This window comes from Catharus ustulatus, chromosome 7 (assembly GCF_009819885.2).
Source record: "Catharus ustulatus isolate bCatUst1 chromosome 7, bCatUst1.pri.v2, whole genome shotgun sequence".
Lineage (NCBI taxonomy): Eukaryota > Metazoa > Chordata > Aves > Passeriformes > Turdidae > Catharus > Catharus ustulatus.
Window position 1 is genome coordinate 23,457,178 of NC_046227.1, and position 140,841 is coordinate 23,598,018.

The 140,841-nt window shown below is 52.4% G+C and overlaps 2 protein-coding genes across 13 annotated transcripts; one reads left to right on the forward strand and one right to left on the reverse strand.

Moving 5' to 3' along the window:
• Positions 1–222: 222 nt before the first annotated feature.
• RUFY4 (RUN and FYVE domain containing 4) lies at positions 223–7,190 on the reverse strand. The gene is given in 11 exon segments (XM_042779452.1): positions 223–546; positions 578–716; positions 826–972; positions 1,589–1,695; positions 1,772–2,780; positions 3,386–3,529; positions 3,684–3,885; positions 4,050–4,189; positions 4,531–4,583; positions 6,365–6,519; positions 7,139–7,190. Coding segments are annotated over 11 exon segments (2,292 nt in total). The 3' UTR covers positions 223–402.
• Positions 7,191–9,068: 1,878 nt separating this feature from the next.
• On the forward strand, positions 9,069–77,700 carry TNS1 (tensin 1). 12 transcript variants are annotated; one of them, XM_033064320.2, is made up of 33 exons: positions 9,069–9,362; positions 15,642–15,756; positions 16,930–16,967; positions 31,747–31,785; positions 33,937–33,978; positions 36,718–36,767; positions 37,068–37,239; positions 37,595–37,645; positions 38,160–38,282; positions 38,582–38,646; positions 38,766–38,849; positions 38,968–39,080; positions 39,676–39,736; positions 41,111–41,186; positions 41,324–41,453; positions 41,826–41,891; positions 42,425–42,586; positions 51,048–52,748; positions 58,919–59,097; positions 59,341–59,479; positions 61,805–61,897; positions 62,785–62,820; positions 66,099–66,297; positions 67,085–67,953; positions 69,303–69,389; positions 69,730–69,861; positions 70,275–70,367; positions 71,046–71,123; positions 71,226–71,297; positions 71,377–71,545; positions 71,814–71,882; positions 72,199–72,231; positions 73,243–77,700. In XM_033064320.2, the coding sequence occupies exons 1-33, from the start codon at positions 9,267–9,269 to the stop codon at positions 73,385–73,387; spliced, it is 5,577 nt and encodes a 1,858-aa protein (XP_032920211.1). In that variant the 5' UTR covers positions 9,069–9,266; the 3' UTR covers positions 73,388–77,700. The 12 variants fall into 12 exon arrangements, with proteins under 12 accessions (XP_032920211.1, XP_032920217.1, XP_032920210.1 ...); XM_033064326.1 differs by lacking the exon at positions 9,069–9,362 and adding an exon at positions 10,370–10,384; XM_033064319.1 differs by lacking the exon at positions 9,069–9,362 and adding an exon at positions 12,060–12,074.
• The last annotated feature ends 63,141 nt before the right edge of the window (positions 77,701–140,841 follow it).

Consider the following 140,841-nt stretch of genomic DNA (forward strand, 5'->3'; position numbering starts at 1 on the left):
CCTCTTGCCTAAGTGGTTCCTCGCAGTGTGGTAGGAAGCCAGAGCTATTGACCAAGAGCTGTCTGTTCTCCCCACTGGGATGGTGCAGGCAGTGGCTCACCCTGGCTGCTGCTGGGACACCCTTTTTGGGGATGGTTTTCCTCCAGGAGGACTTGAACACCCTGCACCCAACCCGAGTGTCAATCTGGCAGTGACTGATAGATGACACGGGAGCCACAGGGGTAGCAGAAATTAGTATTTTTCCTCTTTGTGGACCAGCCGCAAGAAAGACACATCAAACCCAAAATGTTGGGCAGCAGGACCTGCATGCAGGGCCCAGACACCTGGGTACATGGTTAAGTCCAAGAGGAGGCAACCAGAGCAGGAGGTGTGCCAGACACTGTGCCAGGGCTGTGTCCCCTCTCATGTAGCCTGCAGTTGCCTTTGCTGGTAGCAAATCCGGCAGCAGCGGCCGTGCTTGCCCACGTCCACGGAGCACGCGTGGCACACCTTGCCCTGGCACAAGCTGCTGAGAGAGCAGGAGGTGAGAGCTGAGCCATCCCTGCACTGTGCCAGTGCCACCCCGCATTCCCCCTACAGCCCACCTGCAGTTGTACCGTCGGGAGAGCAGGCGGAAATCCTTGTGGCAGCGGGCACACAATCCTGGGTCGCGGGGCACGGGACTGGGCATCGGGGTGTTAATGCCCTCTGTCTTCTGCCACAGGGCATCCTTCTCCCTGCGGGAGGGGAGAGGTCAGCCCTGCGTTTGCCGGGGCTCTGGTGCCCTCCTCTGGGCAAAGGGGTTTGGGTCCCCTTGCCCTTGGGCGGAGTCGCCGTGGCTCTCACCGCAGCAGCTCCAGCAGCCGCTCCTTCATGTCGCGGATGAGCTCCTGCTGCCGTGCCTGCTCGGCGCCGCGCGTGGCCTCCCGCTCCAGGGCTTCCCGCTGCGCCCGCTGCAGCGCCCACGCCCAGCGCTCACCGTCCTGACGGGCCCTGGCGCGGGGCAGCGGCCACATGGTCCCCCTGTCTCTCAGTTGGTGTCTCTCCATCCCTCCATGCATGCGGATAAACCTCCCGCCGCTGGTTCTTCCCTCCCTCTCTTCCTCCCTCCCTCCTTTCCTCCCTCTTTTCCTCCCTCCCTTTTTTCTCTGCTGATGCTCATCCGTCCTGAAGCTCTCTCCCCATCCCCACAACCGCTTTGCTATCTGCCACCCATCCATCTCCTCACTGTTCATCCACCCTTCTCCACATCCGTACCCCTGGCCTTCTGCCCACCCACCCATCTACTCACCCCAAATTCAGCCCTGTGTCTCTCCATCCACTATCCCATCTCCATCTGTTCATCCTAAATTGATCCCTTCTTCCCTCCCTCTCTCTACTAACTCCAAACCACTCCAACTCTCTGCCCACCTGCTTCTCCACCTACCTATCAGTCCCAAATGGACCCCTCCCTCCGGTCCTCTCCCCACAAATCCTTTCCTCCCCACCCCTGCCAATCCCCGGCTGCTGTTCGGTTGTGTCCAAGAAGGACATTCTTGGGGGCCCCAGGGGAAACCTCGTGGTGGAGATAGGAGATGTTGGGTGGTGGGAGTAGGGGTCCCTGCCCAACCTGCTGAGCTCCTCCTGCAGCTGTGCCATCTCCTGTCGCTGGGCCTGGAGCTGCTGCCGGCTCTGCCAGGTCTCCTCCTGTGCTGTGGCGGCCAGGCTGGCCAAGCGCTGGGGGAGAGTGTGGGCTCAATCCTAGACCCCAAAACCTCACCCCACCACGGGATCCCCTTGGACTTCCCCATACCATGGCCATGCTGGTGATCGTGCTGGGTTCCCCTTCTGCCTGGGGGGATGGTGGGGGCTCCTGGGGACCACGGGCCAGCTCCAGTGCCTGCTGCAGCACCTTCTCCACGGCAGCCAGCTCGTCTGAGGCACCAGCATCCTTCAGCATGTCCGTCTGTCCCGCCGCCACCAGCGCTTCCTGGCATTCCTGCAGGCGCGAGGTCAGCGCCGCCGCCTCTGCCTGCACCCTGGCCAGCTGGGTACCCCGCTCCTCTGCCACCTCTTGCCAGCGCCGTGCCTCCTCCTGTGCCCGTGCCAGTGCCCCCGGGTCCCCCGCTGCCTCCAGTGCCTGCTCCAGGAAGGTGTTGGTTTCCCGCAGTGCCTCAGCCTCGCGTGCCCACAGCTGGGCACTGTCCTCCTCCTGCCGCTGGTGCCGCAGCTCCGCCTGTGCCAGCCGCACTGCCAGGGCCTGTGCTGCCACCTCACGCTGAGCCAGCTCAGCCCTCAGCTGCGACACCAGTGCCTGCAGGGATTCCTCTGTCCCAGCCGGCTGCCTGGGCACCAGTGACAGGGACCCCAGCATGCACCTTGTACCTGGCTCTCCAGCACCATCAGGCTGGGATGCCTTGTCCTCCAGTTCCTGTACATCCACATCTTTCATCTCCTTCTCATCCTCCTCCAACTCTTCATCCTTCTCTTCCAAATCCTCCTCCATGTCCTTCTCCACGTCCACCTTCACCTCCTTTGTATCCTCACTGTCATCCTTCTCCACCCCCTCTTCATCCTCCTCTTCCATGTCCTTCTTCACCTCCCCATCCTCTACATCTCTCTTTATATCTTCAATTTCCACATTCCCTGCCTGCAGGGCAGCCAAAGTGGGTGGGCACAGACGGGCTGGTGTCCCACGGAGTGCCACAGTGGGATGGCAGATGCCGTCGGACCATCCATGCGCTGCAGTGCCGATACTGACTGTCTGCAGGGCTGTCTTTGCTGGGCTGCTCCTGATCACCGGGCTGGGCCGTACCAGTGGCCTAGAGAGGACAAAGGGCTCAGGACTACAAGGTCACCCCTAAGGTGAACAGCACAGCCAGCCTTTAGGAATCTAGGGGGCAGCAGGGAAGAGGATCAGGAATGTTGGTGCCACCAGCCTGAGGACCCACAGAATGTGTGGCACCAATCAACCCAAACACGTGTGCTTGTGGCAGTCTGTGCACATGAGCGTGTGAGCAGCAGAGGAGATGTGAGTGTGCTGGAATAGCTGCATCCATGAGTGCCCCCCACAAATCTGCCCAGGGTGAGGGTGTGCGAGCACATACATGTGTCCCTGTGTGTCAGATGTCACAGTGTCACAGTGTTGCAGCAGGGATATACTTGGCAGAAGATGGGTCTGTGTGTGTGTACACATGCATGTGGCATGTTTGCAGGCACAGGCAGGGTGTGCATGCTGGTGCCGGTGACTGTGCCCTCCTGGGGCCACATATGGAGAGCTGGCACATCTGGAGTGCTATGTGGGGTCTAGGGCAGTGGGGCAATGCACACATGCTTCTCTGCGATGCTAAGCCCCAGGTGACTCTGATGCTCTTGACACCCCCAGTGCTGCCAATGCCCCTGGTGCCCCCAGTGTCCCCAAGCTCACTCAGAGAACATGGGCCAGGCAGTGTCCAGGTCATCCCTGTGCAGGGTCAGGTGGAAGGTGACACAGTCCAGCTCATAGAGGCTACCCAGGATCTCTGCTCGCTGTTTGGGGCTCAGGAAGGGGCTACGGGCGTAGTACCACTCGCTGCAAACACATAACAGGCTCATGGATCCCTCTATACCCTTAACAGGTACACATGCCTGCAACACCTCTGCTGACTGGGTGCTGCAGGGCACTGCCCACCCCAGCCATGTCCCCCACCACCATGAGCATCCCCTCACTGTGCCCCTGCTCTCACCAGAGGCTCTCAGGGTCGAGGAGGCAGAGCTGCAGGGATTCTGCCAGCTGCTGGTGCACCAGGCAGTACCGCAGAAAGGCTCGGCCCCTGCCCACAGGGGTCTTCAGCTGCGGGGGAGAGGGGGTATTCCATCCCTGTCATTCCAGTCTGCCCCCCCCCACCTCCCTCCCCACCCATGCAGGAGGGAAAGAGGATCCCCAGGGTTAGGGCTGGGGTGCAGTGGGGATCCCAGAGGGGACAAAACTGTTTGTAGCACCACTGGGTGAACGCTTGGTGCCCAAGCAAGTGTGTGCCTGTGCACAGGTGCGTGTGGACCCACAAGCAAGCAAAAGCCCATGTGTGTGCACAAGTCCCTGGGTATCCCATCGGTCCATGCCCACCTTGTCCAGGGAGGTGACGAAGTGAATGCCTTCATGCTCCTGCCGGCACCGTGCTAAGCCCTGGCACAAGAAGTCCCAATAGTCCTTGCGCTGCCCAAAGAAGCTCCTCTTCTCCTTGAGGTCAAACTGGCAGAGGTACAAGCTTGGACTTTCTTTTTTGGGGGTGTCCCCTGTTCCCCCCAACCTGTCCCCTAGGGGGCTGGAATCCAGCCAGCTCCCCCAGCAGGGTTGGTCTGGGTGTTCCTCTCTTCACTGGCTCCATACCTCAATTTCCCTTTTGCAGCACATGTAATTACACATGTGGACAAGGGAGAGCCTGGTCCAGGTGGCTGGGGATGCCCAGGGCCAGACAATGCTGGGTGGGGTTATTCCATCCCCTGAATGGTTAACATAGGGTCCCTTCTGCTCTCAGCTGTGCCTAAGGGGAAGCGAGGCAGGGAGGAGCAGAGATGGAGGAGCAGCAGTACCTGGAGGAGGAACTCTAGCTGGGCACAGAGGCTGTGCAGCTCCCGGCTCCCGTCTGTCACAGGCAGGTTCTTCTCCTGGTAGTTGCATTTCAGCTTGGCAATGGTCTCTGCAGGATGGCAGGGCTGGGCTGGCATGGCACCCTCTCTCATCCTACCCCTTTCCCCACTGCCTCACAACTCCTGGCCTCAGGGATTTCTGATGGTGGATAAAATCATAGAATCATAGAATCTAAGTTGGAAAAGACCTCCAAGATTGAGTTGAGTCATTAACCCAGCACTTCCAAATCCACCATTAAACCATGTACCCAAACGCCACATCTACATGTGTTTTAAATACCTCCATGGGTGGTGACTCCACTACTTCCCTGGGTAGTCTGTTCCAATGCTTGGTAAACATTTCCATGAAAAAATTTTTCCCATTATCCAATCTAAACCTCTCCTGGCACAACTTGAGGCCATTTCCTCTTGTTCTAACCCTTGTTACTGGGGAGAAGACACTGACTCCCTCCTGGCTGCAATCTCATTTCAGATAGTTGTAGAGAGTGATAAGATCCCCCAGCGAGCCTCCTTTTCTTCAGAGAGAAAGAGGAACTTGCCCTGGGATGAAGGAAGGGAGCAGGGGGAGCAAGGAGCAAAGCCACCTCCTGGGCATTGCCCGTTTCCAGGGGCTGGCAGTGAGGATGGGAGCAGGCAGCAGTGGCAGGGTTGGCACAGGGATTCTCTGGAGCACCCCTGGCAGTGGCACCCCCCACTGCCCATGGCTTGGGTGCAAGAACAGATCTGGCATGATCTGTCATGGCCAGGGTGAGATGTGCCAAGCAGGGAACATGCTGGCACGGGACTGGTTGGCACACTTACTCTGCAGGTCCTTGATGACACGGTTGAGCTCCCCTTCCCCTGCCATGGCTATTCACAGGGATCTGCAGAGGCAGAGGCAGTGATGAGAGGTTCTAGGCTGGCACTCCCCTGGCACCCCCAAACTCTCTGTCCCAGAGAGAGGGTCTGTCCCCTGAGCTCTACCCCAGAGCTGCCTGCTGTTAAGGTGAGAGGGGGTAGGTTAAGGCACCCCTTACCCTGCCCATGTTCCCCCACTACAGAGGCCAGAGCAGATGGGGTGGACAAAGGTGTCCTGTCTTGTACCCTTAGTCTTCCATGTGCCCTGCCCCTGTATGTCCTCAGCCTCTGCTCCCATTCCCTGGGGAGTTCGTGGGGCTGAGCCCACCATGTCCATGGTGACTCCTTGTCCTTATCCCTGTCCCTGTTAGCTGGGATTCAGGATGTGGGTTTGGCACAGGGGAAGTGCTGCTTTTGCTTCTGCTCTCGCTTCCCTCACTCACATCACGAACAATGCGGGGGCTCCTGGGTGGTTGAACAAGGGGACACATCACCACTGACATGCAGCCCCCTAAGCTCAGCTCCCTAGGCAGAGCCCTCTGGCACAGCATGTTGCCTGCACATCTGGCATGGGGTTTGGGCATGAGGTGCAGGACCACAGGGCACAGTGCAACAGAGTGATTTTGGGGTGGGCGGCAGCTTGGGGACAGGGTGAGGGAAATAGCCCATGGAGGCGGCAGATCTGTGACTTGTCCTGTGGCTGGTGTGGGGCAACACACGTGTGTGTGTGGGAGGGGTGTGCATGTGTGCTCACAGGAGTGGGTGCACTGGTGTGCCCAAACGTGCCCAAGCGTGTGAGTGCCCTGTGTCCTCTACCATGGCAGGTCTTGGACTGCCTGTGTTCCCATTCCAGTGCCCTTGAGAGACCTGGAATGAGCTATCTTCACATCTGCCCACCCTACTTGTACCTCAGTTTCCCCTGGGAAGAGAAGCCCCTTACCTGTGTCCAGGAGCTGCGGAGTGCCCCGAGGTGGCTGCTGAGTGCTGCGGGTGCGCTGGCCTGTCCTTGTGCCCACACTGTGCCTGCCTGCTTCTCCTTTTGTACCTTGGGCAGGAGGAAGTGTGGGAGGTCGGTGGGGCTGCAGAAGCCACAGCCTGCCCAGCCCACATCACATCAGGCACTGCAGCTTAGCCCCTAGCACCCAGCTCCCTGTTTTGAGGGATGCCAATTCTAGGGAAGGGTCAGCAAGGCTGGTCCCCCTATGCAGCTTTTGCAGGGGCAGAGGAAGGAGAGTGTCAGGCATGGGGGGACCCTGATGCACTCCAATATGAATGGAAATTTGCAATGTTTTGAAGAACCTGCCTGCAGTTTTTGTGGAGGGGGTCCAGGAGCCATACTCTACTAGAAGCAGGCAGCAGCAGACCCTGGAAAAGAGGCCACCCCCATGCACAACAGCCCCTGGGCACAGAGACCCCCGCAGGAGCTGCAGCCCCCTCTAGCAAGGACCACAACCCTCCCCTATCATCTGGGCTTCCCCATGGGGGCTGTACCCGAAGTCAGTATGTAAGCTCTTTGTAGAGCATTCTGGAAAAGGCTCCTGCTTGTTAGGGAGCCCCCAACCCAGCAGTGAGCCTCATTCACTGTGCCTGGACCCCTGTGCTGTGTGAGCCCTGTCCTGTGGGCTCCTTCTGGACTGGGGACTGAAAAATCCCTGTGGGGGAGATGCCAGAGGAGATGCCAGCCCATCCCACCAGTCCAGGCAGGGGGACCCACCACCATCCTGCTCCCCACCACCCTCTTTGTGGATGATCACAGTGATGCCCATGTCCTATCCTCTGCCATGCCCTTCCCTGTAGCACACGCTGCCCTTACCTGTACCACCTGCAAGTCTTGGGGGGCAGCCGTGACCCCCCGGCCAGGCCTCGCTCGGCGCCAAAGTGAAAGTAGGAAGTGATGCTGAGTGGGAGCCTGGGCCTCCCAGCACCCTCCTGGCTCCCGGGTGGGTGTTGGCCTGTAGGTGCAGCTGGGGAGCATAGGGGAGCTAGTGGCAGTGCTCGGGGTGACCCCAGCCTCCTCAGCACCCCACTGCCCCCTGCCACGCAGCAGTGAGTGGGTATAGGGCACAGCACGCCATATGGGATAGGGCTGTGGGCAGGGTGTTGGGAGGCGGTGCAGCATCAGCCCACTGTGCTGGGGTCGTGTGTGTGTGTGTGTGTGTGTGACTGCACATGTGTGCAGGCTGTGTGAGCACAGCTACGCGGCTGCACCTGTGGGTGCAAGCTGTTCACATGTGGCTGGTGTGGGTGCAAGGCTGAGAGGGCACCGTGTGTGCCCTTTGCTGCACCCAGCCATGTGCCCCGTGCCAGGCACTGCGAGGGCAAGGCCCCAACACCTGCAGGGGGGACGTGCCACTGCGGCAGCCTGGCAGCAGGGTCCCCTCTCCCTGCCCCTGCCAAGGGCCAGGGCGGGGGTGCTGGAGGCTGGGGGGGCAGAGAAGACTCTCACCCATCCTTGGCGTGGGTGCAATTCAATTAACGAGACCTGGCCCTGGTTCAGCACAGCCAATAAAGCTAATGGCCCCGCACAGGCCTGGCGCTGCCCGCCGGGCTGGGGGGGGAGCCGGGGGCCATCTGCTAATTAAATGGGGGTGGGAGACCACGGAGCCAGCAGTGATGTCACCTCCCTGAGGCTCGCTGGCCCCCTCTGCCCGCCAGCCCTCTGCCACCCCCGGGGTGCCAGGCACAGCTGTGGGGGACAGCTGTGAAGTGTGGGGGACCACCCAAACTTCCTGCACCCCACCCTGATGCTGCTGCTTGTTAGGAAGCTTCCTAAGGCAAATGCAATTAGTGCCCATGCCTGGCATGGCTGCTGCCCACGCCTGGCACCAGCAGCTGCCCCGTGGGGATGGGTCCTTGCCCGGCATCAGCACAGCATCATGGCACATCCAGAAGTGCTGAGGCCTGCTTCTCTTGGCACTACCTCCATGGGAGATGTGTGGTGCCCAGGGGGCTGCACCCTGTTACTCTGTGCAAGCCCCATGGCAAGGTGGAGGTGCCTGGGGACCGTTTTGAGCTGTCCTGCAGTGAGAGGTTCCTCATGGCAATTCTGTGCCCACAGCACGGTGCATCAGTCAGGCAGGCTTTGGGGAAGGGACCCTGCTGCAAAGGGGCTGTGTGGGGAGTCCCTGACTGTGTTCTCAGGCTCCTGAGGAGAGGCTTGGTGGGATACAAGGAGGAGTGGCAGAGGTGGAGGGAAGCCCCCCCCGCCCATGTGTTGGCATTGCCATTTAGGACTAGGGGTGGGGAGGAGGTACTGTAAGGAAACTGAGGCAGGGTTGGGGCAAGGGTGGCAGATTGAGCTGCTATCGAACCCAGGGTGTGCGACCTCCTGCACCCCCAAAACTAACGGCGCTGGAGCGGGGGACCCTGTTAAATTCTGGCACCCACCCCAGGGGATGCCGTGCCCGGCGGGCAAGAGGGTGAGCGCCGGAGGGGCCAAACCCCGAGCCCCGTGTGCGGGAGGAGGAGAAGAAGGAGGAGGAGGAGGAGGAGAAGGAGAAGGAGGAGGGGGAGGAGGGGGAGCGTGTCGGAGCTGGCTCCCACCCAAGCACTGCAGGACAGGGGCGGGCACGGTGCTCCCTGCCTGGCTGCCAGCGCGCAGGCGACGCTGGGGGACCGGCGGGGGGGACAGGGCCCGGTGGGACCGCAGCCCCCCAGCACATCATTGTCGCACGGCCCCGTGCCCAGGACCGGGCACTTCGGGGGCACTGCCCGGGCACCGGAGCTTGTTGCGGCCGGCGCCGGGGGACACGGCTGGGTTCGGCCGCTCGTCCGAGCGTGCCCTGGGCAGGGTTCGGCCCCTGCACCCTCCCCCCGCCCGGTGAGCCCCGGGCAGGGGCACCATGACCCGGCTGAGCTGGTGCTTTGCCACCTTGGTTGGCTGGGGGAAGTCCTTGGTGTCCTGCCTCCTGCCCCTCCGCGCCCGCCGCCGCCGGGAGGTAAGCGGGCATCGCCAGACACGGCGTTAGGGTTAGGGGCTGCGGGGGACACGGAGCTGGGGGGGCTCCGGAGTGCGGGCAGTGGGGGTCTGGGCTGCCGCTGGCCCTGCCTGCTCCGGGCAGCTGGGGGTTAAACCCTGCATATGCATGCCAAGGTGCAGGGCATGTCCTTTGTCCCTCCTTTTGCGCCCCCCACAGCGTCTCACTGTGACCCTCTCTCCCCACACCCGGCGAGCCCTGCAGTGCCTGACTGGAGAGGATCTGCTGTACAGCCTTTCATTTTAAGGGATTCATTCTGGGATCCCTGTGTCCTTATAGAGAGACCGTAGAGGCAGGGGTGTCCCTGTGTCCTTATCGAACCCACAATGGGAACACTGTGCCCTGCATGAGAGGACTCCAGTGCCCATAAAACACCCCCCACGGCAAGTCCCTGTGCCCATAAAGCGGTCAGTGTGGAGGATCCCTGTACCTGTAAACACCTGGCACTGGGAAGCACCATGCCCGTAAAGTACTCAGTCAAAGTGGGCTCCCTGTGCCCAACATGAGAGACCCCTGTGGGGTCACTCTGTGTAGGGCACCTCTATGCCCATCAGCACCTGGCATGCGTGGGATCCGTGTGCCAAAGGATTACCCCACAGGGGATCCCCGTACCCATGCAGCGCCTGGTGTGGGGACTTAGTCTGCTCTGCCACCCAGGCTGTGGAAACTGAGGCAGGGATGGGGAAAGCTCTTGGAGGGTGCTGGACTTCCACTGCGCCACCCTTACTTCGTTCCTCAGTCTTTGGGAAGCTGCGCCATGTCTGGCAGGATGGCATGGGACACTTCAGCTGCACCATGCCAGAAAAGCAGGTGCCAAAGCCACTGCCAGGCAGCACCTGAGGGAGTCACTGCAGACTGGTGACACTCCAGTGTATGCCAGGACAGGGACACAGCCTGGAGGAAGGAAAGGCCTCTAACTGCTTGGGGACTCCAGACTGCGCCAGGGACACAGGATCGTGAACTGATGGGAGTACTTGGGGGTGGTAAGGGCTGTGGGTGCGTGGGTAGGAGGCACTGGTAAGATGTGGGTTGGTGGTTGTGCAGTCGCATGTCCGCCACTTTGTCTGTGTGTTTGTGATGTGGGTGTGAGAACATGGACTCATGGGGGGCTGTAACACATGTGTACTTGTGCCATGTGTATTCATGGGCATGCAGATGGGGCTGAGGTGAAAGTGAACTGCAGCTCACATGGGTGTGGATGCACAGGAGGTCTCTAAGGAGACCTCTGCCATTGGGTGTGTGTCCCCTAACACATGTGTGTGTGCTGGGGGCAGTAGCAGCAGGGCTTTATGTTGGTGTGAGCTGTTACAGAGGGGTGTTTCACACGTGGGACCCACCCACTATGTGTGACACTGGCTGTGTGTGTGGTGTACATGAGTGTGTCCTGGCATGTACACAGGGGGACATGTGTGATGTGTGCATGTGCCCTGTGCACCCAATAGCAGTGTGGGGGCAGCTCTGCTGGAAGTAGGTGTAGGGGCCTTGGGGATGTGGTGACCCCAGGATACAAAGGAGTCCTCCCGCCAAGGCTGCCCCTGCACTGGGAGTACATGCCTATACCAGTAGAACCCGTGTGGGGGGGTGTCCGGGTGCTAAGTGACCCCGTATGGGTCCACCTGCTGAGAAAACGAGCCTTAAATGATGGTGATGGGCTGTGTCCCTACGGCCACCCTGTCTCTGTCGCATGACCCTTGTCCCTGCCCTTCTGAGGAGCCTGGGATTGTCACGACAGTGAATGCGAGGAGGTGATTTATGCGGGGGGTGTGGACACTTCTCTCCACTGAGGCTTTCATTTGTGGGCAGAAACGAGGTTGATTAATGAGGGCTGTAATGATGGGGAGGGGTGGCTCTTTGCTTGTTTGGTACTGTGAGCAGGATCAGTCTCCCCGGCCTCCCTCTGCCACTGGATGTGGTTGGCATGGAGAGGTGGGAAGTGTTGTCCCCTTGTTCCCCGTCCCAGCTGGCACATCCCCACAGCGGTACCACTGGGGATGGCACAGCACAGTGGTGGGCTGGAAGGCAGTGGGACAGGGATATTTTGCGGATGGGAGGCTGCACTTTGGGAGGAGTCAGATGCAACCCCAGTCTCTGGGAAGGGCAGTCCACCCCCGCCTTCCTTTCTGGGCTGGCGGTTTTATGCAGAGTATAGATGGGAAACTGAGGCATGGAGAAGGGAGCATTACAGTGCCCACGTCCTCTCCATGCCCAGGTTTCCATGCCAGCCACGGCTCGTCCTGTCGGTGTGTCCTTCCCCCTGGCACGTCCCGCACCCTGACTCACACCCTCATGGTCACGGCCAGCTGAGCACAAGTTTCCAGGCTAGAGCCGGAGTCAGCACTGGCGGAAGAGGGGGAACCGTGTGCCGCACGGCCAAGCCCCCCAGGAGGGGCTGGAGCACCCCCCTGCCAAATCCATCCCCGTCAGGGCCGCAGGCTGCCAAGCGTCTCTCCGTCCCGCCTGGAGGTTGTCTCCCCTCGCTGAGGCCCCCCAGCTCCGCGCATGGATGTCCGCTGATCCCTCCCCGTCTCCCATCCCGGGACCACCCAGGGGACTCGGCTGGGGATGGGGGGGGTGCATCCCGCCGCAGGACCCGCTGGAGGCCGGAGGAGGGATGAGGGTGACGTGGGTGGCGGGTGTCCCCCGGTCAGCGGAGGAAATGGATCCCAAATGTGTGTGAGTGGGGAAGAGGGGGCCTGGGACACGCACAGCCCCACTCCGGGCCCCCACAGTCCCGCAGCCCCTCTGCTGGCGTTGGGGGGGTGTCCCAGACGCCTCCGGACCAACTCGATTGGGGCGCTGCGGGATCGGGGGGGGTTTGCCGCTCCCCTTCTTCCCCCGGCCGGAGGGGCGGCGAGGGGCCGGGGTGGGGCGGGCGGGCGGAGCGAGGGGCCGGGGGCTCGGCCGGCCGGGGCCGCGCCGCGAGCAGCATGACCGGGCTGTGCCTCTCCTGCCTGCTCTGGGTACGGCTCGCACAGGGGGGAGCAGGACGGCAGCGCCGCGGGGTCCCGGCGCCGGGGGCGCGGAGCGGGGCCGGTCCGGGAGCGGGCGGTGGATGGGACTGGGTGCGAGGGGAGCGGACGGAGCGGGGGCGTTTGCGCCGGGACGGGCTGACTGGGAGCAGGGGGAACTGGCGGGGCTGGACCGGTACCAGGAGCGGCTGTGGGGGAGCTGGGACAGAGCGGAGACCGCCAGGGACGGCCGGACATCGGGGTGGGGCTCGGGGGACCGGACTGGGAGCGGGGCCGGGAGGCGCCCGGGGACTGTGGGGAGCGGCGCGGGACCCAGCCCGAGAGAGAAGCGGCGGTGGGCAGCAGGCTGGGGGTTACACGAAGAGGGGACCGGGCTGGGATGCGGGACAGGGACGCTGGGCTGTAGGAGGATCTGTGGAAGGATTGTGGGGTTGGGGAGGGTAGGAGGCTGATCCCCCTCGACGCCCAGCCTGCTTTACCATTTCCTGGGGAACAGGCTCTGCTACTCCACTGAAGGGAAACTCGGAGTCTGGGGGGATTCAGTTAGTTGTGGGGGTTTGGGACTCTGCATCCTCCCCAGTCACCAAGCTGGGTCCCGGGGCCCAGCGGGTTGTAAAACTCTGGGTGGACCTGAGCCTACAAGACTGCACCCAGGTGTCCTAGTGCCCTCCGTGCACCCTGGTTTTGCAGCCTCAGGGTAACTGGGTGTCAGAGGTTCCCCCCACCCCTCCTCCCACCACAGCACTCTCTGCAGTGCTGGGCAATGAACCCAGGTCTCCCAGCTCTTGATTAATTTGGCATCTCTGTCTGTTGCCTCTTCCAGCCCAGGACACCTGGGTCCCCTTCCAACCTCCTTTGGTCTGCATGTTGGGGGGCCCATGGCTAGGGATGCCCTTGCATCCCTGCTCCTGCACCGTGTGGGTGCTGGTCCCTGGAGGTGGGTACCCATGTGTGGGTATCCAGGTGACATGCCCACGAAGCCCTCCAGCCCATGCCCCTGCATCCCCCCAACAGTTTGCAGCCTTGGGGGTAGGGAGGCTAACTGGGATGCTGCCAGTATGGAGCTGGGACTGGATTGTTTTGTGGGATGGGCTAGTTCCTCGTCTGGCAGAGTAGCAGTGGGTGGGTAGAGTGCCCCTCCAGCAGCAGGGGGGTGGGGGAGCATAAAGCTGGGTGCTGGGTTGGTCCCCCTCTGGCACAGTGATGATGTTGGCAATAGACGAGCAGAAGGGACTCTGGGGGGGTGGGAATCAAAGACCCGGCTCTTTCACTAGTGAGGATAATTGCTGTTAATGAAGCCATGGAGGCCAGGGCAGAGTGGGGGGTACATGCATGGGAGATGTGTCGGCATCCCAGTGAGTCCCTGGGAGCGGGGGGCAAGGTCTCTTCCCGGGGCACCCTGCAGCAATGATGCTGCTTTGCATATGCAAAGGAGCTCATGGCATCATTAGGTCTCGCTGTCACCCAGCAACTGCGGCGTGGGAGCCCCTGTCCTGGGGGAGCTTTTCCCACGGCAGCTGGGTGGGTGACGCCACGCCTGAGCGCACACGTGTGTGAACACACACCCACTCGGTAGGGTGGCACCAGCTCTGGGGGCTGCCGAGGGACCACCTGTGAGTGACCCTGTGGGAGCAGGTGCCCAGGGAAGGGGGGCTTGCACACGCATGAACAAACCTGTGTGAGTGTGTGCATGGTCGCACATGGATCTGCATATGGGAACAATGTGCCCGTGCTGCTGCTGTGGCTGGTGGGGACATGCACGCCTGCAGGTGTGCATGCACAGGCAGTGCCATGGCACATGCACTGCATGTTGCACGCGCAGCACCCTCACAGCCCCGGGGGTGTTCGCAAACACATGGGTGTGGAGTGCACGTCCATTGCCCATCTCCCGTCTGTGTCTGCACTGGGGAAACTGAGGCAGAGAATTTTGTGGGGAGGTACCCGGCCCCCTGACACTTTGGCGCCATCCTTTTTGGCTCTGGTGCAGTGGGCTGGAGGAGAGTGGGGCGCCAAGGCAGGGGGGGCCGCCGGGCCTCTGCTTAATCTCATTAGTCTTGGCATGAAAAGGCGGATTTACAGGGGCTCACGTCTTCATCTGGCAGCGGGTGGGTGGGCAGGGCTGGTGTGCTGCCAAGGGTTGCCCCCACCAAAAAACAGTCGACTGGGGGTTTGGGAGGAGCACTTGCTGCCTGCAGCTGTGCCAAGACCCCTCCCTGTCCTCAACCCCCACGTGTGAACACACGCGTGCTTGCCCAGGTTGGATCCATCCTGCACTCAGTCGCACTCGTGGCATCAGCTTCCCCTTGCTGGGGGTTGTGCCAGACAGTGTGGACACAGCTACTCATGCTCAGGGAGGCTCTGTGCCCCCTTTACACCACTCCAAGAGGCACCTCAGCACACACTGCCTGGCACGTACCCCAAAACACAGCATGGCAGTGAGACACCCCCAGCACGGGCACCCTTCTGGCAGCACTCACATGTACCCAGGTGTGCACATAGGTTTTTGTGCACATATCTGTGTACTCACACACACACATGCAAGTACACGCGTGTATTATCTACACGTATCTATGCACATTCACGTGTGCTCACATGCACATGAGTTTGCACACACAAATGTGCATTCAAGCATCTTCACTCCCTGTTTATGCCACACACACATGCTCAGAGACGCTTGTACACGGGCACATATTCACAGGCACACATGGAGACGTGCCGACATGCAGGGAGACATGAACATGCATCCATCTGTGCATGCACACACATATCTTCACACACATGTATGTGCTCACTGTGCACACCTGTGCACGTGTACACACACACACTGCAGACAAACAGCACGGACACACACATGTGTGCACATACACATCTGTGCACACAGTCTGTGCGTGCACACACACGGTATGTGCATACACACTTCTGCGTGCACACACACAAATGTTTGTGAGCACACACGTATGTGCATGCATGTGCACACACATTACATACAGGGATGCACCGCCAGGGGGCAGCAGAGACTATTTAAAGGGGTGGAGGCAGTACCCCCTCCCGCCCCCGTACCCCCAATCCCAAATCCCATGCCCCCCCATTCCCTGGCCCGTATCCACTAGCCCTGTACCACAGCTGCAGAGCACACAGCCACAGGTGAAGGGGTGTGGGGGGCATGGGTGGAGGATGAACCGCTGCCCAGGGGAAACAGGCAGGTCAGAGTTGAGTGTCTGGGTCTTGGTGCCACCTTGTTCCTGCTGATGAAATCCCATGTTTCCCCCAGCCCCAGGACCTGGAGGCCCCTCCAGCACACACTTTCAAGATGACGAGCTTCAAGAAGGTGAAGGCATGTGGGATCTGCCGGCAGGCCATCACGCGCCAGGGCAGCACCTGCAGAGGTGAGCTGGGGCCGTGGGCACGCGTGTGCATGGGGACAGGGAGGTGCCAGGGAGGTCAGGACATCGGGGGTGTGTGTGTATGTATGCCTGCATGCACGAGGATCTGAATGTGGGAACCTGTGCCAATCTGTGCACACCCAGGTGTGCCTGTGTGTTAGAGGGAGAGCCTGAACTGTGAGAGAGTATGTGTGGTGCTTTTGTGTGTGGGAAGGTGGCTGGGAGGTAAGGGTGGCCCATGGAGACACTGAGGTGTTACACATGTACGTGGCTCTGTGTCAGCTTCATGCATGTGCAGTGAGCGTGCAGCAGCCATCATGTATGTGCACATGGGTGTGGGTCAGTGCACACGTGGGTGTCACCCCCTGAGCCGTGCTCGCTGCCTGTGGCACCCAACGGGTCACAGGCGGGGCTGCGAGCCCTCGCACGTGTGTGGTGTCGCTGAGCCCCGTGCGAGGGGCGGACAGAGGAAACTGGAACAATGAGGCTTCCTGTGCTGCAGGAAACAGGCCCAAGGGGAACAGGGACTGGGGTGCGGCTGTGGCCTGGGCCATGCTGCATGGGGACCCTTGTGTCCCCTGGGGACGGGACATGTGTCTTTGCAGGGCTGCCCAGGCAGGGTAGTGGTACCCTGTATAAATGTGTGCCCCCAGCAGTGTCAAACACGTTTGCACTGCCCATGAGTGTGTGCCCTCCATGACAGCGTGGGTGAAAGTGTGCAACAGCAGTGCACGGGAATGAGGGAGGGAGCACAGGCAATGGGGGAGAACAGGCAATGGCAGCACCCTGTGATGCTCTCAGCTATGCTGGTGTCCATGAGAGGCCCCATGAGACCTGTTTGTGCATGGTCTACCCTCATGCTCTTCACCCTGGGCGCTGGGGCTTGCACACTCAGTGGCACCTTGGCACTGTGTGTGCCCCAGAGCCACATTTTGTGTGCCTGCTGCTGTGCTGTGCTGGTGCCACCCGGAATGTGTGTGCACCGGTGTGAGGTGTGGGCAGCCCTGCACGCATGTGCACGTCCTGGCAGCCAGTGCCCAGGGCCAAGGTGCTCTGTGTCCTGCAGTTTTGGGTGCCCTCCCTTCCTGCCCTGCATGTGGGGTGCCTTCAGACTGCCCCCTGGCACTGCTCCCTCACCTGCCTCCAATAACCCTCTCTCCCCTCTCTCTCCCACAGGATGCAAGCTCTCCTGCCACACTAAGTGCCAAGCCAAGGTAAGGCCAGTGCCCTGAGGTGTCCCCAACCCTGCCTGGGGGTGCTGGGGACTCAGAGGGAGGATGCCATGGTCCATGCCAGCTGACCCCACTGGATGGGCACCCAAATGGGCTGGTGGCTCTGGGCTGGGGATGGTGGCACTGGTATTACCTCTGGGTGAGGCTGACAGTGCCATCCATCCTGCTGCCTGGTCACTGACAGCATGTGCCTGTCTGTGTAAGAGGCTGGGTTTTGGGGTGCAGCCCTTCTCAGAGCAGACCAACAGGTATCTGTGCCCCAGTGCCTGGAGCGGGGTGCCCTTTGCCAGGGTGAGTGCTGCTGCATGTGGGTGCCGTGCACCACAGCCAGACGCTGCCAGCTGCATGCACACAGGCTGAGCACCTCTGCCGATGCCCATCCGGGGGCGGATCTTGCTGGCAGGAGACAGTGGAACTGAGAATGCCCAGTGGTGTCTGTCTGTCCAGCTCCTGCGCCGGCAGAGGGGGACCCTACAGCAACCCAGGTTCTCCGAGGAGCTGGAGGTGGGCATGGTGCCCATCACTGTGCTGCCGGGGCAGGGGAGGCTTCATGTTCTCAATCCCTGGGGAGGCGTGTATGCCAGCTATCTCTGGGGCTGGCATCCTGGGCAGGAAGAGGCTGGCATGCCCCAGGCAGGCAGCGTAGGCTGGGACATGCCTATTCCCGTGCCCATTGCCTGTGCCCAGCTGGGCAGGGAGGGAGAGAGGGGTGCTGTGCCAGGTGCTGGGCACACGTTTGGCTTTGCAGGGTGCCATGGTAGGGGTGGCAGTACAGGGCAGACGCTGGCAGCAGCCCTGGCATCGAGCCCTGGCTGGGCTCTTGGGGGAAGGGGGGCCGTGGGGTACCCTGGGGCTCGAGCAGGCTGAGTGAGGGTGGCTGGGAGGCTTCGTGGAGCTGTGCCAGCCCCACGACCCTGTGTCAACTCTGGCCATGCCAGGGCCCTGTGTCACCCAGGGCAGCCTGTGCCAAAGATGCCAGGCTGAGGCCAGAGAGGGTGGCCTTGCCGAGTACTGTGGGGAGAGCTGGAAGGGGCGTGAGGGGATGCCTGTAGTACGGCAGGCGGTGGCAGGGAGCATCTGCCAGTGGTTTCCAGGCAGGAGGGAGTGTCAGGAAATGTGTGTGTCTGGGTGTGAGCCCGGTGGGGATTCTCTGATGTCTGATAGGGGGTTGTACACCAGGAGCGGGTTCATACCAGGCTCCCAGCATCTGGACAGACTGTGCGCAGGGGCAGCCCATGGCTCGCTCTCGCGGCCGGCTGCATTTCATTAGCCTCCATCACCCTTCCCACGCTCGCTGGAAGCTGGAGCCCCCTCGGTGAGGCCAGCTAGCCGAGGGGTTTGCTGCTGGGGGAGCATGCATGGGGCCAGGGCCAGGGGCCTTCCGCAGAGCTCCTTTGGGCCAGCGCCCAGGGAGGGGCTCCTCCGGTCGGGCAAATGGCCAGCTGACTCACACGCCGGCTTGTTGCTGTAGGGTCTCTGGGGAGGGTGCATGTGGGGAGGGGGCTTGGCATGGAGCAAAAATGGCCTCTTGTATACCTGAAGTCCCTCATGTTTAACCCCTGCACCTCCAGGATACTTTGGAGAGGGAAGATGGACTCACACCCAAAGTGCACCCTGCAGTGCTTCCTCTTCCTGCCCTGGATATACTGCCAGGGTCCTGGTGTCCCCTGTCTCCGGTGTCTCCTGGCCCTGCAGTCTGCCCCACCATGCTATTGGCAGTGTCTGCTCTTTGGTCCCCATATTTACCTCCCTGGATTTGCTCCACCTCTTTGTTCTGCTCCTTAGCATGGCCAGCTCCCAGCCAGCTGCATTGTGGCCCAGCTGGGGGAAAACCCCCACTTAAAATCTCAAATGGACCGGGTATAGGGGAGGGGGAGCAGATGGGGGTGTGGGTGGGATGTAAAGAGTTGTACTGCTGGTACTCAGTGTGGGGTGCCAGAGGGTACTATAGGTGTGATGGGGATAAGGGGAGCGGGGCATTGGAGTGCATGTGGGGACACCCGGGAGCTTTTGGGTTGCTAGTGAGTGCTCCCTCTATGAGAAGGCACTGAGCAGGCAGAGCTGTAGCAGGGAGGGCAGGACCTGTGCCCTGGCAGTGACCTGCATACCTCAAGTTTCCATCCTCCCTGAAAGGCAGTGGGGGAACAGTGGTGAAACCCTCTGCCCTGTGCTGGTGATGATGCTGGTGGGATGCCCAGTGCCCGTGGGTGGCTGTGGAGGGGCCAGGGCAGCTGCACACTCATCAGCTGGGAAGCAGAACACTGTTCCCATGCCCATGTAAGGCCCTTCTTGCTCCCTGTGCCTCTGCTCAGGGATTTTTCCTTGCTTAGCAAACCTCCCTCCCTCTTTCCGAGAAGGACGGTTGGATGGATGGACACTGGTATGTATGTGACACACACAGCCTGCCCCCTCCCTCCTTCCCTGCACCAAAACCGCCTGCCCAGGGCTGCGGGGGTGTATCCTCCCTTGAAAATTAGGGAAACTGAGTCACTGAGCCCTGCCTGGGGACAGCAGGAGGCAGGGAACACAGTGTGGGGTGCAACACTTCTGTGTCTGTGTTCAGGCGTGGGTGAGCCTGTGTCATGGGTGGCATGTGCTGGTATTGGCACAGCCAGGATCTCGTGGTGATGACCGAGGATGCTCCGAGCAGTGCCGCCACGCAGGCGTGTCCCAAATCAAGGGATATCCTAGGAGTGTCCCCGTCCTCCGGGATGCCTTCACCCTGACTGTGGCTGGATTTTGCCATGATGCTGGTTGCAGAAGCTGAGAAAAGATGGGAGACTATGCTGCTTCCCATAGTGGGAGCTGGCCCCATGATGGATGGTTTGGCTGGGGGACAGGGAACGCTGTGGTGTTTGGCTGCCGAATCAGCTGGCGATTGCTGGTGCTTGGTTCTGGGAAATGGCGCTTGTGCCAGCCCCTGGGCCTGGCAAGGCTCCAGCCTGCCCTGCTCGCCCCTGCCACACAGGGGCCCACCAGTGCTGGGGGAGTGGGGGTGCTGGGCTGTGCCAAGAGGGGAAACTGAGGCACATCACATAGCATGGGGCCAAGGGGTCTAGGGGTTGTCTCCCCAGTGTCTCTTTCTGGGGAGCTGAAATTGTCCACTGGAGCCATGCCAGGCTGCTGGGCCACGTGCATGTGTGCCTGTGTATGTGAGCATGTGTGTGTGTGTGTGACCGTGTGTGGTCACAGAGTGCATGTGTGTGTGTGTGTGACCGTGTGTGGTCACAGAGTGCATGAGCTGCAGGGAAGTGCATGTGTGTGCAGGAGCGTCCATCTGTGTGCGCGAGCACGCTCTCACACAGGCGGGTGGTCACATGCATGCGCTCCCAGTTCACTGCCATCCATCCCACTGGCCTCATGCCAGGCCTGGGTTGTTTTTCAAGTGCCCCCTGCGATGGGACTCCGGGGGCAGGTTTGTCCATCATTAAACCAGGCTGGAGCAGGGCCAGGGCTGGGCAGCGAGGCATGTCCCGGCCAGAGCAATCGCTCCCAGTGCCTGTGGCATTGATGGGCCCTTGGAAAGCTGTAGGACCCGTGGCACGGTGTGGTGGTGGTGCTGGTGGTGAGGGGATGTGCCAGCCCTCAGCTGGTGTGGGGATACCCCCTGCTTGTAAAGCAGGTCAGAACTAAGAAGGGAAACTGAGGCAAGGAGTGGTTCAACACTTCCGGGAAGGTTTGACTCCGGGTGATCAGCACCCTCCAGTTGTGCCATGGCCAGGGGCCCAGGCAGAGCTGGGGGGTATGGCCAGGCTGTGGATTGCAGGTTCCTGGTGGCTGTGCCAGGAACAGGGGCTGCAGGGAGGGGACATCCATGTCCCAGCTGCGTTTGGCCCTTGCTGTGGAACTTGTGGCTGTCTGGTCCTTGCTCCCTGCCCCAGCCACTCTGCTTCCTCCCCATGCTGTCAGGGGATGACGTACGGGTCACACGGGAGCTGCCCGTCAGGTCCTTGTCCCCAGTGCCCCCGTTCAAAGCCACCGCCCCGTGCTTTGGCACAGGTAATTAGCAACACCCCATGTCTTCCACAACAGAGTGGGCGGGGCGGGGGTGGGAAATAGTGCGGGAGTATGTCCTTGACCCTGGCATGGTCCCAGCTGGGGTGGAAGATGGGGCCCCGGTGCTGTGCCAGGTCGTATTTGTGCAGCAGGTCCTAGAGGGGGTTTTGGTTTTTTTTCCTTGCCTCTTTCCTTTTTCCCCTTCTTTACGTCACTGCCCAAATATTCGGCCTCTCAGCTCCAGTGGGGGGCCGGCTCGGCTGCTTGGAGGACTTGGGGCCCTTCTCTGCACCCTCGGGGTGCTGCACAGAGAGGATGGGCAGGAAGGAGGGGATGCTGAGACTGCCCATGCTCATTGCACTGGTGACCACTGGCCAGGACTGGCCTGGGAGGTGTCAGATGAGGCAGCAGGGACCACCAGCCCCCCTCCTTAGTAGCTCACAGGGCTGCATCCCTCTTCCCAGAGCCCTGTCATGGTGGGAAGCAGGGTCCAGACTTCCTCATTTCCCACTGATTTTCTCCCTTCCCAGACCACTTTGCATCTCTCACAGCCACTCCTCCTGAGACCTGCCCTGGGAAGGGTGCTGGGTTCCTGGGGACTCCCAGGACCCTCCGAGAGATGGCAGTGATCCCAAAACAGCTGAAAGTTCTGGCTCAAGAGGGCTTTACAGACGCTGCACTGGGACTTGTCTCCCGTGTGCTTTAGTCTCTGGAGATAAATCACACCTGAATGCCTGGTCCCCAGGTCTCCTTTCTTCCACTGACATCTGGGGTAATGATGCTCAAGGGTGTTTGTTTTGGGTCACAGAGGAGCTGTTTCATGGCAGGGGGGGTTTGTGTGGTGGGCTGGGAGTCACTGGAGCCACTTTGCAGACTGCTGGACTTGCTCCACTGGCACTTTGACCCTATGGCTCTGAGAGATACTTTGGCAGCTGTAGTTCAAGGATGTTGTCAGGGCTTCTCGGGCTGTGTCCTGTGAAAGGGACACGTCATGTCCCCAGGGGATGGTTCCTGTCACTGCCCCTGGGACCAGGACAGGGACATGCTATCAGTGCTCTTCGTTCACCCACTCATTTCCATCCCTTTCAGTTGCTGATACTTTCCCATCTGGCCCCCGCTCTTCCTCTGCTGATATTTCCCAGAGCCTGGGAGCCATCCTGTGGCCTCCTTCTGAAGGGTTTGGGCTCTGGGGCCTGTGCAGGGGTCTGTGCTGGAGCTGGGCTGGGGTCCATGCTGTGCTCTGCTGGTGCAGGATGTTCATTTCCCGTCCATCCTTGTTGCAGCACTCTCATCTTTCTGGGATGCCTGGTTTTTGTGGGCTGTGGTGATGGTGGGACTTGTTTAGGGGTGTCAATGGATCCTGGCCATGGGGTTTTGTCCCTAGAGTGGTGGATGTTGGGATCTGACCCTGTGCTGTTGGGTGCTGGCGAGGGCAGAAGGGCTGGCTGGTTCTTGCTTGGGAGTAGTGTGAGGAGATGCCCTCCAGAGGTGTTTGGATCTGGCGCTTTGTCCTTGGCAACAGGAAGGGTCCACAGTGCCTTTTGGTGCTCCCATCATATGGCACTGTTGGGTTGCTGTGGAAACTGAGGCAGGGAGGGACTGGAAAAGACCTCCTTGAACTGGAGTGTACTCACAGGGGTGGTGTCCCTTAGGGGGACCTGGAGGTGGACAGTGGGAGAACCCCTTCCCACAGATCCCTCCCTGGTGACTTTTGAAGGGGTGGTGAGGTAGGAGGGGTGTCGGGGTCCTGCACCGCTCCAGCAGAGCCAGTTCCAGCCTTTTGGCTGAGCCCACGGCTTCAGGACGGAAATGCAAACAGGAACGGGGAGGCGTTGGGTGAGAAAATGTCAACAGCACTGGGCCGGGTGCCTGGCTCACTGCCTCCCTGGCCAGCTTGCCACTCTCTGGGCTGCTGCTGGTGGGCTTCCCCTCTTGTCTGGGGTCTCCTGCCACTGAGTGCTTGCTTGTACAGCAGGGCTGGGGCTGGGTTGCCCCAGGGGCAGCAAGTGAGACCAGGGCTCCATCCATGGACATGCAGTCCCCTGAGGAGGAGGAGAAGGAAGGAGGAGGAAGGGAGACAGGAGGAAGGCCAGGGGGATGCTGGGCACACTCCAAGTTTGGGACAGGCAAGCTGGGACTGGCATGACTTTATGTGCTATGGGACAGACGGGGCTTTTCCAGCATTTTGGCTTTGATTTTTAGTTGAGAGACGGGCTGATAAATCTTCACATCCTCCCCAGCGCTGGGGGTGTGGGATCCCCAAGGACCATCAGTTGGGCACTTGGTCCCGCGCATGGCAGGGGGGCACCAGGCTGTGCCAGGGGGTGCCAGGCAGGCCCCAAGCAGGGCCCCACACTCCGGTCCCTGCCACCCCCCCGCCAAGGGCACAGGGACGCCGGTGGCGTCACGCGGGGCGATAAGGCCCCGACCCCGCTGCACCCCGCCGCCCGCCGCGGCCCCTCGCTCCGGGGCCAGGAGCTTTGAAGGGGGACGTGGCGGAGGTGTGCAGGGGGTAATTTTTTTTTTTTTTGGGGGGGGGGGTCTGCCCACCTGCCGGCACCCCTACCGCAGGGCCAGCTGCTCGAGTCAGGCTCCCGGTTGCCTTTAAGGGCGTTTTTGGGGGAGGCGAGGGGAGCGGAGCGGGGCCGGACTTGGAGCGCGCCGTGCAGCTGGGGAGAGGGAAGAGGAGAAGAAAGAGGGAGAAGAAGCGAGAGAAGGGAGGGGAGCGGTGGAAAAAGTCGACCGGGACCCCATTCCTCCCCAGGGCCGGGGCCGGCGCCCCCGGGGTCCCCAGCCCCCGGCCGCCCCGGGGGTGCGGAGGGGAGCGGGGAGCCGGCGGGACCTCCCTGCGCCCCTCCATCGCCGGGGTCCCGCTTCTGGGGAGCGAAACCCTTCGGCTCTCCCCCTCCTTCCCTCCCCTCCCTCCTCCCTCCCTCCTTCCTTCCTTCCTTCTCCAGGCTTGGCCCGGGGAGGGAGGGGGGCTCTGCCTGCAGTCTGCCTTCACGCCTGCCCGCCCGGGCGACGCCGGGCTCCCGCCTGCCCCCCGCGGCCCCTCCGGCCGCCCCCCGCGCCCCCCGGGCCAGGTGAGGCTGCGCTGCCGTCCCTCTCGGATGTAGGCAGGCGAGACCCCGGATGGATTTCGGGAGCGTCATGAACCAGGTACGGGCGGGCGGTGAGGGCGCAGGGGTCCCCAGCCCCCGGGACGGGGGGGTGCTGGAGGGGGTGTCACCTCTCCAGGGGGCGGGGGCCACGCGTGGTACCCGAGCGGTGATGGGGTGGTGCGTGGAGGGGGGCTGCTGCCCCCCGTGTTGGGGGGTCCGCAGCTGTCTGTCACCAGAGGGGGTCTCGGGGTGCGGGGGGGCTTGAAGAGGGCGATGCGGTGCTCGCAGGGAGGAGGACATGGGCAGGGGGTGAGGGCCGGTTTGCTGCCGTCAGGGACCTCTGAGCGGCTCCGGGGGCCGTGCCCCCTGTGCCCCTCCCCGTGCCAGGACCGGCGACTCTCAGGGTGTCCCGGAGGGGGACACACAGGCGCTGGGGTTTGCGTGTTCCCCCCCGCTGCCGAAGTGCGTAGGGACACGTCCCCGTGGAGCGAGCACTGCGCGGGAAAGCGGGGTCCGCCCCCGGCACCCCGCTCCCGCCCCGCAGCCGGGAGGGCGATGCCGAGCGCCTGTCACCCCCGCGGGGAGGACACACTGGGGGGCTGCCCCTCGGCCGGGACACCCCGGCAGCCCACGGGTTAACCCCGCTGCTCGGCGGGACCGTCAATGGTTAAACTGCGGGTTAATGAGTGGCGAGGCAGCCCCGGCGGGTGCCAGCCCCCCCCGCCGCCCCCCGGGCAGGGATCCCCGGCCCCTCGGCGCCGCCGGGCCCGCAGAGGGTTAACTCCGTCAGGGCAGGTCCCGGCGCAGATGTTTTTGGGCTGTGCTTCTGCGAGAGGAAACGACCGAGCGAGGGAGGCATCAGCCCGCTTGAGTTTAAGGGGAAAACAAGGAAAAAAAGAGAAGTGCTCCGTTCCCGGGCGCCTGAGCCCGCTCGGCGCTGGCGTCAGCCTTGGTGCGGGAGCGGTGACCCCAATGCGTGGTGCTGGGGGACAGCTGGCAGGGACAGTGGGGTGACAGTGGCTGCGCCCCCTGGGTGCTCATGGCACTTGAGTCTGGGGGGCAGCCAGGCAGGCACGTCTTGTCCCTATGGCGTGATGGCATTGGGAAAACAATGTGTGACCTGTCCGGAGTCTGAAGCCACCCCCAGGGGAAGTGTATCAGTAGAAAACGAGCCTCCAGCCCTCACCCGCTCTAACGAAGCCTCTTCTTAATGATCCAGGTGGCCCCGGGCAAGGTCCTGGGCCTTGGAGCTGTGCTCCCCCACATGCCCTTTTGGGGTCCAAAGCTGGGAAGCCCATTTGCTCCTGGCCTTGGCCACCCTTCTTCTTGCTTTGCCACTATCTGGTCCCTGGCCTTGTGCAGCCCCTCCCGGGTATCTGGTCACAGTGCCAGCAGACCCTGATCAGCGTTGGAACTTCCTGATGGGTTTTGGGACACAAGACAGAAGAGCAGTCCCTCAGCACAGCTGCTGGGAAGGGGAGAGCACCTTTGTCTCCACTTCTCCCTCCTATTCCCTCACCTCCTCAGAACTACAGATGGGGGAGGGACACCAGTTTTGGAGGTGCTGCTCAGCATTTCAGTTTCACTGTAGTTTTCAGCTCTGTCCTGCAAGGTGAGGACAAAGCACTGACTCCATCTGCCTTGGGCCTTTCCCTCACAAGTAGAACCCCTGGGCTCAGTACTGGGGGGTTAGGACCCCTCGGGGCAGCCAGGGCTTATTTTGGCACCGAGCACCCCTCGAGGTGGATCCCAGACCCATGGGCACTGGCAGATGCTGCTGATGCTGGGAAGCGTCCCAAAGTGTGCAGCGGGGTCTGGGTGCACAGAAAGGGGTTTGCCTGATGCTCTGCCAGAATGGATCTGTGGGAAGGATCCTGCACTGGGCTCAGGGTGGGGCACAGGCTGCTGACAGGCTGGTGTGCTGACCAGTGCCACGGGAGTGCCCGTGCTCCAGGCAGTCCCATGCCAGAATCCCTTTGTTGATCAATCCCATGTGAGAATCCGTGTGCTGGCCAATCCTGTGTGGGAATCGCTGCTCTGACCAATCCTGCAGGAGAGTCAGTGCTCTGACCAATCGCCTGTCAGAATCCCTGGATTGACCAGTCCTATGGGACAATCTGGGGAGTGATTAATCCCATCTAAGAATCCATGTGCTGGCCAATCCTGTGTGAAAATCCATGCATTTACTAATCTCAGATTAGGATCCATGCACAGACCCAGATGAGAATCCAGCTGCTGCACAGTTTCATGTGAGAATCTGTGCACTGACCAATCCAATGTCAGAACTGGTTCATGGACCACTCCTGAAATCCCCTGCAGCAGAAATCTGTCCCAGCCAGTCCTGATGTGACTCTGTTCTCCGCCTATCCCTGGTGCAGAAGCTGCTCCCTGGCCAATCCTGGAGTCTGGTTTGGCTCTGGGGAGTTGGTGAGGGGATCCTGGTATTTTTCCTTGGGGAAGGCTGGTTCAGCAGGAGGCAGTGGCCCCATACTGCCCCTTAGGCTGGCTGTGGGGTCCCTATGGAGCTGGGTTGGGGGGTGTCCCCTCTCTGGGGTGGCAGCACATGTGTGTGGTGCTGGTGGCAGAGCAGAGCAGGGCAAAGCAGGGCAGGGCTGGGGCTGTGGGGCCAGAGCCAAGCAGGCGCGTGCTGGCCCGTGGGGCTGGATCCAGACCTGCTGCCTCCAGATGTTGCCTTTTTAGGCACTGGAGCACAGCATATCCCTGCCTGTGGCCGGCCCCGTGCCGAGCCAGCGCCTGCAAGCAAAGTAGGGACAGTCCCTGTCCTGGTCATGTGGAGGCAGCTCTGTCCCCCTCCTGACCCCCAAAAACACTCTTCTCCCCCCAAACCGGGTCGGGGATGCTACCTCCTCTCCCTTCCCCTCATCTGCACTTGGCAGCACTGAGGCTAATTGCTGAAACTGCCCCGGAGCCGGGACCTGCCCTTATTTGGGTTGAAACCAGGGCTATTTTGGTGCAACTGCCTCCATTGCAACCCCTTAAAGGTTGTCTGTACATTGTTTTTCCTGTCCTGTCCCATATCCCTGTGCCAGGGCTGCTGGCCAGACCAGCCATGAGCTGCTGGGGATCATCATCCTCGCAGTGCACTGTGTGTCCCAGGACGTCCCAGGTGCAGTGGTGGCCCCAATGGGCACTGTGGGGTGGAATGGCTGGTGTCCCCTGTGGCATTTCATCCCTGATTTACAGGGCTGTGTGTACTGGGTAACCTCTGTCCTGGTCCTGCTGCCGCCTTCCTGGCGGGGATGGGCCACAGGGCGGCTCCTCCTCAACATACCAAGGGAGAGACAGAGGAGATAGCGTTTGTCCCAGCTTGGGACATCCCTGAGTGGCTCTTTGCCCTGTGGTACTCTCCCTGCTGCCCCCAGCATCTCCTGGGCAATGCAGGGGCCGGGTGGACTTGATGGCCTCTGCCCTGGCATGGATGCTGTCCAGGCATCCAGGCACGGAGGAGATGGCACAGGGACAGTCCCTGATCCAGCTGCAGGGCGGGCTAGGGATGCTTGGAGGGAAGCCTGGGAGCAGTGAGACCTCCGTGCCCCAGCATCAGCCCAGTCTGACTCACCCTGAGCCGCTGGCCAAGCCGCTCCCCTGCCCTTCGGCGCATCTGCCAGTTACCCCCACCCGATGGAAGAAGTCCCAAAAGCAGCACTCCTGGACACTGGTGGGGGCAGAGAGGGGCTGTGTGGTGCACAGGGTGCTGTCCCCTCCCTGGGGTCCCCATGCCAGAGGTCTGGGGTTCTGTTTGGCTGCCCTGTGCCTCACACACCGGGGCTGTGCAGGGCAGGGTGGAGCTGGAGTCGGGCGGGGGGAGCGGGTGTGCATGGAAACATGCCGTCCTCCCGCCGGGGACATGTTGCATAAACAGGAGTTTTGCCAGAGCTGCAAAAAATGTGAGGGCAGGAGCAGCCAGCACGTGGTATGGGCAGAGGGTACCTGACCCTGTGCAGGACAGGGGGATGCTCAGAGGAAAGACACCATAGTCCCTTATGCCTGGCAGGGGAGAAGGATGCTGCAGCTGGAATGGGAAGCAGGGGTGCTGGAGGGGGAAAAACCTTCTCCAACACCCCCAGTTTAGTGATCCTAACCTGTCCCCTAAAAGTGTCTTCTGCTGTGGGATGCCCAATGGCAACTCACACTTGGTCTCACAGTGTGGCTAAGAGAGGACTTGGCAGGGCTTGGGGCTGTGGCTAGGCTGGAGGGACTGGCCAGTAGGGGAAGGGCTCTGGGAATGTCTGGGGAAGTTTCTGTGGCTATTCCTGGGATCCCCTTTGCTTAAGGCAGGGTCTCGTGGGGTGTGTGGGGAAGTGATTCGCAGCTTGAGATGAACTTGCTTGGGAGGAAGTGGTCCCTTATGGGATGATGTGAGACCCCATGGGGTGGGGTCACACGGGCTGAGCTGGTGTTTATGCTGCCTAAGCATTGTCCTGTGGGACACCAATGTGGCCACTGAGTCACATTCTTCTTTGACAACTGCATTTCCAGACCACAGGATGGCTTGGGCAGGGGAACCACTTCCAGGACTGGAGTGAGTAGGGTGCCTTGATTCCCTTTCTTGGGGTCCACATTCCTTCTGAATAGTGGTGGCATGAAGCTGGTTTGTTTTGGGAGGGTCCAGGATGTCAGTGTTCCTTTTGACAGCATGTCTCCAGCTCCAACCACACCAGCATCTCAGTGCCTGGCCATGGGAAGCATCTCTGCTGTGTGGGGGTCTGTGTGAGGGCTAGGGTGGCTGGTGCTGCATCTGCTCCTGGCATAGCAAGGGTCAGCACCAGCCCGGATATCGTCCAGCTCCGGAATGTTTATCGGAGCTCCTGGGGAAGGGAAAAACAAAAACCGCCACCCAAAGGAAGGGATATGCGTCAGAGATGGGCCTGGATCACCCACCGGCAGCTGGACGGGCCATGCTGTGGGCTGTGGGCCAGTGCTTGCCCGGCTCCAGCAGCCCAGCTGGGGAGACCCCAGCGTGCCCAGTACTGCACTGATCCAGCCTGTTCCTGAACCGCAGGGCCCCTCCATGGAGGTTTGTTTTCCCCCAGCCCTGCTGGCATCTTGCAAGTTGGGGCTACAATCCACGGGGATGCTCCGCTGGAGCAGGACCTGGCAGTGGTCCTGGGCACTTCATGGGTGCAAGGGTTGTTTTACTGAGGGAGGAGGAGGGAGAGGAAGGAAGTGCTGAATGAGGGAGGTGTGAGCAGTGGTTGCAGCGTGGAGAAGGCTCTGAGGTGTCTCATCCCTGGATAGGACGTGGATGTCTGCATTCCTCCAGCCTCGCTCAGTTCTTGTGAAATGGTGCTGAAGTCCTGTCGGGATCTGTGGTGCAGAGGTCAGTCCCTGAGCTGCAGTGGAGGGGTTAGGTGGAAGATGGATCTCATGAGCTACTCTGCGTTATGGCAGAGTGGCCAGGGACTGTCGGGGGTTTGCCAGCCAGGTGTTTATTTCTGGGCTTGGACATGTCAAGGGTGTCGAGTTTCTCTAGGTATAGTGACAGCTGGTGATGAGCGAGGGAGCCCATCATCGCTTTCCAGCGGAAGGCTGCAGGGTGTGCCCAACCCTTTATGAGACATCAGAGACTCCTATCTCTCGTGGCCAGGGGGCCTCGTGTGCTGGGAAACTGATTTTTCTGCTTGGCAAAACTCGGGTCTCAAGGCAGCAGCTCGTGGGATGTGGCTGCTGGGAAGGATGGGGCTGCGACCTGGGGGGCCGAGTGGGCGGGTGGGGGACCATGGGGGGCTGGTGGGGTGGGCGGCAGCCCTGCTGCGCCTCGTTCCTCGCATTCCTGGGCAGGGCTGCCGGGCGGCGGGGTCGGCGGCGGGGGCCAGCCGGCAGGAATGCAAACACCGGTGAGGGGGAGAAGAAAGGCCGCTGTGTCTGCCACGGCACAGCCGAGCCTGGACCAGGGGTGTGCGGGTCCCCCTGCCTTTCCCACCCCTCCCTGCACGGAGGGATGCAGGAATCCCTGAGGACAGAGATGGTGGCTGTTCTGGGGATCGCCGGAGTCCTGTGTGGAGTGATATTCCCTCCGTTCCCCTGGGGCAGGAGGGGTGCTTGCACCTCTAGGTCACGAACTGGACTTCCCTAGGGAGGGGTCCATTGTCTGCGGTGGGGTCTTCCTTCTTCTTCTTGAACTGGGGGCATGTTTGAGCCAAACTTGAGAGAGGGAAACAGCTTTACATTCCTGCAGTCCCTGTAAAACTGCCTTTCTGGGATGCAACAGTTCCATACAGCCTGAGTTGCTGTCTCGTGTGGATGGGAAGAGCGATGTCGGGCGAGCACAAACCCATAGTAGACATCAGAGAATCCTTAAGGACAGGGAAATACGACCACAGGCACCCCAGTTTTTTTTCCCTTTTCCAGCCAGAGGTGAATTTGTAGCCTGCAAACTTCCTCATGCCGACAGCACAGGCATGGACCCTACCTGGCTGTGGGACCAGTGTGTCCCGGAGCTGTGCAATTCCCCCATCTCTGGCCCTGTAGCTGGGGCTGGAGGGGTCAGGGGCGCTTGTTGAGCATCCCCAGGGGCAGAGCCCGGCAGTGTGCGGGGCACGGTGCAGGGTACGGCACAGCCCTCGTCGGCTCCGTCCGCAGCAGCGGCTCGCTGCAGAACATTCCAGGGAGGCTGGCGCGGGGCCAGCGCCGCGGGGCAGGGAAAAGGGCCTTTTATGGAAGCGTTTCTGCATTAGAATAAAATCATAATAATAATGCACAGGGGAAGGGAGCGGGAGGAGGAGGAACCCCTGAAGAAAACAGTGAGACAGGATGAGAACAGGCTGGCCTCTGGGAGGGGAGCAGGCGCTGGGCATCGTGCTCTGGGGACCAGGATGGGATGGGATATGGGTGCTCCAAAGTGGGGTGCTTTGGGCAAATCCTTCTTTTTGTGGCCCGGGACAGGAGAGGCAGAGTGGGGTGCAGTGGGTCCCCATGCTGCTGTGGTAGGGGACCAGCCCCTGAGTGGTGTTTGCATCTTGGCTCCATCCTGGGATGCAGCAGGGGATGGCTTACTGGGGATCACTGCTCCTGGTGGAATTTATAGAGGATAAAGTGCCCCAAATCACACTCTCCCACTACTGTTAGTATCTCTGGGCCAACACAGAGCTGGAGTGCCTGTGCCCACTGCACCAACACTGACTGCCTCTCCCACCCTGGCATGCTGCTGCTTCCCGACAGACTGGGGTGCACGCAAAACCCAAGGTTAATTGTCAGTAATTGCCGCTGGTAATTAAGGTAACAATAGCTGGGCTGTTCAGCTGGCGGCTGCAGGAGCTCATGAGGCTGGGCTGGGGTTGGTTCCAGGAGCTGTCTTGGCATCAGGCGCCCGCCCTGTGCTGCGCTGTGCTGAGCTCGCCATGCCCACCCGGACTGGGGCTGAGCCTGGGGCTGTCCTGGCTCCCTGGCCAAGGACGAATGGCACAGCTGCCATGGCCCTGAGCCCGCTCCCACTCCCAGGAAGCCAGCCTTGACTTTGGGGTGCTGCATATGCTCCTGCCTGGGGTGCCAAGGCCATGGATGCCCCTGTCACCACCCTGGGTGGGTGCTATATTCGCTGTGGGGTGGGTGGGGGGCGAATGCTGCATTCCAGCCTCTTCCCATGCTCTGTGTTGGACAGGGTGTTCAGGGACTAATCCTGGCTCTCTTCTGCTTCCTTGCAGGCTGTGACCCCCTGCTCCCCCACTGTCAACTATGAGCTGGTAAGTGACACCTCCACTGTGAGCCATGGGTGACAGCCAGGGCTCTGGGGATGCTAGAGCTTCCGGCTCTAGGTATGGGGCTTTCTCTGTCCTGGGGCTTCAGAATATGAATCTCCCACCCTCAAAACCACAGGGGTCCTGGGCTGGGGGTAAGGGCACCCCCATTTTTGTGCTGTGCCCCCCACCATTGCTGGCTAAAGGGCATCCCAAAGCTGAGCAGCAAAAGCTGGAGCAGCCCAGCCATCATGGGACTCCTGGAGCTGGAGCTTTCAGGGAAGAGGGCCTTGCAGGGTTACTGAGAGGGTCAGGCAGATAGGACGTGACCATCCAGGGCTCTGGGGTCCCCTGGCGCAGAGGGCCTTCCCTCCCTGGCCAGAGCTGGGGCGGTTTCTTGCACACCCGGAGATGGCTGTACCAGATGTGCCTTTGGCTCGGGGCGCCCAAGGCCATGCATTTGCAGCTCTCGTTATTGTCCCCCTCTACTATTGTCTGTCCTGGGGGCCTTTATAATCTGCTGGAGCCAAGGCGACGCAGGCCGTTCCCACCCTGTCCTCTCTGGACACCAGGAGAACAGCTGGATGCATCATCTCCGTTCACCCTGTCCTGGGGAGGGCGGGTGTGGGGGTACTGGGCAGACAGCCACAGTCCTTTGCCACACTGCTCCAGGCCATGACTGGGCTCTGGGGGTACCAGAACGCTGGGATGTCACCTGGAGCAGTGCCCAGCCAGAGGTTTGGGAAGCAGGACATGATGGTGCCTACTAGGCAGCATCTTGCCAGCAGAGCAGTTCTCCTGCCCCATCCCCAGCCTGGTGATGCCCGTGGCAGCAGGCAGAGTAGGCACGTGGCAGCAGGGAGACTGGCATAACCTGGGGCTAGTGCAGCAGCCCTTCCTTTTTGCTGCAGACGTGTGCCAAGGCTTGCTGGGGCAGGCACCGGGAGAGGAGGCCCTGGCAGGGTTTCAGCTCAGGCTTGGCAACCTGGCAGTGCCGCAATATCTGTGCCTCACATGGGGCCCTGGGCTGGACAGCCCATAGCTGGGCAGGGGTCTCACCTGAAAATGAGTGTAGGACATGACCACCTGCAAGCTGTTGAGGGCGGTGCAAGAGCCCAAGCGAGGGAGGGCAGGAGTGGAGCATGCTGCCTGCCCTGGGGCCCCGTGGTGGTTATCTGCCCTGGCTTTAATCTCTGCCTGCATCCCCCGCCCCTGCCAACCTCCTTGGGCACTTATCGACAGCAAAAATATGTTGGCTTCGAGCTGGGACCGTTAATGTGGCTTTGGGAGGAAATTGAAAGGGGTTTGCCCTGTTTCATGGATGGAAATGTCTGCTCTGGCCCTGCTGACAAGAGTAGAGCAGCCTGCTTTTGGCAGTGACCTCCATCCTCCTGGTCCCAAGATTCTGCTCTGGGACCCACCCAGCTGGGTCCTTTTGCTGTGCCACCCCCAGGCACCACAACCACCATTCCCAGACAGAGGTATCTGTCTCTTTCTTCCTATATTTGGGGTCCAGACACTTTCCCCACCCCAGGAAGTTAATTCCTGTCTCCAGCCTCCTTTCAGAGCTCTCTCTGGTGGCATGTCAGCAAATTTTCCCCTGTTTTGAGCATCTCAGGCCCTGGCTCTACTCCCACTGGGGTCCTTCACTGACCCTGTGGGATCAAGCTTATCTTGGGGAGCTAGTCCTGCTGGTGGCCAGTTGCCAGGCTGGGTGTGGGACTTCTCTGAGCTTGCTCTGTTGTTTACTTCTCAGCTCTAGGTCCTGACCATGGAGGATCCATCTGGAATCCCAGAGATGTGGGGGGCACCAGGTGCCCATCATGGAACAGGCTCAGGGTTCAGCCAAATGCTTCCCATTGGCAACAGTGGTGCAGTGCCAGTGGTAGTGGCTGAGAGGTAGGATGGCAGCATTCTTGATACCTGAGTATCCCAGCTTTGCACTTGGGTTTTGGGGGATTCCCCCAAATTCAGGAAGAGCGGACATGTTGGCAGGCAGGGAAGGGAATGGAAACGTGCTGCATTTCCTAGGAAGTACCAGAAATAGCCAAGGGGGATTTTTGACCCTGGACCTACTCTCTGTGTGTGTGTGTCCCTCTCTCAATCTCTCCTCTCTTGCTTGCCTTTTTCTCACTCTCTCCTTGCTCCTGTCTGCAGCCATCCCTGGGGGAGAGCATCACCAAGCAGGTAGAAGTCCTGGTAAGTGCAACCAGTCACGGAGGCTGATCATTGCCTCAAGACCTCCTGGGGGGTCACTCGTACTGTCCCATTACTGCAAGCACTCCCTGCAGCCAAAATCCCTCAACCTGGAGTGCTCCTGTAGTTTCCCAACATACCTGGTGCCCTGAAGTCCTCTCCCCCTGTCAGCCAAGGAGATGTTGGCCATGCCAAAGGCCAGGTGAGATGCCCAGGGTTGGTGCCAGAGGTGGTGGTGGAGCCCAGCATACTGGGGGCTGAGGCTTTTGCTGCAAAGCTGGCTTTCCTGTCTTGGGGCTGGGGATCTGTTATTTAATCTGTGGACATGAAATTGCTAAGACAGTGTAGACAGATGCACTGCCAAAGTCAACGCGGACAGCTTCCCCCCCGCCTGCAGCCAGCTTGCTGGCCTCCCTGTGTGTTGGGGCTGGGACCCAAGGGATGGAGGCATGATGGTTCCCATGAGGAAGAGGATGAAAACCTTCCTCACCTGAGATCTGGCTTTGCCTAATCCCTCTGGTTGTCCAGGACATGTTTCCAATCCTGAGAAATAGCATCCTCAGAAAAATCCAGTCAGAAGCTTTCCTTTGATGGCTTTGCTGTCTTTCAGGGAAATTTCTTGGTGTTTCTGAAGCCTTTCTTGTGCCTTTCTTCACCCTTTCCAAGCAGAAGGGGCCTTCAGGTTTTGGGTGCTGTCAGGAGCTTAGGGACGTGCCAAGCTAACTTGGGACTGGAAGGCATATTCTTGATGGGGTTGGCAGAGGGATCTTCAACCCAACACGACTGAGACCAGCCTGTCCTGAGCTGGCTGGACTGGGTTATACTGGCTTGGCTGTGTCTCCACAGGGGACGTTTGCAAGGTCTCCCAGCCCAGCGGCAGGCAGGAGTGTTTAATAACAGGAGTGCTTGCTCCTATCAGCTGATTGCAGGCTGACTCTTCCTCGTGCAGGGACTGGCGGCAGAGGCGCAGCGCGGCTGCGGTTGGGAAGGGGGGAGCAGGGCAGAGCCCGGGGAGCAGGGCAGAGCTCAAGGGCTCTCGCCAGGGCAGGGGACACTGGAGGGCCCTGGCTGCAGGCACCTGCTCCCCTGGGGCTGGAGGGTGCCAGGAGTGGACCCGCCATGCCGTGGAAATGGATTAGCAAGGGGCTCACTGCTATCCAGGTATGGGGATGGAGAGGGGCTCTGGTGTCCCCACCTTACTTGTCCTCTTGTGCCTCAGTTTACCCATGTGGGAGCTGGGGGTGATTCCTGGTTTCCTTGTGTAAGCTCTCTGTTGGGAAAGGCTGTGGTTTTGGGAAGCTGCTGCAGCTGGATGGGGTGACATGGATTGATAGGGCTCCCCTGGCCGGTGAGTGTGGGTGTGGGACCCCAGAGATCTCCATTATGAATGTCTGGGGCACTGCACAAGCTGTGGTGGGGATCCCATCCTAATCGCTGTTGGGTGATGCAGGGACAAGCCCATGTTCAGGTTCAGGCTTGTTCCATGCAGCTTGGCTCTCCCAGGAAAGGTCTTACCTTCTTTTTGTTGCATTTTAACTCCTTATTTGCCCTCAGCAATGCTGGAGGGTTTCTGGGGTGAGCAGGCATTTTGGGACACCCTGAGGAAAAACTGGAGGTCATTGTCACTACTGTTCAAGCACCTCTGGGAACTGAGGCAAAGCTGCTGCCTTCTGGACCAGCTTTGGCTGGGAGGGGCGAAATTTTCCCCAGGCCCCAGGGCTGCTGAACCTGGCTCTGCTGTGCAGGGCAGCCTGACCTTGAGAGGGGCATGCAGGGCTGTGGAGGGTGATGCTGGCTGTCCATGGGAGCAGCTCTGGGACTGTGCTGGGTGGCAGGTGAAGGATGTCAGGGAAACCTCTCTCCTACCTCCTCCCGTTCCCTTTGGTGTGCTAGCTGTGGGATGCTGCAGCCCTGAGGAGAGTAGCAGCAGTCTTGCAGCTCTGGGGACCAATGGGGCATCCCGGGAATCAGCTGCAGGATGCATCTCTCATTTCTGATCCTTCCAGGCGTGTTGCCTGCGTGAGATGAGTCTTTAAATGACTTCTGCTTATTAGCTGGAGATACTAAAACTAATGAGGTGCGAGTGTGTTTTTCCTCAGCGGTTTTTTTTGGAAACCCTGCTTTGTTTTTCGGCTGAGGTCACAAAGTCACAGAGCAAGCCGGCTGCAGATGAAATTTTCGAGGCCGGAGAACATGCATAAATAGAAGTTTCCTGCTCCAAGAGCTCAAACATTTCCTCCAGGCGTTTGGCTCGGTGGAGCTGGGGCCAAAGCAAACTGTCGTGCCTGGCTGGCTCCTCGATCCTGCTTGGGCAGCGAACCTGCCCCTACTGTGGGCAGGGCCAAAGCAACTCTGTCCCAACAGGTGTGCCTGCAGCCTGGTGGGGACAAGAGGGACTTGTACATGCTTGAGAGTCTGTCTACCTGCTCAGCATCCTCCCAAAACGTCCTCTGGGACACTTTGGCAAGGCACCAGCTCCACAGTGCCCATGGCAGCTGGTCCCAGCAGCACTGGGATTGTGAGGGTTGGGTGTTGCTTGTGGGATGTGTCAACTTGCTTGTGCCACTGGGATGCTTGGTGGGATTTGAAGACAGTGATATTTTGGGGGTGTTAGGATGCTCATTGCAGTGTGGTGGAGGTGGGATGCTTTGGCAGGACCATCACACCCAGGTCTAGCAAGACCCATGTGCTGGCTGTGGCTGGGTCATGGCAGTAACTTGCTTTTCCTCTCTGGTTCTTTAGGATGCCACAAAATCCCCCAGGAGTGGGCAGTCACGCTGCAAAACATCCAGGTACTTGCCTCAGTTTCCCTTTCTGATGACCATCTCTGCTCTGCCTGAAGCTCCCTCCCACCAACACCTGCTTCTCCAGAGGTGCTGTACCTGGGAGATGCTCCCAGTGGAGAAGACACAGGAGTTACAACTCACTATCCCCAACCTGGGTCCCCAAGATACCTCAAGAGGACTGGGAGCAGGGGAAATGCCGCAGGCAGCTGTGTCCCCATGTGTGCCAGCCTGTCTTGCAGGGTGGAGAAGGGCCCCCGTGTCCCTTCCCCATGCCATGTATTGACAGTGGTCCTCTCCCTTGCCCAGGAGCATGAGCCTGACTGCAGCCATGGAGAGCAGCTGTGAGCTGGACCTGGTGTACATCACAGAGCGGATCATTGCTGTCTCCTACCCCAGCGCAGCTGAGGAGCAGAGTTACTCCAGCAACCTCCGTGAAGTGGCCCACATGCTCAAGTCCAAGCATGGCAACAACTATGTGGTAAGGGGCACAGCCAGGTCCCTGCCAGGCTGGTGGAGGGGCTGGGGTGCTCAGCTAATGGGGATGGGTGCTTGCAGGGCATGGATACTGCATCCTTGTCTTTGTCTGGGCTCTGCTGAGTGGGGGTCTTTGCACTATGCTGGATAGATATTTTCTTCATTGAAGATTATCAGTCCCTTTCAGACCCCCTGGCGTTTTTGGTTTTGTATTGCCTTGTGGCAAGGTGTTAATTAGGGTAATGTGTCTGGGGAAGCCTCTCATAGCAGGATTTGGGAAGGCTTTGGGGTGAGGAAGAGGTGAGGTGGCAGCAAGGGAGGAAGATGTCCTCTCACTCTGTTTTTCATCTTCCCTAAAGCTTTTCAACCTCTCTGAGCGGAGACGTGACATCAGCAAACTTCACCCCAAGGTGGGTCACAGCTGTGAGAAGCAGTGGGGGTGTCAGGGGCCTCAGGGCAGGCCTGTCTGCAGAACCAGCTCCCCTGTCTCTGGGGGAGAAACAACCACCTTTCCTATTCTATCCAGCCGGGAAAAACCCTAGAAAAGCACTGAGACTTCACACTGTGTGGTATTTCAGCTTGTTTCCCATTGCTCTCCCAGCCCCCCATTCTCAGCCCAAAGCTGGCTGTTTGGAGTCTCTTGGAGACCTCTCAAAGGCATTGTCCTCATCTCTCTGATAATGGGGGAGCCCTCAGAAGCTGAGCCAAGTAACCTGGGGTGAGGGGCCTGAGATCTGGGATCATGGTGGCCTCCCAGAGCCAGGGATCTCGGCACTGGGGTGCAGGGCTGGGGTTGGGAGGTTGCATGTCAGAGCAACACAGCAATGCGTGCCCTTTGTATGTTCCCTGGGCTTTGCCCACTGGCAGGCTGGGAACTCTGCATGGGAGTGCCTGTGACCCCAGGCTGTTTGTTCCTCTGTTTAGGTGCTGGATTTTGGGTGGCCTGACATGCACACCCCTGCGCTCGAGAAGATCTGCAGCATTTGCAAAGCCATGGACACGTGGCTCAACACAGCAGCACACAACGTGGTGGTGCTGCACAACAAGGTGGGCAGGACCCATCACCAGGGCATAGCAGTGGGGGCACTGGAGGGTCTGTGGGGCTGCAGGGAGCGAGCTGAGCCTCCTCAGAGGCTGAGAGATGTAGAGAATGCGGTGGTTTGTGGTTTGGGGTGTGGGTAGATGTCAGCACATACGTGTACATTAGTGTGTGTCTAATAAGGGTTGGGGCGTCTCTGGGGTGGCGTATGCTTATAGGGATCAGTGTGTGCCTCTGTGGGGTATCTGTGCCTGGGTGCTCACAGGCCCCGATGCCCCCTGACACCCCTTCTGCTGTGTGCCTGCAGGGGAACCGTGGCCGGCTGGGGGTGGTGGTGGCTGCCTACATGCACTACAGCAACATCTCAGCCAGGTGAGAGAGACACGAGGTCCTGAGGGGGCCCTGGGGCCCACTGGTGACCTCCATCCCAGGGTGCTGGCATGCTGGTGCCAGTACTTTCCTTCAGCCTCATCTGTCCTTCATGCCCACAGTGCTGACCAGGCTCTGGACAGGTTTGCCATGAAGCGCTTCTATGAGGACAAGGTGGTGCCGGTGGGACAGCCGTCCCAGAAGAGGTGGGTCCTGGCATGCCTTTGCGGGCTGGGTTTTAACCCATAGGGTGGTTGGATGCAGGGGTCCGAGGTGGATGTTCCTCAGTGGCTTCTGCCCCTGAGCTGCCTGTCTGTCTTCCAGGTACATCCATTACTTCAGTGGGCTCCTCTCTGGCAGCATCAAGATGAACAACAAGCCCCTCTTCCTCCACCACGTCATCATGCACGGCATCCCTAACTTTGAGTCAAAAGGCGGTAGGTGCCCCCAGCTGTTTCCCCAGCCTGCTTCTTCCCACACTACCACCTCACATTGCCTGGTCGGGCTTGTCCTCCTTGGAGGATTTTTTACACCATCTCCTTGGCAATTTGAATTTCCCTCTCAGTGACTGTTCACTCATATCAACAGGCAGCTACCCTTCTCTGGCAGAGATGCCCACAGAGGATGCCCTTGTGATGCTGGGCACTAACCTGAGCTGTGGGGTGACAGTGTGTTCTTGTCAGCTTTTCCAAGGACAGCACCACTCTGGGGTTTGGGATGCAGTACCGTGTCTGGTGCTGGTACCTCACCCAGATCATCATCCCACCCCTATCCCCAGCCCAGCACTTGCCCTAGGTCCTACAGGACCCAAACTGTGAGGGCTTTGCCCTTTCTCAGCTCATCCACAGCATCCTTTCTGCCCAGTGCAGATGTTGCCCTTGGTCGGTGCGGGCTGACTGGGGCAGGGAGCGGCTGTTTGCTTTGGCTACCTCCCTGTTTGGATTTCTCCCCCGTGACTAATCCCTCCCCTGGCCCCTCCGCCCAGCCGGCTAACAGCAGTGTGCCTTTTCTCCCCGCCTTGATGTCTTCCAGGTTGTCGGCCCTTCCTGAAAATCTACCAGGCCATGCAACCCGTCTACACCTCGGGAATCTAGTAACTATCTCCTTGCCATGGGGCTTCCCTACTGCCCAGCACTGGGGGCATGGCAAGCGGGGGGGATGGAGAGGGTCAAGGACAAGTCCCTTGTGGTCTTGTGCTCTGTGCTTTGTCCGTTTGGAGTCCCGGGGGAAAAAAAAGGGGCTTCCTTCTCTTTTGGAGGTGGTAACTGGCTATACTGGGCCGTACTGGACCCTTCTGTGGGAGGGCTGTAGTGACTCTGCGTATCAGCAGAGGGAGCCTGGGGCTGTGCAGAGCCTGGGGCTGGGTGTCCCTGGAGGGAGTGGGGAAAGGGATGGGGACATCTGGGATATGAAGGCACCCTGGGAGAGGAAGGCATTTCTTCTCTCCCTGCTTAAAGAACTGCTCTTCTTGCCTGGATTAGTCGTCACAGATCACAGAGTATTCTTAGTTGGAAGGGACCCACAAGGATCATTGAGTCCAGCTCTTAAGTAAATGGCCTATACAGGGATTGAACCCACAACCTTGGTGTAATTAGCACCATGCCCTGACCAGCTGAGCTAATATCCTTTCTTTTTCCAAGAAAGATCTTCCCCCTGTTTTAATCTCCCCAGTGTTTTTTTTTTTTTTCTGATGCTGATTCAGGGAGTAGGCACTGGTAAAAGGAGAGGAGGAGCTGATTCCCAGCCTCCCAGACATTCTGCCAGCGCCACATCCCAGTCTGTGTGGTACCTCTGACTCCTGGTCTCCCTGGAGGGACCAGAGCACCTCACCTCTGGGATATTCCCATCTCAACCTCCAGGACCAGGATCTCACTTCCATACAGCCATGGGTCCCTGTTAGCTGAGATTTACTGCCATCCTGGCCTTGCCTTTCAGCTTTTAATAGACTGTTTATGGGATGCCTGTAATAAACTCCAGGTTTATCTTGCCTGTGAAATCCTACTCCTTTCTTCCCTTGTCCCTGGCTGCTGACGCCACCGCCTGTCGGCAGCCTGTCGGCAGTGGACTGAGAGGGGAGGGCTTCCCACAGGGAAACTGAGGCAGGGAGAAGAGTCTTCCCAGGGATTTTTCCCTCTGTGTCCTAAGCCCCAGTTGAGCTGTGGGATCTGGATGGATGGCTGATAGCCCAGCCCTGGCACTTGGAACTTGGGCAGATCCTCCCACCCAGCAGTTTTTGCCCCCTTGCTGAGCTGTGCCTCAGTTTCCCCTTCCTGTCCTCTTTCCACTGGGAATGGGTACCCGTTGAGGTGGTGGACAGGACTCCCCTCACTCACAGGGAGGGCAGGCTCTGTGCGTTGCACATTTTCTACCTGCATTTGGGTGGAAGGGCTGTTTGAGGTGATGCTAGGAGTTTTCTGGAGGGATCTCTGCACCACAGCTCACATCCTCCCACAATTCCTCTCTGCAGCAATGTGCAAGGAGACAGCCAGACGGGCATCTGCATCACCATTGAGCCTGGCTTGCTGCTCAAGGGCGATATCTTGGTAAGGATCGTCAGCTCAGCTCCTGGTGTAGGAAGCACACAGGGGTTGTGTGGTTGCCTTGCCTCGGGACCCCCAGATTCCCCCTTGCCCAGGTCTGGGGGCTTGTCCTGATGGCCCATCCCCGTTTCCCTCTGCAGCTGAAGTGCTACCACAAGAAGTTTCGCAGCCCTACCCGTGACGTGATTTTCCGTGTGCAGTTCCACACGTGTGCCGTGCATGATCTTGACGTCGTCTTTGGCAAAGAGGACCTCGATGAGGCCTTCAGAGGTAACAGCCCTGGCACTTCCCTGCTGCAAACTCCCTCGTCCTCCTACCCCTGTAACTCTGGTGTCATCATGGGGACATCTGGGCACCCATCCCAGATCCACCCCCGCCGAAACAAGGCACCCCTGCTCCATCTGCAGGGTGTGGTGCTGCTTGGGAAGTGGTGGCACCATCATCTCTTTCATTGCCAAAACCATTACTGGTGCAGAGGAGCTGCCTTGGGGTTGTTTTGGAAGCTAAGACACACTGTACCATGCAGGGATATCCCCTAGCAGCTCTCGGCCTTAAGCTGGTCTCTAGGCATGTTTGGGGTGACTGGGAACTACTGGAGCTATGGATGGAGATAATCACTTTATTCTACTCTCTTCTTGCCAGATGACCGCTTCCCTGAGTATGGGAAGGTGGAGTTTGTGTTCTCCTATGGCCCTGAGAAGATCCAAGGTATGGCTGGCTCAGTGCCATGGGGGTTTGGAGGTGAATGCTGTCTCCTTTCCTTCTCAGCTGTATCCCCTGCTCCCTCCCTTGCGACCTCCCTGCCTCATGGCAGTCATTTTGTCACCAGGGTAGGGTGAGGCATCCAGGCAGTAAGGCTGATCTAGGAGCACCCATGGATGCCCCATCTCTCTTGCTCTCTTCCCCAGGAGGCTGCTCTCCAAAGCAGGAGAGATGGAAGGAATGTTTGGGAATGAAGGACTCCCTTGCTCAGAAAGTCCAGACCATGCACACTCACTGCCAGTCTGTGTGCTGGTCTCTAGGCAATCCCAAAGTCCCAGGCAGTCTTGTATACCTTGTTTGTGAGTCTTGATGTACACTGTGCTCATCCATCTCTTGATTCTACCTTTCCTCCAGGAGTCTCCTACCTTGCTCTATGGCTCCTGCACTCTTCTCCTTGCATGTACTTTTCACCACCTATTCCCCCATCCCACCCTTGCTGGTCCATTGTTATCCTACCTGACCGTCTTGCCTCTTTCCAGGCATGGAGCACCTGGAGAATGGGCCCAGTGTTTCTGTGGACTACAACACATCTGACCCACTGATCCGGTGGGACTCCTACGAGAACTTCAACATCCAGCGTGAGGAGAGTGCAGAGGGGGCCTGGGCTGAGCCACCCCTGCCCAGCAAGCACCTGGAGAAAGGTTAGGGCTCACAAGGTGGTCAGTGGCCAACGTGACCACATGGAAATACTCCCTACCCCAGGACAGAGGACATGGTGGGCAGCAGAACTGGGGACAGGTGGCTGCTGATGGGAGCAGTGTGGCCATGGGATGGGAGAGCAAGATCTCATGGACTTTGCCTTCTGCCACAGTGCCAGGGAGCTCTTCTTTTCAGTACTTCGCTGTCAATGTCCTGTTTGCACAAGCAGAGCGCAGCTCTAGTTTATGCCCCAGAGCTTTAGGAAATCCAAACCCCATGTCTGCAGGACCGTTAGGTAATCCTAACTACTTTGTCGTGCTGCAAGCATGGCAGGATGTAGATGTGCCTTAGTTATCCCTAGGGAATGAGGATGTTTTACTGGCCTTCAAGGGTCTACTGCATCTCTCAGAGCTGGGAAAAGCCCTCTGAGCACCCATTTTGTTGCAGCAAGTTGACTGCTGTCACCCACTTGGCGGGAACGGGCAGTACTTGTATGTCGAAGGGTGGTGGGCCCCTGTCCTGGAGGCAAGGCCACCCGTGGCCAAGCAGATGCATGGGCTTTCCTGGCCAGATCTGAGAGGCATCCCTGGAGCAGGGACAGCTGTGGTCCCTGATGTCCCTGAAGGTCACCAGCTGCTTTGAGTGGGCGCGGTGGATGGCGGTGCTCACAGTGGAGGGTGAGGGCTCTGGGTGCCTGGGGCATGCCAGAGTGTCTCTGCTGGGGTGGTCACATGGAACCGGACCTGGGGCGGCTGTGTGGAGCTGGCACGGGCGCTTGCCTTGGCACAGGGCAGTAAACAGGCAACTCGTGATGTGCAGGCTCAGCTGTGGGCTCTGTGCGGGCTGGGGGCTGTAGGTCCAGCCTCAAGCTGGCACGACTGCCTGGCAGTCCCCTCCTGCCTGCTGAGACCTGAGTGCCTCATTGCATGTGTTCCCCTCTGCACCCTGGGCCAAAGTCTCTGCACCCCAGCCGCTGACAGGGCTGCAGGGGTGCCCCAGGACTCATCTCTGTATTTTCATGGGGGTCTTGGTGAATATTGGGCCTGCAGAAGTACCCCAGGGCTTCTCTCCATTTCCCCTTGGGGATCTTAGCAGGTGTCAGGGCCGTGGAGGTGCCTCCATGCCTGACTGGGCTGTCTCTGTGCTGGGCAGGGTGGCAGTAAGAGCTGAGGGCACCTTGAATTTGTAAACACTGCCCCAGTTTGGAGATGAGCCGGGACTGTAGAAGGGTGAAACCACAGGCACAAGGCTGCCCTCTGACCCATGCCAGCACAAGCAGCTGCAAGAAGCCCATCTATAAGGGGTCTTTCCCAGCTGTCCCGTAGGACACTTTGAGCAGTGGGAGTCACTGTGGGCTCAGGGGGCTCCCATCCTTTTCCCTCTCTGTTGTCACTTTTCCTCTTTTCCAGCCTGTCCCAAACCAGGATGGGTACTCTGGTGTCCGGCTGTTCAGGGGGGGTCCCTGTTTATGGTCGTTCTTGCCTTATTTGGTCAGGGAATTGCACGCCACATTTTTGGCACCACCAGGCGTGAGCAAGCGGCGTCCGGGGGCGGAGGGGGGTGAGGTTGGCACCAGGACCCACGCTGGGCTGGGATCAGCCGCTGCTCCTTGTCCCTGCCACTGCCCGTCCTGCCACTCGGCGAAGGCTCCCCGCAGACGGTCGCTGCAGCCCGGGCCAGCGGGATCGGGATCGCCTGCCAGACGGTGGGTTCCCCCATGCCGCCTCTCTGCTGGCCACAGCCGCTCTCCGTGGAGGTGGATGCCCTTTCTCCAGCAGCTTTGTCTCAGCATGGAGCACCCATAAGGGCTGGGGGGTGCCTGCCAGGGTGGGATGGTCCTGTGGAACCCCCAAGCTGGAGGGGCAGGCGGGTGGCTGGGGGTGGTGCCTGTCCTGGTGTTCCCTCACCTCTGCTGTGCTTATCTGTGGGGACTTGGAGAAGGGGAAACTCACTTGTCGTGGGGTCACTAGTTGACTAAGCTCTTCCAGAGTAGGGGACATGAGAGGGGGATCTGTATCCCCACATCTTGCTTTCTGGTTGAGGGGACAGACTGGATTCAACAGGCTCTCTCTGAGCTACTTCCATGGGACATGCTGGCCCCATCAGTGAACTCACCCTCCTGCTTTACTCAGGCAGGGTCTGTGCAGCCCACCATGTTTGGGGTGCCCCGTGGTCCTTAGGGACAGTGGGGTGTGCTGGGTACCCCCCCAGCCTGTCCTGCTCCTCAGCCATGGCTGCACAGCCTGGGGAATGGAAGTGGCTCTGCCTGCCTTCCTTCCTCCTCCTTGAAGGGGCTTTGGGGTCAGTGGTGGCTGCTTGGTGGGTTCCTGCTGCAGTCCCCGTGGCCATTTGTTGGCTGAGGGTGTTTGAAGCTGAAGGGATGTGATGGCATGCTTCATTCTCTGGCTGTTTTTGTGGTTGCCAGCACTGTGGTAGCTCTCCTTGGGATGCCAAGCTGGCTCCAGAGAGGCAGGAGGAGGCTGGCAGCTGGATGTGGCGTTGCTGGGTTTGCAGCTGGTTGGAGGATCACTGCAGTGAAATTTTGGTGTACTGCAGTTGCTGTAACTCTGTATGGAGATCATTTATGGCCTGGTTTGGTTTTGCTGAGAAACAGCGGTGCTGGTGGAGAACAGGGTGCTGGGGCTGGCATGGAGTCAGTGAACGGGCTGTCCTCAGGGTCTGGATGTGTGACTCTTGTTGGGGGACCTCAAGCTCTGCCATCTCCAGGTGGTGTGTGAAAATGTGAAACGGCCGGGCATGTGTCCCCAGTCCAGCAGCTTCCTGTAACCACTGTTTCTTGGACCCACCCTGGGCTGGCCCTGCCTGCCCTGTCTTTTTACCAGGCCGGGAAGAGAGTGGTCAGAGCCTGGCCAAATCCAACATCTGTGAGAGAGTTGTTAAATCCCCACCTGAGTCATGGTTCTGGCATAGGGCTCCCCTGCAGCTCATCCCTGTCTTCCCACACATTCCCACTCACAGGGCAGGGCTGGCGGGGTTGGGGACTGGGATGAGCATCCCACCCTTCCAATGAGGAGAGGTCACATCAGAGCCTGAACCACTTGTGACAAAGGTCAGGAGGTCCTGGATCCCCACGAATGGAGCTGGATGCTGATCCTCCACTTTTCCATGGAGGAGAAAGCCCCTTGATGGGGTCGCTGTCGTTTGTCCTCCAGGAGGTTCAGTATCTCATGGGGTACACATTTCCTAGTGGGTTCAAATCCTGTCCCACTTATCAGGAGGGGCTGAGGCTGCCCAGGAGCGCAGGCCAGGGTGTGCAGAGGTGGAGAGCCAAATGGACCAGGCTAGATCTGTTAAATCCATTGCTGGAGCTGCTGGCGGGCTGCTGCTCTCCCCCTGCGGCTGGATCGGTCCCTAGGCCAGGCTCGGTGGGGAAGGGGGCCACTGGCTCTCCTCTTTCCTTCACCAGCTGACTAAAGCTGAAGGAATCTGCTTCTCCTTCCTTATTCTGCCCCTCTCTGCTGCTTTCTGCTCCATCTGCTGCAAGGTAAGGGTGTGTTGAGGTGGGCATTTTGGAACGCAGTGGGGATCTGTGTGAGCTGGGTGGGAATTCACAGAGAGTGTCCCTCTTGCTTGTGGTTATTCCCCATGGGTGAAATGCTGGAGCATCTGTGGACTTGGCTAGACATTGCAGCTGGAGTGTGGCTATTCCCAGGGCAGGATCTGTCCTCTGACCTGGTATTTGGGGTTGTCATGTGGGGTGGTGGGGGAGTTTGTTACCACTGGGACTGGGAACCAGGCAAAGCTGGGATGCAGGGAGAGACCAGCTGTTGGAAACTCAACTGCTTCTCTTCCCCCTTTAAACTGTCCTTGAAGTCAAAACTTGTAGCAATTCTGTGCCTAGGGCTGGGGTAGTCCCGCGGCAGGAGTGGGGAGCTCTGTCTCTTCCCTCCGGCAGCTGACACAGCCAGGACAAAAATATGCAAACTTTGGAGGTTTTGGAACGATGCTGGCTTGGCATGTGCTATTATCTGGGAGCAAACAGGGCTGTGAGTCAGGGGGCTGGCTGGAAACATTGCTCTCATCCCCTGCCGTCATCCATGGGGGTGTGGGAAACGTGCGGTTTGGGGGATTAGAGTGGAGGGAGCCTCACGTTTTGCTGAGTATATTGGATCGATTGAGGTGTGGAGTCCTGAGCATGAGGTCAGGCAGGGGCCTGGATGTGGGGTGGGCTGGCTGTCACCTGGACCAGCAAATTGTCAGCACCATCCCTACATGGATTTTGCTTGGGGAGGAGCAGTTTGGTCTCAATGGGATCATGGCATACCTCCTGTCACAGAGCAGGGCAGTGTGTGCATCCCAAAAACAGGGCTGGTGTGTCCGTGCTGTGCCCGTGGTGCTGGCAGGGCAGGCAAAGGGATTGTGCAGATGGGCCAGCAGGGTTGGTGGCTTGTCCATGGCTGGTTTCCACCTCTCTGTAGCTGTGTAGTTATTTCAGATAGAGAAACTCAAGCCTCCAGCAAGACATTTGAATTTGCAGACCCGTCTGGGTTTCAGCATCATGTGTGGCTTGGAACACGCTGAATGTGTCGCCGCTCTTTGGGGACAGGTGTGACACACGCACACAGGAGCTGAGCAGGGCTGGGTGTCTGAAATGAGGCGGTCACCCAGCGGGCAGATGCTCAGTGCACGGTCCGAGGTGGGCAGGCTGTCCAGCTGTCCGGCTGTCTGTCCTGCCTAGGAAACAGTTAACGCGGCGGAGCCCTGCCTGTGTGGAGGAAGTAGTTAATATTCATAGCTGGAAGCTGTCTGTCTGGCTGTCCTCCCTCCATGGCTCCCACCCTCTCCGCACCTCACTGAGGTTAGCTCGGGCTGGAGCCTGGGCGGCCCCGCCGCCCTCCCCGCGCCGCTCCCCTTTCCCTCCCGCTCCTCCCTGTGGTCCCTGTGTGGTCTGGGGCGGAGGGGAGCACGGCCGCACCTCCTCGCCTCCATCCCATCTCCGGCCTCTCCCACCTTCGGCTGCTCCATCCTGCCCTCCGGCTCCCCGTGTCCCGGGGTTCCCGTGTCCCGGTTCTCCGTGTCCCAGCCCTTCCGCCGCCGTCCGGGTGCCCCTCTCGCGGCCCCGCGGGACACGGTGCTGGGAAGGGAATAGCTCCCTCCGCGAGAGGGGAAGCAAAGCCAAAGGGACAAACGCCAGCCCAAGCCAGCTCCAGCCGTCGGCTCCTGTCCTGGACGGACACACGGGGCTGGCTGTGGACACCGCTGGAGCTACCACCACACCAGGTGCCCCTGGAAGGCTCTGGTGCAGGAAGGGGTGAAGGAAAGCCTCCTGCTCCTTCCCTTCGCCTGGGATCTTTTAATCCCCGTCCCTTTTGGTAAGTCCTGACTTTGCTTTTCTTTGGACTGAAGGCTGGGTGGTGAATTCATGGTTGTGGTGACCCACGGCTCAGGGGCTGGGGTTGCTCGATGCCATCGTACCTGTTACAGGATGAAACCGGAGACAAGGAGGCTAAACTCTTCCTTGTGAGATGCAGCTCACACCCTACATCTTGCAAAGGGTCTTGGCACCCCAGGGTCTTCCCTGCGGGCTGATGGTTCCAGAAATGCATTGGGGTCAGGATTCTGGGTGGGTGGAAGAGGCAGCAGGTGGGATGCTGCTGGGGCCACGACACAAGGAGACACGGTGATGCCTCAGCCTTATCTTCTGCACCGGTGCAGAGCCGTGCACAGGATTTGTGCTGGTGCACAGTGCTGTGTGCTGCAGCCCACTGCGTGCAAGTCAGATGCCTGGGATTTGGGGCATGCGAACTCACCCCCTCGGTGTTGTCACACTTGTCCTGGACCAGTTTTTTTACTGGGTGTAGCCACAGGGTGCTGGAGAGGGAGAGGACAGAGCATTTCTCCTCTAGAGCAGCAAGCCTGGCAGCAGGACTGGGACCTGGCTGGGCTCAGTGCTTTGCCTCCATACAGCTGCCAGAGCAGAACTCTGTCTGAGGCTGAGCCCAGGGCAAACCCAGCCCACGATGGGATGGCACAGTCTGCCAGGCAGGAGCTACTCCGACCTTCAGGGATAAAATCTGACCTTGCTGGGAGCTGCAGACACTTTGCAAATGGGGTCCTGAGAGCGTGCTGCTTTGAGGGTGGCTGGTTTGGCTAAGGCATTCTGTTCCATTATCCCTTAGTTTTTATTTTATTTATTTTATTTTATTTTATTTTATTTTATGTTTTGTTTTGGGTTTTTTTGTTTTGTTTTGTTTTGTTTTTTATTCAACTTCTCAGTTGACAAGCAGTAGATAGTCATATGAGAGATAATCTGGCCCAGGGATAGTGGAGGGAGCTTTGGAGTGGCAGCAAATAGTAGGATTTGTCTCATGGCATCAGAGCCCAGGAGGTAGATGGGGCTGAAGACAGGATGAATAATCAGGTGTGGGACAGGGCAACCATAGGACAAGGGCTTAGGTAATGGCTGAGCTGTCACAGGCAGTTCCTTGCTTACTACTCTGCAATCTCTCTTGGGGGATGGCTACCAGCCCCCCTATGTCACCTCCTCACCAGAGGTTCTAGGGAGAGGTGGGGTGTAGTGGCTGGGGCTTTCTGTCTCTGCCGTGAACTGCATTGTGCCTCATCCTGACCTCTCTTGGAGACATTTCTCTCAGCTGTGGGGCAGTATCCAGCCCAAAGAGTAATTAAAGCCTTTTCTGTCTATTTTCTCCCTTGGCACCATGTGCTTTCATTAATATTTATTTATTCCCTTTTACTTTCTATTTCTCTGCCGTTGTTCTCTCCATCCTGGACTTTTGCCCTGTTTTTCGAGACCAGCCAGCACCCATCTCTGCCTTCAGACAGGAGGGCTGTGCCTTTCCCTCTGTCTCCAAGCAGCGTCTCAGCCTGTCCAGCATTGACACTGCCCCTGGATATGCTGCTTTTTTCTTTTTCCCTCCATGGAAAAGGTTTTCCTCCCTCTCTTCCCCTTTTCCCCAGTATGGGATGTGTTGTGGAGACAAATGCTCCTGGCTCCTGGCTTTACTGGCTGGATGAAGAAGCTCTGAGTCTCTGGGAGAAATTCCCACCCCATCCCATTACCAAATGCCCGGAGAGGACCTTGCTGCATGGTCCTGAGACGCCTTCAAGCCAACGGGAGGCTTTGGGGCTCAGCTGCCTCCTTGGGATACTGCCAGTGGGGATTCAGGAGTGGAAAATTAGCAGCAAGGAGAGGGCCCTGACTTTGTAGGACTTGGGCTCAGTGTTGTTGCCCTCCTCTGCTCTGTGGTCAGGGGGGTTGGTGTGGGAGCTGCCGGGGTGCGGGTGCAGCGGCGTGGGGCTGGTTCAGCTGTCCCAGCTCGGAAGTGTTTTGCTTGCAGATAGGACCGCTCTGATTTCACACTATCGTGTTAGGGCCGTCTTCCGTCCCTGAGTCAGCCGCCTGGCCCCCCGCCAGGGAAGAGTCATTTTTTCCTCCAAAAGAAAGTGTTTAACACTGCTCGCGGGACCTTCCAGGAAACCTCGTCAGGGAGCTGGAAAAACAAGAGTCTGCAGCCTGGTCCATGCTGTGCTGCTCTGGCAGGGGGGAATGCAGCTTGGGAGCTAATTCCCACTGCTGTCAGTGGTCAAGGTTCCTCTGTATCCCCAAAATCTGTCTGCCCCACTTGTAAAGGTTTAAAGGGTGCAGCTGGTTGTGGCGTTGGTGCTAACGGGTGTGATGGAAGCTGGGGGGGCTCAGAACTGGAGTGCAGGATTACTGGTGGTGATGCTGCCATGCCCTGGCTGCCTCCCAGCCTTCTGGGACTGTGGAGGAGAGCCAGCTGCCCACTGGGGCAGGCTGACCTGGTCTGAGAGAGGGAAGGGGAAGAACAGAAAGGGTAGGAGCCTGTCTGTAGCCAGGGAAGAAAAAGTCAAGGATGTCTTGTCTGTCTGGATATATGCATCATCTGGGAGGAGAGTGGGCAGGGAAAGAGAAGGTGGGTCTTTGGTTCATCTGTCCTTCACCCGTGGGCTGAGTACATCCATCCAGCTGGAGACACAAAGAGCTACGAGGCCACATTCTGATTTCTTCCACCCATCCTCCTACGGCTTGTGGTGCATCTCCTCCATCCTGCCTGTTTGCCTCCCTAGTGCCACATGACACTTGGGGGCTGGATGAGCCCTGCGGAGCAGCAATTGCTGACTGTGTGGGTAGCTCTGGCCCGTGCCAGCCACGGAGGAGAATTGCCAGGAATGGTGCCTGGAAGTAGTGCATGGGATATTTGGTGGATCTCAGTGGAGCAGGCAGTGCTTGCGTGCGAATCGGGGGGATGTGGGGGCATGGGGTTGGGGAGGACCTGGCTCCGATGTCTCTGCATGGTGGCGCCGGTGGGAGTGTGGAGGGTGCCGAGGAGACATCGATGCTGGTCATTAAGTGTTCTGGCACACGGAAGAAATCGAAATCACCGGCTAATGGGACCCATTAGCTCCGTGCAGAAAGCCAGCAATTGATCTGGGGTCTCGTGTTCATTTCTCCCCTTGCAGAGGTTGGGCACACACAAGGGCCCCTGGATGGGAGCCTCTACGCTAAAGTGAAGAAGAAAGACTCCCTCCACGGCAGCACTGGTGCCGTCAACGCTGCCCGACTCCCGCTCTCGGCAGCACCCAACCACGTCGAGCACACACTCTCAGTGAGCAGCGACTCGGGCAACTCCACCGCCTCCACCAAGACCGACCGGACCGATGAGCCGGGGGTGACCGCGGCACCCAGTGGCCAGGCGGTGCTGAGCCCCGAGGAGAAGCAGGAGCTGGATCGTCTCCTTGTTGGCTTTGGCTTGGAGAGTGCGCCGCCCATGCACAACCACGTGCCCGGCCCTGTGCCGGCACGCCTGCCCGCCATGCCGGGCCGCCACGTGGTGCCGGCTCAGGTGCACGTCAATGGGAATGCCGCGGCACTGGTGGCCGAGCGGGAGACAGATATCTTGGATGATGAGCTGCCCAACCAAGATGGGCACAGTGTGGGCAGCTTGGGCACACTCTCCTCCTTGGATGGCACCACCACTGCCAGTGAGACTGGCTACCAGGAGGCACCCCGTGTGGGCAGCCTGTCCTCCCTGCCCAATGGCCCCTCGAGCTGCAACGGGGCTGAGAAGCTGCTGAAGGAGGGGCTGTACGATGGTGAGCTGCTCTCCAATGGTGGCTACCCCTACAACAACCAAAACACCCTGATGGGACACCACCTCCGTGACACCCTGCCTTCCTTGCGGCCCTCGGCGTCCACCCAGGAGCACCTGGCTGGCTACCCACAGCGCCTGCCGGGCTCCCATGCCCCAGGGTGGCTCCAGCCTCAGCCACTGCCCAGCTCCCAGCCCTACCTGTATGCCTACGACCACCCCGGAACCTACCGCTCCCGGTCCTTCCCGGCAGTGGACACTGCCAAGTACGACGTGAACCCGGCGCTGCCCCAGGCCCCGGCTCGCAGTACCAGCAGCCGGGAGGCTGTGCAGAGGGGTCTGAATTCCTGGCAGCAGCAAGGAGGAAGCCGGCCACCTTCCCGGCTGCAGGAGGGCGGCATGGAGAGCCACAGCCCCAGCATGTCCAGCTGCAGCCCCCAGCCCAGCCCGCTGCAGACGGTGCCCCCGCACAGCCACAGCATGCCTGAATTCCCCCGGGCGCCCTCTCGCCGGGAGATTGAGCAGTCCATCGAAGCACTGGATGTCCTCATGCTGGACCTCGCACCTGCCGTCCACAAGTCGCAGAGCGTGCCTGCCACCTCCCGTCAGGACAAGCCAGCCGGACCCCTGCCCTCGTCCCTTTCGACCCAGCCCATTGCTGGTCTCTACACCCGGCCAACTCCACAAGTGGTCCAGCCGAGGTCCTTTGGCACATCCGTGAGCCCTGTGGTCTCTGAGCCCGGGGGCAAAGCCTATTCTCCCGGAGAGCTGGACTATGGGGTGCATGATTATCGGGAAACCTATTCACCCTACAGCTACCAGCTGGCACCACTGCCAGAGCCCAGGAGCTACAGCCATGCCCCAGCCGGAGCACAGATGGGCACTGTCCCACTCGGCACCTCGTGCTACAGCCCTGTGGGGTCTCAGCAACAACTCACCTCCTCCCCACCTTCCCCCACCGTCCCAGCACAAAACCAGATGCCCCTGAAGGGACCGGAGAGCTATGAAGACCTGTCGAGGTCGGGAGAAGAACCCTTGAATCTGGAGGGCCTGGTGGCCCACAGGGTGGCAGGTAGGATCCTTTGATTCCTTGTGGGGATGGGGAGGATGCATGTCCCGAGGTGCTGGAGCACACGGGGGTGGCATGCATGGTAGAGCTGGGGATGGGCGATGTGGAGACTCCTTGTCTGTGCTGGATCTGTGTTTGAGACTGAGCCACCTGCCATGGAGACATGCAGGGCAGGGGAGCAGCCTGTGCTGCTCTTCCTTGCTGAGATCCTCCTTTGCAGCTTTCTGTCTGCAGCAGCATTGCCCAGAAGTGGGAAGGGGTGGCTGAGGATGTCAGATCACTCCCATCCTGTTAGGGTAACAGGGCTGGTCTGTCCCAGGTGGCAGGGCCAGTCACTGGATCTTGGGGGAATATCTTTCTTTTGGTGAGAATATGGAGAGTTTGGAAAATGTTTTCATCTCTGGCTGAGGTTGTCCTACCTGGACCCCACTTGGACATGGTGTTCTCCCTGCCTGGAGTGTGATCTGGTGTAGGGTCCCTGCAGAGAGCTTGCCTTGTGTTTGATGTAGCTGTGCTCATCCCTGATTTCAGTGTCTGTTTCCCCCCTGGATTGCTGAGTTCAGTGCTCGGACCTCCTTGGGCAGCTGGGGTGCTGCTGGAGTGGGGACTAGGCTGTTGTCTGTCAGCTGTAATTCTGCCCAGCTTGGCCCAGGGTGGTTTGAATCTGGACCTAGCTGTGGGGCAGTGGTCAGGGGCTGGGAAGACATTTCCCAACCCTGCTGGAGGAGTTTGGTGCTTGGCTGGGTGCACTGCCGAGTGTTGTTGCTGTGGCTGGATGGAGGCATTAGCTCTGTGCTGTGGAGGGGAAGCTGCATCCACCGATCCCCTGCCCTCCTGCAGCTCTAGCTTAGGGACTTTGGGGACACAAGAGTGTCCCAGCCACCTGGAAACAAGGTGCCATGGGGTTGTGGCAGCTTGGTGCCTTCCCTCCCCACTGCTTCGACTGCAGTTGTTCAATCGTGGAGTGACATTTGGGAAGGGTTTGGGGCTGTGGGCCAGTTCATGATGCTGGGGCTTGGCAGCTTCGCCCCTTCCAACTCTGTGCTCAGTCCAGAAACTCGCCCGGCATTAGAGGGAGGAGGAAAAGGCTTGGCTGGAAAAATCCAACAGCATCAACCTCACAGGGCTGGGGACTGAGTCACAGGGTGGGGGGCAGGAGGGGTGCCAGTGGCCGGAATGGGATTGAGGAGGGTCATAGAGTTGTTGGAGGAAGTTTGCATCCGTCTGAGCCTGACTTCTGTGATCCAGATCAGATTCACAAAGGGTCATGGGGCTTTTGCAAAGAATTTAAACAAACCTAAGGACACATGGATGTCCAAACTACGCTGGATTTAATATTATAAGCAGCACATGCCTGTCCTCCCCTGCTGCCCAGTGTGAAGTATTAAAATGGTCTGTAAAAGTGGACAGTTCTAAGGAGAGGAGGAAGAGTATTTGCAGTGTATGGGAAATGGATTTTTGATGATATCTACCAGAAAAATCCATCCCTCCAATCCTTGAGTCAGGTCCTCAGGGCTGGGCTGGGGTCACTGTCATCCCCTTGTAGCCATGGGGTTTTCCAAGAAGGAGAGAGGCATTTGGGGGATGGTCCCAGCCTGTGGCCACCTGTCTCTGCTGGAGCTGGGCCGTCTGTGCTGAGGTGGGGACAGCGCAGGCGGGTGGCCTGACCTCTGGCGGGAACGAGGTGTCCTGAAGCCAGCGCTGGGAGGGGACAGCCAGCGGGGACAGTGGGGCATGGCCATGTTTGTTTACATTCCCTGCTGCTATAAATTGCCTGCATGTCCTGGCACAGAGATGAGGAGCATCTCACACCTCCTCTGTTCTTTGTGGGGGAATGCTCTCATTCCTTCTTCCAGTGATGATGGAGGGGAGGAGATGGCACAGGGCAGCGCTGTCATGCCCAGCATCTCCCCACAGAGGGGAGATGGTCCTGTCATTCTTTAAGTCCGTCCTAGCAAGGCATCTGAGATCACCCCTTCTTGTCCCAGCCCTGAGCATTCTGTGATGAAGGGGACTTGCATGGTGCCATCCCTAAGGGGATGGTGATGGGGCAATTGTGGTGTTGCACAAGGCTATATATGACTAAAAGCCACCGTTGATTTCCCATATGGACTTACGTGGTGCCTGGAGCCAGGAAAGCTGGCTGATGGAAAAGCAGCTCTAAGCAGAGACCGAGCTCCTTCAGACCCCAAATGACCCCCAACTCATCTACTGGACCCCAGCTAATATTTTCTCTTCTTTTCTCTCTCTCTCTGCCCTGCTGTTGTATCTTGTGACATTTGTCCTGTCTGCCCCTTCCTCTCTCTGTGGGGGACTGTGTCTGTCCTCTGTGACCTCCCACCCTCCTTGCACTCCCTGTCCTGGTATGCTGGCAGAGTACAACGCCAAGCTCAGGGAACTCAACAAGAGCATCAGAGTTCCCCGTCCTCCTCTGAACCAGCAACGGTCCTTCTCTGGTTTGTTCATTCCACCTCCTTCCTTTCCCCTCCTTCCTTCTCCAGCCTCCCTCATCTATCCTTCTCCTTCCCTCTCCTGCATTCTTCCCTCTCATCCTTCCTTCCTTTTCCCATCTTCTCTCTCTCCTGCACCTTCATCCCTCATTCCCTCTCATCCTTCCTTCCTTCCTCCTCTATGCATGCTGAGTGATCTGTGTGTTGCATGGATGTGGGATGGAGGGAGGCTCAGGAGACCATCTCCATGCAGGATTCATTCTTTTTCTCAGCAGAATGGTAGCCAGAGCTCCCACTGAGCTCCTCCAGTGATGGGGGAGCCCTTGGGTACAGACTTCCCTGCCCACGCTTGGTTTTGCATCTCATCCAAGCCTGGCGCTGCTTGCTGGTGGGGTTTTCATTGCTGGGCCAGTTCTAGACCCTTGCTGCATCCCCTCCAAGCTTTGCCCTGACCAGGACTCACTCTCCTGGGAAGCAGTGACTGGGGTGCAGCTCCACAGAATGCAGCTTTAGCCAGTTGTCAGCCCAGAAGGATCTCTCCTACATCAGTTTAGGGATCCCTGTGTCTTGGTCTGAAGCTGGGGATGTGGGCTGCTGAGGCTGGATTTTATGCAGTGTGACTTTTGCTCCTTGAAGGTGAGTCTGCCCTGGGTGATGTGTGCTGATGACCTGCTTGGTGCTTGTTGTGCACCCACTTGTCCCAGGGCAAGGAGAAGGTGGGAGATGGAGTGGGGCTGGGGAGGCACCGTCTTTCTGTGTGACCTTTCTCTCCCCACTGGCACCTTGGGTTTCTCCCCAGGAGGACCAAAGAGGTTTGAACCCTCCCAGTCCTCAACACAGAGTAAGGTATTTTATTGTACCCATTTGTGGTAATCAGGTGGGACACGGGGAGCAGTCTGTGCCATGATGGGGTGAGTTGGGCTCTGGTGATGAGCAGCACAGCACAATGTCTTCTCATTCAGGCAGGGAGTTTGCATATCTCTATTCACTGGGTGTTGTGTGTCCCTGTCTGGCTTTAACTGCTGAGTGCACATCCTGAGGGCCTTGGGATGCTTCTTTGTTCTGTCCTGTCCTATGGGGATATCACCTAGATCTTGCCTGGCAGTAGTTCTAACATCTCATGGCCTAAAAACAGCTGCCTTCTGATTTGGCCTAAAATGTGGCTCCCCAGCTGCAAAATTACCTGGATTTGCCATCCCTCCTGCTTCCTCCTTCCTCAGCTGTTGTGCTCCCTGCCCTTCCCCAGCCCTAGAGCTGTGCTGAGTCTGAGGGCAGTGGGTTGGTACTGGGTTAAGTACTTAAATGAGCAGCAAGAGGAGTTGACACTACCATAGGTGTTAGGTGAGAGGGTGAGGAGTGGGGTGCAGGCTGCTGCTCCCCCTTTATGAACAGGAATCTGTCATCCTGCTGGCATCGAGCTGTCCACCACGTCCTTGGGAGCCCAGTGACAGTACCATGGCTAAGGGAGGCTGTATGTCTGCTGAGGGGGCAAAGCAAGCTGGGGAAAGGAGAGTTTGTTTTTCAAGCATAGTTTCCATCCCATAAATCACCCAGGGGGTTGGGGGAACCATGCTCAGAGCCTGGGTTTCCTCCAGGCTTTGCTCCGGGCGGCCTGTGAAGTTTCCCACTCTCCGCTCCTGAACAATGAGTCCCTTTTTTCCCCTTCTCCTCCCTCCCCTCCCTGTGGCCCCGGCTGCTTTCCATGTCTGGGGAGCGGAGCAGCCAGAGCTTGCTGAGCTCCTGGGTGTCCCAGTGGGCCAGATCCAGCACCCTGTGGTGAGGTGACGTGAAGCCCTGGGGATGCTGCAGATGGGTGGCGTGCACTGATAGCCAGGCTCCATCCGTCTGCCGTGTTTAGCGCTTCCCAAATGGAAAATGCAAAGCAAGGCAGGCATGCACAGCTCGAGGAGACAGTCCCTGCCTCTCTGAAGTGCTCAGGCATTGCAGCTCACTTTGGAATGGGCCAAGGGATGCTCCTGGTGATGCTCCTGTAGTGTTCAGTGAACCCATAGTGCATAAAGTGGAAAGAAAATAAGAAAATACAAGAGTTTGTGCTTTTTTCCCCCCCAGTATCTTGTTTTTCCATGTGATCACAACTGCGGGCTTCAGTCCCTTAAAGTGAAGAGCAGGACAAAAGATCTGGGGTGGCCCAATGCAGTGCTGCCTGTACCTGCGAGACAGCCTCCCAGGGACCCTCTGTGTCCCCCTGTTCTCTCCACGAGTCTTTTTAATGGCCATCCCCCGTGCCGGTGAGCACCTGCAGAAGGGATCGGGAGTTGTGTTTCAAAGCTGCTCTTAGTGGAATTTTCCAGGCCGCCTCCGCGGCTGGAGCCAGCCCCGTTGGCTCGAGTCCCCCGCCTCGCAGCCCAGCCGCCTCTCCCCCCGAACCGCGATTTTATTGTTGTTGCCATTCACTGGGCTGATTATTTAGAAATGCACCCGGGCCACCTCCTTCCCTGGTGCCCTGGCAGCCCTTTCCTCGGGCCGGGAAGGCTCTGGTGTGGAGAGGGGAGGTCAGCGGGCGTGAGGCGTGGGTCCCGTGCGGAGCCCCGGGGAGTGGGGGAAGCAGCTGATGGCTGGTTTTCCTCCACCAGCCCGTGGGAAAGGAGTTGGTGTTTGAAAAGTGCATTTCCTGGAGCGTGATGCTGGCCTTTCTCCTTTTTTTTTTTTTTTCCTCCTTTTTCTCCTTTTTTTTTCCTTCCCTGATGTGCTGACCAAGGGGGGAGCATGAGTGCTCAATGTGTGTGTGGGAAAAGTAGAGGGGACAGTGTTGTCACCTCTGCTAGTGGGTAGAAATGTGAGTCCCATACTCTGTGGGGTTGCTGTGCACTGAACCCAGCACCATCATCCATGAGCCCAGATTAACCTCTAAACCTGGCAAGGTGGGATAGAAAGTGTGTTTGGGGCACTGTCAGGTGCTGGGAGAGTTGAGCTGCCCTGCCCTGTGCCAACTTTGTGTTCCTGGGCTTTATCCCAGCCAGTGGGGATCTCCACAGCCCAAGAAACCCATTCTCCTGTGATAACTTGGTCGCTCTGTTCTTCCCCCCAGGCTGTGGACATTGGTGGCTCATACTGCTGGGACCTGGGAAGGATGTTTGGGGGGAGGAGATGGAGGGTACATGCTCATCTCTCCTTTTTGAGAGGCTTTGCACTGGGGACAGAGCAGCAGTAGTTTATTAGGGCTCCCTGCACCACTTCTCTGTTGGGTTCTTTCTTCTTGATCCAGTGCTCCCTCTGCCTCAGGGATTCACAAAACCAGGCTTTTTCCACTGCTGTGGTTGAAGCCACATCTGGCTGTGGGAGCAGAGATGCAGGCTGAATACAGCTGTCCTTGTGCTGGGTGATTTGGTCCTTCCCCATCATGACGCTGTCAGGAGATCCTGTTGCTCCCTGCTCTGCAGGGCTGTGCTGTCTGGATTAATGTCAGAATGCTCTTGCCCCTTGCACCCACTGCTGGAGGTTGTTGTCTCTGAAAATCTAATGGTGCATGAGAGGGCTAGTGCAGCAATTCAGCCACTAGCCACAGCCCTGCTTTGCTTTATTGCCTGCTCTGGGGTCAATATTGTAGGGTATATCTGCTCCAGCTACCCATGCTGGTCTGGGGTTTGATGCAGGTGAGTGCTGAAGCTGAGACCTCTCAGGTCAGGCCTGGAGCATCTCCTGCTGGTCCCAATCTCAGCTGGCAGCTCCTCACCCCTCTACCATCCTGTGCTTGCCCTGCAGGGGTGCAGTCCCGGGAGAAGCCTGCGGAGGAGAGCGCTGTCCCTGCCCACAAGCGCACGCCCAGCGACAGCCACTATGAGAAGAGCTCACCAGAGCCCAGCTCGCCCCGCAGCCCCACCGTCCTCTCACCTGAGGTGGTCAGCACCATCGCAGCCAACCCTGGAGGGAGGCCCAAAGAGGTGTGCTGGGGCTGGGTGGGGGCTGGCTGGGGAGACGTGCCTCTAGGGAGGGGGATGGCTTGGTCAGCATTCACGGCGTCCCTAGAGTTGGGGATCAGTGATGGTTTTTGTGGTGGTGGTGGTGGTAGTTGGCAGGGAGGAAGTGAAACCCTTCTCTTTGCCCTCTCTGCCCTCTCCTTGGGGTGTCCTAGAGGTTTGTGCCCATCTAGGAATGGGGCTGACCCTTTCTTCTGCTCTCCCCAGCCTCACCTCCACAGCTACAAGGAAGCCTTCGAGGAGATGGAGGGTGCCTCCCCCACCAGCCCACCCTCCAGCGGCGGTGAGATTTCTCCCCCCACCCCAGCCTTCCCTGTGTCACCACAAACCCCTTACTCCAACACCTGTAAGTGCCATGGCTCCGGGAGGCAGAGGGACTCGGTGGGTGGCTCTGGGCAAGCCAGAAATTTGCCAAGTGTCAGACAGCTCCAGATTCCAGACACCCACCGCCATGTCAACCACTCTTCCTCTCCATCCTCCTTTCTTCTCCATGTCTTGCCACTCCATGCTGCTGTCAACATCCCACTTATTTCAGCATCCCATGCTTGGTACCCTTGTCTTGGGTTTTTCACATCCTCCACTTGTTGGAGTGTTTTTTTGATGGGCTCCCAAGGTGGGATGAGTAGAGAGGCATGCTTTCACCCCATCCTAGTCCTGCATTTTTCATACTGGCATGGCATAAAGAGAAGCAAAACTGTGGTGGCAGGCGAGTGGGAGGGAGGCCGGAAGGACTGAAGATCAGAAGGGCAGACTTACACCATGTCACTTCTTGCTTGTAATTTCAAAGGCAGGAGGGGTAAAAAGGCTGGGATGCATGCTCTTTGCAGGCAGCTTGTCTCCACTCCTGTGCAGCATCTCTGTTCTGACTTACCCTGTTTCAGTTGCGGTGGGTTTGTGTGGACTGGGTTTGTGTGACCAGCTTGAGCAACGAACCCTGAGGTGCAGCCACACATCAGCACAGCATGACTCGGGCCAGAGCAGTGCCGTGGAGCAGCCAGTCAACTGGGAAACCCATTAAAAAGATGGCAGCCCCCCATTCCCTCTAAAACACCTCTGTAGGCTGAAGACTGAGGGAAGCTCTAGGTTTGAGGATGCTTAGGTTGAGCACAGCCCCCTCTGATGCCATGTCCTGGTTGCAGTGAAGGCTCATGGCCCCCACAGCTCAGCCTCAGGAGCTTGGGGTTGTTTTCTTCTGTACTGTTGCTCTTCCTTCCCTGCAATCCTCTGATGTTGGAGTCCTGTCTCTTGGGATGAGGAGACAAGTGTGGGAGCATCTCCGGGGTGCTTGGCAGCTCGGAAATGACCCTGTTGTTCCTGGGGACTGAGAACTCGGCCCTGAGGCAGCAGCAGCTCCTTTTGCAGTGGGTCAGTGGCACTGGGGGATGAGTCACTTGCAGAAGTGATGGGAACAGCCTGGCTGGGGGCATGGCCCTGAGACAGTGCTACTTATCCAGCACTAGCCAGGGAAGCCTGGGAAGCTTGAAGTTGCAGCTTTCAGGCTTTGCCAAAGTGGCCCTAAGGGATACAGGAGCAATTCCCTTCTGTGTGGGGGATGGTGGTCCCGGCAGGATTCCTGGCCCTGTGAGGACCCTGCTGCTCATCAGCCAACTGAGGTGTGAGATGACATTGTGGCTTGGGGTCAGCTGGATTTGAGGAAATGAGACACCCACTGGGGAAGGTGCTGCTGTCTTAGTTTCCAGGGACTTGGCTGCTCAGCTGCTCCAGCCCCAGGCTGCTGGGTGGACCTGGCCTCAGGGCAAGGGTCTGGCTTTCCCCTGGACCTCCCATCACCCACTGCCTCCCAGCCTTGCCACAGGCCCAGTGCCTGTGCCACCAGTCAGAGACATTCAGACACTGCTGGAGGCTCGTGTCCTTCGGTCTCTCCTGCTGAAGATGATCCCCTGAGGTTTCCCTTGATATGGGAAAATACAGCATCAGGGAGATGGGGCAAACCGAGTGGGTAGGAGGGGAGAGGAGGTGCAATCTGCTTGGGGTGGTCTGCCCTGCCCTGTGAAACCCCACTGCCATCCATACCATAGCCATACACACACAGGCAGCTCCTCCTGGTGTGTATGGTCTGGGCACAGAGGTGCAGAACTCACATGTACATTGCCACCCCTCTGTGTGAACATCCTCACCCACCCATTGAGCTGATCTGCAGGGCAAGGTTTTTTTGGCAGTCCTTCTGTCCTTTTTGTGGGGGTGATGGGCTGCTCTGGGACAGCTGGATTTCAGCTTGGCCAAATGTGGGGATTGGCAGGAAGGAGTTCAGGTGTGGGAGAGCTGGGTTGGGATGGCTGTTCACATAGGGGAAATGAAAGGGGCTTTATGCCTTTATGGTGGGACTCTATGGGGATGGTGCTGGGAGATGGGGTATGGGCCTGTCCTGATGGGAGTTGTCCCCTTTCTCCATCCTGCCACCTTTGGAGTGGGGCAGAGTGCTTGTTTCCAGTCACCTCCTGCCCCGTGTCCTGTTCCAAATGAAGAGGGGATCAGTGTCCTTCTGCAGGGTGTTTCTTCGTACAAGGGCATCTCTGTTCTCAGCAGCCCTCCCTTGCAGCCAGTGGGTGGGATGGGCTGCAGGGGCTCTGAGCCCATGGGCAGCTCCAGCCTTTCTGAAGCATCCCCTCCCAGCCCTCCACTAACATTCTTGTGTCCACTGTGCCGACAGTGCGTTCTCCCCCTGGCCTGGCCAAGACTCCGCTCTCAGCACTGGGGCTGAAGCCCCACAACCCAGCTGAGATCCTGCTGCATCCCGTGGGAGGTGAGTGTGGACAAGGGGAATGCAGGCACATTGTTTTGTGGGGGCATCTGTGAGGATACCCCAGAAGGGTCCCTGGTTTGGAGAAGGCATTTCCACCTCCCTTATGGGGCCAGGGGCCTGTGGGGGTCCTTGTCCCCCTTTGTGGGGACTCTGGGACTGTGTAAGTGTGGGGGATGTTGGTGCTGCCCTGGGGGGCTCAGCCCAGTAGGGTCTTCAGTGGTGAAGGCTAGATAACCCTGTGGCCCTGTTTCCTGTCCAGCCCCATATTCTTCCCTCTCCCACCCCCTACATTCTTTCTCCTCCCTAGGACAGCTGGAGACAGTTTGCTCTCTGGGAGCTGAGCCTGTCAGCCAGAACAATATCCAGAGCTCTTTGCATCCTGGACAGCAGTCTCTGAGTGCAAAGGCCCTGCTGTCCTGGGGATGTGTCCTGGAGTAGCCTGCCAAGCCAGACCTTACTGCTCCCCAGCACCCCGGCCCCCTTCCCGAGCCAGCTCAGGGCTGAGTGTAACCTCCCCAAACCCATCTGAGCCTGGGGGCCACAGGTTGATTTGAGCTTCCACTGCAAGACCCTGGTGATTTTTTGGTGCTTGCTGGGCTTCTTGGAGCAGCTCTTTGTTCACTCTCTGCTGCACTGTTCCCTCTTTACCATCTGGAGCCAGATTCCTGGGTTTTAGACATAATTTCTGGGACGTTGACATGATGTGGGGGTGTCTGAGGCTGAGTTTCAGTTTGGAGCACAGTGCTGGGAGGTGTGGGGCTCTCCTTTGTGCTCTGTGTGCCCCTGCCTGAGCAAGGCAGAGCTGCTTAACTCTGATTTCTTTTTCTGTCTCGCATCTCCCTTCCTCCTCTTCCCACTCCCGTTGCTCCCCTGCCCCTCCATCTCAGAGCTAGAAGGGGAAGCGGGTGGTGACTCTGAAGAAGGTAAGAAAGGCTTTTCTTTCTCTGTATCTCTGTTCCTCATGCAGCCTCACTGTGGGACTGTCACTCGGAGCAGGCCCAGGTGTCTGTTCCAGCAGCCTTCCCTTTGCTGTCCCTCAGGGATGTAGGAGCCTGAGTCTTGCCTGTCCTGCTCCCTTTAGAGGAGGGGCACATCATACCTTGTGTTGTGGTAGGATTTTTCAGTGTCCAAGTTGGACCTGAAGGTCTGTCACATTGTGTGGCAGTCATCCATGGGGACTGAGAGCTCTTTGTCAGTGAGTGCCATCCTCACTGGCGGCACGCTGGGGATGCTGGCACGCTGTGGAGAGCTTTGGATGAGCCTGGCAGGGATCTGGGAGCAACAGCCCCAGTTTTAGTCTCCTTCCCTCCCCTTTTGGCTTTGCTGTTGCCATTCAGAGTGAAAATAAACCAAAGTGCAGCACAAAAGGTCAGCAGGCGCAGAGGCCACCAGTGTGTTGCCGTCTCAGCCAGCTGGGCAGTGGTGCAGCACCAGCAGCTGGTGCACATCTTCCACCCGCCAGGAAGCTGCTCAAATTCCTCCCACCTCTCCTGTCTCCCACCTCTCTGCACCACTTCGGGGATGCCAAGGATGGGGCTGAGCTGGGATGTCAATTCAAGAGGGGCTGTGCTGGCGGTACAGGCACTGTAGGCTCTGGGATGGCACATCTCACATGGGGACAGAGGTTTGGGAGTGGCTGTGATTTCTTGCAGTGCTGTCTGCTAGGTAATGGTTGTTGGGTGGTTTTGCTTCCTTGTTTAATGAATTTTTGGGCCCTCAGAGCTAGGATGAGGAACTGTGTGGTCAGGATGGGTTTTGGGGAAAGGGTGTCTCTTCTTGGTGGGTGTGGTGCTTCCTCTAGCCCTAGCAGCCATCAGCATTTCTCCTTGGAAATTTCTCAAAATGCACACAACCAAAACCTGAACACTGTGTGATACTGAAGAAAGTGTTTGCTTGGAAAAAAGTTCTACTTTCAGAACTCATTTTTCAATGATGGCTTTTTGGATACATTAAAGGAAGCAAAGCTGGGATAAAAGCAGGTTTTTCCCGCATAAGTTCCCCCAATCTTTACCATTTCTGTGCAGCTTTAAGCCTCCAAAGACTCAAACATTGCCTCTCCTCTCCTTCCCACTAAAACCTCAGGGGCTCGAGCTGTCCTGCATCTCTGTCCCCTTGCAAGATGGTTGATCCCCAAGCAAGGATATCCAGTGACCCTGCACTGCCCAGGTTGAGTGGCCACCATGGACCTCTTGCCTGGCTTCATCCTGTCTAAAATGACATTTTTGGGCATTGAATCTACAGTTCTGAGAAGGGACTGGTGTTTTGGCTTAGGACCTGATGAACTTAGCCACACATTCCAGGAGGCACACTCCAGGAGGGGCAGTCCCTGCCCCTCTGTGCTCTGCCTAGCAGATCCCAGCTGGAATGGTTCCCCTGTATATGGGGGTGGAAGATGCTTTGGCAGTGTGGCAGTTCAGGATGTGGCTGTCAGCTCTGAGGAGGCTTTAAAACAGCCTGACACACAGGCAGCTCTGGGGATTTCTGGCCAGAGTGCAGCCCTGCTCGGATTTGGGATTCCCAAACAAATACCCATCTCCTTGGTGACTCAGAACTTCTCTATTTTCCCACCCATTTTCCCATCTCCAGAGTCCCTTCCAAGAAAGCACGAGGAGGCAAGATCAGATTTTGCAACCTAAAAAAATCCTGCCTGAAACGTCTAACTTCTCTTTTCTCCTGTCCTGTAGTGAATCAATGTGCTGGAACCTGTGCCCATGACCACACGCCTTACTATGGCACAGCCCCCAAGCCCCCTGCTCCTGCCGTTTTAGGAGGGGCTGGCATTTTCACAACTCTGTGGTCTTAACCTCTTGCAGACTGACTCATATGCACTGTCTGGCTAATTTTAGTCTAGGCTGGGGAGCTGGGAAGGGGAAAAGTGAGTAGCTGTGAAATTAATTTAATTACCTAAGCTGTGATGAATTTCTTGCAGCTGCCCTGGTAGTGGCTCATCCCTGTCACCCAGGATGTCCTGTGTTAGATGCTGGTACCCAGTGTAGAGGTCCACATTCTGGTTTTGGCTCAGATCTTCCCTGGGGTTGTTGGCCAGGGACATCAGCTCAAGGGCAGGACTCCTCCTCCCCTTTCCACAGACAGGCAGGGCACAGACACGCTGCAGGAGAAGGAGTGGGACCTATGACAGTCTTTTTCCTTGCTCCAGCTCTGAACGCAGAGCTGTGCATTGGCGTTGCTGACTGTGAGCAGGCCAGCTTGCCAGCAGGCTGAGCCAGAACCTGGTTGTTATGACTAATAATAACAATAATAATGTTTGTCATGCTAATTACTACTGCAGAGCTGCTTTGGGCATGGCCAGCCTGGAGCAAGGCTGCCTGGCCCATAGGATTTGATGCCAGTGGATCTTGCTTAGGGCAAGCTGAGGTGTGACATGACTGTGTGGGCTGGGAGAATGGGACTGAAGCTGCAGCCCCTTCCTCTGATACAGCTTTTGGTGGGGGCTGTGGGGGCTGTCATAGGGGTGGGGACCAGCCTGGGTGGAACAGGAGGTAGGGGGCAAGGTATGAGAGAGGACTGGGTCTGGTGTCTGCCATGGCTGTTAATGGCCAGCCCAGCCCGCTGCTCCTGGCACGGGACAGCTTGGCGGCTCCAAAGGAAAATTGCTTTTCTTGGTTGTGCTCATGGGCTCCGGTTTCAAGCTGGGCTGGGACTGAAAGTGTTGGATGCTGCAGTGGAAATAGCTGGAGTTGCCCTCTGGTCTGCTGCTGGAGATGGCTGGCAGAGGTGGGCTGCAGAGGGCAGGGACCACAGGGCACTGTCATCAAGCCTGTGTGAGTCAGCGCAGGCTGGGCAGTGTCATTTGCTCTATTTTTAGGGACTGTGGATGAACAGGGAGCAGGACGTGTTCTCTGTGGCATCCTGGGTGGGAGGGACGCTGACTCAGAGCAGGGCGAAGGGGCTGTGGCAGGCAAAGGGATCGTGGTCCCATGTTCCAGTCCCCTCTGGGAAAGAGGTGACCCTTCTCCCTGTGCCCTGGCTGGGGTCTTCAGCATTCTTGAAGCAACTTCAAGGTCTTGAATGAGCCAGATGTGTTTTTGCACAGCCGCTGGTGGAAGAGGTAGGGGGAAGTGTTCAGCGTGGGGAGGTCAGCTCAAGCATCTTCACTGGAGTGAAATGTGGATCCTGGAAGGGTGTGGCCCCTTTTCCATGCAAGCTGTAGGCTCATCTGTTTCTATTTCTTTTGCTGCAGAGCCCAGGAGCTATGTTGAGTCAGTGGCCCGCACGGCCACAACGGGCAGGGGAGGGACACTGCCTGCTGCCCAGCCCGCTGCCCAGCCCGCTGCCCAGCCAGCAGGCCCAGAGGTGCCCACCAGGAACGGCACTTTCTCCAACTCCTTCATCACACCCAGCCCTGTCTCCACCAGCAGCCCTATTCACAGCATGGATGGGTAAGATGGGTGCAGGTCTCAGGGACTGGTGGGGCTGGGGCTGAACCTTGCCTGGCGCACAGGCTTAAAATCACAGTCACAGAGTCACAGAATCATTAAGGCTGGAGAAGACATCCAAGATCATAGAGTCCAACCTTTGACTGAACACCACCAAGCCAACCAGAGCACTAAGTGCCATGTCCAGTTGTTTCTTGAACATCTCCAGGGATGGTGATTGTTCCCACATTAAAACTGCCTTTCCAAAGGCTTGCATCTCTCCATGCAGGGTTTGGGTATCCCAACCAACTGTACACTGCAGTGCCTTGAGAACACAAATCTGGGTCACTACTGGACCTCAGAAACCTCTCACTGGGAACCTGGCCCCTGGAGTGGCAGGAGGGATCAGTTACGCTAACCCCTGACCCTCGGTTAGGCTGAGCATTAGTCCTCTGGGGTGAGATGGAGCCATTGTCCCTGTCCCCTGTCCACCCTGCCCACAAGGTGTTCTGCAACCACACAGGCTGGCAGGACAAAATAAATCAGGTGTTTGCTGGGAGCAGAGCTTGAAAAAGGCTCTGTTCCCCAGAAAGTCATATTTTGAGATGGAACTGGGATTCATGGTGGAGCTAAAGCTGCCTCTAGTTACTTCCACGAAGCTGGCTGGACCATCCCATGGTTGCCTCTGAACAACCAAGTAGCTGACTGGCTCTGTGCCTCACTTTCCCTGTGTGCCACGTGCAGGAGGGTGCCAGTCAGCAACAGGAATGAGCAGTGGAGCTGAATTCTAACTTTCTTCATCTCTCCTCAGGGCATCCCTCCGCAGCTACCCGTCAGAAGGCAGCCCCCACGGCACGGTTACACCTCCCCATGCCTCGGCTGAGCCCTTGTACCGGTCGCCTGTTGGCTCACAGATGCCCTCTGCTCACAGCAGCTACCAAAACTCGTCTCCATCTTCCTTTGCAATGGTCCAAGGAGGGGTCCCAGGCTCGGCATACAGCAGCCCTGAGTACCCTGATGGCCGAGCTGGCTTCCAGCCAGAACCCCAAACTCGGCCACAGCCACAGGTCAATGTGGTGGGGGTCCACACCCTGCCAGGGAGCCCCCGCAGCCTGCACCGGACAGTGGCTACCAACACACCACCCAGCCCTGGCTTCGGGCGAAGAGCCATCAACCCCAGCATGAGTGGCACTCCCGGCAGCCCCGGGCTGGGCAGGCATGCTGTGGTGGCCCATGGCAACTTGGTGGCCCCACCAGGGAGCCCCAGCCTGTCCAGGCACCAAGCAGCGGCAGCCACATCCCCTGGCAGCCCCCTGTATGGCTACTCCAGCCCAGAGGAAAGGCACCTGACACTGTCTCGGCAGAGCAGCTCCTCTGGCTACCAACCCCCCTCCACGCCGTCCTTCCCTGTCTCCCCAGCGTACTACCCTGGCACGAGCACGCCGCACTCCTCCTCTCCGGACTCGGCTGCCTACCGCCAGGGCAGCCCCACGTCGCAGCCTGCTCTGCCTGAGAAGCGGCGGATGTCAGCTGGGGACCGCTCCAACAGCCTCCCCAACTATGCCACTGTCAATGGCAAGGTGTCCTCACCCCTCTCCAGTGGCATGTCCAGCCCCAGCGGTGGGAGCGCCGTCGCCTTCTCCCACACTCTGCCGGACTTCTCCAAGTTCGCCATGCCAGGTAAGGGATGCTTTTGGAGGTCCCTGTGTTCCCCTGCCCTACTAAAGGCTCTCCCCTCCTCCTCCTTGCTGGCCATCAGGAAAGGGATTGCAGCCATGTCCTGATTTACCCCTCCTGTCCATCCGCAAACCAAAGGCACCGCTGGGGCTGGGGCCATTTCCTGCGCTTTCTGACAAATCCAAACAGGAAAAACACCGACCAGCATCTCTGACATAAACAGCTTCCAGAGATGTGTCTGAGGAGATCAAAGCTCCTGGAGGCGATTTTTCTCTACCGTGGGGATGCACTGACCTCTTGGCCCCATTCCCAGAGGGCTTTACCCCACCGAGACCCCGCTGCGGCACCGCTGCCTCCTCATTTCAAATGGTGCCGTGCCCCGGGTGCCATCCTGCCTGGAACACTTTTGCCAGCTCCGGTTACAGACACCTTGGTGACGTCAAGATTGGGCTGATAGGACCGGGGAATAAAGCTGTGGGGCAGCCGTGGCTCCGGCTGCTGGGCCAGTTTCTCTGCTGAGCAGGCAGCCCTTTGTGGACACTCTGGCACTTGTCCTGGCTCCATGACTCCTGTGGCCAGGGACCTTTCCCAGAGGGGAAGCGTGAGCAATTAAACCCTGTAACAATTAACAAGCAGCTTGGAGAGGGGAGTGAGCCCCTACCTCTCTGAAGGTGACCAGATTGCTGGGGGCTGATAACATGTCTCCAGGAGAGATGCTATCCAATCCTCTAGGTTGTTTGCCTGGTTCTTTTTGGAAAGCAGGTGGTTGTAAGTGTTGCCTGAGTAAATGACAGCTTTGCAGCCAGAGGACCAGCTCCCATTGGGGCTGTGCCACTGGTGGGCACTGAACAAAGCACAGTCAGGCTGGAGCTGGGGCTGCTTTGCCCGGGGCAGATTGACCTGTCCAGTTCCTCTTCATAGAGCAAAGATAGGAGACAAAATTTATTTTTATGAAGTGTAATCCAAATCTTGAACATTAGAGAGTGGTGAAGGTCCTCTGAAGTCAAGATCTTCCCGGCACCTCCAGACATACCTCTTTCCTCCAACAGTTTTTATTTCACCTGGCCAGCTTCTTTCAGATGAAGACCTCTCATTTTGTTTCTGGTTGTGTGCCATAGGGGCTCATCTTACACACAACCCTTTGAGGGCCCTTGAGCTTGAATTTAGATTTAGATGCTCAGCAGCCCCCTAAGCTCCAAGTAGTGATCAGCCTGTCTGGGTATGGGGAACTGGGATGAAGTTAATGCAATATGCTGAATCTGAAAGGAGGTGGATGTATTAATGCTTTGGCTGGATGTAGAGTTTCAGATACAGCATCATTTAAGTTTTTAATTTTCTTCCCTTTCTTGCAGACATCAGTCCTGAGACTCGTGCCAAGGTCAAGTTTGTGCAGGATACTTCCAAGTACTGGTACAAACCAGACATCTCCAGGGAGCAGGGTAAGTAGATGACACAGGGTGGGGGAGTTGGGATGTGTGTGGGATCACAGGGATTCTCATATGGATTGGGTTGAGAGTGAAGGTGAATAATGACTGCCTAGGCTGTTTCTGATGGTAGTTGAGGCCCCATTCAGCTGCAGGTTTATGTGATGTGGGTTCTTCAAACCTTCCTCTTGGTAGAGGAGTTCCAGTCCCTGCATTGTGCAGTGGATCTACGTTTGCAGTTTGGGGTACAAAACACCTGGATCTTGAGTTGGTAATGCACAGATTTGTCTTGGAAACATGGCTAAAAGGAGTGGGGAGAGATGCCATTTCTGAGCTCTGCCATTCTCTCCTGCAGCCATTGCCCTGCTGAAGGACAGGGAGCCGGGGGCTTTCATCATCCGAGACAGCCACTCCTTCCGGGGAGCCTATGGCCTCGCCATGAAAGTTGCTTCTCCGCCTCCCACGGTCATGCAGCAGAACAAGAAAGGTATTGTGTGCCCTCCTCCTTCCCACGCTGAGATGCTTTCCATCGTTCAGCTGGGACCAGCAGGCAGCTGGGGCTGCTGAGCCAGTCGTGCCCTTGGGTATGTGCTGATGTGGCAGGATCCCTGCCTCCCAGGGCACAGGGAAGACCAGACACCCTCTTCCCTGAGCTGTGGAGGGCTCAGGAGCACCTACATCTTGGACTTTGGTATAATGAAATGGGTACAGCCTCTCCAGCCCACCAGAACTGTGGGGGAGCTTGGCTTGGGGTTGACCCTGTGCAAAGGGACGGATTTGAGGAGGGTGTGTGTAGCGTTAGGGACCCCTCCTGTGAGCTGGAGCACTGGTTTCTTAATGGTACTGTATAGTAATAGGAGGAGGGTGGCTCTGGTGTGAGAACATCTCATCTCTTCCCAGGAGACTTGACCAATGAGCTGGTGAGGCACTTCCTCATCGAGACTAGCTCACGAGGTGTGAAACTAAAAGGATGTCCCAACGAGCCTAATTTTGGTAAGTGCCCCCAGCATGCTTTCCACATGTGGAGTTGGGTTGGGAGAACCTTGCCTTCACCGTACTGTGAAAGCAGAACTGTTGGGTGTCTGGGAGACCCTGTTACTGCCTCTTGTCCCTGTGTAACTGAATCCTGTGGGCATTTGGAGCCTCTACATTAATGCACACTCATGAGAGCACACAAACATGCCTGTATGCAAGGTACATACCTTTTTACACACACACGTAGGACAACTGATGCTGGTGGGAGGGTGGAGGGCAGGGGCTCCCCTTGTTCCATTTATTCCATGACTGATGTTATATGAGGAGCTGCATAAATACCTTTGTTGCATTTTTTGATCTTAAAGTGTCACTGACGGCTCTGTCCCCTCCCTGAGCCCTCTGTGAAGGGCTGCATGGTGATTTCAGTGAGAAGAATTGCCACATGTGGCATTAGGACCATTAGTGAAGAAACCCACCTAAGAGCCTGTTTCCATCCACCCAGAGCAATGGTGACATAATCAGGGAAAGCTGGCGTTTCTTATTCCTTTCCTTGGTTAATGGTTATCGTACTCTGGATTGTGCAGTTCCATAGTCCAATGATTTTGCAAAAGGGTCATTGTATTAACCCAGCAGGTGCAAACAATTCTTCATCTGGCAACACTGGCCCTGTGCTGACCATCTTCCCTCTCTCCCCAGGCTGTCTCTCAGCGCTGGTGTACCAACACTCCATCACGCCCTTGGCCCTGCCCTGCAAGCTGGTCATTCCTGACCGAGGTAAGAGCTAGGACCAGAAGGCATTGCATCTGCCCCCACAGCCTGTAGGGAGGGGGTAGGTTTCCAAGCAGGGAGCACCAGTAACCATCCCGTGTCTTCTAGATCCCATGGAGGAAAAGAAAGACTCTGCGTCAGCCACCAACTCAGCCACGGACCTCCTCAAGCAGGGTGCAGGTGAGTTGAGAGGGGCTGTTGTGGGGTGAACTTGGCTTGGAGTACTGGTTGAGCTCATGTCTGCTGTCTCCCTTTCCAGCCTGCAATGTCCTCTTCATCAATTCCGTGGAGATGGAGTCTCTGACAGGCCCCCAGGCCATCTCGAAGGCTGTTGCTGAGACGCTGGTGGCTGACCCCACGCCCACAGCTACCATTGTTCACTTCAAAGTCTCTGCACAAGGCATCACCTTAACGGACAACCAGAGGAAGTAAGAGCCTCCACAGCCACATCTCTGGCAAAAAGCCAGTGTTGGCTAGTTCCCAAAGCCAACAGGACTGTGATTCAGGAAGTGTGTTGGTGAAGCATGTCCCTGGGATGGCATCAGCCTGGTCATGGACATTGCTGGACTTTGTCCTTGACTCTTGGAACATCCTATGGGAGACCTGTGGCAGTGTCCCCTGGGCAGGTGGAGCTGGGTTGTGGTGGGACAGTGGTGGAGCCTCCCTGGCCCTGACATTCCCTGCTTTGTGTTTCAGATTGTTCTTCCGAAGACACTACCCCCTCAATACTGTCACCTTCTGCGACTTGGACCCCCAGGAACGAAAGTGAGTGCCCTGACCTGAGGAGAGCTCCACCCCTTTCACTCCTCTAGTCTCCTGGGATGCTTGGAGCAGGGTCTTCACTTGCTCTCTCCTCTACTCTTGCAGAGAGCAGGAGTGCAAGGTCCCCTTGGATAATGTGGTGCTTTTTGGTGTCTCCAAGCACCTTTATGCTGAGGAAGAGATGCATCATTTCTCAATAAAGCCAAGCCTGTGCAAAGCCAGGCTGGCCTTCCAGCATTAGGTGGTGGCCCCTACCATGGCCCTGTCTCTCTGTGGATGCAGGAGGGACCATCTCTCACACCTTCTCTTCTCATTGCAGGTGGACTAAAACTGATGGCAGTGGCCCAGCCAAGTAAGTACTTTCTGTGCTTCTCATCAGATTCCTCCCAGCTGCTGTTGAGGTGGCTTCTGCCTGTGTTTGGGCATCGGCTGGGAGATGCATCCTGGCTGTGTGTGACATCAGCTCAGCTCCTCCCTGCAGGAGTGTTTCATCCAAGCATGAGACCATAGTTTTGGGGACTCTGGGTACATTTTTCAGCCCCAAATTCCTGGTCAGAGCAGGCATGGCTCTTGCTGAACTGACCAAACTGGGAACTCTCCCAACAGAGTCATTGGGAACCAACTTATGGAGCAGAGCTGGGGTTATGCTGATGGCATGTGAGCTGCTGATCATCTCTTCCCTTTCTTCTTGTCCTTCCTGTCCTGACCCATGGGAGCACAGAGCTGTTGGCTGAGCCCATTTCTAGGGGCCAGCTCCCACTAATTTTAGCCATTGTGTGAGCGAAGGGGTTTTTATTAGGATGTCCAGCTGCTGGGATATTTCCCCTCCCTAATTAGAAATGCCATAGCCTGGGCCTGTCTCACATTCTGTTCCCCCTGTATTTATAACTTGAGTTTGCACATTCTACTTAAAAAAAATATAAGGAACATTTTATTCATCAGGAGAGAGACAGACAGAAATAACCAGATGGTCTCACTCAGCTTCCTGTGTCCTTGCATGGCCTTCATCTCTTAGAGGGTCTACCCCAATGGCCAGCCCATCTCACCTCTGGCTTCAAGAGGCCAAACCAAGGCAATGCTGTGATCATCTGGAAGGTCCTTCTTTGGGACAGACTTAGGAAGGGTGGCAGAGATGTTGAGAGCAAGGGCGGTTTTGTCAAGAAATTATTGAAACCTGTCCTTCAAAGAAACTGCAGCAAAGGGAAGAGGAGATGGGCCTTCCTGCAGGCTGGTTTGGGGTGTATCCCTCTCTGTTGTGAGAGGTGAATGTTAAAGAGGGGAAATGGGACAAGACTGTGTTGGAAGAGGGTGGTGCTAATCCTTGCAGGAGCAATATTGAGGCTCTTGCCTTCTCCCCACACAGGCTCTTCGGCTTTGTGGCCAGGAAGCAAGGCAGCACCACAGACAACATCTGCCACCTCTTTGCTGAGCTGGACCCAGACCAGCCAGCTGCAGCCATCGTCAACTTTGTCTCCAGGGTCATGCTTGGCTCCGGCCAGAAGAGATGAGCTGGCACTTGCGGGTGATTCTTGAATTTTGGAGAAGGACTTGGAGCTGATCCGAGAAGGAGTGTGAGGAAGTGCATTGTGGGAGAGGGAAGTGAATTGGGGGGGGGAAGGGTTGGAATTTTGGAGGAAAACAGCAAACAACAAAAAATCACCAACAAAACCCCTAAAAACTCAACACAAGCCAAACACACACATAGAGGAACCAAAGCCACGCACCTACAAAAGAGAGCCACAAAGTCACGCCAGACAGGATGCATGTCCCATTGCAGGGAAGGTGACCAAAGCAAAGGCGGCAGTGAGAAGTGTGTTTCCAGCTTTCAGCATCATGGCCTCAAGTGGTGGCATCCATTTGGGACTGAATGTGGGACCATGACTGGTGTTTTCCATCTGGAAAAAAAAAAGAGGCAACTGGCAAAACCCATGGAAGAAGCTTCATCCCAGCAGTTCCATCTGCTGTGTGTTTGAACTGACCTCTAGGAGATACTGACATGCACTGGGTCTATGGGACATCAGAGGAGATGCTCTCAGAAACCTTCCCTTGTCCAGCTGCAGAGGAGGGTCCTCACTGATCCCTGTGCTTCCCCTAAAACCTGCTCACGACCTGGTAACTTGCTGGGGGCATGGGGAAATTGGTCCTGAACCTTCCAATCCCTTGGGGAGCTTGGCCGTGCGCTGACCTTTGCTGACCCAGAGCCCAGCACCAGTCACAGGTGAGATGCTGTGAGTCCACCCAGAGGGGGAAGGTCACACTGTTTCTCCACTTCCCAGGGGTTCTTGTGCCCCGCAGCCCGTGAGGAGGTGTGGGGGTTCCTGCCGCCCTGCACCTGGGGAAGGTGGATACTCCCCAGGAACCTGGAGGATGCAGAAAGTCACCTCCTTTCCCATCTTCCCCTTTTCCCTCCCATCACTAGTCCTCTTTGGCAGTTTTCTCCTGCGGCCTGTCACATTCTCTTAACACAGAAAAAGCAAAACAGAAAGGAAAGGAATAGTTGTAATAATAATAATGATTATAATAATAGCGGATGCTGGCACAGGTGGGTTCCCTGTGCAAAGCAGCAGACCCGTGGCTACCCCTGTCTAACTCTTCAGAGACACACAAGCGGTTTTTAAATTGCATGGACATTCAAGTTGCACGAAAGGCAAAAGACTACAAGTAACTCAGGCGCTTTTCTCCTTTTTTTTGGAGGCCACGTTAAAAAAATAAAAAGAAGGAATAAAATAAAAAATAAAGAAAAAAAAGGAAGGGACCTGCAGTGGCTGGGCAGCTTTGGCTCAGTGGGGAGGTAACAGGTCCTCTGAGAGCCACCCTGGTTGATGCATGTGTACCCCCAAAACCATCTGGTTCGAGGCTTGTGCCCCTGAAATGCACCATAGTTTTGCAGTGACCTCAGTGCTGTCAGCTTTTCCCTTAGCTTTGGTAGGTGAGGAGGGCAAGTTGGGTGGAGTGAGGGGCAGAGGCCCCTCTGCCACTGCAGGGGGAGAGATCATGGTGGGGGCGCAGCAGGTGAAGGTCCTGGACCTGTGGTGCTGGGGAGGGGGCAGAGGATGCTTCGGTCACATGTGCAGGTTTAGGGCAGGGAGAATGGTCCAGCTGGAGCTGTGGGCTCATTGCTGAGCCCTCTGCTGCAAATACTCCTCCCAAGAGCTTTTTTGGGCGAAGTTTTCAGTGCAAAGTAGCCCAGATAGTCTTCTGGGGACAAAAATTAGAAACATAGCACTGCAGTCCCCTGGAGAGCTTGTCTCCCGTGGACCACCCTTGCCTTGATAGCTATAATATATATACAAGCTATACTGACAAAAATACTGTAAGCTAATGAAATTTTAAGGAGGAAAAAAAAGGTTAAATTTACTCTCCAAAAATATTTATTTTTTGCCATATTGCTTTCTGCGCATCATATCTCCCCCAGTATATCCCCCCCTTCCCCTGCCCTGGGGAAACACCTGCATGTTAAAAGAAAATCCAGAGCAAGGCAAAATACAGATGGGGGAAGAGGCGGGGGCCCCTGTGGGGGTGGCTGTGTGTGACCAGTGTGTGTGTGGTGTGTGTGTGTGGGGGGAGTGAGCGGCGTGGGCGGCCGGACGGGGCTGCCAGGGCCAGAGGCTGAACTGATGTACTGGAGTGTGAAAGGATGGGTAGCGAGGAGTTGGTTGTGAGATGGTGGTGGGACAGGAGGTTCTGGGGGGGCTTTTCCCCTCCCCGGCTCCCTGGCCACACAGATTTAGAGATCTTTTAATTTTTGATATTTCCAAAAAGTGATTCCCTCCTTCTGCGAAATTCAAGCGAGACAAGAGACGATCTCACCCGTAATCTCCTCACCCTGCCGTTCACCCATCAGAGAAAACACTGTGTTTATAGATATATAAAGATATATTTTTTGAAAGCCTCTATTTTTCAGACTTGGTTTCTCACTGCTAAGAAAAGAGATGATAATAATGTAATTTTATTTTAATTTGCTGCCTTGGAAACTGGTGCTTGGAGCTCCTATTTCTCCTTTCTCCCCATACAAATGAAGCAGGTCTAAGCACCCCAGAGATGTTGCATAGAAGCTGACCCCAGCAGATACCTGTTAATAGCATCACGCCTGCTTCAGGCCCTGAGCCTCTCCCGGCTTCTCCACTAACCCACTAGCTGAAAATTTAGACTGTATCCAAATCTCAAACACTAACAAAATCATCTGATGATTGTATTATTTTTTTAACACACAGCTAATCACCTTCCAATGATGTAGCCGGGTGTTTATCAGCTCCCTTTAAAGGCACTTTTTTTCCCTTTAGCTCTTTTTTAAAAGAAGATTTTAAGGTGTTACAACCCTTTCTGTCCCCGGGAGAGACCGTCAGCAGCATTTAGGATTGTGCAGGTCCTGGGGACCTAGTGTTGATATTTTTTCCTTATGAAAGGGACAGAAAATACTCTTGTGGTTTTTTTTTCCTTTTTTTTTTTTTTAAGTGCAGTCATACTATTTGAGATTCGAGCTTGCACGAGTTAAGCCCAGCATATGTTTTGTTGTAATCACACTGCCGTTGTCAGCAGCCGGATGGTATCTCTCTCTCGCTCACACACACACACACACACACACACACACACAACACACACAAACATATCCCTCCTTCCTGCACAAAGAACTGCATATATTCTTGCCAAAGATATCCTTAAAAACGCACTTTTCCCCACATATATATAGATAGATATATATTATTTTTTTTTTGTGTGTGTAAATTTATTGTACGTGCCCTTTTTGTGTCAGTTTGTTCTTTAGAGCAGCCCGTCCTGCCTTTGCTGTCAATATTGCTGTCTATTGGGAAATGCTCCCTGGGGAGGTAATTTGCTGTCTGTCCTGCTCAGTGGCACCTGCAATGCACAAAATGTGGGGTTCCCATTCAATGGGGCTGCCTCTGGCTCTGCCCCTGGGAGCTGTTTTGGGACATGATCCATGTCATCAGCTGCTGATGGGATGTACCACTGCACGGTCTTCACCAGCCCCTCATCACTGGTGGAGACAGCAGGGCTCATGGTTTTGAGCAGAGTTTGGGGTTGCTCTGAATGCAACATTTGCTGGCTGCCTCCTGGTCAAATTACACATGGAAAACAAACCAGGCAGGGAGAAAAACCCAACCCAGCCTCTGGGCATTGATTTTTCAGTGAATTCAACCGCCTGAACCAAAGCGCAGAGTAAATCCCCACCCAGCAGGTCGGGCAGGTAAAGAAACCAGTTGCCCCAAAAACCCCAGACAACAGCATCAACAAAAGGCAACCCTTCCCGTTGGAGCAGGCAGGATGATCAGACAGCAAAGGAGCCCGCAGGGGCTTGTTTCATTTTGTTCGTTTGTTTTGCAAATTGCGAGGTTGGTTTGGGGTTACAATTTTTTTTTTCTTTTCCTTAAAAAGGAAAAAAAAAAAGAAAGAAAAAAGGAAGCAATATGACGTTTCTGTTGGCGGATCCTGTGCCGCCGTGTTATGCGTGGGGTTTTTTTTGTTGTTGTTGTTGTTGTCTTTGTTACTTTGGGAATGTTACAGATTTATTTGCTAATCAGTGTTAACAAACAGTTTCAAACTTTTAGACTTGCCCATTTCTGTGTATTTATATAGATGGAAAAAAAAATACATTATATTTTGTATCTTTATGCCCATAATGTTGTCGTGCGTGTAAGGATGACTTCGGTCGCACCATGTCCGTGTGTGAATGTCACTCCGCTGTTGTCTTCCCATTGTACAGATGTTGGATTCTTTGCAGTTCATTGTATGGCTTTATAAAGTGGTAAAAACAACAAAAAAAGAACCAGTTATATAAAATATACTGTTGCTTGGAATGCCAGCTTGGTGTTTGAATTGCTGGAAATGTATCTTGAAATTTAAGGGAGCATAGGAATAAATGCTCTGGATTTTTTGCACAGGGGGAAAAAAAAAACCACCAAAACAAAAGCCAAACCCCAAACCCGTACGAAGAGCTGGCGGGTGCTGTGTTTTCTCCCGGCTGGGCTGTCGTTCCCCTGTTCCTCGATGGCAGATCGGGGCCCCCGGACAGACGCCGGGCGGTGGGTGTGGGAACAGGAGGGGCTGTGCTGCTGCTTGTCAGCCTCCAGCCGCAGCTTGTGTTCGCCAGATGCTGGCTAACCAGACAGCCCCCAAACTTCCGACATGGCTCCAGCTCCAGCTTGGCCTTTTGTTTACCAGCTGGGATTTCTCCGGCTTGCCCTGCAGCCACTTCAAGCCCTGTTGCTTTTTCCCAGCTTGCCTTTAGGTGCTGTCTGTCCAGCCTTGGGCATCCCTTTTAGGTTCATCTCCCGCAGGGGAACGGGATAGGATGATGCCGATGGGGGTCTTTGCCTTTGCCGAGGTGGCAGTTTGGGCTCTGCTCCCATTAAATCCCACTCCCTATGCCTTTCAGAGCCATCCTGCTCCCTTGTGCCTGGCAAAGCTTCCCCCAAAGTCTCAGGCCAGGCTTTCCCAGCATTTGCAGAGCAATTCCCAGCATCTGTCAGAGCACTCAGCCCCTGGCTCTCTGGCTCCACTCCTTCCTTTCCTTGCTGAGTTGGTGGCCAAGACCCAGCCCCCTGGATGGATTGAGTTTAATTATACAAGAAATATCAGCCAGAGCAGCGGCAGTTTCTCTGGCGCCAGCACTGCTGCGGCTCAGAGGCTCAGAGTTTCTCCCGGGGGCCGGCAGCACTAAAAATACCTCCTGCCTTTCTTGAAAATAGCTGCAGGCGAGGGGTGGATTGCGGGGACTGCTTGCGTGGGGACCCCGTGCTGTGGGGCTTGTGCTGGGAGGCAAAGGCAAGAGAGGTAAAAAAAGAAAGGGGCGGAGATGGAATGGTTTCTGGCCCCTCTGAAATAGCTGTGGGGCTGTGTGGGCACCCAAGGGACCCAGTGCCCTCCCTGCCAGACTGCACCACGGGACCTCATCAGGTACCTGGCATCTGCCAGCCTTGGCCTCGGTTGTCCCTCATCTTCCTGCAGGCAAGACAGGACCTGCAGCCTCCTCGCCCTTTCTGACACTGCAGGGATGGTATTTTCTCTCCAGCTTCTCTTAGTTTTGTTTCTTCCCTGATTCCTGCGGGAATCAACGCCCCAGGAAGCAGCACCAGCCAGTGTCCCATTGCTGCTGTTCCTGGCTGGGATGGCCCCTGCTGAGTATCCTGGGCAGGGAGGAGAGGCGGTCAGTGCCTGGCGAGGTGGTGCACACAGGCTATTTGTTGTGAGCCATAAACTGCCTCTCATTCCCCCCGGCCTTTTCTGCAGTTAATTCCCCATTTCCTTTCCAAAATTCCTCCGGAACTTCTGGTTTGTGTTTTTCCTCAACATGTTCTTATCTGCCACCCATTTCCCCTCACCAGCTCTGACAGCACAGGCTTTTCAGGGTCTCTCTCTTTGCAGATTGCTGCTGTACCCAGGCCAGGCTTGTGGTTCTGGTGTGACCACTGGGAAAGGCAGGTCCCACCAGCTTCATGCTGGGAAACCTTGTCCCTGTTGCAGCTCCCCTTGCCTATCCAGTCCTCACCTTCAGGTTCCTAAATCAGTGTTTTTTTCTGGCTTCAGCCCCAGCTCTGGGGACTCAGGGTTATCTAGACAGTGTTTCTTGTGGGCTGTGAAAGACAGCAAAGTTCCTCTCTCCTCTCTGCCTGCTGTTTCAAGAGAAAAGGAGGGGGTATGCTGTCAGACATACAGGAAACCCTGGTGGTGGGTTTGCTCCCCTCTCCCCCCATTATTTTTGGTTGACTAAGCTATAAGCAACCTTCAGATCTGGAGACAAAACTAGTGTCATGGTGGTGAGGACGGGGAGATTTCATATCCCTTCACTTCTATTCTTTCCCAGGCTTCTCAGCAGTGCTGGGTACCCTTCAGAAGTGTCCTCAAGGGAAACAAGAAAGTGTGATACAACATGGCTTTTCCTGAGCATCATGTCTGGGCAAAGGCCAGGAACCAGACAAATTCCACAGGATGGGAAGGGTGGAGCAGACCTGATGTGGGCAAAAGCCACCCTGGGGCTGGTGTTATCTGTGCTCGTGCTATGCCCATGGGAACAGAAGTGTCTCTGTGAGCTCCAAACCCTGCTGTGGGGTCCAGGATGCTGCTGCTGAGTTACTGCTTCCCTGGGTGGCTCAGCCACTGCGTGCAATGGGGACACAGACCAATGGATGGAAAGGCAAAGGGTCCCTTGCCCAACTGTCTGGGGTTCCTGTGGCCACACAGACTGCAGCTGAGCAGCACCAGACCAGGATGAGGGCTGCCATCCAAACCAGCAGGGCCTGGAGAAGTCCATCACAAAAAGAAAAGAAAGCCCAGAAATGTCTCTGGGGACATCATCGTCATCCCAGGAGGATGTTACTGCTCAGAGAAGGGCATCAACATGCAGCCTGTGATGCAGGAATTAGCCATTCTCCATAGCTGTGGCAGACATGAAAAGACAACAGAAAGGAATTTGGGTTAAATATGGAATAAAGAGAGACAATGTGACACTCGGGAATGGTTGATCTGGAGAGGGAGGGGAGACAAAACCCTGGATGTGTTGGAGGGAGGGAGGGGAGAAGAGAGGAAGGGAGGGAGGAGAGGGGCTGGGCTAGTCTCTCTTGAAAGCAGAGCAATTGGAGAAGGGTGATGGGTAGGACTGGGCCGTCCTTCTGCTTTGTGAGGTTCTGGCTCCATCTACAGGGATGTGTCTCCAAGTGATGGAGGCCCCGGACTGCTGCATGCCCAAAGCTGGCTGGGCAGGACCTGATGTCTCCTCACCTGTAGCCAGCTTCTCCTGTGGCTCCTCTCCTGAGCACTCCTCTGAATCGTGCTCCTGCTGCTCTGAAATGGACACCTGGGTTTGTACAGGTGAGATAAGGAGATGTCCTGAGAGGAGAGATGCTCAGAGGCAGATGGGTTTGTACATCCCTGAGATAAAAGGGCTGGGAGGCAGCTCGGTGGCTGCAGGATGTGAATGCAGTCAGGGCACTTTGAGCTGGATGCAGAGCACCCACTCCCAGCACTGCTGGTCCCAGACTTGTGTGCTTTGCACAGCCTCTGCCAGAGCCTGCTTGTCTTTCACATGAGTGCAGCCCAAAGATGTCCCTGTGCAGGGCTTCAGTGCCAGCAGCTCTTACCCCCCCACAGCAGTACCGTGCAGCCTTGGCTCCCAGAGCACCATGCAGTCTAAGCAAATCAGGCAGAGAGCCTAATTCAAAAGCTTAGATGAGTCAGAGTAGCACTAGACAGGTCTCTTCTCCCTGGTTAGTTGATGCTCACCATGTCCAGTGGCATGCCCAGAGAAAGGCAATGAAGCTGGGGAAAGGTCTGGAGCACAAGTCCTATGAGGAGCAGCTGAGGGATCTGGGGGTCTTTAGCTTGGAGCAAAGGAGCCTCAGGGAGGACCTTATCACTCCACAGCTACCTGAAAGGAGGCTAGAGCCTCCTTAGGTGGGGAGCAGTCTCCTTCCCAGTTACAAGTGATAGGACAAGAGGAAATGACCTCCAGTTGCCCCAGGGGAAGTTTAGATTGGATATTATGGAAAATTTATCACCAAAAGGGTGGTTGGACATTGCAACAGGCAGCCCAAGGCAGTGGTTGAGTCACCATCCAGTGAGGTGTGTAGGTATGGCACTTAGGGACATGGTGAACTTGGCAGTTCTGAGTTAATGATTGGATTCAATGATCTAAGGATTTTAGGATCTTAGGATCATTTAGGTTCAATCTAAATGATTCTATGATTTTATGTCATTGTCCTTCCTTGGATGCCCCTTGTGCCAGGAGTTTCAGGCAGACATGAAGTAATGACAGAGAAGAATCCAGGTGGTCCCAACATGCTGTGGCCAGGCAAGTGAGTCATGAAGGGATATAAAGCAATTTGTTCACTACCTCTGTGCCTCAGCACAGGGCAAGGCTTTTTTTCTAACATGCTCAGTGGTTCTTCATTTATCACCTCACTCATGCTCTGCCTTGTGTCTGCTTCCAACTTCCTCACTGATGCCTCTAGCTGGCTGTACCCACATGTTCTTGGGACTGTCCTCTGCCTCCTCATGCCTTGATGGTCACAGGGTAAGTCACACCCTCTTGCCTCTTGGCTGCCACCCCCAATTAGCCCTGTTCCATTGCTTTAACCCACCATCCTTACAAAGAGCTCAGGCAGAAACAGGCATGAAGTTATCTCCAGTCAAAACCAATCCTTCCTCACACATCACATCACCTGGGGCTTGGAGCATCAAGGTGTCTCAATGACAACTGCTCCCAGCAGAATTTTCCCAGTGGATGGCAGGGAAGAGAGCGTTTACTCACAAAATGAGGGTTGTCCTTTTGGATTCCAGGCTCCCTCCTCTCCATGTCTGGGCCTGCCAGAGTGAAAGCACAGAGGATTGTGCCTCTGTCCTGCCAACACCATGACAGCTGTGTGGCTTTAGCATGGGGCATCTTCCTAGTGGTGGTGACAAGGGGTCCTGCTCTGAGCTTTCCTGCCTGTGTCAGGACAACAAACGTGTGCAGTGTGTGATGGTGCTGGACAGCTGGGAGAGTGCAGGTGTGAAATGCACACACGTGTGCTCACATGCTTGTGTATTCACAACAGGAAAGAAATACTCTTCTGATCTCTTTTCCCTCATCCCTCCTAATTGTAAGATCCAGTGCTATCTCCTATGTACTTCTCTCTCTCCTCAGAAAAAAAAGAAAAAGAAAAAGGAAAAAAAAAGAGTAGGAAAAGAAAGAAATTAAGAAGCAAGCAAGCAAGAGTGCGGGGGAGGAATGAAATATTTGCAAGCTCATTGTTTTAAGCCTCCAACAACTGGATAAAACAAGCCACCAGTGAGCAACTTCTCATGACTCTGCATAGTGCCCTTGCCAGAAGATCCAGGCTCTAATGAAAACAGCATGTGGGAAGGGAGATTGTGTTGAATCAAAGCAGAGTGCAGCAGCGACCTTGGCCCTGGCATAGCACAGCTCTGCTGGGATGCACTGCACTCACTCAAGAGGGCTGGGGGGGAGAGAAGAGTGGTTTATTGCTGAGGCACCTCGTTGTCTTGGCTGGCTGTGGGGCAGCTGTGTGAGAGCACTCTCCTAATAGGAGATGCTTAGCAAACGCCTGGCTTTGCTGAGATCTCAGTTTTTCCAGTGCTGCTGGGTATCTTTGTTGAATCAGTCTTGCCTGTTCCTCCAGCTGGGAGAGCAGGGTGAAAACACTCACCCACTAGCCTTGGGGTAATCTTGAAAGGCTTCTGCTCTTGTGGGCTCCCTCTCTGGGCTTGGATTTTGCAAGTGCACTAGGTTGAAAAGGGCAAAAACTAGGAGGAAGGCCTGGGTGGAATGGGAGAAAATAGTTATGGTTATTCTCTCTTTGAGAGAGCTTGCATTGATCTCAGGACATGAGGGGGGATCTCTGGTCTCTCTAGGGTTTTACTGTGGTACTTTGGGGGGTCCCTAGGAGACTCCTCACTTGTGCTCACTTGGGGTGGGAGAGAAAAAGTGAGTCCATGTGGACAATTTGCTTAATGGTCTTTTTAGAGACCTTTTAATGTATGTTCTCAGCCCTTGTTTCTGGCACTTCAGGGAACACAAGAACGCTCCTCTTGCTCCTCAGCTGGGGAAATGGTGCCTGGGGGCCACTGGGACCCTCCACAGCTGTGAGAAGAGGCTGTTTGTGGAGGCAGCCATCTCCCTGGGAGCACCGGAAAGGTTTGTAGGACATGCCTGGGATATCTGGGACATGTGGAGCAGCCAAGCTGACATTTTGGCAGAGTGCCTCTCAGTAAGACGTGAGGAGAAGCAGGAACCTGTGCCAAGGTCCTATTTTAAAGCAGCCCCCTTGAAATCTTTGATATGGATAGCACTGGAGATAGGGTTTCACACATCTTTATAGCTCACACTTCCACGTGAGAGAAACCTCAGCCTTGCCCTGCCAGGCTGCTCTCTGCCTCAACCAAGCAATGGCTGTCCTTCATTCCCAAGGACCCTCAGCTCCAGCTCCAGCCCCTCTCAGAGGGAGATCCTAAATGCCTTCCAGACAAGAGGAAATCCTTGGCTGTGAGATTTCTCAGAGCTCTGGTGCTCGTTCTGATGCTTTCCTCCTCTTAACACTGTGAGAACAAGGGAAACATCCCCTCTTTAGACGAGTCAGAAACTGCTGCATGAGGGAAGAAAAATGTACAGAGCAAAGGATGTGAACTCAGGGTCCCTAAATATAACCCTCCTGGTTTCACAAACCCCCTCCGAGGTCAGCATCCTGCTGTCCCCCCTCTGCTCTCTCTCTGAACCTCCTTTTAACCAAATGTCCTCTCAGAGCCACTAGTCCTTGGGGAACATCTGTGGTGGAGATGCTGAAGCGTTTGGTTACACAAGTGCCAAGGTGATGCTGGAAATCGGATCTTTTGTGGCTGCTTTCCTCTGTCCTCCCAGATGCTCTCCCAGCCCTGGTCTCTCCGGCTCTGTGGGGCTCTCTGTAAGGCAGGGAGGGCTCCCATGCAGGCAGGAGGTGCTGCAGGCTGCCTCCCCGCTCCTCCCTGCCCGCACTGTGGGCTCACACCACTAGAGGTCGGCCGGTCCCCACCGATGGGACGGCTGGAAGCGGCAGAAGGGAGCAGCAGCCCAAAGATGAGCGCAAACAGCGCGGCTGATGGAGCCTTGTGTGTGTGCGTGTCTATGTGACAAAGCTTCCTCTCCTGTAGGCATTTCTCCCGGCCCAGGGCCAGCTTTCCCGGCTTGGTGCTGCTCCTCTTATAGATGGGTGTATTTATTTGACACACTAGAAAATAAGTCAGGTCTTTAAGGACAGGAGCGGGCTGGAATAGGCAGAGTGCCAGCTTTTCCTGGGAGGCGGGGGTTGGGTGGCGGGGGGGGGGGGCGAAGAAAAAAGAAGGAAAAGAAAGAACCAAAAAAAGCTGCGGGCAGCTGGTCACACAGAGCTCAGGCAGCCTCAGAGGCAGCCCCAGCCATGGTAAAGTCAAAGTCTGTTTTCCCCGACCTCATGGAAAGGGGTGCACTCCTGCATTGCTCAGTGACCTGCAGGAGCTCCGGACCTGGTCATGCCCTCGGGACATTTCGCTGAGCATGAAACTCTTATAACCAGCGGCTCTGGGTCCCACCCCCTGTCACTGCGATTAGGATTAGGAATTCAGAGCAGAACAGCCTGGGGCTCTAATGAAGATCCAGCCCCTCCTTTGCTCAGTTCTACGGAGCATCTTTATGTAACATTCGTAGTTCTTCTCCAGTTCAACAAAACTGTGAACAGCCAGCAACAGGTTTGTCACGAATGTTGCATTAACTGGATAAGGAAGGAGGGGAGCTTTGCTACCTCAACTACTCCCTGAAACTATTGTACTACCCTCCTCATCCTCCTGTCCAGCTGGCTTGTGTGACCCCAGCTCTTTTTCTTGGTGCTTTATCTAAAAAACATGTGAGACAGGACCAGCAGAGCTGCAGTGCTCTGTTGGAGCCAGAAATTTAAGCACAATGAAGCAGAAAACACCAGCAAGGGTGCAAGTGACTTCTGGGGCCAGCACCCAGCCACTTTTCCAGCCTGGATGGAGATGGGATGCTGCCATAGGCAGACCCACACTGCTTTGTTTATGTGAACACCACAATGATCTTCCTCACCAGTTTATAAAATTCACTATCTCTCTCCCCTTTACAGAACATTTGACCCACAACTATCTGCACAGGAGCATTCCTATACCGTCTGCCCACAGCTACTCTCAATTTAAAGAGTCTGGTTTTACTTTTGTTTCTTCATAAGCTGCTTGTTTGGTTGCATGTCTGGGGTTGTATCTCCTAGTCACAGGTTTCTCAGTTGCCTTGCAGGATGCTATATTCTAGCAGTGTCGATGAACCATGGTTCCATGATTTTTCACCAGAATTTCAGGTCTCAGGAGAGATTTTGGAAGTTCCCTTAACCTGTCTAAGTTTTAGGTCACTGCATGAGTGAACCACTGGGAGGATGTGACTCAGCCACAATGATTCCCTCTCTAAATGGCTCTCAGATGTCTCTCCTTTAGGAGAATAGCTTGGTACCCAACATCCAGTTTGATGTGTGGCTCAGACAGGCTGATCCCTGCCTGGGGCTTCCAAGAAATCAGTGATCCAGAGGCTTCCTCAGGCTGCTGGGCGTTCAGTCCTGCCAAGCCTTCCATGACGAGATGATGACACAGTTCACTTCACTGAAGGGGAAAAGCCAGCCTACCTCCAAATGTCATCCCTGCTAGCCACAGGAAAGTGGGTGAAAGAAACTGCAAAGCACTGGAAAATTGGACCTCTCCCCTTGACATTACTTCCCAGAAGGGAAGGAAATCTCAGGGGATGGAAGTCGACATTCTGCTGCTGGACTTGGCTCTCAACTTTCACAAGGGCTGAGCCTTAGCTGGTTTGAACTCAGTATCTTCAATTCTTCCATTTGTTACCTAAACCAGGCCAATGTTTGTCATTTTTGGAAACTCATTTCATATAATCATAACTCCACGGTACAAAGAAAAAATACATTAAATAAATACCAGCATGTTTTGTGACACAAAAAACAGATACACTGTATGGAAAATATAACCTTCTTCCATCTGGAAACGGCTTGGGATTATCTACTTTTTTTCTTGTAACTCATTTTCTATGTATCTCTACTTTGAGAGTGATTTACTGCAAACATCTCTGTGTTCTCTTTGCTGTATTGATTCATAAGAAATCTTTTCACAATGAAATCACATTTTCCATGCACCAAAAAAAAAGTCAGATAGAAAATGAAGAATATTATTGTAACAGGAAAATGGTTAGGACAAAGAAAGCTTATAATTTTGTAAACAGAGGTTGGGAGGAGGCTTTTGGGATTGAGTTTCTGGGCAGTGATTCAGAGGGTTTTTATTTTCTTATTCTGAAGACTCTACTGGCAGGATCTACAGCCCCGAAAAAAACCCCAAAAGCATGAACAATTGTCCCCTCCAATATGAATTCGATAGCTTAATTAGCAGAACTGAGAATTTGATGAAGCATGTGCTGAGAAACCTTGGTCATCTTGGAGAAGTGTTATAAGCTTAGAGGTCTTGTCTCACCACTCCCAGTTTGCCATTGGGGACTGAGATGCTATCTTCTACTTTTGTAGAATGTTTCAGTGACCAAAGCCAAAGGATTTCGTGCTGCAGACAGGATGGTGTCACCCATCCTGGGGGGCAAAGAGGAGGCGAGGAGAGTGCGTTCCAACTAAAATGAAAGTTCTTTGGTTAAAATCCATTGGGGAGAAAAAAGGGCAACAATCTCTTTCCCCTCCCATTAGTCACAGTGAGTAACTGGGAGAAGCGAGTGATGGTTGTGGAAAGGAATGACATTTGGCTAAGAAAACCAGCTTATGTTATTTACAAACACTTAGCAAAGCAGGTGATTACTGATGTTTTGCTTGTTTAAGCCATTCTTCTCTTTTGGATAACCCAACATTTTTTTGTGGAACAATCAGGAAAAATATGCAGGAAATTGTGAAATTTTTTTCTGCTATTTTTGTCTGTTTCTACAATTGCCAGCAATGACCAATTTGGTTTCTAAACATTGCCACTCTGCTTATTGGGAAGGCATGTGTGGAATGACTCCTCCTGAGGGAACCATTCTGTGCTGCCTGTGAATCTTCACTTCAATGTATTTTGGCAACAGGGAACGGAGAGAGAGAGAAACTGGCAAACAGCTTCTGGGCAGCTCCACATAGCTCACCTGGAATTGATTTTCAAGAGAGCCATCTTCATCTGATATAAATCAGTACAGCTCCATCGTCTTTGCTTGTCTGGGTCTTTTCCAAAAGTCTTGTGTCAATGAAGGCAAAAGGTTTGCCTGTCAGAGGCAGTCTCTATGTCCCAGTATCCTGCCTTTACCCCCTGAAGCTGTGGCCTCCAGGATGGCTGCAGATGCTTCTGACTTCTAAGCATCTATTTCAACTGTATACACCAGTGGGAGACAGGTACTTTTCAGGGAGATTTTATTTGTCTGCTTGGGCAGAACCAGGGAAATTCCTTTCTGGGGAATATGGCCCTTTTGGATTCATCGCCAGTGACACATTTGAAGCTGCTGATCAGGGGATCTGGAGCCTTCTAAGCTCTGGCTTTCATTTCACAGCTTTTGTGAGCTGTATTAGAAAATTCTCCAACCCTCTCGTCCAGGTTCACCACCTCCTTTCCCAGCTGTAAAAATAACCCAGGGTGGGATGGAGAGCTACACCCTCTCCCCTTCCCGTGGACATTAGCAGATGTCGTGATGGATGGTGTAAGGCAACTTTGTGGAGGTGCCATGGAATTTGGCTGCAGAAGGAACTGGGTTTATTCTGTCATTCATCAGCGCTGTGATTTCTGCCTGACAACTGGCAAAATCAGCTCATTTTATTCAACCAACAGTGAAACTCAAGATCTCTCCCTGAGCTCTGCTTGGATGTCTTTCCAACTGTCTGCATGCCCCTGTTCTGCAGATGGCTCCAGCCACCCAGGCATGGCCAGTAAGTAAGATTTCAAACTGATGATGAAGTTTAGTTCTTACCTGAGCAGATGTAGGGACAATTAGCTTTAGATCAGTCTGGCAAAATTTGGAAATAAAATTATTCCTTCTGTTTTGCCTCCCTGCCTGCAGATGACATTTGTTGCTGTCAGCTGTGATCCAGAAGGATGCAAGTATTTCTGACTGGAGAAAGAAACTATTGGACTAATAGAAGTAAAAGCCCCACATCTATGCTTTCTTGGACCGTGTGTCTGCTGTAACCTGCAGAGCAGCAGTGGGGATCCACCCCAGGCATTGAGGTAGCAGTGAGCTCTTGAAGTCACTGGTCATCTGGAAACATGGGACAGAAAGAGTTCCCTACACATTTGGGTTGAATCTGAGAACAATTGTGTTTTCTCTAAAACGTCCTCTAGTTTCCTGTGCTATTTTTCTGATATTCTCAGATGTGCAGGCAGGAATGGGAAAGAGTATCTCCAGAGTGAGACACAGGGGACAGGTTCCACATCATAGCATCATTCTGTTTTCCTTGGAAGACTCTTTGGGTTAATCTGGGATGTCTCTCTTTATTTCCAGCGCAGAATCCATGCTCAGGAAGAGGACTGGATATCCTGAACTGTGGTAGGAGCAATAGGTTTCTTCTAGCAAGGATCCCATTGCCAGCTGCAGGATGAAACAGTACTTCCCATGGTCACTTGCCAGGACTCTCTGAGACAGATTCTTGTCAGATTCCTCTGCCCTGCTCATCCATCTCAAATCACAGTTGATACACCTGATTTTGGCTCGATGAGACAGCTGTAGCTGCAGTGGGCAGTCCATCAGAGAGCTTGGGGAAGCTGCCTAAGTCCTGTGGATTGATTGTCTTCATGGCTTTCACTCTTCAGCTCCTTCTCCAGTTGTACTCCCTCTCCCTGCCATGGACAAGTTTCTGCATCCCACCCTAGTCCCAGACAGAACAAAATGCAGTGTTGCAAGGGTTTGTAATCCTCAGCTCATCCTAGCACCTTAGCATTTTTCACTTTGTGCATCCTTGGAAATGGTGATATTTTGCTCTGTGAGACCAGGGTGCCTAGCTCAATTCCCAAAGCTTGCAGTCTCAAGCTCCAAGTTGACAGTTATCCTTGCCCCTTCTCCTGCCATCACTTGTGATCAACCCCTGGGGTTTCTGAGAGAGGGACAGAAATACCGTAATCCATATAATTGTTTAGAAAGCACGATAACATAGGAATAGGGAAATCCTCTGATGATGCATCTTGTGTTCAGGATAGTGGTTTGGAAAAGGTTCATCAACTCTGGATGGCTTTCAGGGTCTGAACAGCTAATAACATCCCTGTTCATGTCAGAAGATGTCTTTTGGTGGATGTGACAGGCAGTGTGTGCTTGTGGTCAGAGCACTTCCTCCTAACTGCCCTGACTCTATCCATGACCCCATCTAGGCTTGAGCCGCCCACTGAACTTCATTTATTTTCTCAAGCATCTCCTTGTTTCAGCTCTGAAAGATGGGGCTGCTTGAGCAGTGTGGTTTTTTTGACTGCATGTCAAAGGCTGACATGACCTGACAGTAAGCAATGAAGAGAAAGGTTTCAGATGTGCTGCCCATTATTGACACAAGGCTGGGGTGGAGGAAGATGAGTGCTCCTGTGCTAGCCGGATGGTTTTGCCAAACCTGCATGTGCACTCCAGTTGTAAAGACTTGATGGACTTTGCTTCCTGAAACGGTTCACTTCAGCCATTTCCTAACCCCTCCACTCCTGCTCTCCCTCTGTTTCCCATCCCACCGTGTGCCTGTCATCTGCACAGATATTTCTGAGCAAACAGAGTATTCCTGCCTGCAAAATGCAGCCCCACAGCTGTGTTGAGAAGAGCTGGGTGGATGATAGGGCCTGACCAGGGGATTTCTCCCTGTGCTGAACCACATTTCAAAGACAGATCCTTCTCCTGACCTGGGGTAGGACTGAGCTGAGCAAGAACAGTCAGATATGAGGGATTTGCACAGGTGGTAAGTGAGAACCTTCAGGCCCTGTGCACAGAAATGTGTCTTTTCATGATTCTGAAAATGCCAGCCTACATGACATCAGACTGATATTCTTTGAGCTTCCCCTAGGATAGGGTCTAAGTGAGCAACCATGAGAGATTTTGCCAGAGCTTCAGTGGGACCAGGACTTCACTGAGATTGAAAGCCTCATTCTGCCACCACTGCCCTCTGTTTCCTCTCCCAAGGACTTCTGTGTCACTTTCTCTTGAGCACAGTTCCTGCCTTTTACCTAAGCCTAGGGCCCATTGCTAGTGTATGCTGTGTCACTGAGTATTAGCAAACTTGCTGAAATGTGTCAAATACCTTTTTGGAGGTCTTAATTAGTTCAGGTCTGATTTTGACTCTAGACACAAACTCCCAGTCACCTGCAGAAAGCTCTGAAAACGTGACATGGAAGAATGAGCTCCTTATAAGAAGACCTTCTTGGACACTAAGATGTCCTTAACCCTCTAAGCCCCCTGAAGGTAGCAGTTGTGTTCAGGCAGGAGGAGAGGACAGAATCTGCACTCCTGCAGCCAGTATTGGGGGAAATGGCAGCAACTGGATTGGGAGATCTTCATTCTCCTCTGGGGATGCGTGAGATAGTGGAAATAGCGCGTTCTTATAACCTTTTTGCTTTCAGACCCCGTTTCCACACAGGGTGAAGTGGAGCCTGCTGACCCTCAGATGCAGAGAGGGGCACTCTAGCCAAGGAGCACCCAGGAAGATGGCAATGCCATGGGCTGGAGAATGTCTCCCAGGAGCAGATGACTTAAAAAAAAAAAAAAAAAAGCCAACCAAAATCCTACATGTTGGAGGAGGAAAGCAGAGAAGTCCCTCAGCTGTTGAAATTGCCTTGTCAGCATCTGTGAGCGGTTGGCTGGCTTGCTGGCTCTGACAAAAATTGATGGGGACCATGTGGCAGTCAACATGGGAGAGGGTGGGAGGGTGCCAAGTTTTCCTACGTATATGTGTGTGTATATATGAGTGTGTATTTATTATCCCATCTCTTCTGCAGTGTGACTTGTGCCAGCAAGCTGTGGAGATGTGGCCTTTCCCTGGAATGAGGAATGCGTCAAGGAAAGTGTGGTTGCATATACTCATGAACATATGGAGGCCCTGGAGTCACGCCACACGGTTTGCCACTAATTGAAATAGGCTGACTAACCTCTTATTGTGGCCACCAGGAGCAACCCTGGGGAGGGGCTGGCAGAGGGGGAGGGCAGCGCTGTGCATGGGCACAGCTTCCAAAGCATGACTGGGAGAAACAAACATCTCCCCCTTCTTCTCCTCTCTCCCAGGATGGAGAGAGGAAGCTGCAGGGATACAGTGAGCAGGTTGTCTGCACACAACAAAAGCAGCACAGACACAGATAACTTCTGGCTGCTCCTATACTGAATTTCCAGGGTATGTTCATGTATGCCCAAATGCTGATTGTCCTCCTTGCACCCACACAATGTTCAAAGTGAGCTTGCAAGAAGAATAAGCTGGGTCTAGGCTGAGGGACTTGTCTCTTCCTCCAGGTACTCTTCCTTCAGATTGCAATGCGCCTGAGCATTTTTCATTGCTGTACTTTTCTTAAACAGCTTTCTGCTGCTGGATTCCTCCTACAGATGCTCACAGGGCTCCTGAGTGCTGAGACTCATCCAGGCTCAGGTGTTCCAGTGGCTGTTAGAAGGTCACCTGCTTTGTTTATTCATGTATTACAAGAGGTGGCATTTGAAGTGATGGAGGTTTAGCATCATCTGTCCTTGGGTCATACTGGTGATGCAAAATCTTGATGAGAAGACAGTGGTTATCTCTGAAGACAGAAATAAACACCTCTATATATTTTAACCCAGATGTCTCTGGATTGCCCTGGATCCAGCACCACTCTGTTCAGTTTTTTCCCAGCTACGGAATGGACTGCCTGCTTGGAAAGCTATTACCGTCTCCTGACTGCAGACTTCCCCGAAAAATCTCTTGCACCTCAGCCCTCAGAGGTTCAATCTACGTTTCCTGGCCATGAATGGGTTGCCAGAAGACTGGCTGCCTTGGGGAAAGGTCTTCCAGCTTTAGGTGGTATGTTGATCACAGTGAAAGATGCAGCTCACGTCACCCCTACTTCTTCATAGCTATGTTGGCAGGTGAATTCCTATCAGCTTCTCTGCTGTATTTTTCTTCCCCATTGCTTGTGTTGATTTCAGAAGAATTTTGTCTGTCCTTCAGGAACAACTGTGGGAAAACCTGGATGAGAGGACTATCAGCACCCTTGTGATTTTATCATATCCAGTGCTTCAAAGCTGTCATGAATACCTCAGCCATCTAAGCCTGTCCAGGTTCAAAGCACCTCCAAACCCAAGTCCAGGATTTTTTTTCTGTAGAAACAGAATAGAGAAAGTCAGTTAAAATTGAGACAACTTCTGAACTACCTGTGCAGTGAGGATATAACATGCAAAGAAGCAAAGAAAGATAGAAGGTTTTCTAGAAACAAAATTCACAGGAACATTGGGAACTTACAGAATTCTCAGCAATAAAATGGGATGCCACTGTTACCACTGTTATTAAAGGAAACTAGAATTAAAAAAAATGCAGACAAAACATGTTTCTAAGATACCATCAAGAATATATTGCACTTGTGTAATCAATTCTTCAAATGGGAACAATCATAAAATGTCCCCTATTTTGTTAGTTGTTTGGGTCTAAAGGGAAATAATATGTAATATGCTTTCTCTGTAGTTTTCATAACAGGCTAAATAAGTCTTTTCTTTGAATTTTTCTAGGAATTTGCTTAACTGATTTTGACGTATAATATTGTAAGAATACTTTAACAAAGGTTCAGAGGGTTTTCTGAAATGGATCTGCAGGCTGATCTATTCATCATTAGACACTCTGGATGGGCCCAGAATATCTCAGGGTACCTCACTGCCTGTGGTGTGAATCTGTACTTTACAATTCCTTAAATCCATTTTCCTAGGGCTGCTGAATCTTGGGTAGATCTCTGATTTTCTTCTTATGTATATCAGCATATGAAGTCAAGTTTGACACCACCTTTGAATGGAAATGAGCATGTAAACACTATTACAAATATGTATGTTAGAAGGCAGCTGAAGGCTCATACATGGCTATAATCATCTTAATTGGATCTCCATGTCCCAGAGATCTAAAAGACGAGAGACAGCAGCTGGACAATGGGTAAATAGAAAGGGGGAGGTGACAGAATATGTGTGACCAATAAATATGATAGGAGATGTGCAATTCCCAGCTGGCCAGGGACAGTGACCACAACCTGCCGTCTGTTCACAGCTAACCCCACACTACACTACTCACAGCCCACACTGACAGAGTGTCTTTCACCCCTGAAATCTTTAGATGATTCAAAAAAAAAACAAGAAAAGGAAAAAGAAAAAAGAAAACAAGTATCTCACCATCCTCCCCTCTCTTTCCACGTATTTGTGCCAGGTCCAGAAGGAGATCAGGGAAGGAAAAGGCTTTTTGTGCCTGGCATAGCAGGCTGAGGAAGCCCAGGATAAAGTAGCAGAGGTGGCATTCCAGACGTTAATACATGAAGAGTATCGGGTGTGTGATGAGAGGCAGCAGGTGGGACGAGGAGATTAATCCTCACTGGCTACGGCAACGCGCTAACTCTGGTGGATCTCCTCTTGCATCAGCCTCTGCAGGGAAAACTGCGGGCACCTGTCCTCCAAAACAGTGATGTGACCACTGAAAAGAGGGGTGTTGGGAAGGGGGAGGATTGAGACCATTTTAAAAACAAGCAAAGAATTTTGTTTGGCATAAGTGCTTTGGTACCTCCTCAGGCATGTGGTGGTGCCAGTGCTACCAGGAGAGCTGTGCTTCAGTGCTCCTGTGTTAGCACCAGCTACAAAAATCAACACCCTGCTGATCCCTTGGGCACTGGGGTTTGCAGCTTCCATTCACTTCCTGCGTGTCTTTCCTCACTATCCAGAGCACAATCTATATCAACGAGCACAAACACATGTGCTTGTGTCAAGGCATTCTGTCCTGACATGAATAGTATGATAAGGGGAGCAAGGACACCTGTTTATGGAAAACCTGAAGCCTAAAGTTGTCCTAAATCACTGTGTGAATGGGAAAACTGAGGAAGCTTTGTTTCTAAAGCAACTTTAAGGTGAGCATCTCTGTGGATTCTCTGAAGCCCTGTAAAAGGTTGAGCTCATGCAGCAGTAGGTGTTTTTTATTAGATCTATATTTTTCTCTTTTTTTTTTCTTTCACTTGGTCAATCATTTTCATAAAAGTCAGAGGAAGTTTCTATTTTGGAGACTTATACTCTTCTGTTATATTTTCTTAAAACTGACCTATGAATTAAAAAGCTATTAGGAAGGACTCAGACAAATGTATTGGCAGACTAAAAGACAATGTGATCTCATATGCCTGGTTTCCTAAGTAAACCTGTCTAAAAGCCCCAAGGATCATTAGTACATCATCTGTTACTTCCATCAGCATTTTTTGAATGCAGGAGTGTGATTTCTCCCAGAGCAGATGGGACCTGGCATCTCGTTAGAAAGATTTCTTTGTAGTGATCTGTGCAGTGTTCCTTCATCCCAAGGGAAACAGTAACAGGAAAGGTAGCTCTATTTTCCACATGTCCAACTACTCTGAAACCAATGACATGGTCAGCTGAGGTGGCTTGCAGACCCAGCCTACATGAAAACTGCAGCTCACCACAGCTCCTATGGCTCTGTGATAGCCCAGCAGCCGCAAAGTGCTCTCTTGGCTGTTGTGACAGCAATAAGTCAGCCCTCTGGCTCTCCCTCCTGTCTGGAGATTTCCCCATCAGGCGTACTTCTGAGCTCTGTGGGTATCTTTTTGGGAAAAGTCCTTGCAGAAATGGTCCAACAAGTGGCAGAGGTAAGGCTGGCTGACAGGTGCTCCTGTAGGGAATTTTAATTGCCTTGGATGCAACTCCAAGAGAAAACCATGTCCAAGATCTCTGAGATGTTAGGCTGCACTAACATCTCTCAGTCTCTCTCAAAGCAGGGGGTTCACAGGGTTCCAGCTGAAAGCAGGCTGCTTCCCACTGATCTCAATAGGAGCCGGGGTAGCGCCTGTCACATAAAACACACAAGGAGGCCCAACAGTGGCAGAAGATTGAAATGAAAATATTTCCAATGGCTTTTGCTGAGGTTTGAGCTGTGTTGTGGGCAAAGCTTGTTTCTGATTTTCTGATTGTTTTTGTCCCTGCCTGATGAGCACATTACGTAGCAAAGCCAAATCCTTAGCCCTCTGGCCTCCTACGTCTCCTCTTCACCTCTTGTTTCTTCATACGCAGATCTCCTCAGTTCCCAGCCAAAGCACACTCTGATCCAAGCTTGCTCAGGAGGTGCTTTCTGCCAGAAACTTCCCCTGGGAGATTTAAGAAACAAACAAACTAACCAAGCAGCCTTCACAACATCCCAATGACAAACAAACAAACAAACAAACAAATAAAACAAGCAAGCACACACACATGCCCCCGTGTTCCTGAAGAAGCATCTGACCCTGCTCTCCAGAGCCTGGGGACAGGAGGTGTACCTTGGTGGTAAACACAGAGCACTGTGTCAGGGTGAATACTTGGAGCAAACTGCAAATCACAGATTTCTTCCCTGGGGAGGCAAGATGAAAACTCCAGCAAAACCTGTGTTCTGCAGTTGTTGTTCCTACAAGAATTTCCTACTTGACAAGTGTCTGTTTCCATCCTTCTCCTTTCCTCCTCTGTAAGCAAGATAGAAGCATTTCAGTGGTGTTGGGTCTCTCTTGCAGGTAGGATTGGCAGGCAGTGTTTCCTAGGGCTTCCAAGCTCACATCTGTCTCTGGACTACCTGCGTGTTCCTCCTGGTCAGAACTGCCTGTGCTTGGTATGGAAAGCACCAGGAGTCTGCTAAATGGCTCCTCTGAAGAAGAAAGCCCCATCCTTGGGTCTGGAAAGATGGTTTAGACATTTTAAATGGCCCTGTTTCTGCTTCCTGAGTCCAGGGTCCAAGAAAAGAGGAGTCCCCATTGGTTTGATCCTGTGTATGCTGGATGGACTAATGTACTGCACCATGGATGTGTGGTCCCACTCTTCAGCATGGAGGAGCATGCTAGCTGGGCTCTGTGAGGAGGGGGGCATTAGTGACAAGTCAGGCAAGTGGTTGTCTCTTACAGGTCTAGCTGGAGTGCTTGGAGATTATGCTGAGATGGAGGAAATGATTTAGGGAGTTGTTCCACTGCAGACTCAATGCTTTACTCTTTTGCTGAAATCATTCCTCCACTCACAATATCCCTGTCTCTGGCCTCCCTTGGTACAGAAGCTCCCTCAGTGTACTGATAGGCACTAATCATCCTAACTTCTCCTGGCACCTCCGGCCACACCCTTGCCCCTGCCCCAGGAGCCCAATCTCAGCTCGTCACAGGGTATTTAGTTCTCTCCTGTGTTGTGTGTGTGCTTGGCTGCAGTCTTGCTTCTGATCCTGCCTTCTGGACAGACTGAACTTGTGTTCCAGGTAATTTATATCCTATATCTGCTCATCTTTTGCCTGTTAGTTGTTCCTGACTGAGTTCTTTGTATGAACTTGGGACTGATTAATTGGTTGCCTTGCTCTGGGGTTGTTGTGCTTGGTGATCAGTATGTGGCCCTGCTCCTGGACATAGTTCAGAGGATAAGCTTCTCTGGGGACACCTTCCTTAGGTGGATAGTCTTTCAGCTGTTCCTACAAAGCCCCTTCATCCTAAACTCTGCCACTAAGAAGCACAAAGCCTAGTCTTACACATGTACATATATATTTTTTCTTTTTTGGTGGTGTTGATTATTTTTTGTTTTCTGCGTAGAAAGTATTAGAATACTTGCAGGATTTCCTGTATTAAAACAGGATTTCCTGTGATATTTTTGACAAAAGACTTGATAGTCCTACATGCAGGTTCGGTATGTTATTCCACCAGACCTGCCCTGGGACAAGGAATGTCTGGTGGAATCTGTGCTCTAAATATCATGTGAGAGTGCAACACCTCCAGGAAATGTTGGACTTATCAGTCCAGCATTAACTGGAGGTGGGTTCTTGTCTTTCATGTTCCTCTTCTGATGCTGACCCACTCCATGTTTTTGCAGTGTGGGTGGTCTGGGGCTGCAGCATAGGGCATGGGTCTTAGGATCATGTTGTTGTAGGTTGGGGTGAAAGAACCTGGAGTTCCTGCTCGAATGGGGCTCACTACCTGAGTGTGCTTTACCTATGCTGTGGGCACTGGCCAAAGCTGAAAGCAGGGTGAGATAGAAACCTGGGTGGTTTATACTGGGAGACAGAAAAAAATGTGGATACTGCAGCAGAAATACCATGCAAGGATGGATAGAAAGCAGGGGGATAAATAAAATAATAAGGAGTGCATGGGCAGATCTGTAATGTGGGAAGAGCTGATCACTATCACCTAGAAATCCTACACCACACAGACCCCCTCCATCTCCTCCAGTTTGTGCTCCTTCCAGACTGTCAGTCTCAGCCAGTGTTGCCCTTTTAGGGGCAGGCAGGGAGAGCAGAGATAAGCAGATGTGGAGCACACAGTGGATTTTATAATAACATGGTGGTTATAGACAATTGCCTAATGAGGACCAGATGGTCAGTTTTATTTTAAGTTGCCCTTTAACAACATTCCCATCTAAGCTGTGTTTTTTAAGTAATAGGTTTTTAATGAGATGCCCATAAGATCTTACAACACATCAGGTTTTAATCATGCCGACCTATTTAAATGGCAGTGTGTCTTTAGCACTCCTTTTACGTTTTTATGGTGTTTAATTCCTTCCCACCACTGCTCCTCACCCCAAACCTCAAATGGGCTGTGTCAAAGGGATCGTTCCTCTCAGCACTGGATGCTGCCCCTGCTGAACTCATCCATGCTATTCCAGACTGAGACTGGGAACAGACCTCCTTCCAGGAGAGAGAAAGCATCTTCTTCCTTCCCTCTGAGGTCAGGGTGCAGCTCTGCTTTGCAAAATAAAAACTCTGATTATAAATGCTGCTCTTGGATGGGGAAGGCAGGGAGCGGTGTGATTTATCTTGCAAAGATGCTGTTATGAAGCCAAGGAAGCGTTTGCTTTGGAATGGTGCCTCCAAATCCCCTGGGCAGCACCATGTGGTCATACTGCAGAGGATGTCTGAGAGCCCAGACACATGGCAGACATTTTGATGGTGATAAGCCATGAGGAATCGCTGAGAGAGTGTGTAAACCCCTTGCTGTATTTGCACATCAGGAGGGGGATTTTACTGCAGATTATCTGCACTTCTTAGGTGGGGGCACCTGCCCAAGGTGAATTACCTGCCCAAGTGAGAGCAGGGCAGAAACCTGGGCTTCATGCTTCTTTACTCCTTGTTTACCAGGCTAGGTCCTGGATAGCACAGGTAGCTCATCTCATTTCTGAGAGCTGAGTTATGGTAACCCCATGTGCAATTGCTCATTCATCTGAGCAGGGAGAGGATGTGTGAAGAGGGGATTGGGAAACATGGCCTGATGACAGCCCCCTGTGAACAGAATTCTCCTGCTTCATATCTCAGTGTGAGGCACGTGGGTTCCTCTGTTCACCTTCATGATCTGTGTCAGCTTTCCAGCCAGCCAAGCACTCATTCCGTGATCTTCCTGGAAAAGATCAACATGAATTGTGTTTCCCATTGCTGGTGGTCAGTCCAATAAAGGAAAAACACCCTCATGTAAAAAAGTTTGCTGCCAGGACTCAAAATGGTGGATTTTTTTCTCTCCTACTGTTAGAGGCTTCAGCAAATGCTGGGCAAAACAGTGCAGGACTTTCCCCTCTTGCCTATCTGGGGATTTCATTTTTCCTGTTAATATCAGAGGCTCTATGAAATTGCAGATGGGATCAAGCTCTGCTTTCCTTCCTGGATTCTTGGTTGCCCTTTGGTGGAGCTTACACTGAGGCTGTGCTGGCTAAATGACATCATGTTTCAAAATTTTATTTGCTTACTTGTTTTCTTTTTTTTTTTTGGTGGGGGCAGGGGGTTATTTTGTATGTTTACCCAGTCACCTTCAAGCAGCTGCAAACTTGGACAGTGGAGGGGAAGGCATGCTGGTAAATGACATTGAGATCTGGGGGGCATTCACAGCCTTTCCCATATTTGAGGCAGTTCACTCAGAGAGCTCCAGCAAAAATAAATCTTCCCCTTGCATCAGACTCAACCCTGTTTTCATGGCAGTTCTGTGCTTAAGATTTCTCATGGGTAGACACTGGGGGACACCAAGAAGCCTCTCTTGTGTAGGGCATAAACCAAAGGAAGCACAAAAGAAGCTGTAGGGGATTATTTACTTGGGAGTTTAAGTTCAAATGTGACCTTTGTCACACAAAGAAGTGTGGTTCAGGTGGTCACTGTATATTCATTTCTCAAGTCTCAGCATAGAGCCCAAGTTGTTAGGTGCTTACCCGGAGAAACCCAGGCTTTGCTGATTTAACACTGAGCAATGGCCTTGCTGGAGCATGAACAACTGTGAGAGACACAACAATGCAGGTAGGAAAAGCTGGTGTGAATCCAGCTGGTAAAGGGCTGCTTCACACTGGTCCTGACTACCCTGGGCTGGACTTGGCAGCTATACATGTGTGTAAAAGATTTCTGTGGTTTTGGGGGAGACACCAGATTTTGCATTTTATCTATTTTGAAGGAGGCTGTGAGCACATTAAAAACACAGATCTGCTGAGAGCTCCCCTAGCCATGTCACACTCACAGGCAAGACATTTACTTGGTCCTTCCTAGGAGGGAAGAGAATCTGGAGTCACTGATGCTTCTCAGTTTTTGTCTGTCAAGTAGGATAACCACCACAGATCTTCCCAGGTAACCTCTGGAAGAGTACTGGACACAGTACTTCTCCATAAGGGTACTTGAAGGCTAATGGTTATTTTGCCTTTCCAAGTGTCCCAGCAGAAGCATCAGCCCTCAGCCTCAATTCCACTGCCATTTTTTGAGGAGAGAGAAGCAAAGCTCCAAGCAGTGATCTTTTCACAGCTCTTTGGTGAAACAGGAGCAAAGAACTTGTCTTCTCCATCTTAGAGAGGCCAACAGGTACCTGAAGTTCCAGAAAAGGGCTGATGGGTTTCAGCAGGTTGCAGAGTTCTCCCAGGGAAAGAGAAGGAAACAAATACAGTTGGTGATTGAAAGTTGCCCTGCATTAAGAGTGGGTAGGTAAAGTGGCTGAAGATAGAGATTTGTTCTTGAAATGACACCACCAGGAAGATAGTGAGAGGTGCCTCCTGTGCAGGCACCTTGTCAGGCAGAGCTGCTCCTTGCTGAGAGGGATGCTCAGGCCAGAGCAAATAACCTGCCTGCCCCCGAGTCCTCTTCCTTCCTGGCCTCCCCTTTGGAGATTTGCTGACTCCTGCAGCCTGGCCTCTGGTGAGCCAAGCAGCATCTGTGTGAAGTGGAAAATGTGTGTGAAGGCAGGGGCTGGGGCACAGAGCCACAGCTGGGCTTGGGGCCCTGAAGCTGTGTTTTCTGAGCCAGTAGCTGCTCTGTGGGTTCAGGGAGCTTTCCTTGGAGCCGTGGCAACCTTGCAGGGAAAACAATCAGAGCTGGAGGGTGTGTGTGCTTGGCACGGAGCTAAAGACCTCTTCTTGCCCACCCCCCAGTGATGGAGCATGTTTCTGCAGACACGGGGAGTCAGCAATTTGTGGTGAGCTCCACTGCCTGACAGTGGATGGAGGAGCCTCAGCACAGCTGGGAATGAGAAGACACATGAAGTGACAGCTAGTGGCTGGCAGAGAGGCAGGAGTGGGGAAAACATTGGGATGCCCTCTGACTGGGGGTTCCCTTTGCCAGGAAGCTGGCTTCCCTGAGCCACAGAGAGGCTTCATGCCCACAGCACCCACTCCTTGGTGGAGTAAAGGGCAGAGTCGCTCAGCTCTGCACTCCCATGGTGGTGTGAGACAGCTGATGGGCTCGGCCCCTTCCCTCAAGCCAAGGCTTGTTCATTTGGTTTCTTGCTGCTGCAATAGGGGGTGGCAGCCTGAGAAACTTGGTCTCTTGTGGTGATTCTGTTTGGGCACATCAGTAATGTCCCCCAGGGGAACAAGAGTGCCTGAAACCGTCTTGCAAAATGAGGGAGGCTGCAACAAATCTACTGGTGTCAATCCCAGTGTTTCTGGGATCTGAGCATTGCAGCTGCAGGAGCAACTGCATTCAGAGGACTCTGCTGGATAAATGAGGAATGGAGGTCTTACACTGTTGCTAACAGTGTAAGACCTCTGGCCGAGTGGCTCTGAGTGCAGCCATGCCACAGATCCATGGGGCAGCTTCTCATTTTCCCCTTCTATGATGATGGAAACATTGCATAATTGTATCTTCCTTCTGGGAAGAGAGGGGAACAGTCACCCCATCAAAGAGACAGAGACCACCAGACACAGCCCTGAGGTACAGAAACATTAAACTAGGCGGTGGGGAACATTTCTATGAACTGTTTCCTAGGGGCCAGGTCAGAAACTCAGTGAACAGTCCTCATTTCTCTTCTCTGGGGACTTGTAGCAGAGACACACCCCAGAGCACAGCACCCATACAAAGCTTTGTAATGCCTTTGATTCTGCTCTGCTGGAGATGATCTCCTCTCAAAGAGTGAGGCCACCCAAATGTATTTACCAGCTTCTGCCAGACTCTTTGTAAGGAGGTGCAGGTCCCTTTCTGTCCCCTGTGGGGAACACAGCGGCAGCCCTAGCAGAGCAGTTGGGATGCTCAAGATGAAGTCTCACAGGCTGTGACTCTTTTGGCACTGAGTTTACATTCTGCCTGTGGCTGCTGGTGAGGTTCTGTTAGCTGTTTTACTCCAGCAAAGCTTTCTTGCTTTCTAGTGCTCCCATGCGTAGTCCAGAGGCATCTCCAAGCCCAACAATGTCTGGGCTCAGAGGAGTGCAGCACCTCAGATGCTGTGGGAAGTGGGGTATGATTTTGGCTTGGTGCATATTAGCTCTTGCTAATCCTGGATCAAGGCTGTGACCCTTGGGCAGCCTGGCCTTAGAGCCTAAATGTAGTGGAGTAAGTGATGGTGCACCTGTATGTGAATTGATGTGGCTGAGTTCATCTCTCACCCTACTGTGAGATCCCTAATACAGACTGTATCCTCTCTAAATCCTTTTCACAATTCCAACAGTAGCTTCCCATCTTTGGGACCTCTTCCCTTTGAGCAAACTCAGTGGAAAGGACCTATGGGTTTCAGAGCTGCTCAGGGGAGGGGCAGATGGATGAGTGAGATTGCATAAGCCTGTTCATTTAGGGAATAATGTTAAAAATAAAAGGCACTTTGTAAACTAGGAGGGATGAGAAGCTGGGGTTTGCAGGCAGTCTGGCAGCCCTCTGGGTTCTTGACTGGTTGGTTTCAGAAATACAAAGCAAAGTTGTCGGCAGACAATAGACTATGAGCCCTTGCCACCCATCCTTCTGTTTATCCTGAGAACAGGGTCATGGAAACTTTCCCTTTCTGTTATTGTTTCAATGGAAACACTTTGCCCTCTTCAGTGTTCCTCAGAAAGGATGCATTATGCGTGTAATTAAGCCTCCACGCAAAAGATTTTTCCTTTCCTAGCCAAAGCTTTTCCACTGCAGCTTAACTTCACTGTAAGGAGGCTTTCTGTCCTTCCTCTATACAGCCCTGGGGCTGAGCCCATGGAGGGTAGGTTGTGTCTTCCCATGCATGGTTCTTCTTTCATTCATGGCTGTTTTTAGTATGCTTTGGTGCTACTGCTGCTTCTGCTGTTCTGCCTCATCCTTTTTCCTTCTTCAAGGTCATTCTGCTCTGTGTTGGAAGGAGACAGGGCAGGATAATGGATACCAAAGTGCCTGCAAACCTCTGTCTTATATCTGGCTCATTTTGCTTTCTCAGAGGGTTCTTGCTGAAACTTGTCCCATGGCTGAGGCCCTTCAAGGAGTATCTGGTGTCTCATGTAGATGCTCTGGTGGCTAATCACATTTCTCTTATGAGAGTAGGATTCAATTTTAGACAGACAATCCCAAATGTCTGTGTTTAGCTATCACCCTGAGCTCCCATTATGGAAGTTGGTTGGAAGAAACCAACTGGTTAAAAATTGCACATAGCAGAGCAGACACGCATCAGAGCAGTCATGTTTCTTAGGAAGTCATGGTAACAGGGAGTGAGAGACAAAACCAGGCAAGTCCTGGCTATGGCCTATGACTGCATGGCCCAGAGTGAGCATCACCCTCTGAGATGACTGTACCACCCTCCTGTAGGCTTGGAGGTGATGTGGTTATTCTCCAAGCAGAACAAAGCCATGGAGATTTTTGTTTAATCTGTGCCCACATAGACACATGGGATGCTTGTTTTCCCACCTCAGTGATTACACAAGGGGTTTGGCTGGTGCAGCTGATCATTGCAGCAGGAGATTGCATTGCATGCAGGATGGAGAGCAGACACCAGAATTTTCAGAAATGTGGTGGCTTGCTACACAGTGAAGTGCAGATGCAGATGTGCTTGCAGTCATGCAAGAGAAGGAGGGAAGTAATGAGATCTCAGGCATCAGCAAAGAGATCATCTTGGAAGCCAGGAAGGAATTAGCCCAATCCTTTGCTCCTTTTAGCCACACAAAATTGGCCTGGTGTGCTGTGGCAGTTTATTGCTTTCCTCTGAGGCATTAAGTTTTGGCTGTTGTCAGAGAAAGGATATCACATTGGTTTAGGATGGAAATCTTCATTCCTGTGAGTGGAAGTGCCAGTATTTCTTTGGATGAGAATGTACTGGGGCCAGAAAAGCTTTTGCCTCAATGAATTTGCTTTTCCCAGGAAAGGTCAGTCTGAAGAGAGCATCCATTTGCACCCCATAACTTTCTACCTGCCTTGCTGCTGGATGAGTGACTGTAGAGCATGGAGACAAGCAACCCCAAACCTCAGTCCTCATCTGATCCTAGTTAGCCACCTTAGCAATGAAACTGATCCCCTTTGGCTTCTGGTGGGGGCTGTATGGGTAGAATTAGGCTCAACTGCCAAAATTCCCAATGCTTTGAAATACTTCTGTTGCAATGAAAAATGTCTGTGCTTACGTTGTGGGTTCAGGGTTCAGGCCTATGAGAAGTTCAGGACACGAGGGAAACCACTGACTGGGTTTCCCATTCCACTCCTCTCACTTTCTTTGGCTGTTTGACCTTTTTGGAGTTAATTTGTTTGTTTTCTGCTGTTCTGTGAATCAGATTCAGACTTAGTGTGACTGTGTAGGAGCTGATGGAGTTATTCCGAGGCTGAACATTTATTTCTTTATTCTTATCTGAAGAAAGCAGTTCATATGCCTGTAAATTGAGGCTGTGTAGCTTTTTTGTCATGTGCTTTAGTTCAGCTCTTGGAAAAAAAAAAGGCTTTATTGGAAAAATGCAAGATGAGTCAAATGAGTGCTCAGATGATTCGTTTTCATTGCAAAATTCAAGGCTCCTGACTTTCCTCCCAACTGCATGCTTACCCTGTGAAGCTGCAGACTGTGTTGGTTTCATCAGTGCAAAGTGGCAGGGCCTCAGCTGAGAAAGAAGAGAGTGAATGGTCGAAATCAGGCTCTGCAGGTAGCTCACCTTCTTCCTCAACTCCTTCAGCCAACTGACTAATTGAAGTGGGACAGGTCCCACCTCTGCAAAGCCAGGGGCTGTCACTTCTTTCAATGAAAGAACAGGCCCCCAACCCCCATTTCTGTGGGACTGGAAATAAAAATGCCCCTTAAAAGTGGAGATGTCCTTCTGCACAGCTTGGAATCTACACTATGGCAGTGATGGTGGCATGAAGTGAGCTTGTCTTCTGTCACCTCCCAGGTGTCACTGCACCAGAAATTGCTTGCATATAAGTCTGAAAATAACCTGCATTCCAGGTCTGGTCCCACTTAGCCTGGATACTGTTGGTCATTGGTAGATTGGGCATCAAATAAAGCAGACCCCAGATCTGCTTCCAGTTCCATGCCCACTGGAGAGGATAGGGGTAGCCTTTAGGCTGTTCAGGCCACAAGTCAGTAAAACTTCTGTCTGGACTTCGTCATGCTCAGGTACCAATCTCATGCATAGAGCAGAACTTGGGACAGAGAGATCAGCAGCAATGTGAGGCTCCTGCCTGGACCTGGCTCATGGCTCCTTGGATTTTGGGGGCAGAAACTCTCCTGTTATAGGAGGGCAGTCACCTACTGCAGCAAGGGTCTAAATAATTGCATATCACTAATGATTGGCAATGAACAGGTTAAAAGTCAAAATACCAGCACAACCTTGACTGTGCCTCCTTCTGAGTTCACAAGCTGGTGGAGTTGCAATATCTGCAAACCACATTGGAGCACAGCATCATGTCACACGATCTTGGAGCAAAAGAAGGTAAAAAGGAGGAAAAAAAAGGTTGGGTAATGATGCAGACTAGAGGTCTGAAAGGGAGAAAGAATGGAAAGTAGGCATGAAACAGAGCAAAAAGTTGCTTTGGAGGAAGAAGAGTTGGCTTGCCAGGTAAGGAGATTTTTCTGCTCCAATTGCTCCCCAGTTCTAATTTATACAATATAAATAATTAAAAGCTATGCAGGCCCAGTGCTAATCCTTGTGGTATTCCATAAGCAACTTCCTTCCCGCTTAGAAAGAATTCCATTGAGAATTATCTGACAGTTCTTGCTCTGCAGCCAATTTTCCACTCCTGTCAGTGCATGGAGTCTGAGCTCTCCTTTTCCTCGGTTCAGCCTTCCCCAAATTGCATGGCAGAAAAAACCCCATAATGTGAGGTCCACTTGCTCTTGTCCTGAAGTTATCTGTTCTGCTGAAATCTCACTGCAGACCTCGAGGGGGGAGGGGGAGGTCTTGTGGAAAAGCTGTGATTTCTGAAGGCAAATTCAACCACACCACATCCATTTGGTCATATAAATCAGTTCTCCAGTGGTCCTGCCTTACCACAGCAGCCAAAGTTTGACAATCAAAATTGTTCTGGTGCTCTGGTGTTATCTCAGCAGCACAGGGTGCTAATGAAGGTCAGTTTAACCTGCTCAGATGCATTCTGTGGTAGCAGCAGTAACAGGAGGAAGACCATTAAATAAAGAATAAATTGTTCTTTCTTCCCTTCACTGTACTATATTGATCTGCCTTGCTGGGCTTAGAATAAATGACAGAGAAACAGTAAAACTCAGTGGCATGTATCCCGTGCATAAGATGGAAGATTTCTCTGGTGCTTTGGGCAAGATTGATTATTTGTGGCCTATAAAAGTCAGGATGTAACTCTGGAAAATGCTTCTTAGCTGCAATCCCTCTTTAGCACTGGGGGACAGTTCAGCTCTGGGCAATCTTCCCCCAGAGAGGGAGCCAAGCCTAAGAAGCTATCAGCCACGTGTTGCTGGAATGGCACACATCTAGTCTGGATGCTGATATTTTGCAACGGAGAAGGGAGAAAATAGGAGTGTATGTGGGGATATGAGTTGTAAAACTAAAGGAGACTTTTCAAGCAAGAAATTACTTGTGAGCAGAGGTGTAAGACTATCACACATTTAGAAAGTCAGGATCCTTGCAGAACTACTATGCTCAAGCTTTCTAAGAGGAAGTGAGTGAATTCCTAGTCGCTGAGTTAGAGGTTAGGACTCAAGAAATTGATATGAACTGGCTCAACTGCAAGAAGTGTTTTCAACAGCAGGTTTGAAACCAAGTATGACTTCAACAGCCAGTTCTACACAACTACACCAACCAGTTTTACCCTCTGCCCTTACTTACTGTCCTTAATAGCTCCAAAGCAGAAGAACCAAGGAGCTTGCTTTTCCATCTGGGCCGACAGGCTGTTGTGGTGTCCCTGCAGGTACAGTGAAACACACACCTACCTACAGACCCTGGGTAAGACAGTGGTAGTCTCTGCATCTCGTCTGACCTCAGACAGATGGTCAGGTCATCACACCATCCCTGCAGATGTAGGTTTTTGGCAGAGGGGTGTGAATATTCAAATTTCTTGCCCAGTGTGAAGGATACACAATTTCAAGGGTGTATGTTTTCATTGGACATTTGAGACTCTGTTGTTTAATGTGCCACTAATAGACCATGACCTGCTGGTCCAGCTTTGCCTTTGGTATTTCCTGTCCTTGAGATGCTGTGCAAAGCAAATTTACGGGGAAGGCAGGATCTTCCAAGTGAAGATTCAGTAAGGACAGCAGTGAGGCAGCTATGAGGTGAAACTCCCAGCAGTGTTTCTGCAGTGAGGACAATACTCTACTACTAAAACAACTACTCCCATAAAAACCCAGGACATGTGGTGCTGCTGTGTGCTCTGGCCAGTCGCCGCTAATGAATCATCCAGCTCCTGGATCACTCCCATGAAGGGGATGGAAAATGGATCCAATCCAGAGAGATCTTGGAGTTCACTGCAATGTGATAACCCTGTTTACAACTTTAAGAACTCTAGCAATTCAGGAGGTGCTGGCAGAACATCTGCTCATTGTAGGATCTTGCCAGCCACTCTTTGGAAATATTAGATCTGTGCTTCATTTGTCCAGTTGAGATGCTTCAGAAACAGCACATTGTTATGTCCTAGGACTAATGGGTCTAGAAAGAAGCAACTCCATTTCCCAGTGGAAACTGAATGCTCTGATAAACATTCAGCAAGCTTTAGCTCAAGTAAATATCTCAGGGCAGAACAGCTGGGAGCCAGGTGTTATACTGCCACTATGGTTCCCCTTTTTTTAAATTTTTCTTTTCTTGCTGATCTACCTGGAGAGACTCTGAAACTACTGAAGGAAAACATATCTGAGGAACATTTATGATTAGGCCGGAAAAGCTTTCCCAAGCACATGTATTAAGCTGTTGGTGCACATTTTCTGCAGGAAACAATATGGAGAGGAGGTGAATAGGGATGAAAATAATCCTGGGGCTCATCAAAAAAAAGATACTATAGATGATTTGGGAATAAATGAAAACATTGGCTGCACAAGTTGCTGTTACAGAGTTACCCAATGGCAGATGACCAGCCCACATTTCTGCTGTGGTGGAAAACTCTTGAAGTTTCCAGGCTTTCATCACTGAGTAAGAGTTGAGTGTCACAGGATGGACTCTGACAGGAGACCAGCCTGAGGGTGGTCTGGTGAGCTTGTGTTGCCTCCTGCAGCCATGCAGTGACCAGAGAGAGACTTCAGTCTGCATGCAGGAAGAGGCTGGTGCAGAAGAAGAGCTGGAATTGGAACAGGAGCTGCCTGTTTGCCCTCACGCTGCTCCTGACCACAGTTATTCCCAAGGGATGGTGGGGATAGGCTGTGCTCACAAAAGGAGGAGAGCTGCAAGAAGGCACACCATGTTCCAGCAGTAATGCCTGCTCCCTCGCCCATGGCTAAGGTCCTGACCTCTCCCAGGCTGACCAGACCCCTGAGGATCTGGTCTCCTGTCAGCCACAAGGGCAAAGCCAGCCTGGTGTCTGCGGGCAGTTTTCCTCTCTCTGCTGGTGGGAAGCAGGGCCCCACAGGGGAGCCTCAAGAACCCAGGGTGACACAGCTGGGCACGTCCCCTCCCTGTTCCACTGACCAGGAATGGGATGCTGGAAGCCCTGGAGCTCTGTGGCCTTTTTGGGGAGCTAACATATCATTTAAGGTCAGCCCCAGAGCCATTTGGAGAGGAGCTAGTATTTCCTTGACTGAAACAGTGAGTTCTGAATGTAATTACAGGATTAAAGGCATGTTCTGGGGTTGAACTCATCGTTTATAAGCAAAGGTTACACTTCAGTCTGTTTACAAGGTGCTCTTGGCCCTGCTTAACCCCTTCTTTGCTGAATACAAATGGTGATCGGGTTATTCCTGTCATGCTGTTCATGCACAGAGTGGAGGGATGGTCACTGGTGGGGACAGATTAGGGAGCTGTTGGATGTGTTCATCCCACAGAAGGGGGAAGTGACTGTTTTGGTTTCCTCCTTTACTCTGTCCTAGCTGACAAAACCCCAAAGCTATTTCTCTAGCAGAAAGTCCCCTAACAAACTTTTAGCTGATTGCTGTTTATCTAGTTGAAAATCCCTACTTTATCCAAGAACCTTTGTCCTTCCCAAAGGCTATTTGAGTACTGGTCCCTGCACAGTAAGGTTGGAAAAGACAATTATGACGATAAATCCTGACACGTGGCAGATAAACCAAACCCTGTAGAAACTTCTCTGGTGATTAATTCGTTGAATTCACCGGTTTGAGGTAAAGCCAAAACCTGTCATGGAGAAAGGCTGCCACAACAAAATTCAGGCCAGCAGTTCCAGGAAACTGACTTCATGTCAGGACTATCTCTCTTCCCTGACTGCATAGGTATCCAATGATCTTATAGCCCTGGAGAGAAGACAACCAGAAGTTCTTGCTTTATTTATTTTTTTTTCCCTAAAAATGCACATGCAGAGTGTGTACAATGACTAAATGAAGCATCTAGAGCAGGTCATCTGAATATGGGTTCAGTCTTCCCCTGAAGACTTCAAAGGATGGAAAATCTGCTGCAGTTCCAATGAATTTTTTCCAAAACTGAGTGTACAGTTTTCTAAATTTGCATTTTGTATCCACAGAGGTGTCATATTTAATTTCCTGCTGTTAGCTCTAGGAATGACTGTCCCACTTTGCTGCTTTTACCATAGCATTTCTTTAAGAGCTTTGGTTGAATTAGACCTACTCACAGTCTACGTCACTGCTACTTTAGATGGAGGTGCATTTGTTGGAGACCTGTGGGTTATATTTTTCCAAGAGTACACACAGAGTAGAACTGACACAGGTTTTTTTATCTAGCTTGTAATTTGCTGTTTCCAGATGGAACATGATACCAAAGCATATCAAGCATTTTTATGCAGGTGTAGGGCTTTGAGTTCAAGTTTTCTTTCAGCAAAAGCCTTGGACCAAACTGTGAGTAAAGAGCTACCTTGTGACTGGGCAGGTCAGAAGTGTCCTGGGGATTATGTGTCTCTTGTCTTTGGAGGAGCAGCAAATCTACCAGGCAAAGAAGGTCTGAAAAGAAATATTATCTACAGTTTACAAGTGGAAACGGGTTTTATTTGCATTCCTCAGAATGGCTTGTGGCCCACTGAGGAATGGACCTGCTAAACTTCAGTCTGTGTCCCCAGAGGCAGGTGACCCATGATCCATGAATGCAGCCCATGGTGTGGGCAGACAGGCAAGGAAACATTCCTGCAGGAAACTCCTGCCTAGGCTGGGTAGACAGGACACTGGTGTCAAACAAAGAACAGCTATGCCAGGTTTTCCCCAGAGCAATTGTGATCTTTCTTTCTTTCCCCCCACTTGAACAAACTTGTCCATTCTTTATTACTCTTCTGAAGCTGCCTCAGCCTTGGGGAAGAAACACTCCTGTCCTTGCTTTTGTTTCCTCTACATTCTTTGAGGAATGGGGGAAATGTGGATTTTTCTGTAAGCACAACCCAAGAAGCAAAAAGGAGAGGAGAAACGCAGGCCTGTGAATTCATGTGACCAATGGGCCAAATTGATGTAATGCTACAAATGTGAGAGTTTTTGTGTGGAATCAATGCCTAGAGCAGTTTACTATCTGATTAATGTGTCCTTAACAAACAGAAAGGACTTATGGAGCTGGGAAACCTTGATGTTTTTATCCAAGATGAAGAGCACTGTCAAATGAGAGAGGAAGCTGTATTTTATGTTCACTTTCTCTGTTTAGATTATTTAGGGTTAGCTAACAGACAACCCCGGAGCTGGATGCACGTCCCAGTATCCAGGTCACAGGAGAGCCTACCATCCTGGAAGTGTATTTTTCTGGGAGCAATACAATCAATGTGCCTACCATGCTAGGTCTGGTAGGGTACATTGATAGAGTTGCAACATTAAGCTGCATTTACCTGGTCCCTGAACACCTGGCAGGCAATATAGGAGTTTCTTAAAATTTCAGGAGTTATCCATTCTTTGCTTAAGCTGTGGTATTGCTCAGCTATTTTCGTTGGCTTGGCAAGTCTCCAACCATCTAGACACCCATCTATTTTCTTTCTATAGTACCAATGCCCCAAGTAGCCTAAAGCACTGTGTTCCAATCTGGAAGACCAAGACTTCTAGGGAATGATGAAGCAGAGGTCATTAAAACCCTATCATTTGGGTGCCAGGGCAATGCTGTCATTCCCACAAGTGTGCAGTGATGTGTCCATCTGGCTCAGTCCCTTTGCTGCTAATAACCAGCTGAGCAGTGATAGTTGGTTGCACATGGAAGTGGTTTTAACAGGGCTGTATGCATCTATGACCATATTATCTCTGAATAAAAAGGAAATGCAAAAAAAGGAAAAGCTTTCTCCCAAAGATGGTGACTATGCAAAAGACAGAGTTTATGGTGAATGTCCAGCTGAACACACATTCCTAGTGCAATGATGTGGTTAGAAGAGCTGATACAATCCTTTGAGTAATAGAGACATGAAGAAATGCTGCTGATATTACACCAAATAAAAATTAAATTAATAGAGTGGTCTGCTTGCAAACTCAAGGTCCAGGGATCAGAAATATCTGGGAATTGTCTTCCTGTGCCCCATTCATTTAGACATGGTGGTATGTGTTTTTTGTTTATTGCTTCTGTCAGGTTCCTGAATGACTTGGGGCACAGTGGACATTGCTCATTGGTACATTTGAAACCCATCTCCACTTGAGTTCAACCACAGAATGAGCACTTTGCCATTGCACCTGAGTGCTTCAGTGGGGCTCTTGGGAACCAGAGAGAACACATGGTGACTGCTGCTGGAAGCTCTTTTTGATGGACTGGCCCAGCTCAATGCTTTCCCATCCAGGGTACTGTGCATTTCAGGTTCACATTGCACCTCCTGAACTGTGACACTGACAGCCTGATGGGCTGCTATGCTCTCCTTCTCTTACTCTGCACATGAAATGGGATGGTTGTGTTTTTTAGAGGTGTGGGATCAATCTTTGTACAGGATGAAGGAAACTGGACTGCCTGGGTTTCTATTATCTGAGAAAGAAAGCTGATACTTGGAAGGCTGAAGTAACTGCAGCTTCCTTGGGCTCTGCCAGCAAGTGTGGCACAGAAAGATTGTCTTGGGAGTGACAGCACTTTCTGTGTCCCAGGGACAAGCCCCAGCACTGCTTCAGTCTTTCTGGCAGGGATGTTTTGGAAGTCTACTCTGCCTGTGGGGTTCTGGTAGGGCAGGGAACTTGCAGGCCCTCAGCTGGGGCAATTGCAGGAAGGGGAGAGGAATGATCCTGTGGCCCAGCCACTAGTCTGGGTCTTGGGAGCCATGGGTTTAATTCCTGACTCTGCCACTGTCTCCCAGTGGGCAGGGCCTGGAGTGGCACTCTCTCTGTTTCCCAACTGCTCATTGCATGGTATCATTATTTTAAAACCCCAACCCATCTGCAGTAAAATGCTTCATATCACATGACAGCCCACAGCTTTGCTTGTGTCTTCAGTGGGTAATTTGCAAGGGGACATAGGCCCCAACCAAAATCCTGAAGCCCCAGGTCCCCCACCATTGGAGTCTGGATCCTGCAGCTTTTGTGAAATTGGAAATGAGGTGTTGCAGCAGCTGAGTCAGCGATCTCTGATAATGTTGCTGTGGTGAAACTTCCTTCTCTGCATGGAGTTTTCATAAAGCCTGCTCAGTACTTAACTGTCATTTAATGCCACAAAGTATAGCTTGAGTCAGACTTCATGTGAATCTTAGACCCTGCTGGGATGGGGTACCCAAGGTCTGGTGAGGTGGGGTCCTCCCTGTAAGTGCAAGAGAGATGAGCAGTTTGTGGTTTTGTCTTTACTAATCTTCATTGATGTGGAGGGATCACTGAGGAACCAGAGTCATTCCCTTCCCCACTCCTCTCTCCTTTTGCCTGTTGCTATTTAAACTGCAAAATTAGGAGTAAGCCAGCCAATTTACAGTCTCCTGCAAGACAAAAATAGGTGGATATACAGAGATGAATGCAAAGGCACAAGACCATACGGTTTCATGGCAATCTTTGCAGGGATCTCAGTCTTGGAGAAATGAAAGGAAGGATTTGTCAGGACTGATGGTACAGTCACACCTGTACTGTAACACCTGGCCTTGGACATGCTTTTGGCAACACTACATAGCCACAGTGGGAGAACAGACAGAAAAATCTGGAAGTGAGCCAGAGAAACTGTGGAAGTATGAGACGATCACCAAATTGAAGGACAGCGGGCTGGGGAGAGGAGTGACAGAAATCTGTGCTGCAAACAAAGGACATAACCTTCAGGAGATGCTGAGGATCCAGAAGAACAGCATGCAGTCTAAGGAAAGGATTGCATATGCATATACCATGGTGGGACAGCCAAACTTCCTCCCATACAAGCTGCCATCTGTTGGGACAATATTTTGCACCATGGTTGAATCTTTAGATTCTAAATAGGACCAGGGGCACTTTGCAGCTGACACAGGAACGCCCCACAGCTCTGGAGCTCCAACATGTGAGATGTGGCCCCATCATTGTGGAAGAAGAATAGGGGAGAGAAGCCTTCCCAACAAGACACCCCAAAACCCTGTCCCTGTCACACTGTGTCAAAAAAGCTGAGAGGTCATCAGGTAAGTTGAGAAGTAACAAAGTTTTACCCCAATGAACAGAGTCAGAAGGCAAATCTCTGGCCATTACATTTTCTGTTTTTCAGGGATCCACCATCATTTGAGCTATTTTAAGACCAGACTGGATTGAGCTCTAGGAAATATACAGTAAGAAGCTGCCCCAGGACTGGCAGGGAAAGATGCCAGCTGGTCAAAGCCTTTTTAGTAATGTCGCTGTTTCTACGAATGTTTATATTTCCTTGCCAGCCCTGTGGACAATTAAGAGAAGGCTTGGCTGAGATGTGAGCTGTCATTATTGGTCTAGACATTGGATTGGGTCCACATCATAAAAATCTTGAAGATGGAGCGAGCTGTATGAGGCAGTCATTTGCAAACTGTAGAGAGCATTCTGCAAATCTATAAATAGAGCTGGTGAGATAAAAAAAGGAAACTATGCACAAGAATGCTCCCTTGTGCATCCATGGCCAATGGCTTCACCAAGAGATTGCATGTCAGTCACTGGGATACCAGTCAGCAGGTCTGCTCTCTATACATATGCTTCCACTGGGGGAAAAAAAAAAGACAGCAGTAGCTCAATTTTCTTTTCTGGCTTTGCTTTAAAAGCTTGTTGAGTTTCTCTGACTCCTGTTGCTGTCAAGTGGTGCTTAACACTTCCAAAAAATTGCTAGCACAATTGCTGGAGCTTTGGCAAATATCTGGACTGTTAGATTTGACCACTGGAGAGTGGTTTGTGTCTTACCTCCACAAGCCCTACATCTAACATAAGGTGGAGGAAAGTTGGAAGGGGAGGCTGGAGGGAAGTGACTCATTGGAAGTCACTCAACCATGTCAAAGCACTGCTGGGGACTAGAAGATAGTTCTGAGATAAATGGGAACCTGATCTTTTCTCCCCCACTTGGCCTCTTCCTTGGCTTTGGGGAGACAGTTGTGTTAGCACTCAGTGGTGAAATTCATGGGTCGGAGGCTTGTTTTCAATTTCCTATTTCCACTGTGCTGGTTAGTGAAACTTCCGCCTGAAGAGAGATCCAGAACTTGCCTGGGGTGAATGACATCAGCCTGATCTCATCTCTGCTCATTTATTTGTGCTGGTTATCTCTGGCTTCAGTCTTACTTCATTCAGATAATTGCATACACTCTCCTTAGAGACTCACCAGGTCTGTCACCAGCCTTGCCAGCAACGCCCCCTCCTCGTGTTACCTCATTATTATTCATGCTAATGAGGAGCGGGAGGACATAAACCGGGGTCCTGAGGCTCAGGAACTTTTTCTTCCTGCCAGTATCTCTCTAGGCCCTGTCCCAGTACTGCTTTGTCCAGTGGAAAGTGCTTTCCCAGTGCTGTTCATCTGCCTGCTCCTAAGCCTGTGTCTGGGTTCAGGAAATGGCTTGGATGGATGTCTCCATTAATGCCTGGATAATGTATCTTAGGTATTTGTTTCTTTAACCTACCCTGCAGACGGACTTTGCAGTCACCAGGTTATCTGAGGAAAGTATCTTGCCCTCTGCTTTATGACTTGTGTTTTCCTTACAGTTCCTATCTGTGTTTTCAAACCACTGAGGTTTAAAAAAAGATGCCCTTTGTAGACACGTCTGTGCTGGACAGAGATGTGTATGTACAAGTTCTGCCAGCAGAGGCACGAACAGCCTTGCCCCAGTCCCCAGACCCATCAGGTGGTGGGACTGATTGATGGGATTTCATACCTGTGTCTCATGCCCCTTTGGCAGAGGTGGTCAGAAGCAGGGAACAGCTTTTGCAAGAGAAATAAGCAGACTAGAACTCTTCACCTGGGAAGCAAAGTGGCCAGAAGATTTTATAAATACCTGTAAAAGGAGGAAAAGCATGAAGAGCACAAACAAGGAAGAAGAAAAAAATAAACTCCCAAAAATTAACCAAAGGAGCTGCTTGCCACAGGAGGCTAGGAAGAGCAAAAAGCTGGCATGGATTCAAAACCAAACTGGATAAACTAAAGGCTTTTAAACACAGCGACACTGTCTTACTGGGGAGTGGGAGAACACTCCAGGGAAGTGCACTTGCCTGGCCCTTCTCTGGGCACCTGTTACTGCATAATGTCAAAGAAAAGGTATTGGGTCCTTTGGGCTGATCAGACCTGGCTGTATTCGTGCACTAATGAAATCAGCACAGTCCCAACCATGCAGGGAGCGCCGAGGGTCTGATCCAAAGCGTGGTCTGAAAGGTAGCTTGGAGCAAAGCAGGGAAATCAGATCTTGCTTGCTTAAAATCAAAACCAGGCTTAGAAAGCAATCGCAGAGCAGGAGCGCTGTTCTCCAGGAAAGTTTCCAAAACCAACTCCTGGCCTTGGAGAATAAGATGGCAAGCCACCAATAAATAAATAAGTAGATAAAGAAGTAAATACAAAACCTGTGAAGAAATCTCCTAGAACAAATGGCAAGAATATTTCCAGTTTTCAGGCCACCTGCTTGTCATCTATCACTTAGAAAAAATGACTGTTCTTTAAATATTCATATGGGGAAAACAGACCCACCCTCCTGGATTTCCATGGTGATTTATGCTGCGGCATTTTCAAGGTCATCCATTGCCTAAATCTCCTGTCTGTCTGAGGCTTGGGTCCTGCAAGGAACCCGATCCCCATGATCATATATATTAGAAGGGATAGAGCCTGTTTCCATATGTGTCTTAGTGCTGGCATCTGAATTTTAAATGAATGTGCTGATTCCTCAGTCTGTACTCAGACACCAGCATTGTCCTTTGGCTGTTCCAGTTAAGGTTTTTATGTGAAGCATTTTCAGTGGAGGAGCTTTCAGTGGCAATATTCTCAAAGACACATCTTGGAGTCATGTTTCAGGCTCTTACGGCTGGCTCATAAACCCTCCCTGTGGGTTGGAACTTGATATGTCCAAGTTGTGTTCCTGTTCCATAAGGAAACAGAGGTATATTAAAGGACCCTGCCACTCTGGGGAATCAGGATTAAGATAAAGTCAATATATGCATCCACTGGTGTTTTGTTGCTTGTTTGTTTCTCTGAATTAAAATTAAGAGTACATAGCATGTGATGCTTAGCATAGGAAAGCTTGGGATCAGCGAATAGAGCATAGATTTATTTTCTTTTTTAGACTAGAAGGGTTCATTGCCTTTCAGGAATGAAGCAAGAAAGGTTGGATAAACTGATCTCTGGAGATGCTCATTTCCCCATCCACTAACAGAGGTTGCACTGCCAGATATAACAGTAATCAGTCCTGCCCTGGCCAAGGTTAGGTCTCTGGAGTTCTGGTGTGATCAGGGACTTGGAACAGGGACCTTAAATCTCTCTCACCTTCAGCCTCTACTGGAACATCTAGAGGTTCTGCCTTCTCTAGCCTGCACAGATCAGGCTTTACCCTGGAACTCTCAGAAAGTGGGAGAAGGGCATGACCAAATTCAACTGCACACTTAATAGCCACTGTGGTTGTCTTTGAGGTGAAGCATTGCCAAAAGACCAAAAAGAAACTATGGGTGTGGTGATTTCAGAGAGCACCTAACCATCCTAATCAGAAAAATCCCAAATGCTGTACCAAAAGTTACCTTGTTTGTTTGTTCAAGTGGAAAAGATAATGAAACTATAATGGGTCGGGATTCCCCAGGGTTTTTTTTTTCACCCTCTCTTTCTTCCCCTCATTAGGCAAAAATCTGCTTTGTCAGTACCTTTTCTGAGCACCCTAACAAATATACCTGTCTGTGACAGGCCTCTCAACAGCACTTTTGTGTTTTGCTTTGTATGGAGGGAAAAATGCCACAGCAACAGGGCAGATCTATTAACTCTTTTGGGACTGACTGAGACATCAGGCTGTGCTCAGGTGCAAAGCAAGGGAACCTGCACAACACATCCCAAGGAGTGATCATTAATAGGGGGAGCAGAGCAGCAACTTGGCCCCAAGAGCAGCTAGGGGCTGGGCAACTTGGAATTGCCCACTGCAGCTACAGCCTCCTTTGCCTTCAGCATGGAGGTGGGGCCAGAGCAGGCTGTGCTGACAGATGTGCAACTGCATGTGTTTGAATAGGAAGGAGAGCTCCTCCTCTGAGCTCTGCATATCCACTCTGCACCTCCTCATTCTCCAGCAGAAGGCACAACATGGCATAGAGGAGTGACAATATGTGTTCTGTATGACTGTGCTCTCTGTATTAGTTTTTCTCCTTTATAAAATTCAGCTTTGGAAAAATTGGCTTATTTAGTTGAGTTCGGATCTGAGAGCCTTCCAGCTGAAGTTGGAAAAAATGAAGGAATTTCTTCATTCTTAGTGTTGTTTAACCTTAGCAGCAGAGCTGAAGTGAGCTGAGAGAGCAGGAAGGGAAATAGTATTTTTTCTGATTCTGTACCTACTTGTCCTGACCTCCTAAATGGACTTGTCTTGGTCTCCCAGAGTACAAGCTTATCTCTTGCCTGACCCCCATGACTAAAAGAAACAGAAATTGTTGTTCCCATCATGTTGAAAAGTCAAGGATCTTGCTCAAGACTTGGAGTTAGCAAGGTCAGCATCCTGTGGGCATCAGGCACTGCAAAATCCATCTCCTCTCCCTACTCCAGATTAGGACATGCATTCTGCTGCTGTTCCTCTGATAAGTACTTTGGGCTATCTGCATATGAAGGAATGGTCTGTTGCTGGTAAACTTAATCCAGAAAGCTGAGGTGGAATCAGACCACAGTTGTGCTGCATGCCTTGTGGGTCTCTGCTACTTCAATTAGATTAGCAAACCAACATAGTGAGGGCCTATTTCCTGTCTTTATCTCTTTGCCTTTATGTTTTATGTGGAACAGAACAGAAGCCAAAGAAAATAATCCAAAACTTTCTACACATGATTTTTTTTCTACTGTTTTCCTCCAAGGATACACCTAGAAAGACTATTCCTGCTTTCTGTAATGTTGGATAAAAATCTGAATGGAGAACTTAGGCTATAATTCATGCACGTATTTGGTCCATACGTGCCTCTGCCATAGCATCATCTTTCATTATGTACACGACTATCAGGAAAAAATTGTGAAGCCAGTCCATATTTTCTTCTACACCAAGCCATTCTCTTTGGTTTCCTCACTTTTTTGAGTTTCAGCTTTTAAAACAGGTATCTGGAGCACAGTACTAATCAAGCCAGACCAGCGTGGAACTGGCTATAGCCTAGAAAACTCACCTCAGAAGTAGGGTGGATTATGCTGAGCTCTGTGTGTCTCAGCCAGCTGGCACTGACCTCTTTGCCTGCTGCAGCATCAGTTTGGGAAGTGGTGCCCGTCCCTCCAGAGCAAAGTCAGCAAAGGCAGACCAGTGCCTCAGAATGCTGTCAGTGTCTGAAGTGCATGGCCTGAATTTTCCTCTGGCAGGTACTGAACTATTTCCACTGGCCAAAGGAGGTGCCTGAAAATGGGCCATGAGAGAGCAGCCCTTCCCTGGGAGATGAAGTGCCTTTCCAAGTTGAACTGGGGCTGAGTGCTCTCTCAAGACACGCAGGATGCACTGGCAAATCTGATCCTGGGAAACAGGAGACCAGTTTCAGGAGGCTGGTAAAGATCAAGTCTTGAAATATTTGAATGTGGAGTTTGAGATCAGAATACAGTCCTTCTCAAAGACAGAAGGAAAGTAGTCCATGAGAGAGATCCATTGCATGGATGATAGTATCCCTGGTGATGCCAAAAAGGCACAGCATGGAGTCAGCAGACAGGTGGATCTCTTTACCTCATAGCACTCCCATCCCAGAGCAAAGAAACAGAGGCAGGTCCCCGGTGGGCCTCAGTGAACCTTGCTCTGACTTCCCGGGCTCCCTGATTTGTTTTCCCTGCAGTTTGGGACTTGAGCCAGATTGTGTTTGGACTGTGAATGCTTCCAGATGTTCTCAGTCCTTGGGAGGGGGTGGGGGGCAGAGGCATGCCAGGCTGTAATTGGTATGCAAGCAAACCCATGCAAGGGGCATATAAAACATTACCTATCCCTTGGCCGGTGCCTGGAGGTCTCCTGGTCGCCAGTGGCAAAGGGGAAGGAAAACATCACAGCCTGGTGGAATGGTTTCTTTTATTGCTGTGTCCCTTCGGCAAAATGGCCAGTGTGTTAAGTGGCACCTGGGTGGAAAGGCAGGAGAATGCAGTAGGAAGAAGCAATGTGAATGCAACCCAAGCCAAAAGCATTAAAAACCTGAAGGAAAACATTGCTTCTCTCACTGCTGCCAAGTTTATTTCAGTATGTGGCAACCTGGTGAAGTACATTCCTTTATAGGGGAGGAATTACAGAGGACAAGACCTTAAATTCCTCCCATTTACTCAAGAACTCCAGCAAACACCTCCTCCTTCTTCCCCCTCCTGCTGGTCCAATTTTAAGGAGATTTTAATTTGAGCCCAAAGTGCTGGAACATAGACAGGAAACGGCTTATAATTTGCAAAAGTGTATATAGTTTCATGGAAAAGCAACATATATACTGAAACCTATGCCTTTCAAATTCTTCCCAGCAGCCATCTCTTCTGGCCTGGGGACAATGGAGTCTCTGTGCTCAGGTCTGCTTTCGGTCGAAGCGGTCCATGACTGCTCTTTTGTGACCAAACAGAATGCGGGACTGAGCCGCTTGAAGCACTCGGTGCCTTAATTACTTGGTCATGTGGCTGCTTCCACTGCTGCAAGTGGCAGAGGATATGCAGCTGAGGAGCATCACTTCTGCTAAAGGGAGACTTGGAAAAAAAAACCCCACATAAGGGAAGTTCAGGCATCTCAGAAACCAGAGGCAGGGCTCTTGGAGAGGGCCTTTGTGCTGGGATGCATGGATGGATGGATGGATGGATGGATGGGTGTTTGCATTGACTGCAATGAGGTCATGGTGAGTTAGAAATGCATTTGGCTTTGGCTGGTTAGAAAACTGGGAGCTCCAAAGGCTCCTCTGTTCAGCCTTTGCATTTGCCCTAGAATTTTTGCAGGCACAAAGACAGGCTGGGTGGACAATGGCTTGCTTGACTGGCAAGCACAAATGCGAGATTTTGCACGTACAAAGGATTGTTTGTGCAAGCAAAAATGTCATGCAAAATGAGGAGCATGTGGCCATGACAGGAGGGACTTCAGAGTGAAGAACTCATATCCAAACACATCACCAGTTTGATTAAGGAAATTAGGGCAAAATTTTGAATGTATGTTGGCTTTGGAGTGAGAGGTCTCTTGCCTTGAGTGACAAGGAGACACATCAGCTCTTGGACAGCAGGGCCTCCAGTGAGCTGGCAGTGCTGCTGTTTGGATGTGGACATATAAAAGAAACCACCTGTATAGAAGTTAGACATGTCATCTAAGTCTGAGCCACATTGCATCCTGATCAAACACTGATGGCCCAGTAGTGTTGGCAAGCATTAGCCTGGAATCACCTTCTCTAACAGTACAGATGTGCAAGTGTGCATGCAAAATGCACATTTAATTGCTCTACTTATTGCTTCAAAGTTATCAGAATTACTTAAATGTAAAACAGGGAAATTATTTACTTTTTGTCACCTGTACTTGTAGCAGAGACTGAATGGTGCCAGTTGTCCAATTGTGCCCAACATTAGGAATCTTGATGAAGATGTGGTTGGCTCAAAGGAATGTACTATTTGTCAGGAGTGAGAAGGCCTGGACTTGTCTTCTGGGCTGTGATGTTCTCTAAAGATACTTGCCTTTCAAACCCTTTCAAATCCCAGTTTTGAAACCAGTGCTTTAGAGTCCATTCTCAAAATGTTGGTCTTTGAAACACTATGTAATGTAAGTGCCCTTGGGCAAAAATCTTAACCTCCATGTTTTTCTCCCTTCTGAAAATTGAAGGTAATTACTGCTAACTATCCTTGTCAATTAGGCATGGCCTAGAGATGGGTGGGATGTCATGTTTCCGCTTTGGAAGGGCTGTATTTCTCTTCAATTTATAATCCCCTCTTGTTGCAACTGAGGCTCATGTAGCTACTGTTTAGCCACAGCCACCCATGATTTTAGGCTGCTTTCTGTCCTCCCAGCCGCCACCTCTGAGGCCACACAGGTAGCACCATAATCTCAGGCCATTTTGAAGGCAAGGGCTGAAACTCAGATGGAGGATGCTTGGTGTCTTCAGGTGACATTTTGTGGGTGAGCATTTGGGTCTGCTGTTTCACCTTGTCTAGAGGATGGTGGCATTGGGATTCTATGGCTTTCCTTGAAACTGCTCCTCCACCTAAGGGTGGGTAGAGCATCACCAGTGCATCACCTCCAAATTAGGAATTTAAAGCACACATTGAGGAGTACTTGCCCTATACAGTGGTCAAGGTTAATGAGGGGGTACAGAGAGCTGGATCAGGAATATCATAACTCCTTTTGTGCCTTGAAAAAAAGACACTGGGACCTATTGGCATTGTTCCAGCTAATTACCTGCAAGAAGAAAGGCTAGGGCTTGGCTTTTGAAATGCAAAATTATGTATTATGCAGAAAGAACACAGAATTTAAATAAAAAGAACAGTCAGATCCCTGTGGTTTGAGGGGCACTTTGTCTGGGCTGCTCCCTGTTGGGATGAGAGGCTTTGTCCTGCCTGGGCTTGTGACCAGAGCACCAGCTTAAGGGTTAAGTTGCATGGAAAACAACTAGGGACAAGCAGCTCTCTGTGTGTGCAAGAGATGAGCAGAGCACTGATGAACTTGGCTTGAACAAAACAGCTCCAGGCCTTCTGCAACACTGAAAAAAAAACCTCAGGGCACTTTTCTTGTAGCAAACAAATGCCGAGGCCTCCTGACTCTCCCAGTAGTAACAGGCATTATGTCCCTTCAGAAAATGTGGTGCTTTTGCCTGAGTAAGCAGGAGATTGCCCCCAAGTCATCTTCTCTATTCCTCTGGGATTGATTTCTGTGTTTCTGGGGACTGCTGGGGGAGAGCAGCAAGAACACCTAAGGAAAGGGGGCCTCAGGAGGATTTAGAGATGTTGATATATTCTGCAGATGCTTGCATGTGTCACAGCAACTACTACAGGAGTCTCTTTTAAGTGCAACTGTGCTGCAGGCAGCATAGTCCATCTTTCCAAGACCTGTCATGAAGGCAAAATGTGTGTAGAGGCGAGGTGAAAATGGAGTCATAAGGGCCTTTCAGTACATGCTCAGATGCAGAGATTCTGCAGCTGGGAGAGAACATGTGCCAGCAGTTTGAGAATGCTGATATGCAGGAGGAAAATCAGTGGAACCTAATGAATCTGGTCCATTTCAAGTCAACCCATCCTTTCAGCAGTGAGAGAGCAAGGGTTGTTCATAGTTTTGGACATGAGACCAGCCAACTCATGAGTCAGGTCTGATTCCAGAATTTAGAAAGTTGGAGTCCCTGGGTTCAGCTGTATTATTTCTAGTTATCATCATCTCCAAATAAGCCAAAAGGGTCCCAGCTCTATGCAAAATTCAGTTTCTATTTCTTTTGACTAAGGAAATGGGACAGTCTGTCTATTTGTAATTGTTTATTACAATGAGAGAGAAAAACTGGATCAAATTCACAGAGATGGGTTTTCTAGTTATTATTTCATTAGTCTGCTTTTCCCTTAGAAATAGATATGAGATGATACACATTTTCACAAGATAAAACTTGTTGATGTCTATGGGACTTTTGCACAAGTCACTGGGTACAACGAGATGCTGGTGTCTGCTGGCAAGGAACACAGATTCCTTTTGATGCTCTAGTGATAGTTAGCTGATCATGGAGATGCTGGGTGTTTGGATGAGTGTCTTTGAACACAATGTCAAAATGCTTTTGGTCCTTCCATAGTGAGGAGCTGGAGTTTTGTAAGTGCCATTTTACCTCTTTTACTGTTGAAAATAGAAAAACATATCAACCCTGCTCCAAGCCAAAAGCTACTTGTTGTCCATTCTTCTTTCCTCACTGACCCCAAATAATTTAATTCTTGGAATTCAACAGAAAAATCCAAGCCATTTCAATAAATATACTTGCCAAGGAGACAATATTTAAGCTCTGTAGGAAATTCAAGCTCTGTAGGAGATTTTCCTTTCAGCCTTCTCTAATAGCAAGATTTGAATCAGGAGAATGAACATCAGCTTCTTGGAAACCCGTCCTGTGGGGTATTTTAAAAACAAATAAGGAAATCTTCTGCTACTTTCCTATTGTAGTGCTATACATACCTACAGCACCATTAACTGAAATATTAAATGATGTAACTCCCGTGGCCCCCATTTTCAAATAAACAGGTTTTTCATAATTAATTAATAAACCAGACCCTAATCTGTTTATTAACTGCCCTATGCTCGCTTGTTGTCAGGAAAAGCTGTAGAAAGGGTTACACTAGAAGCATAAAAAGTCTTAGCTCTCTCATCAGAGCTAGGATATTCTTGTGTGATGGATGTGGATAATTTTACGGTGAGGATATGATTTGATGAACTGCCAATAGCAGAGATCTGGATTTTGCATCACAATAGGTTCCCTCACATCCCTGTGCTATTGCAGATACTAAGCGTGGCCCTGGCTGTCAAATTCACAATATTTTCTTCAATCAACAATCAAGGATCTGTGAACCTGTAGCAGAGAAAATTCCTGTCTCTAAGGTCAGGATGGAGGATCTTTTGATTTGTTTTTAAACACAAAATAATTTAATCTTTATTTCAAGCAGGATATAAAATTATATTCCTAAGAGAAGATGGGAAGAGGTGGGGGAGAACAAATAGCTGTGCTCCTCATTCCTCAGCCTAATAGCTTTTGGTTGTTACCATGAAACTGCAGCTTTGTGAATCATGTGTTCTTCATAAGACAGCGTTCTTCGCTTTCACTTTCTGAGAAACAAAACACACTTCTAACTTCTGCAACAAGGCAGAAAGGCCCAAGTTAGTAAAAAAAGCACCCAGAGTCCAATAAAGAAATGAAATATTATTTGGCATTCCTGGAAGTCCCATGACATCCCAGACAACCCTGTGATTTCCTGGCACTTTGGGTGTAGGAGAGCTCACCTTGGGATGCTCCAGCACTTATCTTTGGAAGTACTCCAGAACTTGAGATTTAGACCAGTCTTGGGCTGCTCTCAGCCCTTGAAGTTGGTACAAACACCTTTCCAGGTCAGAACTGTGATGAACCAAAGTGATGGTCACTGTCCCCTGAGCTCTGCCCTCTGGCATTGGAGACATCTGAAGCCTACCTGTGCCTCTGCTTATCAGGTCTGAGTCCTTCTCCGGGGGCATCGCATCATCCTCCTGTTCTCTGAGCAATCAGCTGCAGAGGGTGCTCTTGCTCTGCCTGAAAACAAAAAGTTTGGGTAACTCCCGTCCCACCTCCTCCCTTCCACCCCCTCCGTCTCAATAGAAGCAAACAAATGAGTCTGCTGCCCCCTGAGTTCTGCCCTGCAGCCAGGGGGACAGCGGTGAAGAGCCAGTTCAGAACATTTCCCCTCCCTGCTTGCGTGGGGAGCCTGGGGTCGAGCTGCAAGCCTGGAGGGGCTGCAAGGATGAGGCCAGGCAGGGAGGGCAGCAGGATGCTGCTGGAGAGGAGCGCTGCCAGCACTGGGTGGGCAGCAGCAGAGCTGCTCCTCTTTCACTTGGCCAGGGAGGCTTCACCTGGGGTTGAGGGTGCCCTCCTGTTGTGCTGTCACACTGCTCTGCAGGAGAAATAGGCTATTTCTGAACCAGATTTGGGTCAGGGTTTATTAAAGCATTTCTAGCTGCTTGGCACGGAGATGCAGACAAGGGACTCCGTCGAGAAAGCATTTACTTGCCTCTGGAACACCTCAGTGTGCGGCAGGTCTTGTGTGCAAACACATGTTGAATGTTTCAGAGAACAGGAAACTTTTGGGTCCGCAGAAAGGAGATGGGAGGGATTCTGAAGGGCAGTTCATTGCACTGACCTTCCCCATGATCTATGGCAGCTCAACTGAAAGTAGCCTTTGCCTGGGCTGCTCTCAAAATCCCCCAGTGATGGAGATTTCACAAACTTTCCAGGCCATCTGTTCCAGAATTTTACTCTTCTAGCTTTGGTGGTAGTGTCTGGATTGCATTTCTCATTCCTCATGGCTAATCAGTCACCACAGAGACAGAGGATTTTCTCTTCTCCATTATGTGAATGTGCACAATAATTAGTAAATAGTAAATCAGTGTTGTGTTTTGCATCTGTGTGCTGATTTGAAGACAGGTTTAATAAGCTTTGTGTGCACCTGCTCCTTGTGTTTCTCCCTGTGGAAAAGTACATGCCACTGAAATGCAATGCTGCTGGCAGGACGGACACCAAATAGCAAAGGGGCAGTGTGGTGGGGTGCTGAGGGTTTCCCTGAGAGCTGTGGAGTCTCAGCCTTTCTTGGAAAGGTTTTCCACAAAGATCTCAAATCGGTTAGGGACAGTCATGTTTGATGGCCATGAAGTAAAAATTTCCTTCAGTTAAATCCGTTTACGGCTGAAATACAGCATAAGATGAAATTAGAAGCGGAATGTGTTTCACAACACTTCATCCTGAGCTTTAAGCAGATGTAGTCTTTTCTTGTTCTCTAGCCTCATGCTAGAGGTGAATCAAAAGTGAAAGACTGGTGCCCCAGAAGATCTTCTCCCTTCTAAGGTGACTTTTTAAATTAGATGGAAATGGGAGTGAAATACAGTCACTTCTCATTTATTTTTCTTTTGTTTTACAGTACAGATTTGCAAAATTCATAAATCTTCCCATACACTGATGTCAGGCTAGCCTAACAGTCAAAAAGTGTTAGTATTCTAAAACAGTTGGAGATATTCATAATCTGTGTAACAGAATTTGCTTGCCTAAGAAATTCACAAATAAATCCTCCATGCTGAACACTGCTGAGAATACTGAAGGCTTGGTCATGATCAGTTGCTAAGACAAAAAGCTGCAGTCACCAAGTAAATCTCTTGTGCATCATTTGAACTTGTAATATGTGTAGCTAGCCCTTGAAAGAAAGCTGCTTTATGCCATCCCCTGAAGACCTGTGGTCATGGAACATTTATCCATTTTTCTACATGATTTCAAAACGCATTATTATTTACTTTGATGAACACTCAACATGAGTACCATGTTTAGGAAATTACAGATATCAAAGTGGAGATGTACTAAAACTATAAATCTTCTCATCTGTTCTCTCTGTCCACTGAAAAGATAAATCAGTAATTATCACAGCTACATGATTAGTTTAGAATGTTTTAGAAAATGAGACTGGTATTTTTTCCTCTCCTGGGAGATTAATCTAAGGTTAAGTCGTTAAGTGTAAGGATGTTTGTCTTAGATCTTTTACCAGGAGGCACACTATGCTACTTCTGGTTAATCCATTTTGTAAGTGGAACAGATAAAAATATTCCTTCCAGAGAAGGGGATTCTTATGAAGCCCAACATTACACATTTGAATCTTCCACTAGTCCATTGCACGCTCTCAACTTGCTTTTATTTGAAGAAATAAGGAATTGAAAAACCAACATAACCATTTTTCTCCTCCAAAATTTTCCTTGTCAGCTCTGACCAGCTGGCAATTTCCATTTGGATTTATTTCTATGTATTTCCATCCTGGTGCAGAGATTATGACAAAATATTCTTTTATATCCTTTTACTGCAGAAAAAAAAGTTATTTTCTTGCCAAGTCAGACACACATTTATGGCAGAAACTGTCACACCTACCTTCTCTCAGCAACTTTCAGTCCATCATGTGAGCTGCAGCCAGTAACCTACCAGGGCAAACACCTCCTTTGTATTGTCAAATTTTATACACCACAGTCTTCATCTGGAAAGTCTTAATTTAGCATTTGGAGATTGGATCTGAGATACAAATTTCCCATGGATATCTGTCCAAGCAGTAGCTCAATCCTGTTCAGTGTCTTTTATAACAATAAGTGGATCTCTGAACCACCTATGCAGGACCTGAGAAAAAAGTATGGCATTTTGGTGGATGGATGGATGGATGGATGGATGGATGGACAAGAGCCAGATTTCTAGGGGGGTGCTAACTGCTTAAGGATGCTTAAGTCATGACATAAAGATACCTGTTATATCTGTCTAGAAGGACTGTGATTAAGGGAATGCTTCCTATCTTAGTCTTGTTCTTTCTGTTCAATATGTCTCTTCCCTGTGTCTGCAGAAGCACCATGTCAAAATGGGGTCTTCTCCCATTTTCATGTCACCACTTTGCCAATGTTGGCTAATGACAGATGCTTCTTCACAAGGAAAAACAATTTCTAGATGAACTGGTCAGTGGGAAGTCAGGCTTAGAAGAATTCAAGTCTGGTGACTGCTCTTGCTACACAAAGTTCTTTAAATACTTAAAACTTGAATATTGCAAAGCAAATAGAAGGAAGGTGGGGATGGCTGTACATGTTTACCTGCTTTCTTACCTTTTCAAAATTACCATAGGCCTTCTAGCAAGGGAAGAATATACCTCACATTTCTAGCTCAAGCCTTTTGTTTGTTGAGTCATTATGTCTCAGTCAACAGCTTTCTCCCCACAGCTTTCCAAAACTAAAGATTGTCCTTGAACTCCAAACCCTGCTAAGGAAACATGGAGCAAATGTCAACGTTTCTGCAGTTATTCACCCTCTGCCAAAGCACACACATGACTTGGACAGCAGAGCTGTAGCAATGAAATCCACTGAGGTCAACAAATAAACGCAACACAAAGTCAGTGTATTTTACTAAGTCCTCTGACACAGGTACAGGTGAAAGATCAATAAAAGTTGGCCAGGTTCAGCTCTCTCCTGTGGGAAACATTTGAACAAATCTTGTTAGTCTGGGTTACTAAAGAACCTTCTAAGCATGATCCTTCCAGGTGCATTGGTGAGATGGAGCTGGAAATGTGACAGAACATACATGGCCTTAAATTGTAGGCAGACCAATGTTTTAAATAAAGTGTTCCTGGAAGAACTTTTCAGTCTTTTTCTCTGTACCAAGTTCTGAATCCTGCCCCATCAATCCTGTCCTACTTGCAATTTCCACGCGATGGTTCCTCAGGCATCTCTGTAGCTGGCCTCCAAAGTGCAGGGTTTCTATGTCCAGCACAGCCATGGGAGAGGAAAGAAGGACAAGCCTCTCAGGTGAGAACATCCCTGCCCAGAGCTCTTTTTTTGGGCCAAAAGGACCTTGAGGAAAAAGCATGAAGAAAAGCAGCTGGAGAAAGCATGGCTGCTCTTAAAAGAAAGGAGCAAGGAGACACGAAGTGTTGGCCATGGATTTGTCATCTGTTGACAGAATTTTCTCACCTGCCAGGCAAGTTTCCTACGGGCAGATTCCTTCCTGCTCTCAGCTCTTTTTAAACTCAGTATCTTTTCCTCAAGCTGTTAAGTCTCTTTCTACCTCCTTCATGTAACACCCTTATGATCCTTGCATGTAGTGGACCAACTTGGATGTGTGTTACTCAGGTCCTCACACTCCCTCTCCTCTTAGAAGCCTGATTCAGTGATTGATAAGAAGCAAACTAAGCAGGAATTTCCTCCCTCTCCCTACCTTTCTGACAGCAATATATTGCTGAGGACTGGGCACAAAGACAAGAAATAAATAAAAATATATTTAACAGTTAGGCTTTTGTTGTGCTGAAGGATCTCCCTGTCTCTTGATGCAGGAATCCTTCTTCAGGGTGGAGAGCTGCTGCTGGGTGGAATGTGTCAGCTGCTTACCAGGTCGTGGGCATGCTAGGAGCCGTGGAGGCGGTGCTATGAACGCAGCCATATGCTCAGCGTTAAGCCAGTGAGAAATTCCACTGAAGCCAAGGGGGGTTTTGCATGTGCTTAAGGGCTTTGCTGGGCTGGGGCTTACGGAGAATGGACTATGGGTTCATCAGATGGGATTGGACCAAGAATCTTGCACCCCTTCTCTTGCCAAATCCTGGAGGATGCCTCTGATTCACAAGTGATAGGAGTGAATTGGGTCATTGAAAAGAGGGGAATTCAGCTGACCAGCTGGCCAAAAGCTCCCTGGTTGGAGGTTGCTGTGAAAAAAGTCTTTTTCTTATAGTCATTTAGGTCCTTGATGTAGGATTTGTGTGTGTGTGTGTGCATGGCTTTCTTTGATCCAACTATTCAAACTAAGGTAATGCATGTAATGGAACAGGATCCCTGCTCATGGTTTTTTGGCTGTCATTATTATAAAAACTCATCAAATAATGATTAGGAACAATATTTGCAGAGTCAGCTGCTGAGTTCCCTGACTTGCTACAGTCACAGTGCAACAGCATTGCAGTGGGCAAAAGATTAACCACAAAGGCTGTTAAAAAGAAAAGAAAAGAAAAAAATCAACTCAGCTGGATTTGTCAGATAAAAAAAAAAAAAAAAGAAACTTACTTGATGATACTTAGAGATTAAATTGTCTCAGGATGATAAATGTGGCCATAAAAGCCTATAGGAATAAACTGGAACTGAGCTGCTGAGGAACTGTCAGCAGCCTAGAGGACATTGTTTGGCCTTGACTGAGACAAAAGGGTAAGAGAAGAAGGGGCATTCATAGTCTTAGATCTGGAACTGAGCACTCCATTGCTACAGACACATCACTTCTGCCTCTTGCTCTCCTCTCCCAGACAAACTGGTAAAACACAGAGAAAACTGATTCCAACAGAAGAAGTGCTTCATGCTTCCTGATCCTTTGAGAGCAAGTCATCACATGATACATCTCTATTTCAGTGACACTGCTGTGCTTAGAGAAAAGGCTCGTTAATTGTCTTCTGGGTGCTTTGCAAAACTTTTCTTAATTCCCTGTAAGTCAAACCTTGTTTTCCCTTCCAGAGTTCAGTTAGAGAGAGAGAGATATTAATCTCAACAGCAAGATTTCAGCCAATATCCTAAACCAGGAGAAAGGTCTAGGGTCAAAGCTAGCAAATGATGTTGGAAGAAATAAGTTCACAGTCAGTGTTCTTTCATGAGCAGATTATGGAGGTTTGGAAACTCTGTCATCGCAGAGGTAGTGAAATATTGCTAGTTTGCTATAGGCAATGTCTAAACTCCACCCCCTCCATTCTCTTGTGAAATGAAAAATACAATCACCAGGGTTTCAAATAACTGATGAAGAAACAGTCCTCCTTTTCCAGTGGTTTTGAACAAAAGGAAAAGGCGAAGTGTTGGCACCGTGAGCAGAAACATAGACCTATGTGAGCACAGCTTTTGGAGTTGGAAGTCAACCATGAAAACAGAACCAGCAGAAGTTCAGCAAGCCATTTAACCATGGTACTGGCATTTGTGTGGGGCTGACTTTCATCCTTTGGGGACGCTGTGGTGCTTAAAGACACAGGGCTTTAAATGCTAAGTTTTGTTCATTTTCAAGAGACTTTGACAAACTGGCAAACTCACGTGATGAGAGGGATGGATAGGCTTAGAAAGAGGTGAAAAGCAGAGATCCAATTCATGATTCAACCAGGGACTGCATTTATTTGAGCTCAGGAAAGTCCCTTAGCCACGGGATTTGCTGTCTATAGACCAAGTGCCTAACCTAAGCCAGTAGTGTGGACTGCTTATAGAACTGTAGGATGGGTGTGGGTTTGAAGAGACCTCTGAGTTCAAGCTAATGGAGAGAGACAGGTACATCCAGAACCTCCTCTCACCACTGTTCATGCAGTGGGACATTTCCCTTGGGGAAATACCACTGTCTTTTCATTAAATTATCCTCTCTGTATTGTTACAATGCCTTCAGTGCAAAGATAGTCTCTTACTTGGTCTGTTTAGTATGTAACTCCTTTAGATCCTGGGTATTTGGTGGCATTTTGCCATTACTTCCCTAATAGTTATTCTCCTGCTGGAGATGAGTGCTAGATTTGGTGGGCTGCACTATCCTATAAGTCAGTGCATCACTGGCTCAGTGGTTTGGAAAAGAGAAGGTGCTGTCTCCCAAAAGTCTTGTAGCACACTGTATGGCAATGTGAATAGCCCAAGTATGCCAAGATGGGTAAGTATTTTCAGGGCAGTTTGCAAGGAAAGGAGTTAAGTCTTCGTCTGCATAGGAACCTTGAGCTTAATTGTTTTTCTGCATCTAATTCATGTAGATGGGTGTTCAGCATCTCCTGCAGCTCTGAGAGCTCGGCAGTTTGTGTTGGTACAACCCTGTAGTGCAGACTCAGATCTTCATGCAGTGGATGAGAAAGAGAAATGGATGTTTGCCTCAGAGGCAAACATCAATACATAGTCAGGCACATAGCCAAGGGGCACAGTCTCCTGTCAGTCCTAAAAGTAGAAAAATCTTGCAGGAAAGGCTTCTGCTGCCTTTACCTAACTCCTGCTTGGATAACTGCGTGCTGCTCTTCCCAAAGACTTCCTGCAACTTTGGCTGGGGGAAGAACTTCTGACCCCTTGTGTTAATCTGCTGTGTAAGGTCAAGACTATGTTTAAACACCTGCCTAGCTGGCATGACATGAGATAGTTGGTATCCAGCAGGGAGGAGAGAGTTGCCATTAAAAATGTTTTGTGGGACCTCTTGGGAAGGAAAGTGTTGTGGGAGCTCAGTTCACTCTCCAGCCTGGAAGGAGAAGGGAAAGGCAGAGGAACACGGATCCTGCCTCCTGGTCAACCCTGGCATGGGTGCAATCTTGGACCCCACTGGACTTATCTAGTAAAGCTCTGTGTTGGGGCATCCTGCAATGCTTGGGTCTCAAATACCTATTTCCTCCTGGAAATATCTCCATCCTGAATGTCCTATATCCTGTCCAGATTTTTCCAGATTTAGCCTATGATATATGTGAGTGCATGGAGGATTGGAAATTACTCAGATACAGAGCTGTGGAAAGCCATTGCCTCTCTGTTTCACACAATAATCCCCTGAAGCTTCACATCAGAGAAAATCCATGTGATTTCTTGCAATGCAGTGTCACATGAAAAGACATCTCCCCCAGTGCTGTTTTGGAAATACAATAGTTGTTTTTGTTTTATCTGCTGTGCCATCAGCCCCCCCAGCTGGGGACTCAAATATGCACTAATTCTGCTTATGACTGCCAGGAGAGTTTATTATGGCCAACAGCAAGAAGCATGTAGGAATCTGTGAGGTGTGTGCATTTCTGCAGAAAATGAGCCTTGGTCCCTGTTTGCTGTCAGCTTTCATTACAGCAGGGGAAACTTCTTGCTGAAGAGGGGATCATGTAGTAGGCAAACATTGCACAAGAGAGGGAGAGAGATGCCAGGACTGGCTCAAAGACTGTTGTAATGGGACAGGAGGGAAAAGAGAAAGCCAGAATCTGAAAAGTAAGAGGAGAGATGAGGTGCAAGGTAGTCCTCAGGAGCTCCAAGTGTTAGGCTGACAGGACGGTTAGCTCTTGAGTGAGGGCTTAGTAGTTTTCTTTCAGTCTTTTTTTCATTTTTTAAAATTTCTTTTTTTTTTCCCCTTTCTTTTTCTTTTCTGTCCTGCTGAGAGAAGCTCTTTTGTGTTGGTTGGCACAAGTTTTGGAAGGATTAAATAAACCCAACAAATGGAGACTCCCTTTTCCACCTTCGCTGGAGGCAGCTGTCTTTCAGCAGTCAAACCTGTACATTGCTGTGGAGGTTCATCCTATTGCTGCCTGATTGCATCCCAAGAAGAGGAGCATTGTGGCACATCTCCATGGCCCTTGGAGGGCCATGGTCTGTGTTGGGACAGTTGAGGTAGAAAGGAACTTCAGGAGATCTCTGCTCCAAATTTCTGCTCAACGCAGGGATCATTTCAAAGTTAGGTCAGGTTGCTCACAGCCTGGTTGTGTTCAGTCTTATGTTTACTTCTTCTTTTATAGGTGGACAGGATAATGCTGAAATTTTACAAGCTGGTGGGAGAGGCTGGAAATGCCTCAAGTCTGTGAGTCCCCAAGGGCAGACCAGGGAGTTTGTCTTGCAGTGGTTTGCAGAGTCATCTCTGTGTTGGTTGCAGACCAGGAGTGGATGACTTCTCAGAGGCAGTGATTTCAGGGAGGGATGTTATCTTGTTCACCCTGGTTCCTAAAACAACAAGACTGCACTGTGTGGGTTTGTCTTTCTTCCCCCATAACACAGAGTCATTAAGGTTGGAAAAGACCTCAAATGTCATTAAGCCCAACTGTTAACCATGCTCACCACTAAGCCACATAGCCAAACACCACATCTACATGTCTCTTAAATACCTTCAGGGATGATGACTCTACCACTCCTCAGGACAGCCTGTTCCAATGCTTGATCATCTCATGTGTACTGAATCAATTACAAGATGAGAAATTGGCTGAAGAGGGAATCTCTTTCAGTTCATATGTCTGGGGAAAGCTCAGTCTTCTCTAGCACCGGCTAATTGGGTTGGGTGATGACTCACAAGGCACAAAGCCATAGGAACCCAGGATTCATCAGTCATCCTGACTGCCAAATGACCTGCTTAGCTACTCATTACCTGCTAGCTAAGCTAGCCTGACTCCTTCCAGCAGTGCCAAGGACAGGACACTTGCTGGGGCCTGAAAAGCCACAGAGTTGTGTTTCGTTTTGCCTGATCAGAACTGGCACGAGGTAGATAACCTTGATAAATCCAACAGCACTTTATCAGACCTAACCCTTTCTCATCCATCAGGTATGTAACACCTTTCCCTCTGAAAATATGGCTGTTGCTCTCACTGCTGCTGACAAGATTTCAGGAATCTAATGCCCTATTCTGGATGCAATCAGTCAAACTGAATTTAATGAATCTCATGGGGTGTTTTCTGCATCATCCAGTGCAGAAGTTCATGGAGTTGCAGAGGGTGCATTTTCTTTCTCTTTTCTAAACATTATCTTCAGCAAACTCCTTTCCAGAGTGAGGAATTAGTCAGTGGGAACTCCTGGATTCAGACACCTGCCCTGCTCTGCGGACCAGGCCTTCATTGGAAGGTTATTTTCAGTCTCCCATCACGCAGCCCCGGAGGTACAGCTCACACCCCACACTGCTGGCTCCTTTTCTTTCTTGGTAACTATATTGCATCCTCACAGTTTCTTCTCCTGCAGACATGGTTTCAGTCTTCTCTTTGTCCTGACTTGCTGCTGTGGAATGTAAGGCTTTTATTTTTTTTTTCGCTGTAAAAGAAAAATATGAACCTAAGTACATCATGTCAAGACTTTGCGCTTGCATTTTCTGTCTGGATCCTTTAGAGAAAATAAGAGTACCACCTTGTTTTTCCACTTCTTTTTACCTTCCCTTTGTCCTCTTGCTCTCAGAGAAGATTTATGCCCTGTTGTGAAAGCACTGCACCTAACACAGCCAGCTCTCACAGTTTCACTTGCTGTGCAATTCCAGTATGATCTTGCTTCAATGCATACTTGATTCAGGATCAGTGGGGTGTGTTCAGATGGATCAAACATGAGCCAAACTCTTTTTATTTTATTGCAGTTTATTTCTTCAGGAAGAGCCAGAGTTGAGCTAGGAGTTCATTGAGTTTTAAGGTAACACATTTTCTCTCTCAGCAGGAGCAGGCCATCGACATACACAGTTATTTACAGCAGCTCAGCTGAGGGAGAGTAACCCATAAATAGCAACTTCTTGTGTTTGCTCACAGGCACATATTCTTAGAGAAGGCAGAAACCTCACGTTCCTGCCTATTTGTTAACATTCAGCAAGAGGATTTTTGAAGGAAAATGTCTCCCTAGGTAGGATATCCTATAACTCCTGACCACAGGGGTTTCCTCCAGCTTCACCTCCAGCATCTGGTGTTGTCTGTTCTTGAAGACAGGCAGATGGGGTAGATGGACCCCTGATCTTATTTGGGAGGACAGCAATTCCCATGAGCCAAATGCAACACCAGAGAAATATGTCAGATGCATTCCAGATGGATATCCCTGGAGAGCAGTGCCTTAATTCATAGACCAGGCAAGAGACTCAAAAAGGAAATGTCTTTCTCCCATCACAGTGGGGAGCCTCGAGAAAGGAAGGGTAGATCACCTTCTTAGGCTCAGCTCACAGGCTTGGTCTCACATCTTTGAGGTGACAGAGGTGTCTCTGATTTGGACAGAATAATGTCCTTCATCTCTTCCTTAGCATATTTCATAGGGATGCCTTCAAACAGTCCATAAGGGTATCCTTTTATCATTACTGCTTAATGCAGAGAAATAATGTAACATCCTCTGCTATGAATGCACTGTCTCCCCAGTGAGCTCTGCCGGTCCTGCATTTTTAGATCAACAATACCAGTTTTTGAGGTGCAGTCTACTAAGGCCAAATATATGGACAAAGTTCTTTTATTTCAGGATGCCACATCTTTCCCTTTTTTACAGTGACAGTATTTCGTCTTCTCTGGGAGATAAAATTATTCTGCTGCCATTATCTTTATCCAACCACCATATTTGTTTCACTGATCTGTGAGATACTCTAAACATCACATCCCCTCTTTCTTTTCTCTAAGCAATGTATTTATATGCTTTATAAAAGGAGTAGACACCTAAGACTGGTCATCTGGACAGTTTTATGGTCATATATCGAAGTGCTTCTTATATTTCAGTTAATTACTTGGGAGCTTAGTCTCAATGTTTCTTGTAGACACTTCTTAGACTTCACAGCTCTAGGTAGCAACCCACCCTGAAAATACCCAGACCATCCCCAAGAGCAATCACTGACATGATAAAGTATTACAGTATCTATATAACACGTAAAAGCTCTAGTGATCAGTAAAGCCCCACTGCACTAGACCCTGAAACCAGCTAGGGAAAGAAACTGAACTCTTCATTTCAGCATTTGTTGCTCAAACTGCTGGAGCCAGGGAGAAAGAGGTTCAGAGCAGGACTGTCAAATTCTGCTGCTCTGACAGGAACAGCACTTGCTCAGGGAACAGTAAGGTTGTAAAATATACAGTCTATTGCAAAAGTTCTACCTCTGTCCAGTGACAAATGCAGAAAAACTCCCACATGAATGAACTTTTCCCAGGAATCTCATTGCTGTCTTCCAGAGAATTAAATTGTGATCCTAACAGCTGATGATTAACATCCATCTCTACAGAAAGGCAAGGCAAAGCACAGGCTCACCTCAACATTGTGCTGTGGATGAAGAACAGATTTTGCATTGGCAATATTGATTCAAGCTGTGCTGAAAGCTTACAGTGGAAAGAACTGAGGGCTCTTGGCAATCACATGTTTTGGAGACCCTTTTACTGCTGAGAAACATATTTGAACATATTTCAGTCCTGTCTCCTGAAGGAAGCATGTTTTTATGTGTAGTAAGAATGCATTTTCCTTCCCACAGTGTATTTGCAGATATGTGCTGCTTTCTGGCAGGTTGGTTATGGACGACAGATTGGGAAGGATTTCACGTCGCCTGTGTTTTCTCTGTGGGGTTAGACAGCGTGTGGGTGTGGTGTTAGATTCCCCATCTCTTCACTCAGACCTTGTGTTAGAGGATCAGGAGGATCTTTGACAGGTGCTACAAGACAGTCCTCTGAAGGGGATTCTGTTTGTGTAGTTGTCAGGTCAAATGGTGTTATTTAAGCATATGTACCATGGTGGGTGTTGCAAACAGTTCCTTTAGGTTGTTCACAGCCATGAAACCATTTCGACTGACTTGGTAAAGCCGCAGTCAGGCCATCTGCTCAAACAAAACTCTTGACTAGGCTACAAACATTTTATGCCTTTTTTAATAGTATTTCTCTCTAACTTGTCAAGTGCCATGTTGCCCTGTTAATGCCCATTCTCAATGCCTTTGTAGAGGTCTCATTTCTACCTTGACCAGGTGGCCAATCCATTCAGAAGACCAAAGGCAGAGAGATTATCTGCAGGCTTACCCAGCCACACTCTTCACAGCTGGTGAGGATCTGTAAATGCCAGAGGTAATATGGAGATAACTGGTGATTTAGTGAGCTGAATCTCTAAAGCTTTGTGTGCCATAATGATTTGTGATGTGTGCCCTGTCCCTGGAAGTTCCATGTTCTAAGTCCAGATCCCATTCAGATGCAGGTAAGTTTGTGGTTAAGTTAAATTCACAAGCTAACAAATTACATATCCTTCTAATTGCCTGAATATATGGCAGCTGACTGTTAAATAAGAAGAAAAACTGAGGAAGTTAAAGATTCCTGTAGTGCCATTGCACCAGGAATTGACTTTTTGTCCATATAAATTCCCGAAGGAACTGACAATTCACCCGTATGACTTTGCCCATATAAAAGTCCAGAGACATTTCCTGTCTCTGAACAGACTTTGTCAAAATGTCTCCAATAAATACAGAGAATGGGATCCTTGCAGCCACTGAGATTACTAGGACAAGGTGTGAGAGCTTAAAGAAAATGAAGGAAATAATTACTGGCTAAGAGGAAATAGAAAAATCAACAGGAAAAGCCCTTTTTTCCCAGCCAGTCCTGATGACAGCCAGGAAAATTTCATTAGTCTTAAGAGCATTGCTTTACCCTTTTATTTCTACAAGAAAGCTGAATTCCCCCTGCTCATGTGTGGTTACATTTCTTTACTGAAACTACACAGTGCTTGTGGTATTTTACTATTTCTAGTGCTGAGGAGCCAGTGCCTCTGTGCTCTGCACGGGGAACAGCTTTAGCTGCCAGGCATAGGAAAAGCTCATAGCAAAACCCTCATCTTCTGCCTAAAGATTGCACATACAATACAGCACTTGGGGCACAGGCAGTCGAGGGAAATCGGGGGAACAGGACAACGAGTGAAAGGGACACCTGCAGCCCAGTCTTTGTCATGGATCAAGAGGTCCTTTCACCACACCAGGGAAATATTAGAATTAGGGGCTCCCTTGGCATTCAAGGGATTGACCCCTGTGGACCTCTGTTGAAACTCCAGAGAAAGGACCATACTGTCTGTCCTCCCAGGGAGCTGGAAAGAGAAATGCAGTGTTTTTAGATACAGCCACCTGTAGCCATCCTGCTGCTTCCAGGCTTGGACATCCCAGTTTGGTGCTCTGTCCACCCTGTTACACTGCTTTTGATGGTGAGCCAACACTGGATATTAAAAAAGACAAAGCCCTTTCCCCCTATACTACTCAACATTATAATTCAGGTCCTTGGCACCCGCTCTGCATGGTGCAGGGGAGGAACCTCTTGCTGAATCCCAGCTGATGAGCTGCCCAGCCCTGGAAAGGGAGGATTGATGGTCTCCATAAACGCCTTTGCCTAGCACTGCTGCCTGTGCTGCTGAGTGATCCCTGACTGTCCCCCCAGGGCCTGATTCTCTCTTTCCTTGCTTGGTGCTGATGCATTTTAGCAGCTGATAGATCACGATTTCTTTACCTCTTGCCCCAAGTGAGATATATTTCATTCGTGGGGGGTTTCGGTGTGAGGAAGGCTCTGAGACCCAAGCCTCATTCCACAGGGCACTGCTCTGCACCTGGGGTTATTTTTTCCCCCCTTCTGTTCTTTTAACTAGTGCCTTTAAGAGGGATAGGAGATGAGCCCAGAATGTATTTATTGAGCCCAGGGGAGGTGCAAACATCTGTTAAATATTATGAAGATATCATTGATGAGTTGGTTTCACCTAAAGACTGAAAGAGGTATGATATTTACACGTCTCCTGTGGGATGGTGCAGAGCAGGGGAGACAAATGCTGCTCAGTGATAGCTTCCCTTATCCAAGGGTGGGATGTCACACAGACTCAAAATGGAGTCTTCTGTGTCTTCTGATTGCATTGGATGTGAGGGAAAGCTATGTGCTAGGGTTATTGGCATCATTCACGGCAAGATTTCAGTCACTTGTCCTCTCAGGTAGAAGATTTGTGTTTGCTTCATCCTTGCTACAAAGATTTGCCTGCTTGCTGAAAGTGTGAGCTCCTGAGTTGTTTTCCTAGGGAATTTAAGGCACATCTAGATTTTCTCTTTTTCAGCTGCTTCTTTCCCAGCTGTTATCTTCTTGAGCATGACAGCAAACCTCACTGACCCTGACTCTCAGGCAGTTACCTGGGAGCAATCCATCATCACTCTCTGTCCCTGCTCATCCCAAATGATCACCCAGGTTCAGTACAGCTGACCCACATCAGTTCCACAGACCAGTTCCTGGCCAAACCATTGCTCCACTTTGGGAAAAGAGCAGAGAGAGGCCCTGGATCCCAGGCTAAGATATAAAACAAGCTTTCTTTGGGTGAGACCACCATAAAACATTTATGCTTTCAATCCCTCCCCTGAAAGTTAAATAAACAGTAACTGCAGTCCTGTTGTGACAGGAAAAAATTCCAGCCCTCTGCTCAGAAGGGGAAGTGTTGTCCCCCACAGGGCTTTGATTCCCTTTATGTTTATGTAATGACCGAAGATCCCGTCAATAAAGTATGATATCAAAACCAGAGAGAGCTTGGAAAAGAGCAAGAAATTAATTTTTCAAAATGCCCTCAATATTCACTAGATCCTTTCAGTCCTTGTGGGGGAGGGGGTCCCTGTACCCTATCACACACCTGACACTGCCCCTAGCAAAATTAGTCACAATGGCCCCATGCAGGTTTTGGATTTATTGTCTGCAAATTTGGCTGGTCTGATCACTGGTCTGAACACCTGTGGAGCCTCAGAGTCCAGACTATTAGATTAATCTGTCAGTCACTCTATATAACAGCCTGTCCTCCTCTCCATCCCAGTTCGACACTCCCTTCCCAATTTTGGTGTATAGCTCCAAGATCCAGTTTCACCGGAATGTAAACAGTGTCTGAATCCCCCAACTTCCCTGCTTTGCTTCCGCTGTGAGTGCACGTTGGCTGTATTGGCTGCTTGAAAAGTAATTATCCTCACTTCCCACCTGATAAATTAAAGACCCCCAGGTTCTTTGCTTAATGGTGCAGAGCAATTCAAGAGTGATTCTTCTGCAGAAGCTGTTAGGAGAATGTCCTAGCAACCTCACACCCTTCTGGTCCTCATTGTGCTGGGACGACAGCCCATTAATCAGCCTGACCTGGCTTGGGGATGGCAAAGGTCGTGCTGCGTGAAGTCTAATCGGAAAAACAAATTTCACCCCTCTGCAGTGCTTCCTGGCAGGGACGAAGGGGAAGATTCGCTTGATTTCACACTTAAGCACCTTAAGTATTTTTCCAAGGCTAGAAGGCAACTGATATGAAGGGTTTGCACTTCAAATGGAGGAGCATGAGACCCTAGGGCTGTGTCCACATTGCTCTGCAGTGTGGTTTTGGCAATGATTGGGAGAATGATGCCAGATCAGCGCACTTCACAGCTGCTCAGCCACTTCTGGGGGAAGCAGGGGTCGAGTCTGATGGAACACATGATGCTCCAGCCCCAGATTCAGCACAACCTTGGAGTATGCTGGCAGATCCGCTGCTTGTAGGCACAGATGAAAAATCTGGTCTCAGGCTCATAATGGTCCTGACAATTCAGT

Excerpts from the sequence above, each read along its gene's own strand:
- TNS1 (XM_033064320.2), top strand. The coding sequence starts at position 9,267 with ATGACCCGGCTGAGCTGGTGCTTTGCCACCTTGGTTGGCTGGGGGAAG. Across the intron at positions 38,283-38,581 it reads TGGTGGTGCTGCACAACAAG|GGGAACCGTGGCCGGCTGGG; the intron begins GTGGGCAGGACC and ends GTGTGCCTGCAG. Across the intron at positions 38,850-38,967 it reads GGACAGCCGTCCCAGAAGAG|GTACATCCATTACTTCAGTG; the intron begins GTGGGTCCTGGC and ends TCTGTCTTCCAG.